At 38.3% G+C, this 143202-nt stretch overlaps 9 protein-coding genes and 1 long non-coding RNA gene across 33 annotated transcripts; 5 read left to right on the forward strand and 5 right to left on the reverse strand.

The window, feature by feature from the left end:
• Positions 1-1231: 1231 nt before the first annotated feature.
• On the forward strand, positions 1232-8350 carry LOC105039656 (uncharacterized protein At2g39910). 3 transcript variants are annotated; one of them, XM_073248921.1, is made up of 10 exons: positions 1232-1452; positions 1542-2022; positions 2124-2210; positions 3198-3388; positions 4950-5145; positions 7086-7150; positions 7602-7703; positions 7816-7907; positions 7993-8091; positions 8175-8311. In XM_073248921.1, exons 1-9 carry the CDS (start codon positions 1391-1393, stop codon positions 8076-8078), a joined length of 1362 nt encoding a protein of 453 aa, XP_073105022.1. In that variant the 5' UTR covers positions 1232-1390; the 3' UTR covers positions 8079-8091; positions 8175-8311. The 3 variants fall into 3 exon arrangements, with proteins under 3 accessions (XP_073105022.1, XP_073105019.1, XP_073105023.1); XM_073248918.1 differs by lacking the exon at positions 8175-8311 and having other exon boundaries at positions 7993-8143; XM_073248922.1 differs by lacking the exon at positions 7993-8091 and having other exon boundaries at positions 1234-1452; positions 8175-8350.
• Positions 8351-8570: 220 nt separating this feature from the next.
• LOC105039657 (uncharacterized) lies at positions 8571-29349 on the forward strand. Of its 5 annotated transcripts, none has more exons than XM_010915873.4 (11): positions 8571-8993; positions 11363-11415; positions 11814-11929; positions 12443-12803; positions 15330-15512; positions 17744-18265; positions 18501-18594; positions 18716-18776; positions 24508-24650; positions 28721-28799; positions 28887-29349. In XM_010915873.4, exons 1-11 carry the CDS (start codon positions 8711-8713, stop codon positions 29185-29187), a joined length of 2196 nt encoding a protein of 731 aa, XP_010914175.1. In that variant the 5' UTR covers positions 8571-8710; the 3' UTR covers positions 29188-29349. The 5 variants fall into 5 exon arrangements, with proteins under 5 accessions (XP_010914175.1, XP_010914176.1, XP_073105011.1 ...); XM_010915874.4 differs by having other exon boundaries at positions 28724-28799; XM_073248910.1 differs by having other exon boundaries at positions 28892-29129.
• A 907-nt stretch (positions 29350-30256) lies between these two features.
• On the reverse strand, positions 30257-40873 carry LOC105039659 (COP9 signalosome complex subunit 5). The gene is made up of 6 exons (XM_010915878.4): positions 40418-40873; positions 39107-39388; positions 38848-38995; positions 38622-38704; positions 30724-30804; positions 30257-30643 (listed from the first exon to the last, which is right to left on the reverse strand). Exons 1-6 carry the CDS (start codon positions 40805-40807, stop codon positions 30545-30547), a joined length of 1083 nt encoding a protein of 360 aa, XP_010914180.1. The 5' UTR covers positions 40808-40873; the 3' UTR covers positions 30257-30544.
• A 1030-nt stretch (positions 40874-41903) lies between these two features.
• Positions 41904-56693, reverse strand: LOC105039660 (uncharacterized). Of its 16 annotated transcripts, none has more exons than XM_019848599.3 (13): positions 56550-56689; positions 56372-56402; positions 54212-54432; positions 52651-52761; positions 52291-52486; positions 46463-46933; positions 46235-46375; positions 46037-46140; positions 45719-45937; positions 45135-45629; positions 43752-44179; positions 42369-42462; positions 41904-42289 (listed from the first exon to the last, which is right to left on the reverse strand). In XM_019848599.3, exons 5-13 carry the CDS (start codon positions 52465-52467, stop codon positions 42178-42180), a joined length of 2241 nt encoding a protein of 746 aa, XP_019704158.1. In that variant the 5' UTR covers positions 52468-52486; positions 52651-52761; positions 54212-54432; positions 56372-56402; positions 56550-56689; the 3' UTR covers positions 41904-42177. The 16 variants fall into 16 exon arrangements, with proteins under 16 accessions (XP_019704158.1, XP_073105031.1, XP_073105062.1 ...); XM_073248930.1 differs by lacking the exon at positions 52651-52761 and adding an exon at positions 53107-53389 and having other exon boundaries at positions 56550-56688; XM_073248961.1 differs by having other exon boundaries at positions 46463-46927; positions 52426-52486; positions 53107-54432; positions 56550-56688.
• A 9038-nt stretch (positions 56694-65731) lies between these two features.
• Positions 65732-67375, reverse strand: LOC105039661 (ethylene-responsive transcription factor ERF003). Its single transcript, XM_010915887.4, has 3 exons — positions 67286-67375; positions 66324-66508; positions 65732-66228 (listed from the first exon to the last, which is right to left on the reverse strand). Exons 1-3 carry the CDS (start codon positions 67373-67375, stop codon positions 65874-65876), a joined length of 630 nt encoding a protein of 209 aa, XP_010914189.2. The 3' UTR covers positions 65732-65873.
• A 27325-nt stretch (positions 67376-94700) lies between these two features.
• LOC105039662 (plasma membrane ATPase) lies at positions 94701-102589 on the forward strand. The gene is made up of 16 exons (XM_010915888.4): positions 94701-94947; positions 96826-96945; positions 97033-97269; positions 97366-98127; positions 98264-98386; positions 98502-98606; positions 98691-98835; positions 98926-99090; positions 99184-99422; positions 99514-99546; positions 99706-99787; positions 99886-100046; positions 100206-100388; positions 100989-101171; positions 101293-101474; positions 102151-102589. The coding sequence occupies exons 1-16, from the start codon at positions 94891-94893 to the stop codon at positions 102245-102247; spliced, it is 2874 nt and encodes a 957-aa protein (XP_010914190.1). The 5' UTR covers positions 94701-94890; the 3' UTR covers positions 102248-102589.
• Positions 102590-104689: 2100 nt separating this feature from the next.
• Positions 104690-113139, forward strand: LOC105039663 (plasma membrane ATPase). 3 transcript variants are annotated; one of them, XM_073248965.1, is made up of 17 exons: positions 104709-105677; positions 105770-105869; positions 107889-108008; positions 108089-108325; positions 108427-109188; positions 109269-109391; positions 109535-109639; positions 109726-109870; positions 109975-110139; positions 110313-110491; positions 110588-110620; positions 110743-110824; positions 110957-111117; positions 111406-111579; positions 111901-112083; positions 112218-112399; positions 112737-113139. In XM_073248965.1, the coding sequence occupies exons 2-17, from the start codon at positions 105807-105809 to the stop codon at positions 112831-112833; spliced, it is 2811 nt and encodes a 936-aa protein (XP_073105066.1). In that variant the 5' UTR covers positions 104709-105677; positions 105770-105806; the 3' UTR covers positions 112834-113139. The 3 variants fall into 3 exon arrangements, with proteins under 3 accessions (XP_073105067.1, XP_073105066.1, XP_010914191.1); XM_010915889.4 differs by having other exon boundaries at positions 104720-105677; positions 110253-110491; XM_073248966.1 differs by lacking the exon at positions 111406-111579 and having other exon boundaries at positions 104690-105677; positions 110253-110491.
• A 3061-nt stretch (positions 113140-116200) lies between these two features.
• On the reverse strand, positions 116201-118374 carry LOC105039664 (uncharacterized). Its single transcript, XR_012137967.1, has 2 exons — positions 117503-118374; positions 116201-117088 (listed from the first exon to the last, which is right to left on the reverse strand). It is a non-coding gene; the product is annotated as an uncharacterized lncRNA (long non-coding RNA).
• Positions 118375-135296: 16922 nt separating this feature from the next.
• Positions 135297-137404, forward strand: LOC105039665 (pentatricopeptide repeat-containing protein At5g44230). The gene has a single exon (XM_010915892.4). It carries the CDS (start codon positions 135352-135354, stop codon positions 137314-137316), a length of 1965 nt encoding a protein of 654 aa, XP_010914194.1. The 5' UTR covers positions 135297-135351; the 3' UTR covers positions 137317-137404.
• Positions 137405-138315: 911 nt separating this feature from the next.
• Positions 138316-142478, reverse strand: LOC105039666 (uncharacterized). The gene is made up of 3 exons (XM_010915893.4): positions 141719-142478; positions 139726-139967; positions 138316-139486 (listed from the first exon to the last, which is right to left on the reverse strand). Exons 2-3 carry the CDS (start codon positions 139963-139965, stop codon positions 138794-138796), a joined length of 933 nt encoding a protein of 310 aa, XP_010914195.1. The 5' UTR covers positions 139966-139967; positions 141719-142478; the 3' UTR covers positions 138316-138793.
• Between the last annotated feature and the right edge of the window lie 724 nt (positions 142479-143202).

Genomic DNA, 143202 nt, shown 5'->3' on the forward strand with positions numbered 1-143202 from the left:
CATTGTAACTATCGCCATCGTTGGTACAGTAATAGTATAGCAATATATAATAATTTATCAAACCAACAATTAAATAATAAAATTTTTTTATTGGCTTGAACAATAATTCTCCGATCAAACCTTCTTATGCTTAAATTATTGAGATAATTTTAATATTACCATAGAAAAAAATAATAAATGAGAGTCTTAGTTATTAGTATCATATCGTCGCCATTATTGTATATTTCATAAAAAGATTCTGGATCTATTAATAGCCTTGGGATCTGAAATCTCATGAAAGCCATGCTATAATCATTTTTTTTTTTTTTTTTTTTTTTTTATCCCCAGCCAATAATTTTCATCACTAATTTATGCTATAATCATCCAGGATTGCAACAATTGTTTTAGGATTTGATGTAGCCGGTCAAGAATGTACTATAATTGAATGAGAACATGGCATAATCATTTAGGACCATTAGAGTAATCTTTTTATCTCTCAATATGATAGGAGTGTGTTCTTGTATAAGGTGAGGAGCTATTGTCGAATATAACAAGGCCTGGTTTAGTTTGAGATGAATGCTAAGCCAAGTGATTGTATGGCAGAGCCACAAAACTTCATCTGGTATGTTTAGTAATATATGATTTCGAAGGCCGGTTGGCTATGATCTATTTATCCTAGCTCTTAGATAGGTTGAGATGGATCTTATTTGATTATGCAAAGTACTGCATCAATTTTGAGTGGGATGGATATAGTTATGCCGCATCATCAAGCTCATTTATTTTACATAAAAAATAATATATTAGCTTGCAAACTTTGGATGATATTTTCAAAGATAAGCATTTACAGTAATTTCTTTCCCAACCCATTCATGAAAAAATCGATGGATATTTTGTTAGCAGACATATTGTCATTCAAAACGAGCATCAAGAATCAACTAAAGCTAGTCACGAAGAAGACCGGCAGCTGACACCGAGCAACTAAAACAAACAGGTCACGAGGAATGCAGCATTTGGAAACGTGGATGCTTATGATAAATCTGACTATTCTCGAATCGCTGCAAAAATTGGACACCTCGCACCTCCGCTCAAATCAGTGTGGTGGCACCTGAAGGCTGGATCCTTATCTGCTGGTTTGCTTAGTTTTCACGGCAAAGTATAAATAACATCAATAATAAAAATTTCGATTATCTTTAATAATAATCTCGCGCCCTCCCCTGGATGAGCCGTGCGGCTGCACTGAGCGAGGAAAGGTGACCCGACTGATGGAAGAAACGAAACCCGCATCAAACCGGTTGCTCCTACCGTCGAATGGTGGGACCATCCGTAAAATCGGTTTTGCCGAGATTTTATCGTTTAAACCCTCCGCCGAAGCCCGAATGCCGCGAGGGGAAGCGTGAAAGCTGGGAGCGCCATGGCCAGGCCAGGAAACGTGGAACCCAAGTGCTACTCCCTCTCCCGCTACCATCTCTCTCGGTAACTCCTCTTTCCTCCCTTCCTCTCTCCATCTCTCTCCTCTTCTCCCTTTCTCCCGGGCTCTCTCACTCCATCGCTCCATGAACCAGGCTCTCCCAACCAATCCGAGAAACCCTATCAAGAACTCCATACACCCTGCCTGAGGGTGCCACCGTCTCCATCAAATCCTTCCTCGAATCCCTTCTTCCCCAAGAAACCCCGCCTGAGGGTCGCATCGCTGGAGAGGAGGACTCGAAGGAGAGTTTTCGCAAGGAAATCAGGGATTTCTGCCTATGCTGTGCCGCCCTAGCTTCCGCTGAGGGGGAGGATTCCCCCACTGTGTATTGGATCACGAAAGACCTGATATTTGCGGCGAAATCGGCGTTTCACGAGCTGTCGAAAGCTGTTTCCTTGGAATCTGAGCTTGAGTTGTTCGTGGAGCTGATGCCGGAGGTGTTGCCCGGGGTGAAGGGCGTTATAAAGGAGAGCTCTATCGATACGGAACAGGAGGAGATCGTGCCGGCCTCGGCGCAGGTGCCGGTGGCTCATGCCATTGTTGCGGCGCATCAGTTTAGGTGGCTCGTGTCCCAGGTTTGTTGGGTTGATGGAGGTTTTTATGTGGATCATTGGTTGATTCTTGGGTATTAAGAATTGCTTTTTTTGAGGGGAATTTTATTGTCGAAAAATTATAGGTTAATTACCCTAATCTGGGGAAGTTATGCTCGTTGGTTATTCCATGTGCTTTGACGACTCTGGATCACTGGTCGCCTGAAGTTAAGGTACTGAATTTGCCATCTCTATTTTGTTTTTCTACTCTTTACGATGATTTGTTTCTAATAAAAATGCCAGTAAAACATCTTTTTAAGAATGTAGGTTCCCCCGACAACATTAGCTTGCGCTATTTTTTATTTTATTATTGTTATTTATTTTTTGAGATTTCGAACCCCACACCCCCCCCCCCCCCCAACAATCCAAAAAAAAAAGGGAAAAGAGAAAAAAAAATGCATTGAACTGTGTATCAGCGTGCCTTGCCTTGCTGATTGGTGCCTGTGATCCCTTATAACACTTAGATGGACATGACTAGGTTGGCAACAAGAATAATCTATGCAACAAATGTGTATGTAGTGGTATTTTGTGGCTAGTTGTGGTGTATTATTGTTTCTAGGAATCATGACACTTTCTGGAATCAAGGAAGACTTTCACTAGTTGCTTCTTAATTTGCCATACACAATCTTTAGAAACAAGATATTGGGGCAATGTGGTAACCAGAGGAATGAACTGATGTTTTGTTAATGGACATTTGCTCGAGGAGCCCTTTCTTGAGCAGTGTCTTGATTTATTCATGGAATTCCCAAGCCATATACTTTGCTGCATTTTGGTATTAGTCTTTTAATACTTTTGTTTGGCATATGGGTGATTTGCCTTCTTTTCTTTGCTTATTTGCTGCTGTTCATCCCCTTCTATCTGTGTATAACTTTAGTCACATGCACGTCAGAAATGTTATCCTTGTGTGGGAATGGCCGCTGAGTACCAAGTGCAAAAAACCCTTTTAAAGTATTCTCTTACTGAAAATTGGTGAACTTAGAAATACATTTGGTGCTAATAGCATAATTTCTTGACATCATATGGTCAATATTTCAGGTACGTAAAACAATATACTTGTGCAATATTTCTTGGATAAAAAAAAAAGCCACTTGCTGTGATGCTTTGTGTGGATAATTCATAGTAAAATTAAGGGGAATGACCCTAATTTTCTTTTTATTCAGGAGCAGGGAATGGTTAGCTTTATACATGTAGGAAACAATATGAATGCAGCTGAATTAAGTTGGTATGAAGAGGCAATTCTTGATGCATGTTGCCGAAATATCCCGGCAAATGATGAGTTATGGCATCGAGTAGTTGAGGTGTCTGTGCTTTTGTTGACTTGCACTCAGCGGATGAATCCTCGTAGCTCTTGGTATGATCTATCTTTGATCCAGTGTTTCATGCACCTTTTTCCTCTTCATATTTTCTTTATATTTTTTCTTTTCTCAGAACAGTGATTGAAGGGCAGGTGCTTAATAGGATATTAGGGGCCATAATTTTTGAAATGATGCACGAACAGTATGTTTAATACATGGATATAGCAATGATGCAAGCTTCAGTAAAATAAACGTCGTCATAAACTGTACCATTATATATCATGGAAAAATTTCAAACCAAAAGTTGCACAGCCTTCCAGCTTCTTTCCAGTGCTTTTGATATGTGCATGTTGCTATTTGTGCATACCTCTGGTGCGAACAAAAATTATAATGATAGCAAAGCAAATAACCAACAGATGGTTAGAATCAGTAATTTTTTGTTACAAAACCACTAATCTATGATTTAATTATACAACTATCAGCTTAAATCTTAGTTATGTTCCACGGTGTTTTTTTTCCTGAAAAACTCAGTCTTGAAACCATATGAATATGCTGGCTTTATGCTTAACTAACAAAAGCCAGTCCCATCTATAAGCAGCTGGCTTTAAGTATGAATAAATCCAGCAATCTCAACCCTTTTACTTGATGTCAATTTCCCAACAAGGTTTTTTAGACAAACAGTATGCTGCTGTCACACGTGGAAGGTAAGTCAACAAAAGGTGAGACCTACCTTCCTGGTTATTCTGTTTGGGCTAATGAAACATGGCAGCAGCCTTTGGAGATGTCCTTAAGTCTAGATTTGCGGTGAAGGCTGGAATGAAGCACATAGAAGTCTATAGTAATTTTTGGGGATTCAAGGATCCAGGGAAATGTTTGGTGTGATGAATGCTGTCAATCTTTCATCTTTTACTTTGCCTGTAATGGCTTATGGTTAGTTGGAGTCAAATCATTGCATTCTATTTCTTGCATATTCATGATAACCTAGTTAGTCGAGGAGACCTTCATACAATTTTCTGCATATTGTCTAGTGGCATTGTGCCAATGCAAAATTGTTGCAGATAATCACTGTTTCCCCAGGTACTCAACAAGAGTGGAAGCACACAGTTATAAGGAAGCACTCCAAATGGAAATTGAAAAGAGGAGCTTTTCTTTCTTTTGTGGTCAAAGTCATGATAATGGAAGCAATACAAAGAACTAGATATAACCCATTATGAATGTTGAAGCCTTGTTTTTTTTTCACTTACATATGCATAATGAGTAATATCTTGTTCTTTGGATTTTATCATATGAATGGAGTATCCATTATCGTGTGTTCCAGTGCTTTATCTGAACTTTGTTTGATTGCTGTATGTTAATGTGAATTGAAGGATCCATTATCTTGTTTCACTACTTTCACTTCATACCCATTTGTTACTGAAATATCCATTATCCTGTTTCCAGCTCTAGTACTGCGGTTTGTTTCAGATGTTTATACATGTAATTTATGGACTTTGAGTCTTTTTGTCTACGGGCATTGTGATTGGTGTTGTTTATGGAACTGTGGATGATTCTTTTCTGGTCATTGCCGTTATTGAAGTGCATTCTTTATTATGTATGTCAGTCATTGGCTTTTTTCAGGTTTGAGCGAATGCTAAGTGAGATGCTAGCTCACTTGGAGCGCCAGCCATTTAATAAAGAACGTCGTACTGCATGGCTCGCTTTTATTGAACCGGTTTTTGATGCCATGGGCCTTTTTATATTGGCACACTTCCGGCGTATTTTTGCGCTCTTCTTCCAATGGATGCATGCTGATGATGACAAAACTGTTATTCTGGTAAGGAAAAGTGAATCTTTTCTTAGTGCCATTTCTTTATTATTGTTAGTCCTATAATTCAAGGTAAGGGCTTAATAGTTATCATACTCAACACTGTTGTGAGCACTTAATTTGTTGCTGTTATCTCAAGAATGATCCATCTAGAGAGATTCATTGTATAGAAATTTATATTACTTAAGAAGCATGATAATTCATACAGCAAGCAAGAAAACTACCACAGAAATAAGATGGTATGCTATCTTATGAGATTGGTTAATGCAGTGTATCTAGGTATGTGCGTGCTTGTCTATACGGTAATTTTTCTGACTTGATCCTTTATTTCCAAAATGCATTCCAATGAAGGAGTACAACCGACAAGGTTTTCATATATTTCGTTGGTTTGTCTGTCTTATAGATTACCCCATTTTTCCCCCCTTTTTCCTTTTTGAATTCATACTGCTGTGAACATATACACATATTTTCATATGTAATAGGTTGCTAGACAGAACTTAATATAAACTTAACTGGACGAAGTGCATCCAATTGATTTTTCTCACTTGGATCTTTCATTTCTGAAATGCATTCGTAATAAGCAGGACAATTGCAAGGGCTTTACATGTGTCATTGTTATGTCCATTATTTTTTTTCCTCTTTTTCTTCCTTTATGAATTCATGCTTATATGATAGTGCTGGGAATGTATACATATATTTTGACATGCAATAGGTTGCTAGACAGAACTTAATATAAAGTTCGCTGAAAAAGTGAGTCAAACCTTGATTCAGTTTTTATCTATGCATATGGTACCAGCTTTCTTTATTTCTAATTCATACTTTTCTGCGGCTCTGCTTGCATCCGCCGATGAGTTAAATGTTTATGGCTCTTCCTTTTTAGTGGAAAACGTAACTAGATATTCCATTCTCTGTGCAAGAAGACTTGCCACATCCTTGTTTGTAGCTGGTACCATGTATTTCATTCATGACATTTTGCTCTCACACATCTGTTTTCTTTATTAGAAACCAGCCAGACTTCAGCATAACAATTACTGGTTCATGTTTTGAAGCACATGCTTAATTTTTCAAGTTATGCTTCTTGGAAATTTGTAATGCTCAGATCAATTTAGTATATGAATCATTTAATTGTAGTAACACTGGTGCATGGTCCCTGCCACATCATGCCTGTTCTGATGTCATCACATGCTTCAAAATACTAATCATTGGCTTCTTCAAATATATGTATGAATGTAGTATGTGTGTATGCATTTATGTAGGACCGGACGGTGTCCAATCTTTCTCTCAAAGTGTATGTATATTTCTATTTGTTTGTGGGTGCATGTATATGATGGTTTTTGTGAGTGGTGGATGCATAAATACATAATTGACATATGCTTAATTTATTTACCGATAAAACATATTAGAAACTTAATATTTGTGGAGTATATATGACAACAAAGTAGTAATCTGCTGTCTGGCATATATTGTATCAATAAATTGGTCTGTCTAATAAAAATGACACAGTATATACTTTGTTACACCACAATGTATTCATGCATTTATGTTCATAAACTCACATGAATGCTCTCAGATAAGTATATAAGTGGACCGTGCACAACTTTCTTATATCTATACAAGTGGCATAGGGTTTGCATGTGAGCATTTTGGGGCAAACAGAAAACCATCGACCAATAGGCAGCTGGATCTGGAGTATGATCATACCATAACTGACATGTCTTGTCCGGTTGTTTGGGGTTATAAGTTCTTGTTATCATTTGCCTTTTGTTATGTACTGTTAGTTACTAAGAAATGGTGCAGTGCTAGACAGGTTCTTGCTCCTCTATTTTCCAATTTATGCAGCACACAAGGATATAAATTGATCAGAACTTGTTTGTGTTTGTAAACAATATGTAGTATAGTGGTTGATTTGGGATGGTTGAATATTTTGAACCAATCCAATCATTTTGCAGGTTCTTGAACGGCTGCATACAATTATTCAATTAACATGGATCAGGAAGTCACCATATATTGAAAGGTATGCTTAACTGTTCATGTTGATATGGTCTTGTCTTGTACAACTTTATTCATCTGAAAATTGAGATTGCTTGAAAACTTAGCCGGCGTCCATCTATATAATTGTTCTCTTTGTCCTCCCAAAATTTATTCTTCTCATTAGGTTTATTATAAGTTTAGAAGCACATACAAATGTGTCTAATATTATCTATTATAGAAGAAGTGTATCCTATGTAATTATATTTGAATGAATTTACTTTGGTGGTAGTTGTCTCTGTCTGTATTGGTTTCTTTGTGACAGCCAAGCTGTCCTATTAGGAAACAAGATGTAAATCTTGAACCCTTTATTGAACCTTGGGTGAAATATTTTGTATTTTAACCTCATTTATACATTAGAGAGTCTGCTAATTAATTATTCAGCCATGGATTCTGTTGAATAGAAGCTACTGCTGACGTGTTGCTCTTCTGCTTAGATTGGTAGATGAGCTTGTTCTTTTGTACAAAGAATCTGCAGTAAGAAAGAGCCGTGAAGTTATCCGCCTTCACATTTTACAGTTATTGATGTTGATTCAGAAGTAAGAAAAAATGCTGTATTTATTAATTGTTTTATTTTTCTTCTTTCATCCCCCCAACCCCCGGTCTTCCAACCATCTTCTTTCACCTAATTCATCTTTGTTTGTCATGCAGATGCCAAGAGTTGCAGTTTGAAACGGCTTGGAGCAAGCACAAGAATGATCCTGACATAGATGCATTGACATCTTCCTTTATTAATCAATCTAGTAAGATAGTGCAGTCATAAGGAATAATTTAGCTGAAGTTGCATAGCTAATGCTAACGCTATACTTAAAAGTTTATATCCATTAGGAAGGGCCTTGGTATTGTTGAAGCTGGTGTCTCAAGCATTTGTACATGACTCTGATGACGACCTTTGGGTGGTAGCTGCTTGGTGATTTAACCACCAGTGTAATAAATCATGCTACGGTCAAGGCAGTCTTAAATTGTGAACTTTGTATCATATATCGTCTATAATGAATGTATCACCGCAGGGAAACTTGAACCATGTTCATGGCGGAGCCTTCGCTAGGAGCTGTACCTAATAATCATCTACTGTTCGACGTGTTGTTAAAGCTTGGTATATTTGGTCGCGGTGCTGTCGGTGGGAAGGAATCTCTGGCCGATTCTCAGCATTTCGGAAATCGTGGTCTGCGTGGTTGCTATTGTCTCGTTGGCCCGTGGCTCCCGCATGGGAGCCAGCGGGAGAAATTCTTCCTACAAGCCAACGGGAAAATGCAATCTTTTGTTTTCCCTCGCTCCAGATGAGGGGCGACCCACTAGGATCCTTGGTGTAAGGGGCAAGTACTCCCCCCCACGCCACTCTCGGGGCGTCGGAGGATGTCAAATTGGCGGACACGTGGGGCCCACACGATGGTGTATAGGTGTTCCGTGGGTCCCACTTCCTAATGAGGGGGCTCATGAGCTTCTGATTTTCTTTCCATCGCGTGGAACTCACGTGCCGGCGAACGGTGCTGATAAACCGCATCTCCTTGTGAGCAAAGCCCCCGGTGCATTGTGAAACTCTGCCATGGCCTCCATCTTTAGGGCCCGCTGCCAGAGAGAGGGCGGAGCGGGAGGGAAGATACTTCGCGGGCGGCCGGCAGCGCCGCCCGCCTCCCCTTATGCTCGCCCGAAGAAGCAACTGCCGTCTCCCGCTTCTGCTTCCCTTGCCTCATCCCAAAGCCCTAGGTGGATCCAGGGTCTCATCTCGGGCGCCGGGAAGCTAATCTCTACTGTGTTTCGCTCTGAAGATAGCTCGTGTTCTTCGTCTTCTGGTTATTCTTCTGATGGAGAGATTAGTTTGAGCTCTGGTGAGTTACTTCTTTTCTTTATCATGTTTGATTGCTTAGTTCCCAATTTGTTTAGATATATATTTCTATTTTTAGCTGTTTCTGTTTTCCTGGAATTTTTTCTTCATTAAGATCTGAGAGGATGAGAAGGTTACTGGAATCAGATGTCTGTTGCAGAGATGACGATTTTCTTGAATATTCTGTTAACTAGTTTCGTTATAATGGAAACTTTGCTGCAGAAAGGCATGGCTTTGATTTTTTGAATAATTTGAAGGATTTTGGTCTATTGAAAGTTACATATACAGGAAGTTATTCTGTTTGGTATCAGATTATCGTGCTCAAGTCCACTTGCCTTATGCAGCACTTTGATCTGGATAAGAGCCTCTTAAAACAATTAGGGTTTTGGAAATGGATAATGGTGAAAAGATGAAAATATTTTAGGTTACTTGGTTTCTTGTTATGTAGTTATATATTCGGAACTATGGATGAAAAAAATATGCATGTAGCTTGATTGGGGGTAGCTTTAAAGTTCGGATTAGGATTAGTAGGTGGTTCAGTTAGGTGGACTGGTTTTTATCTCTTTCATGTCGCCACCCCCCCACAAAACCCTTCCCCCTCTTTTTCCCCCCAAAAAAAAGGGTCTTATAAAACTGAACCATGTGGGTGGGCAGGCATGGGGTTATTTCTAAAGCATACTTAGTTCATCTGCATGCTTCCAATTCATATTCTCTGCAAAAAATGTTACTTAGATTCACATGCTGCACCACACCCCCACCCCCACCCCCTTTCTTTTCCCCCACGCCCCCCCCCCCCCCCCCCCCCCCCCCCCTCAATACTTAGGACTAATTGAATTCAACTGTAAAACCCCAAACTACCTTTGATACATGAGGTCTACTTTTTATTGCTAACCTCAGCAACAACACATGTGAAAGAGAGAGTGCCTTTCAGAACTCAAAACCCCGTCAAGTGCAGCTTCATGCTTCTATTTCATACATTTTACTAAACTACAGATCAAGTTTGCATTCCTTACTGTATGCAATCCTTAAGAATTGAAATTCTATTGGAAAAAGATGATAACATTGGCCATAATGACTAAAACATAACCTATTTTTAGTCCTCCTCCTCATTCCTAGCCAGTTAAAACCAACATAAAAAAATCCAAAAACAACTACATGAATAAAATAATAACCCGGAGTTCCTTCTAGTCCTATAACAGCATGCTTTTATGCTATAATCTTTAAATTTGCTTCATTTATTCTGAATTTTGATCAAAATCCCCATCATATAGACTAGAGGAACCCTCCTATTATCTAAATCAACAGAAAAATAATACCAAAGATAAAACCAAAAAAATGTGTTATATAATTTCCTGATGACCTTCTCAATTGCAGCTACCTTTTGTGATCTTTGTTCAAAACCTACCATGAAAGCACTCTTTATTGAATTTACATCTAGAGAATAGTCTTGCTAATTGAAATTGAATCTCCACCATTCAGTCTTGAATTTTTCTTCCTTATGTTTGGTTTATTTCATTGACCACCATACACTAGCAGTAATCTAGCCATTCAACCAGTCAAATGAGGCTACAAAATCTGTGTTTATGATCCGACAGAATTGGATATTCAGGATGTCGTCCATTAATCTCTGTAATAAATTTTGAGTTGTCTTAAATGAAAAATCGATTTCAATATCGAACTCCCGTGATGTAGCGATCATGATTTTACACCAGAACTGTCAGATGTTCATGTATCATATCTGGATGTGGTGTTCAGTTCTTCAATTATGTCATTGGGAATCAGAATTTTCATGTCATACAGTTGTAATGTCCTTCATTGCATCATTTTTATCTCCTTGAGGAAGAGATCTTGATTAGAAACCAGACAGACAGATTGACTGTTGTACTGCCGGCCATTGATCGTCACGTTGGGCTTCAAGAGGGCGACATTTTTCTGCGCCATGTAGCGTTCCATGAGAGACTGCAGCTAAAAAATGCAATTCAGAGCCTCAGGTCTTACTTGCATATGAGAGAGACTGCCGATCCAATTTTATGTAGCTGAACTGCAGAGGGGGTGTGACACAGGCTTTCTTGTCTTTTTCTCAGATTTTATAGTTTTACTGACTCAAAGGTGATGAGGCTGTGCTTTCTAGTGTTTGTTAGTTTTGCCATTTTGGGAATACTTAAGTGGATATAATGGAATAACATCCATTTCTCCATATTTCCTTCACATTTTGCAACAGACCTGAACTTTGATGCCCTGAACAATTTGACAGACCTAACAATTTTTTCATCTCATATGGCAAACATGGAGCTTCTTTATGCAAGATGAAGTTATTTTGCTAAATTCAGTTGTTATTTAGCATGTAATGACTGATCTTATTTGTTTGTGCAGATGACAAGGAAGATGTTGATGCCTCTTCCAAACATCTTCATCGATTAAATCAGGTAACTTCACGATTTTGTTTTTCATTGGTGTCACTTTTGTTTTATTGTGTCCATTTATTTATTTATTGATCCATATGATTTTGTTATGTGTGTTCAAATTGCCTATAACAGGACCTTATGGTGTGAAGACCATTGTATGTTACTTTTAGTTAGTGATTAATAAATATCATTGCTTTGACCTTTTGACAAGTGAAGTTAGCAAGTAATGCTGGCCTGCTGGGTATACTGGTAGTTTTTGTCTTGATTAATCAGAAGAATATGCGAGATTCTTTGCGCACTAATTAAGCTCTTTTTAGTAGTGCTGGCCTCCTGGGTATACTCGTAGTTTTTGTCTTCATTAATCAGAAGAATATGCGAGATTCTTTACGCACTAATTAGGCTATTTTTTTTATGATTAGGGAGGAAATAGACCAAATTCAGCCAGGGATTGCATGGAGGGGTCACAAGCAGTTGTCTCAAGAAGTGAATCTAAACTTGTTATCGAGCAGTTGCTTATGCAGGAAACCTTCACAAGGTAGTTTAGAATGTGATCTTCCCCCTCTAATTTATCTGTTCTAGATTCGTGCTAGTTCCTTCACTATGCTGGCTGCTCCATAAAAGTGTTATGTCTTGACCAAGTGGGAACACAAAATACTGGGCATGCCCCTCAAGTTCCTCTTTTCGCCCCTTATGTAACATATTAGCAAGCATTATTCTTTTGTGCATCAATCTCTTTTTTTTTTTCCTTTTTAGTATTGGGTAATTCTTGCTTATATACAATGATTTGGACCTATTAGGTGCAGAAGATGGTGAAAAGATAAATTTGTCATTGCATATCTTCTTGATATGATTCATCTGGAGCCAATACTCGGTGACTTGGAGGAAGAAAAGAATACAGCAAATTGAAAATTAATTAGATTAATCATTTTCTGTCTGATTGTAATATGCAGAAGATGCATGAAATTACTGGAAGCATAAATATGCTCAATGTTATTTATTGTATTTGAAGTTACAAATTTCTGACTGGAATCTCATATGCACTTCCCAGGGATGAATGCAATAGACTGACCAAAATAATACAATCACGAGTTATAGAGGCTCCATTTACAGGAGTTGTTGAGGGTGGAACACATAAGGGAACTTCAGACAGGGCTACTAGCAGTGCTACTGCATTTTTGGGAGCTTGGCAATCCTTGAATCAGAATCTACTGGAATCAATACAATATTCTGCTAGTAAGCTGAATGCGTTTTCTCCTGGGTATTCTGCCATCCAAGCATGTACACCTGATCTTCGTGACACAGCTGTTATGGAGGCCAAGAAATGGTTAGAAGAGAAAAGGCTGGCATCAAGCTCAAAACATACTTTTGATTGTGGACCTTGCACTTTAAATACCGATAGGCTTCAATATGTCAGTATTGCTTTCTATTTTTTTTTCCTCAGTTTATTTGCTTTTTTGTGTTTGAAGATCCTCGGTGGAAGAATTAATTTTTCTCTTTATTTTAATATGTTGTGAAAGTGATTGACTTGATGCTTCACTGATATGAACTTGAATGGTTAGTTCTTCATTTGTAATGGCTGACTCTCCCATAGATTGGAGAGGTGGGATGGCCATTTCTGGACACCACCACTCCCCCCCCCCCCCGCCCCTTCTCTCCCTCCGGGCAGGGGGTGGGGGAGGGGGGGGGCATGTGCATGCCTGTCTATGTAGTGAATCTCTGGCTATGGATCCGTGTATTTCCTATTTACATGATCTCTCTTTAAGGATGAGGAGAGACCCCATGTTGAATTTTTTTGTCCTTTCTTGGAAAAGGGAGGGGGATTCCTGTTCTTCCTGTGACTTTACCTGGTATTTGGATATCTTTTTATGAAGTTATTTGTCTTCCCTATGATGCGTGCTTTATCATATATTGTTATTATCTACAATATTATCTTCATACCAAGCCATAGTCAAGATGCGTGGGTGCAACTTTGTGTAATACCTTAAATAAATCCTGCATGCTTTTCCTCCTATCTTGTAAACATTATTTAATTTGAGAAACTCACAATTCCATCCAGGTTCTTTTAGATCTTCCCATTAAATGTTAGCTTCAGAAGTTCTTCAACATGTCTTGCATGTGATTGTACTATTTCAGTTTGTTCTTGATCACTTATTCTTTATCATTGATAACTTCTAAGTTCTAAGCTTCTTTAAGCATTTGCTGTGCTTGTCCTGATAGATATCCTGCTTAAAAGCCTCATCTTTGCAATGCATATTGTATGTGCCTATGCTCCCATGCTCCCATCACGCGATCTTACTTTCTTAGTGAATCAGTGACCAACTTGATTACTCTCATTGACGCCTTTCTCTTTTTTGAATGTTTTCTTAGTCCATGTGATGCAGTGTTAGCATGTCTTGCTGGAAAAATATAATGCTAATGTCATTAGTATATGTTAGCTTTCAATCTCCCCAATAATTAAGAGAATATCTCCTTATGGAGTTGGCCAAAGCTTTCTGAGGGAAGCACATTGCTTTGTAGGCTAGGGCGAAAAAGTTTGGGTCCAGCTATGATTTGGATAGATAACAGGTCAAAATCCTATTCTGAAAACTGAAGATAGTATAATTTGGATAAATCTCACCACACTCATCAAAGGGACAAATTATTTATTAATTTTGGGTTGTTACTTGTTATAATGATGTGGATTCCTGATCTGTGCTAAAAAGAAAACAAAATGAAGAAGAAAATGCAAGCTCGATGGATGCCAATTGAGGATGGTGGGCAAAGCTGCAGCTAGATCTTCTGCCATCTAATAACATTCAGTTGCATGATATCCTAGTGGTCTAGAACTCTAGATAAAGGTCGACCCATGTTAAGGCATGGGACATTATTCTATTTTTAATGTTTTCCTTCTATCCTTGGAGTGCCAAAATGATCCTGTTAGTATAATTGTCCATGATATTAGGAGCAAAGTATTTTCTTTGCTGGGATGAATAATTGGTCATCTCAAATTTGTCTCAAGATTATGCTTCTTGCCCCCATAATTTTTTTCTCCGAGACCAATGCATTTTCTCCTCAAATGTTTACATATTGATTTATTTTTTCAATCTCCATTCCTTATGGAACTCAAAATGGAAAGAAGTTGGGCACATTTTGCCCCTAGAATATGTAGTTCCCATCTTGGCAGAAAACTGGTTTAATTTATATGCTAGTGGGGCTATTTGGCAGCTAGGAGACATCTTTTTCTTATTTCCAATACAACATAATCATTCTCTTTCTTTGCTAATAGGGATGAATGTTTCCTCACAATATGTTTTTTTTTTTTTTTTTCCTTTTTGACCTATCTACATAATATTGCCCTTAGTTTGAACCAGGGTTTCAAATACTGCTGGAGCTGTACGAATGGCACTGTACCCATTCCGGCAAGTTTCCAACATTGATTCACAGTGTATCAATATGGGACACAGTCCTGTACAGTGTGTCGATACTGATAAATGTAAGATTCCTGCAAACTACTATGAGGTCCCGTATCAGTATTTCAAACCTTGGTCTGAACTATTCATGGGGTCTCTTAACATCAATGGAAAATAAATTTCTGAATAACTTCGGATTTTTTTTTTTGTCTTGCTTGTAATTTTTTATATCTGAGTGTTTTTACTGCTATTTAATATATAAGTTCTTTTCCCATTTTCTGGTCTGCTTGATTTTGGACTTTTGTTAAGGTTTTCTTCCGTCAGCTGCAACTACAGTCCTTATAGATAGGTAAAAGGCATGTGATATGCATAAAGGTTCACGTATTTCAGCACAGAAATGCCCATTTCAGGGTTTTATATTATTTCAGTTGTGATTATTTGGTATTTATGCTTGGATGAAGGTTTTTTTTTAAAAAGAAAATTGTATATTATCCATGTTGATTTTCTTGGGCTTTGAATTTATCTCACTTATAATATTTTCTGCAGGGGATTGAAAATGAATCAGGTTCACCTCTAGATTTAGCTAAAACATACATGCGCTCCTTGCCTCCATGGAAATCACCATCCTTAAGCAGTATTGGATTTAAGACCCCACCACCCAGTTGGATGCATCTTTACAAGGATGAAAGCACAGATGCGACTTTAAATCATTTCTTGTCCTCATCCAAGGTACTTTTAGGTGATTTATGAAAAAATATTAAAGGTGACAGCATTTTTTTCTTACTGAACAATTGATAATAGACGTAACACCATTCAGTGCATTGTATATAGCAATTAAGTTTGTTGGTACAAATGGGGTGAAATGACTAATTTATTTATATTAAGGAGAATAAGGTTTATTGGAATGAGTTTGGATAAAACCTGAAATTCTAGTGCAAATAGTGAGTTTTAGATCATATTCTAGACTTGATTAAGGTCTGGAAAGTGATGAAGTGTGTTCACATTGGAGAACCTAAAATTCTTGTTTGAACTAAGTTGATGATATACTTAAGCCTCAGGTGATCAATGACAATTATGGTTGTAAACAGCTGATCTTGAGTGTCCTGGCCCAGCTCAAGCTCAGCTCAGTGATTTGCAACAGCAGCACGAACTTGGCCAGTCTCATTACAATCTGGAGATGCCCAGCTTGAGCTTGACTTGTAAGAAAGCAAGCTATCCCAAGCTGAAGATCTTGTTAGGATCATTTTAGCCACCACTTTAATTCCTTTTTGGAAAGAAGCAATCACGAGTGTGGAGAGACGTACCAAGATGCCACCACCAAAGGGGGAGGGGGAGTGGATGGTGAAGAAGTTGGTAATGGCATTGCTGCTGGTGTAGATGAAGAGTAGGAGGTGCAGTCAGTAATGTTGCTGTAAATTGCAGAAGACTGCCAGTGGTGGTGGGTGCAGCTATTGAGGGAGATGAACAAAAGCAAGAGAGAGGTGAGGAGAGGGGATACACTTTCACTGAGAGAGAGAGAGAGAGAGAGGTGGGGAGGGGTAAGGCTGGGGGAAGGGAGGAAGGCAGGGAGTTGAAGAAAGTGGGGGATATGGATTAGGTGGGGATAGGATTTGGGCACAGGAGAGTGGAGAGGATAAATTAAGTGAGAGAAGATGTGAGAGGATAGGGTGGGTGCTGGAGAAAGTGAAGGGAGATCAGGAGAAAAGAGGCATAGAGTTTTTGCAGTGATCTAGATTTTGGTAGAAGAAAAAAGACCTGCTACCTTCCCCTATAAGTTGGAAGCTAGGTCCATTTTCAGCCATTGGATCTCACTGTGACAGCTGAGCTGAATTACAAATATCTAAATCAGCCAATATACTGAGATTGAAAGGCTGTTGTAATTACTAGATTTTTGATAGAATATATAAGTATTATATTTGCATAATATCTACATATTTATATTCGTGTTTTGATGTGTCCTTAAGCTAGTTTCTAGGAAGCATGGATACGGCAAAATAGCTACCGTACCTGTGTCGGATACGTTTCTGATACGGAAATGCCGGGGATACGATGCGATATGTACCCACCGTGTGTGCAGCTGTTTTTCCTCTCTTTTCTGGTTTTTCCGGCGTCGAATACAGCTGGGTACTGAAACATTGGTGTTTTTATGTTAATCTTTTAGGATTTTTGCTTGTAACGACTATGCATTAATAATGCTTACTTTTCAAACATAGGTGCTCTTGAGTTATGATTTGTGTTTGTATGTTAAATTTATCTTGAGTATTCATGTTTCTATATTAATATTATATTTTTTAATATAGCGTATCCTAGCGGTATCGTATCCTATATTTTTAAGAATTTGTCGTATCTCCGTATCCGTGTCGTACCATACCCGTGTCCCGTATCGTATCTATGCTTCTTGGGCTAGTTTGAGCCAAATACATGTGAATTGAGTCTAGCTTGTTTTCAGCTTGTCTATTGTTCAAGCTCAGAATCATGTTCAGCTTGTGTATTGTTAACATAAGTCCAACTTGAGCTATATGCAATCTATCTAATAGGTAAAATAATCTCATCTTTTCTATGACCGTTAATACTAAAATCTGTGTTGGTTAGATCAACAACGAGAAACACTTCTCCTGGTATGTGAATTAATATATGATGTCTTTTCTAGCCCATATATCAGACTAGAACATGGTACGCCATACTGATCAGTACCAACACGCCCCGAGCATACCATACGTTACCATTACCAAACCGGTATGTGGTACAGGAGACATACAGAGTGTCGGTACATCGAACTAACTCTTGTACCTGGTGCACCAACACTATACAAAGATATTACTAGTACATGGTTTGGTACCGGGATGGTGAACCTTCTAAAATGCCTCTTCCAATAAATAGTGTTTTTAAGTTTTGATTGTTGCATATGCCCGTGTGATGCTGATTTGTTGTGCTTTGATCTGCCTCAAACATGTTTGCAGGTTTTGAAAAGGAACTCTCTTTCTATTGGATTGTGGGACACCCTTGAGGAAACTCGCAGAGTTCGTCTGAAGTCAAGAGATGAAACATTGGAGATTCCTAAGTTTAAACAAATAGATTCATCTGCAAGATTGTTTGAAAATGACACCTCTAAGATCTCATTAGGTGCTGATATGAGAGATCAAAAAGTTTTGGGAGTTGATCATCATTCAAATTCTTTAGGACCTACAGATGTTCCCAGTGCATCACCAAAACTGCCCGAAGAGTTGAATACTGAAAATCTTTGTTCAAATGGAGCCCTTGGATTCTCTGATCAAAAGGATGGTGAAGAAAATACTCTGACAGAAACAGGCAATGTGACTTCGATCGACATAGTTTCAGAGCCTGAAGAAGCTCTTAATGCCGTGCAACCAACCAATAAAAGTTCATTGCCACATACTAATTCATCACATCCTGTTCGTTCTATAATAGAGAGTGAGCTTAAGTCTTCCAGTCATAATGTCCTGGTATTAGAAAATAATAAGGTAAGTTTAGTTTACAGCATTGATTCTACTAGACTGTGTGTGTTTTCCCCTTTTTTTTTTGTGTGCACGCGCGCACATGCATGCGTGCATGTAAAGAGAAAACTTTTCTTCTGTTTCCTTTTTTTTGTAAAAAAAATCTTTTTCAATAAGGCCAATCTCTCCCTCTCTCTCCCTCTCTCTCTCTCTCTCTCACATATCCAATAATAATATTGGAATGGTTCATCTTTTATATCAGGAGGATGGGACAGAGCGTTTGCAACTTCAAGATGGCAGCATTGATGTTCCCCATGAGTCTCTTATTTTAGCTTCCAAGTCAGTGGAGCTTGGTGGTAATTTTTTGTTCTGTCAGTGAACTTCTATTGACTTTTTAGCTTTTCCAAATATTAGGTTCGATGTCACCAAGCATCAGCCACTTTTTATTTATTAGTGTAGATTGATCTTTCAATTCAGGTAATCTCTTATCTGAAGCAAATGACTTGACATCACAATGCATCAAGATTGCAGTGCCAAGGTTAGTTATTTCATCTTAATCAAATTTTCCAATGGTGTCTTGATTGATTTAGGTGCTACTTATAGCCTCTACATGATAGAGAGGGTTCTCTGTTTTTTCCCCCTTATGATGTTAAGACTTAACATACCTTTTCGGCCCTAAACTTCTTAAACAATTCAAAATAGTATAGGTCCAAAGTTAGCCCCCCAAAAAAAAAATGCATGGATACTCTTCTGGGATCTACTTATTGAAGTGCCTAGCTTTAGTTTTGGAATCGCTTTATTGAGGAATATGACCTCTAATAGGTTGAATATTCATTGCTGTCTGTATTTATGCTGTGATGGCTTTTATCATTTTTTATCATGTTTTTCGACATTTCTAGCACATATGCAATGATAACATTTCGGGAATGATCCTTGAATGTGCTTTAGAGCTTCACGAGGATTGTCAAATGGATGAGGAATTGCTTGCTTTTCTTTTTTTGATAAAAATTTTGATATAGGTACAAGCTGTTATGAATTTAATCTGTTTTCTTTTAATATTTTTTATATGGATGCTAACACATCTCCTGACTTCGGATATGAAAAATGGTTCTATGGCTTAGCCTCATAAATGGTTATGTGACATAAAAAAAATATTGTAAATCTTCTTGAAGGAATTGTCAGTTGTTTTGTGTCGATGAATTAATCTACACGTGTTGGTTGATATTGGTGCTGGTCATTTCATGAGCCATGATATTTGAGTGATGGTGGTGGTGTTGATCTTGAACCTACTAATTATGATGGATGTGATTAGAAGATTTTGTATGAATGGCAGTACTTGATCACTAACCCTTTGCTACTCTTATTTTAGTATCACTATTACCTTGTACCATCAGCTTCCAAGCTTGTTTTCTCTCAAAAGCTCTTTAGAGCCAATTCACAAGAGATGTAAATTACTTGAATCGGTCATTATCATTTCACTTGAATAGGTGAACATGATTTGCAGTTCTTTGTACCACTATACACTAAGGCATGGTTTGCCATACCGCCTCATACCAAGCTTATCATTTGCTATACACTAGAGATGTAAATTACTTGAACTGGTCATTCTCATAAACTCAAGATTATCATTTCCCTTGAACAGGTGAACATGATTTGCAGTTCTTTGTACCACTACACACTAAAGTATGGTTTACCATACTGCCCCATACCAAGCTTATCATACTATATCGGTATTGAACTGAGACAGTATCTTGCACCGTATTGACACTCGGTATACTGTCTCATATCGTATCGAACCGCGTACCAAATACTGTAATAGGATGGTACTAGTATGTAGACATGGACAATGGGTCGGGCCGTCCATTACACAGCTCGGCCCGGCACGAAACAAGCCATGCCAGGCATGGCCCGTTAGCTTTAGTAATGGGCCATGCCAGGCACGGCCCATTAGAAGGGTTCGGGCTGGGTTGGGTTGGGGGTTTGCGGCCTGCGGCTCAAGTCCGGCACGGCCCGCATGGGTTTTTTTTTTTGGAATTTTTTTTGTAAAAATAGATGTGAGATTTTTTTGTAAAAATAAAAAATCACCTTGTAATGGTGGGGGGTTTGGTGTGGATCCCTATCGGTTTATTAATATCAATCAAAATGGTACAAGAAAGAGAGGGGACTAAGCCTAACCTTCAAATACAATGAGGAAGAAAGAAAAAATTGAGGTGACTTGCCTCAATAATTAAAAGATAAAATTAAAAAACTACAAATATGAGAAATTAATAATTAAAAATCTTATTGGTCGTCATGCATCGTCGGTAGTGTTTGTGTTGTCGTCGTCATTGGAATTTGTATTCCCATCTTTATCTTGAAGTTTCACCTCGGCATCCAACTAATCTTTGAAACAGAGCAGCATCTCAATTATTTCGTTGGTCATCCTGCTCTTTTCGTCCAGAACTCGTCAACCTGTACTAAAAGTAGATTTCGATGCTACCGTGGATATCGGCATAACCAAGATATCACGTGCAATGACGAACATTACAGGATATTGATTTTTGATACTTTTCACCATGCTAACACATCAAGATTTTTTATTTGATTTTCTTCATATATAGATTGAAGATCATTTTGTAAATAAAATTTAAGTTCACTACTTAAAGATGAAGATGAAGATGAACTTGAAGAAGCATGTGTATGTCTCCTATGTGCAATGAATGAGAAAACATATGATGAATGAGAAGTACTAGAAGAAGAGGCAGAGGTTTGTAAATGAAAAGCACTAGATCCACGAGTCTTATCATCATATAAAGCATAAATATCATGAAGAAATTGATTTACTTCAGCTTTAGCAGGTTCAGGATCTAGATTCATATTTTCACAATATGCATAAGTAAAATCAAAACACCACTTAATTTAACACGTGGATCAAATACGACAGTTAAGTTATGCGTAGGACATATCCTATCTCAATACTCATTTCATTTAAATTCTATTTCATAAATAATAGGCTTTAAAATATCATCATATCTATGTTGCGCAAATTTGTGGCTAATAAGATATGCTTGTTGTAAAAATGAACAAAAGATTGGATAATAAATATCAGAAAGAATTTCAGTGGCATTATAAAAACTAACTAAAATTTTTTTCAAAATTTTACCTTTGTTCCAATCAGTTTCAGTCAATGTAAAATCTAATCCATGATCATTAATATATGCACTTAATAAATATTTATATGGATATGCATCATGTATCATTGTATATGTCGAGTTTCAACGAGTAACTACATCAAGTTTAAATTTTTTTAAATATTTATTATGATCTATACACATTTGCTTAAATTCTTGAAGTTTTGCTCTTGAAGCTTGAATAAAAGAAACTGTATTTTTAATTTTTATAATAACATCTTGAACCATACCCATGTCAGATTGAACAAGAGATTTAAAATATGACATGCACATCTAATATACAATATATTCTCATTTTGAATGGGATGCAAAGAGTCTTTCAATAATCTAACAGCAGAATTATTATTAGATATATTATCAAAAGTAATATACATAATTTTATCATTAATACCATATGTATATGCAGTTTGATAAATAGCATTAGAAATTTATTATCCAGAATGTGAAAAATTAAAAGCACGAAAAGCAAGAATATGTTTATTTAATAACCCATCATTATCAATATAATGAGCAGTAATAGCAATAAAGTAATAACTACCAACATATGCTGTCTAAATATCAGAAGTTAATGATACTTTTGAATTTAGGACAGAGAGATATTGGATCAAATTTTATTTCATTACTAAAAAATTAGTTATAGCTACTCTTCTAAATGTACGTCTACTAGTTCTTCTGTAAGCGGATTGTAGGGTTAACTGAACATACTCTTCAAAATTAAAAGAATCACATAAACTAAAAGATAATTTATCTTTAACTATCCATTTGACCAATACTTTCCTTTGAATTTTATGATTATATGCAAAACTACCTACAAGACTACTCTCTTGTATATTAAGGGTGCTTTGAAGATGAACATCACTCATAATATGGCTCTCTTGATGTCTCTTCAAATGGTCAGTTTCCCCACTACTAGCACAACTATACAACTTAGCACATTTTTTACATTTTGCTTTTAAAACTTCATTTACCATCACTCTTTCAAAGTCATTCCATACGGTCCTAGTCCTGGCCCTTCAGTATTGGTTTCAGAGGGAGGAGGAATAGTAGTTTCTTCTCTCTCTGAAATCGAGGTTCCTCCCTCTGAAATCGGGAGAATGCCAAAATGACTCTCATCATAAGAAGTCATATCTAAATATAAGTTATGCAAATGAAAAAAATTTATCAAATAAAGAAACTGAGTAGAGGTAGGCCGTAAGCGGAGACTTGTGAACTTCCTCTTGTGCTCCTCACTTCTCTGGATCTCAATAAAGACCTCCAAAGCTCCAATAGATGGACTAATCATCCTTTCATATAGTACTTGAATACTTGCTAATTGCTAATTGAACACTTGCTAAATATTGCTAGAAGAGTAGTAGTAGAGAAGAAGAGGAGAGTTGATTTGTGTGGTGAAAATAAAAGAGGAGGGGGTATTTATAGAAATTCAATATTTTTATTTTTTCAAAATACCCCTCAAATTAACCTTTTTATGGCTATTGGGAGGGTTAAAATGATCATTTTTTCAAAAATAGCTGTTATAACCCAAAAAAATAAAAAAGGGGGATTTAGCTGTTACGGGCCGGGCTTGGCTCGTAACGACGATAAATGGGCCGTGCCTGCACGGCTCGTAACGACGCTAAACGGGCCGTGCCAGGCACGGTCGATAACAGGCTTAAATGGACCGTACCTGGCACAGCCCGTTTCAGTCGATTTTTTTTTAAAAAAGAAAAAAATATAAAAGGGCCACCCATCGGGCCTGCGTGCCGCTTGTCAGGCCCGCGCACGACCCGTTTAAGCCGATTTTTTTTTAAAAAAAGAAAAAAATATAAAATGGCCACCCATTAGGCCTGCGTGCCGTCCATCAGGCCTGACGGGCCACAGGTGCAAGCCTAAGGCTGTGCTAGGTCACGGTCCAAGGTAAACGAGCCGTGCCAAGCACAGCCCGTTTGGACTGTGGCCCAATGGGTCTGGGCCGGGCCGGCTAGGCACAATCTAGTGCCCATGTCTACTAGTATGAGGTCTGGTACCGAGATGGCAAACCTTGCACTAAAGTATCATCTCTTTCCACATTGATTATATTGTTATTTAGATTACTATTTTCTATAAAATTAAATAATAGTCAATGAAGTTATGAGCTTTTGGAATGCTTCGAGGTGAGAGTTTAAGTCAATTTTTTGATTATTAATTATAGGTGTAAGGCCAACAATCTTGTTAGTGCTATAATGTTTGGGATTATAGACTACATGAACATGAAATTAGTATTGTAGTTATAAGAATGCTAAGATTGGATGTATAAATGGGAAGTCCAGAACATCTAGTAAAGTTCTTTTAGGGTTTTCTCTTGTAACCTATGTATGCATGAGTACATTTCCCAATGTCTCATGATGAAAGGAAAATGTCTATAAAAGCAAACATGATTTTGAAGTGATTATTTATTGTTCAACCCTTTTTCCAGGAATAATTTTTTTAGAGATCTCTCTTGTTTTATGCTGCTTTTGGAATGTTGTAGAAACCAACTCAGGAAGATCAGTTTCATCTTGCAGCCTACTATTTGAAGATCAAAAGGACAATGGTTTTAAATTTTGTTGCAAATGATAATCACCTATGGTTTCTATGTCTTGTTTTTATCTATATTACTATGAATTTCTCTCTCTTCTTTCCCCTAGTTTACATTAAGATATCAGTGTATTCCAGTTGACCACTGGAGTTCTTAAAGATTTGTGCTGTGAAAAACTTTTAGAAAGACATTGGACTTGAGCAGCCTGATTGCTAATTTTAATTTTATGCTAAGTAGACAAAATATTGGCTCATGCAATGGCACGTAATGTGCTAAAAAAGGAACATTTGAGGATGGCTGTGATCTTAGCAATCAAGATTTTTGGATGTAGGTCTGATTTATCAGATTGACTCAAGAGATGGGACTTGTGGAGGCTGCATTATATTAGTAGAGACTTTGTAGGCAACATGATAGTCTATTAATATCATAACTTCAGATTCTGTGAACCTTCTTGAGTTGGGGATAGCAGTTCATCATTCTTTTTGTTCATCTGTAAGCTCAACATAATGTTGTCCATGTTTATGCTTTAACACTTCCAAATTTTCTTTATCTTTTTTTTACTGTAGTGGTGCTGATGGTGCCATCAATGGTGAAAATAATCACACTAGCAGCATACAGACAGTTCCTGAGGTTTTAGGGATATTAGAAGCCAATGATTCCTCACAATTGAATCTGGATCCAGGTCTCAAAAAAACACATTCTATTGCTGGTATGTATAACTTTACAATTTGCTTGTACTGATCTTGCATATCTTAGTTTACTGTTATTTCTCCACTCGTCACATATCACAACATTCGCAGAGCTAATGCTAGGTTAGAAAACAATGCTGCTGAGATGAATCTTTAGAAATTGAAATATGAGATCTTTTATATTTAACCTGTCTGGATGACCAGTTAATATAGTTGAAGACTTAATGATTACTCTCACAGTAGAGGGAGTCAGCTGACATGAGGAGGTGGTGGGAAAGGAGTGTTGGCCAATCAGGTTGTCATGGATTCCCTGATTCCAAATGGTACAAAAAGTCACCCACTGAGGTTGTTTTTGGTACCCTAAGCATCTTGCATTTGTGGGATCTGTAGGACTTGCCGGTCCTCCAACTTCTGCTACAATTTTGTAGACATTTAACAACCACGTTGTGGGAGTTCCCCACAGACTTGGCAACTGGTTGTCCAAACAGGCACTCACCATGCTATGCCAGTGGTATAGCCTTATCTGATTTGTCGAAACATGTTTTTTCCCGCAAGATGCTAACAGTTACCTAAGATGTACAAATTCTTATTTAAGTTTTGAGTAGCTTTGTCAGTAGTTTATGACCTGTTAATTTTGTTAGTGATTGCTCAGCATGCATCATATGGAGATTCCCCTAGAAAATCTATAGTGATTCCCTTGTTTTTTTTTTCCTTTATACTTTGCACTTTGTTGCCATCTTTGCATGTTTTAGTTTGTTTATTTCATTAGGCACTTTTAAATGGACCATTAGAACTTGAGCATGTTGCCTTACTCTGCTTCTGATAAGTCATTCCTCCATTAAGACTTCTGAAGTCATTCTTCTATTGAGTAATTCGAGGATTTGACATAAATATATCTACACAATGGTTAAAAGCCAAGATTCTGAAGACATGCTTTAATTTGATGGGCACCTTAAATAAACTGTTCTATCCTTCCAAGGAGTTCTCTTGACTTAGTTTTGTTGTTCCATAGCCGAAACTGTTTTGATTAGAAACAACTTGGATGATCATGATCACTATTACTTAAACCACAATTATTGAATAAAAGATGTTCAATACATGATACTTCCTATGAATAGATTGTTTGGGTAGTGGTTCTTGATGATGGACTCAAAATGTGACCAATCAGATAAGCACCATCTTTATGCAACGGGATTTCACCAAAACATAATTTTGTTGGGTGAAGCTAATTCTCTCATAGTTTGGCCTTGATTATAATCAGTAAATCTTGCACCATTTCATGTCTTTAGCTTCCTCAAAATTCCTATTGCCACCTCTGTCCAAGTCATTCTTGCTCCCAACCTCTATTTGTGGTCTACAATGATTAGTTATTGAAGTGGTCCCATCTACCATGTGAAAGGCCTGGATGCTGAATGCTGTTGGAATGGGCCCACATGCTAGGTGAGCTTTATAATGAAAAAAGATTGCAACTCTACTTCTTTTCCTTCTGAGAGTCCAAATGACACATGTATCATCACAACCATTTGATACTTTTTTTTTTTTTTTGGTTTGATAGCATTCCATGTTTATCTTGTATGATCACCTCTTAATACTTATCTCCTCTTGCACAAGGTTGGTGCATCCTGTGTGCCAAATACTGGTCCGATAAAATTAATGTGTTTGAGGTGGTTGCATGTTACAATTAGATGGACCTAGAAACAGGGTTTGTGGAGGTAGGGAGTAGCTCTAGTTGAAGATAGGTGGAAGCCTAACATTTGAGACAACTCCCCTTCAAATCTTTTTTGCATTGAATTGAGACCAATGTCAAAGTGGCTTTTCGTTGAAAGTTATTTGGTATTGAACAGAAACCATTGGTGAACTGATGAAACCAATGGCATTCTCTTGTTCATTATGTTTAAGTTACAGACTTGCCACGAAACTTCATCTTTATAATGCATCCATGTGAATTGATTTCCTTTAATGTACTTTTAACTTTTTAATTATTATCCTTTGATGATTTTGGCTTAACATGCACTCTGATCTAGCCTAAACCATAGGCAGGACTTCATTTACTTCTTTCTTTTCTTTCTTTTCCCCTTTTTTTAAGCACTTTGGAATGTTGGCAATAGGCACTTGAGCATGAAAAGATACACTAGTTATGGCACCCTGAAAATAGAGTTTTTTTCTTATGACAATCCCATATATCGACACTCGCACATGGTTTTAGGTTTTTGTTTTAGGGACACTAATGCTAGTAATGAGGCACATGCTCATTTGACAATTTAATTAGCAAACTTGGTTTGTACTCAATTTACACACACATGTAAGTCATTCTTTTGTATTTTGAGGGAAGTGACCTTGAATTATGGTTGCTGAAATTACTGAAACAAAAGCAGTGGTTCAACTTCTTCCAGATTTTGTATTTGCATTACATAGGAACTTTATACCCATCATGAAACATCAGAGGAAATAGGCCCCATCGACCATATGCCTTTGTACTCTTATCTACGATAGAGTGAATCATGTGAACTTTGGTTGCTCATCTGCTTGGCAAGTTCACAGCAGTAATCACTAAAAAAGGGTAAGCAAGCTAAAATTCTTTTAGTTTGTGCTTGGTCATGATGATTCTTTCCATGCAGCCTGATGCTTATAGTGCAAATTAGCTGGAGGAGGATAGCATATTGTGCTTCTAATTTTACAGTGATCTTCTTGTCACTTTCTAAGGTTGAATTGTTTGGTTTTGTCCTAATGTTCGCAACCATCTAATCTTGCTTTCTCTCGTCTAATCAAAATTTGTTGTGATGTCTTTAAGCGATCCTCAAAACAAGTCTAGCTGTGAAGCTGACAGGACTAGACAAACAAATGGTAGTTGAGTAAGAGGAAATAAAATAGAGGATTGAAAACAATTCATAAAGTTGAAGTAAACATGGCTCTGCCCAGAAGCACTTTGTCAATTTTGTGTTAAGGCTTCATACCTAGCTATTTGCACTAGGAAAGAATGGATCAGGGTATGCTAAACTGTCTTGAACCGGGTGGTTCGGGCATATTGAATTGAAGTGGCCAAGAACCAGGATAATTTGGCTAATCGAAACAGAACCCCTATGGAATCGGTAGACCTAGAACAAACTGGGTTAAATCAATTAGTTCCACCTAGTTTGGAATGGTTTCGACTTGGTTCACCCAAGTCCCAAGTCCAACCGACTCGTTGTGATAAATCCCCCAACCCTTGCGACCACGTTTGACTTCGATCTCTTCCCCTCTTTTTTCTTCATCCCTCGATTGATGCTGACACCATTGCGCTTGATCAACATTGAGCTGAGATGCTCTCTCTCTCTCTCTCTCCACCCCCTTCCTCTCCCTCTCCCACTCCCTCTCTCTCCCTTTCTCTTTCTTCCTTTTGTCCTCGCTCTCTCCCCCCTAGTTCTCCTATTTCTAGGTTTTGGGTTAGGATTCCCACCACACCTCCCCTCGATCATATCTGGTACACCTCGACTCGGTGTAGTACATGCCGGTACTGTATTGAACTAATAGCTGGCTGATGTGACCCCCAATACCAATTCAACAAACCTTGCAATGGACTAATATAAACTTTTGATACAGAGAATATATTCCTATAATCTAACCCTTGACTAAAAGGACCTAAAAAAAAAATTGAGACAGACTAATAATTTTAATAAAAGAGTTGATATGTCCTTCTAGGATAGAAAAATGTTGCATGCTGAATAGCTAAATATTACTAGCACGTTATGGTGCAGCCGATATGGGTTGTACACCAGTACAACAAACCTTGCATCCAAGTTTGTTGGATGAATCATAGCATGCTGGCATGTCAGCAATGGTTGTGCAGATGTTTATGAGATAATGAGAGCATGAGTTCAGAGCAGCAGGCAATACGTCAGTAGTTGTTTGTTGGCAAAGGATTGGGTCTGGTCTGGTTGTTCCAGGGATGCTTTTGCGCATGCTGTATGTTTTATTGCCACACTCTCTCTCTCTCTCTCTCTCTCTCTCTCTCTTCTGTGTGTGCATGCGTACATGTGTGCGGCGATCAATTAAAATAAATAGAACAATATGGATCTTTGATTATATTTGCCTTTGGTTATTTGACGTTCAGCAGATTCAAGGCTGCCAGATGGGAATCCTCGTATGCAGAAGGAAGCAAATGGATCGGCACAAAAAATTACTGCCACTGGGTAATCATTAATGAAGAGACCTTGTTTGACTGCCATCTTTGTTCCTTCGCTACTCTGCTGACCCAACAAATTGGTTTTGTTGCTCAGTTCAGCTGCAGAATCAAATGCCAATTCAGATCTTGAATCCTCCAGCAAGGGAGACCCCTGTGGTACCAACTCCAATGGTGAGCCAGCTACTGCAAGCATCTCTGAGGGAATTCATGAGCCACAAAATGAATGTGCCATCAACATTCCTTCTGGTCATGATACCAACAGTACTGCAGGCAAATCACGAAATGGTACAAGGATGAAGTCAATTGAACGGATGTTGACCAAACCTCAGCCAAGCATGAGACTCCGTAGGCGGAAAGCAGTGGCCAAAACAAAAAGAGGAAGAGGGGCAAAGTGACAACTGGCTGCTTGAAGCCACATTGTACGCTAGTTTGCTTCAACGTAAAAGCATCCACTGTTTAGGCTGGGTGAAACACCACAAGTGTATATCCATGTGGGATGCACATGTTGTATCATCTCTAATTTCCATTAATTAACAGAACAAGATGGAGGTTTATCACCTTATTTCTTTGATTATTGCCATTGATTTTGTATTTTCTGAATGCAATTAATCTGTGTACTGCAACAGTTGTGTTGGGGTTTCTTCAAGACTCAATTTTTATTGACTTTTGACGGCATAAATTCCTAATAACTATCTCAACGAATGCTTTGCTTGAACCATTTCTTTTTGTGGCGAATCACCTCTTTTGATTTGATTTTAATATTTTGCACTGTCAGAGAATAGGATATCGGAGTGGATGCCTTTCCGCCGAACAGGCTCGTTGCATCAGCGGCGCGCCCTTCAGGTTGTGTTAAGAATGGCATTATAAATCCACGGTCGGTTCGTGCGTTAAGGACAAACTCGAATTGTTCGTTACTTCCATACGTGGCAGCGTTCACGACGAATTTCTTGTTAGACCAACCAACTAGGAGCACGCATTTTTTAACAGAAAATCTATGTTGGAAACTCAGCAAGCACTACATCGAATCAACTGCAAGATGTGCTGGTAGAAAAAAGGTTCAAGCATCATCCGCAAGGCATAAGAACCTAGAGGCCCATACATTCAGTATTCTGCATTTCTCCTGATCCGAAGAACACATGGATAAGGTCTAACCGGTAACATATAATCTTACAAACAGATCTATACACTGAAGTTTCAATACATCATCAAACAGATCATGTCTCTGTAAAGCTCCTTAATTTTATTTTTTTCGTTTTTTCCCCGGAGAGGTCTCTGCAAAGCATCACAAGACGAAGGAATTTACATCCAACCATCCTGGCCTGTGACAGGTGATATTCCCCCATCCCCCCCCCCCCCCCCCCCATTATGTCCACGTTCCGTTGTACGGTGAACCACGACATAGAACTGAAAGCCTTCCTCAAGAATCAGATTGAAATATGAGATCAAGTGACCAAAGCAAAAGCATTTCTCAAGACCCGGAAGAAACGTCATCCCAGGCATAAGCACCTCCTTGAATTACTAATGATAAATCTCAACAATCCAAATTTAAATTTGAGCTGATAATTACAGATCCAAATTCTTCAACACTAGGAAATTGGTGGGGTATGTCAGACTGACAGATCAAACCAAGCAGAAGCAGCTTACTTGGAGGGCAAGTCTTAACAAATCATGGGCTTGGCCTGAATGCCACATTTCTCAAAGGCGACATGAATGTGTCAAAAATTGGAAACTCCTGTGCAGTTGCGGGCACCTTCATGCTTCCACCATAGGTTCGGGGCCAGAAGAGTCTGAAAGGCTTGGGCATGTACTGCTAGAGTGACGGACAGTGTTAAAGAGGATGTCCTTAATAACCTACAGCAGATGAAATAAAACACAGATTAGAGAGGGAAAATCTGACACTAAATTGATTCCAGCAAGAATAGTCCACGCACCTGTGACATAAGACCATGCACCTGCTCAACAGTAATTTTTGAGCTATCACGAGTTGTCTTTGCCAGCTGGGATTCCTCATTCTGCCGGTGGAAAAAAAAAAAAAGCAAACATATATTCAGATTAGGAAATACCTATCACTAAGAGAAAGGATAAATGAGGCCACAGTAAGTCTAGACATTTTAAAGAAAAAGGCCCACATAAAAAAGTATAAGTGCTCATACATCGTAACAGCCTAGAAGTTCTTTGCAACCTTATTCCCTGGTAGGGTAATCCTTGGTACTTCTAACTCAACGCTACACCAAAAATGTTGGCTACAGGATTATGCAGTATCAATTTAAATCTAAGTAGGGTGGCCAATTTAGTGGCGAGCACAGTACAAGGTCCTTGCCCTTGTGGGTCATTGAGTGATCTGTGCTCTGATTTGCTCTGATCTAAGTTCAATCTAAAAATTAGAATCCAAATCTGATCAAAATGAAAGATGCAAACTAAATTGTATTCTTAGAAATTTGATCAGGCCAAAACCTTGTACCTTTAACCATAATGTTTGTTGCCAGCTTTGGAGGGCACAAAAACACAAGCAGGACTGGGCCATGAAGCTGGCAGGTTCAAATATTAGGATTATGATTCAGTAATTGAATCTTCTAACATAATAGGATTTAGATACTATATGTCCTTATCGGACGCAGACGGCATGAAGTTTTGAAAAGTTGTTTCTTCTTCCAGTTTTGGATGGACCAAACAAGTTATGGTTTCAACAATGTCAAAAATTTCAGCCTAGTTTTGGCCTATACAGCCAAAAAAACAACAAATAGTTAAAAATAAGGGGATAAATAAGCAAGTCAAGAAAAAGAACAGATCATTTTAATGCATATTTTATTATATGAGACCCAAGTAAATTGTTTTGGTGGTTGCCTACTGAAATAACATATGCATGTACATATCAAGGCTCCCCATCTCTGCTAACATCTCATCCAAGAACTTGTTTGTGTCAACATTTAGCACTCATAAATGAGATATAATAAAATCTAAGCTCATCATTACTAAGCCAACATAAATCTATACCAACATGTTGGCTGAGATTTTTTGATCTTTCTTTTCCAATCTAAACTAGGTTTTGTATTTAATTGTTAAATCAGGGTTTTCTGAACCGTCTCGAATCGGATGGTTCTAGCCGTGCCAAACCGTACCAGTGGGAAACCGGTCTAGTTCTGGCGTACAAGATGGCACGACAGAACCTTAGAGGGAGGGAGAAGACATAAAGGAAGAGAGAGAAGGGGGGGAGGAGAGGGAGAGCAAGCGAGGGCCTCTGTCGAGCTCGGTAATGGTAGAGGGAGGGAAAGAGAGAGCGGGAGATCGAGAGATTGGGGTTATCAGATCATCAAAAGGACGTCGATGCCGATGTGACTTCTTCGATGGCCGGCAAGTGAGCGTCGAGGGCGGCCGAGGACAGCCTCCACCCTCCTCCCGTGCGGAATAGGGGTTCATCCCTGTTCCGTATTTTTTTTGGTTCTTAATGGGCAAAGTCGGCAACTCTTGTTTTTTTTTTTTGGTTCTTAATGGACGAAGTCAGCAACTTTTTGGTTGCCGACTTCGCCTTATTTTTTCTTTTAAAAAAATTCGGTTGAAGTCGGCAAATGATTTATCAATTTCAGCCGAATTTTTTTTTTAAAAAAAAAGATGAAGTCAGCAACGCAATTGCCGACTTTGCCTGTTATAACCAAAAAAAAAAAATCAAATCAGGTGCGAACCCCTGCTTCGAATCCGGCTTCCTCCGGCCTTTGGCCGCCCTTCGCTCCCTCGGAGCTGGCTCGCCAACCATCGGAGAGCTGACAGCGACGTCACCATCCGTCCGGAGACCTCCAAAGATCCAGTGAATTCGCCTCTCTTCTTCTCTCCCTCCGGCCTTATCAAGCTCGAAAAGAGCTCCGACGGCCTCTGACTCTCCTTCTTCCCCCCCTCTCTCCCTGTCCCTCTCCCTCTCTTCCTCTCCTCCCTCCCTCTCTCTTCCTCTCTTTCTTCTCCCTCTCCCCTTCTCTACCACGTCGGTTCAGGCTGGTCCAATCCGATACAGACCTGTACCGACTCGTACCGCCAGCTGGCCAGTATGGATTCCGATTCCGACTTCGAAAATCTTGCATTAAATACTAAAATTAATGTGTTAAACAATTGTTAATCTATGTTTTTCATTATAACAACAAATTTTCAATATCTTGGATTATATATGTCAGCCAAGACCTCACAATATCTAGAATCTTACCAAGTCTTTCCAGCTTTCCATATTGGCTGAGATAAAATGAGATCTAGGTTCATCTTATATTGGCCATGCACAAAGATTGCAAGATTTCCGACTTCGAAAACCATGGCATGTATGTAAACTATAGAAAAGCATCTATGCATGTAAATAGTCATGTTTAGAATTAATAAAGTCAATATTCATGATTCACAAAAATTTTAGAGTTTCATATATCAAACACAACAAATTATCAGTGTCCCAAGCAGACATGACAGTCATGACACAAGTGGCTCACACTGAAGACACGGCGCCATGCTCTGCTCCCAGCCTACGAATGATTAGTAAAAGGAAAGGGGGGTGCGTGTGTGAGAGAGAGAGAGAGATGTCAGTGAGACCCATTTCCATCTGATCTTTGAAGTCTGGATCCCTTTCTTGGATTGGAGGGGAAAAACTCATCCACCAGGTGAGACTGATTTCTCCCCTATGGTGGAGTGAGGATTTTGTGAGGCTTTAGGAATTGGTAATCAAACATTGTCAAAACAAAGACAGAAAGAAAGAGAGATCAGGGAGAGAAGAGAGCAAGAAAAGAGAGGGATGGAAGAGAGAAGTCATTGGGACCCAAACCCTAGATGCCCTTTTGGTGCTCCTACTAAGAAACAAAGATTCTTTTTCAGCACGCACGCGTGTGTGGGTGAGAGTGTGTGGGTGGGGGGGGGGGTGGTCACAGAGAGAGAGAGAGAGAGGGAGGGAAGGAGGGAGGGACAATTTACTCGTCTCAAGGCATCCCACATCTTGTAGTGGGTTAAAGACACCCCTTATCTTCTCTCATGTTTGGGGCCTGCTATATTGGGTAATTGAAAATATGTAAGGGGCCTAAATGAAGTCATAGTGCAAAAGTTAACAGTCCAAAACTATAAAATTATTATAACCCAAATATTTTAAGTCTAAATAAATTCAAACACATAACAAAATATTATCCATGCCCTTGCATCTAATTTCTCGAATTTGCCATGTCAGCAACTTCACATACACCTGCAAACTTGACACTCATGTCCCTTGCATCCAACAGATTTAAGCTCTAGAATAGCCAAAAATCTATGCAACACCCCCCCCTCCCTCCCTCTCTCTCTCTCTAAATTCTGAGTGCCAAAATCACAAATATGCTTCCTTACAAATTCCAAACACTTATTAGGATATTAAGTAAATTTCAGCCTTACAATTTTGAGTGCCAAAATCACTTCTCCCAAGAGTGCGTAGAAGTTTTTGCTTTTCAAGGATTGGGAAAGCAAGAGAAAGTCGATTTGCAATGTCATAAGTTGGCTAAAAGGAGAAGATAGATTTCCTTCATTACCTTTGGAGAGCAAAGGAAAAAATATTGGATAACATGAAAACAAAATTTCATTTGCCAAAGTGAGTGAAATTGGTTTAGACTTAGCAGGAATGAAGATGGATGAGTTATCCATTAGAGAAGCAACGGAGATAATTAACAATATTTAACACTATGACAAATGACCAATATACTATGTTCAAAATTTCCATGAAATACATACCCTGCATCTGGAGGATTGACGAATTCATCATTATTGGTTGGCTGAATATTTTGTTTGTCAATGGCATGACTATTTACTGCTGACCACTAGTTTCTGTGCAGATATCTAATTTAATGTTCTGCATGCCTCTAGGTGGTTCCAGGTGAATCTAACACATGCATGTGTAGATCTGCTAATTTTGGTTAATAGCTCTATAGCTCTTTGCCAGTATTCGCATTATGATGGGATGCTGTTTTACTTTCTTTCAATCTCATTTGCAGCATGATTTCACCTGGCCATGGATAGGCAGCAGAGCATAACTTGCTGGTGCAGACAACAGAGGACCAAAGATGTCTGCTGTTCAAGACAAAGTGTGGTATTGTGGAGCTACAGTGCACCCTAATATGTAGCACCTCTTAAGAAAAAAAAAAAAACTCAGGCAAAAATTAACAGTCACTAGCAACTGCTTGTACTATTTAAATATATTTGCTTCACAGGATTCTATCACAGTTAAGTATTAGATTACATCACAGTTCTGATGTGAATGCATGAAAGAATAACAGAATCTAATCCAGACTTAGAAGTCCACATGAACCTCGACAAATGAAGGCCTATACATCTGGAGATGATGCTTTTATAGTTTTATATTCATATAACAAATCACTGGACAAAAATGAACAACTATAAAGAGCTACATGTACAAGAAAAAAACAATACGCTACACATGTTGGATATCACAGTAACCAGCACACACCATCAGTATTAGACCACAAACATACCAATAATAATTATCATATGGCTCACAATAATACTACATCAAACACGACACTTCTCATTTTAATCAACTACTTAGAATGACAACCAGCCCATCCATGCAGTTATGAACACTTTTCTCTATTACATCAAAGGTCCAGTGCCTAACAATATCTATTTTCCTTGAAAGCATAAGTTCTTTGCCAAAATTCTGAAGCCTTCACAACCTTTCTTGTTACTTCCTAATTAGAAGGCTTGTGGACTCTTTCCAACCTCCCAGGGAAAACTTATAGCAATGATCACAATAACAAAAGGCACAGGAAAATGTAGTGCATGTATAAAAGTTCCTTTCAGCGTCATGTCATTGTTTTGGTACACTATAGAGCCGATCAACAGTGGGATCAGGTTAAGAAAAGCTTCGATTTTCGGTTAGAAGAGAAAATGCTACTGATTATGCCTCCACTTTGCATTGTATATCATGTCAATCTACTTTCCACCTTAAAAAAGAGTGGACTAGTGAACCAGGCTCCCACCAATGTGGGGTCTGAGGGTTGGATGTAGGCAGCCTTAAACCCACGTCTCGAGAAGCTGTTTCCATGTTTCAAACCTGAAACACTCAGGTCACATTGGAACAATCTTGCCATTGCACCAAGGCTCATCCTCTAGTTTCCACCTTACATATCAATTTCGAGGAGGGGAGCAGCGGTTGAGAATCCAACTTTTCAAAAATAACAGAATTGTTCGTAATGTGAAATAACATAATATGTCACTTGAGCTAATAAATGTGCCAAGTTTGCAAGTGTGACAACGTTGGTGGTGATGTGTCTTTTTGGCATACACAAATGGACAACCGACAAAAAATCCTTAGCAAAGATGGATCAAACTATAAAAGCAAGGACTGATAATTGTTTCAATTGAATATGTATCTGATCCTGCATCTTTTACCAAAAAAAACCCTTTTCCACTTGATATATATAATTGTAATGCATCTGCAACCCTCTCACACTGTACCTATTACCATTTCAGCTTTTTTTTTTTGGGTACAAATCATTTCAGCTTCTAAGGATCCTAACAGACTGAAGTCTTGCACAAAGAATCAACCCTTGTTATTCTCTCTGTTCCTTCTCCACCATGTCAATCCACCCACCCATCAAAACAAAAAGAGAAAAAACTATAAGATGCTTAGCATGAGGCAGGGGTTCTTGTGGATAAAGCAACTAAATTTTTTTAAAAAATATAAAATATGACAAATGAGATAATGATAAAAATTGACTGGCTGATAGCATTTTTTTTCCTTAAAAGAAAAACTCATGAAAAGAAGTGGTATGATACATTATTGGGTCATCTAGGTTCTAGACTAATGTTTCTAATAGTAAAAATGGTTGATATCTAAGCATCTTTGAGTGAAATATTTTCTTGGGTTTTTTTGCATATGTACCCTCCTAAACATTAGAATTTGCATGAATACCCTTCAAAAATTGATATTTGTATATATACTCTCATAAAATCTTGTTTTGCATGTATACTCTTCTATTTCCTTTTCTTTTGTACATGCACCCATGCCATCTAATGCCGTTAAGAAATTAGTGATTTAAAATTGAAATGACAGAAATACCCTTAATGGGTACACATGCAAATAGAAACATTTATGAGGGTATACATGCAAAAACAATCCTTAGATTTTTTATGTGAATATCCTCTTAAATATAGGATTTGTGTGAACACCCTTCCAAAATTGATATTTGCATGCATATCCTCACAAAATATTGTTTTTGCATAAATACCCTTGACATAGCAGTTCAGCTAATGTCATTAACCAAAATCATATTTATTTAAATTAATAATTAATTAAAATTATAAAATTATCTTTTTACTTCAAAAGCGGGTAGTAGGTTAACAGGTCTCGTGGGAAAATTATCCAACCAATTAAACTTTCCCTCTTCCTAATAACAAAACTTTTTTCATTATCTAATCATCGAATCGATCTTTTTCTTGAGTAATATTTTTGTAAAAAAAAATTGATTAGCAACACTAGACTAGTCTAAGTGTTCAAATAAGTTGAAATAAATAAAAATAGAATTATGTTTTTTGCATGTATATCCTCCTAAATATGTTAACTTGCATGAATACCTTCGCAAAGTTGCTATTTACATGTATACTCTTATAAATATTTTTTTTGCATGTCTACTCATTAAAGATATTGTAGTTATTTTAAATTTAAACTGCTAATTTCTTAACCATGTTAGATGACATGGGTACATATGTAAAACAAAAAAAAAAAAAGGAGCATAGTACATGCAAATATCAATTTTAAGAGAGTATTCATATAAATTCTAACATTTGTGAGGATATGTATGCAAAAAAAAGTTATGTTCTTTCATAGAACTATCCAAATAGCCATGCCAAGACTGACACTTCTAGCTAATGTAAGCCGAAGATCCATATTTAGATATTCATGGAGTATTTTGGTATGTTGTGTTGACCCAAGTGTTGGTACCCTGCAATTACAGAAAAATGAATTTCCAAGTAACAAGCCACCCAAGACATATACATTTTTACCTTGGAAGCTTATCTTAGGGCATTTATGTACAAAAAGTAGCACATAACCCCCCAAAAAAAAAAATTAGAAATACAAAAGCAAAAAACGACATGCATGTAACCTATTTGGGAAGGTAAATTATTTCAGTGACAATTAAGTTTAATGTGTAGCTAGCCCTACAATGAATAAAGAACCATCATTAAGTACTCAGAGCGTCTAGGTGTGCCAGTCAGCAATAACAAAGTTAAGATGCCTAACTTGCGTACGGCAAGAATGGAGCACCCAATAAATACATTCAGCGAAGTTATATTCCTCCCAACTATATGGTGAACCCTCAAAGAAAATCCCCTGGACTCTAAATCCTAAAAGAAATTTTACCGTCCCTACTAGTAAAACTTCTCCCCTATGTCTCATCAATCACATTTTGTTAGTTGCAAAATTAACATTGTCACATAACTTTATTCTATTTTATATCAGTGGAACAAAAACCAAAAGACAATACATCTGTAACATACTTAGATGCGTCCGTAGTAAAATAGAAAGGTAAAGTGACTATGTGGAAGGATTCACCAAACTTTGCTTTACAGGCAGGTGGAAAGGCATTAGTCATCAGATTCAGAGAAATTGAAATATTAGGTAAATAATGGGTTAGATTAGAAAATACCACATGCTTATAATGAGTGATAAATATTGCTTAACAGTTTTGTCAAATATCCATTCATGTCATCAAAACTTCAGAGGAAAAAAAAAAATGAAAAAACTGGGCCAAGATAAACAAATATGAACCAAAGCCAGTCATCAAGAACTGAACCAGGATCCATTGTAAGCACAATGTAAACTGACCTCCTTTTTTCTTTGCGAGGGCAAAAGAAAAGAACCCCATCGTGTATGAGCCAACTGATTCTCAGCATGCTCCAGTTTTTCCGCTGCATCAAAAGATTGCAGATATATGTCAACTGAATCGTAATCCAACACATGTGAGCCTCTGACCATACAGCTTTTCCAATCTGACTATTGCAACTTGCATCCCATGCACTACATAAGTCTAAGAGCAAAAAGTAAAACTCACCCAAATCAGAAATTTGTCCTGCAATGTAGTCTCGGTTGCCTAGGAGTGGGGATGAAGATAGCGTGTTCACCCAGTATTTATTCCATAGCAGATCCAACAGGTGGCAGTCCAAAGAAGACTTGAAATAGGTTATATCCAATGCATAATACTACAAGCAACAATAGACAATCAAAAAGATGAAGATGTCTATATGCCAAAATAGCAGAAGGGGGTTTGGGGGGGTGTTTGAGGTTGGCCGTCTGATATTATCCATGCACACCTGTTTGCAGTGGACCCCAAAATCTTCAATCTTGTTAAGTGGGATGGTCTGGTATTCTGATACAGGTTCATCAAGTGGTTTGTACCCCTGCGGGTATGTCCTGAATGCACCAATCTCCACCTTCCCAGCTGAAACAGTCCTAGTGGGATCAATCACAACAGCCAGGAATGGTTCTTGAAACTGTTGATTAAGCATCTGAGTAGACACATCGATACCCGACAGCCAACACCCATATCCCGGGTGTGAATGGTACCACCCAACTACATTCTCCAATCGTCCAGCCTATTTATACGTAAAAAATTTTGAATTACCAACTTGAAACTAAATCATCTTTGGCAAGGGAGCAGCCGACCATACACTCAAAAGAAACAAAACAATTAGACATATGCTTATTGTTTTGATACATAAAAATCAAAAACACAAATATCAAGTTCCTTAGAATTAGTTTGCGTACCCAAAAATAACAACACATTGAAACGAGAGTACAGCTAGATCATATCTGGTATATAAGATCTCAGAATTTTCACTATATATGTGTGCAGTCAAAAGCAGCAACACTGGAACTGTGTTAATGTTAGCACTAGGGTAGATTAACTGTCTCTCAGTGATTTACTTACTGGCATCCAAGATACAAAACTGACAGGGAGAGAGAGAGAGAGCAACTAGGGTTAGATTTTGCATGTTGTGCAAGCACAGGCATGTCCCTTTGTAAAGACAACATTGCAAAGACAACAGTTAGCATTAAGTTGCTTGTTATCTGGGAGCAATCAATCGAGACTGAGAGCAACAGCATCAAATTTGTTCAAGGGCTAGCATTGGAGATAACTCCAATGCTGGTCCAACAACTGAAAAACTTTATTGCAGATATCGGAACTACATTTGGATAATAAAAAGAAGCATGCCTAGGGTTAGTTTAGGATTAGGGTTTACGAAACTAAACATGGATGAAAAGGTGCATGACTTTCTTGGGGTAACTGCGATAGATTGCAGGACATAAGAAGAACAAGAGCTAGGGATATAATTAGGTTTATGGAACTAATCTTGAATAACCAGAAAACAAGAAGGAATACGCCCAAGGTAGGGGCTAGGGTTTGCGAAAATGAAAAGTATCTTCCTTTTCCTGTAACGGAGATCGATAGAACGACATAAGAAGAACAAGGGCAAGGGTTGGGGTTTATGGAAGAATTAGTCGGAGGAGAAACCGGCAAATAACCTCGTTGTTTTGACGGTATATTAAAGGAAACAAGTGATTAGGGTTAGGGGATGGAGAGAGGGTGGGGACAGGGGCAGGGGAAGGGGAAGGAGTTTTACCTGCTTGTTGGTCTGGGAGTAGTCAACCATGTACTCGTAGGCGTCGGCCTGGGCGTTAACGCGGGTCTCAGTGCCCTCCACGGGGAGGGCGAAGGCGTCCATGACAACGATAGTGTCGCCGTCGGTCTTCCCCTGCATGAGGCCCATGACCTCGATGGTGCCGCCGGAGCGGGCGTGGACCACCATCTTAAGAAGGGCCAGCGCCGAGATCTTCACCCGCCGGAAGAAGTTGGGGTCGTGCGCCCACGGCTTCTCCTGCTGGAACTTGGCCTGCACCGCCTCGTCGTAGTAGTAGATCGCGTCCGCGTCCGCCGCCCCCGCCTCCATCGCCACGATGTTATTCTCCAGCTCCCACGTCTGCCGCGCTATCGCCGCCGACATCGAATCCATGGCGGTCCGTCCAGCGAAGGGTTTACCTTGCCTTTGTCCTTCGAGTCCGAGCTAGAGGGAGATGGAACGTTATGACTTATAAATCCTCGGGGCGGAAGAGGTAAATTTGATGGCACGTCAGGGGCTCGAGGGGAACTTAAAAAAGGATTTTGCGGCTTGTTCGGTTTGTTCTTCAATAGGAGTCGGACAATGTCTCAGTCCAACTGTCCCATTGATCGAGAACGTGTCTACACAAGTATCCTTTGGGAGATTTAATTTCCGGTCAGTTGCTTCACCGTCCGTTAAGGATCAGTACAGACACAGCTTCACTCATCCCTTCTTCTTCTTCTTCTTCTTCTTCTTTCTTTCTTTTTTTTTTTTTTTTTTTTTTTTTTTGGGTTTTTTCTCTGTTTCTTCGGACCTGGTTGAAGCTACAGGCTGTGAGGCTTGGAATAATATAGTCCGGTCAAAGATAAATTATACCCCACATTATACGTACCATATAGTTATGTATGCCATCAATTACAGTCATCTATTTTTATGAACCCCATCAAATATGTATCCCGATGCACTGCTACAAAAATAAGTGGCTGTAATTATTGCTATACTCGGCCACATGGTGCGCGTAGGATACAATTTCTCCCAGTCAAGACTCGAGGGATTAAACAGAAACCAGTTACGCAAACCCGCATGGATGACTTGCCTTTGTGATGCAACAGACATATGATTGGACGAGGGCTAAAACGGCTGGGATACTAAGTTCGAGGCCCGGTGTTGGAATTTGTTTCACCCTCTTTGGAACGAAGAACTCAGCACTTAGCTTTATGATGGAAGATCTTACTTGCATTTGTTTCAAATAAGTTAGCTAAGAAGACAGAGAGTAGCACGAGAAATTTGTGGGCTCATTTTTGCCGTAATTTATTCGACCAACTTCCGATAGCAAGAGTAGAGAGTAAATAGGAGGCCTTGAGCCATGACATACACAATGATCAGAAACGTCAGTAGTGCGCTAACGTATCCAGCAAGGAATCCGCTGAGCAGATGATTTTGTACTGGCAAACACAAGAAAATGAATTCTATTGCAGAACAAAATTTTTGATCCAACCACAAACAAATAAAAACAAATACTTGAGCAAACTAAAAAATTTGCTAGTTTCTTAAATTTCCAGTTGTGATGTCAGAAATTTCTGGAACGAGTGCACCCCCGCACAACCAGCAAAACAAAAATAAAAAGACAAAAACAACGCTTTAAAAAAAAAAAATCAAAGTTAATCAGCAGCTTCCATGTGAAAAACCAATAGAAAAGATTGGAGTAGGCGGGAGTCACGGTGCAAAATCTTTGTCACGTCAAGATTCTGTCGGATGTTGCAGATTTTAGCCTGCAATAATCATTATAATCTGAATGAAAGCACAGCATCACGGCACAACCTCCAATATTCGCGAAAGCTAATGTTCATCCAGGGCATTATGGGAGGCAGACTGGTTTGCAAAGTTGATGGGATTCTGTGGGCAGATATGTGAATTTTTCAGTCTAGATAAATGACAGGATCTCATGCATGGAGTAACGGAAGGGTGTAATTACCTCTGACCACTGAGGATTCCATATGCCAATGATGGGCCGAATGATGGCCGGACCCCACGGAATATATTCCTGTAATGTGGTGCGATAATTTTACCTGCAATGATTAGTCTCCAGTGTTACGACTTGCATACCGATGCTCGAAACCAAGGATATAGTATCGTTACAATGCCTTTTTCCTAAGACTCAGTAATCTGCTCCCTTTTTTCCCTGTAACGTCGCTGTTTCATCTAGGCCAGCACAGGAAATGATGGTACCTTTTTTTTTTTTTTTTTTTTTGATAAGTTATAGTACATTGTATTTGACAAGGAAAATAGCAACAGAAAAAATATCAAACAAAGCTCCACTTCAAACTTTTTATTTTTTTGGGTCACGTTTAATCCCCATTGATGGCCACATATCATGTAAGTTATACGTCATAACTTTGGTCCTTTGACCAACATAGCATGCCTCATAATATAATTCGAAATGTCAATCTTACATGATTTAAGTGGTTCTTGGCAATTAAAATTCACACCCTCCCTCAGCAGCCATGTCCAGAAACTTGCAGTTGACCAGAGATTTTTAGTTTTCAACTAGCAGTTTATCTTACCAAATTTACAATTTTTGGCAAATCAGAGGAGTAATTATGAACGATGTATATTCATAATAGAATTTACACAGAACATGATGATACCTTAATTTGTTTTATATGCCAGAAGTACAAAACCTTAGTCCAAAAGAACACAAATGCAAGCTTTAATAAAATGAAAAATGAAAACTATCAAAATTGGTTTACAGTTCTAATAGGCACCAAGTATAAGAAATCTGAAATTGGAAATTACAGACTTCGCATGAATATCTGTTTTCAAATTCTTCACTTGATGTAAGGGATAAACCTACATGCATGTAGCAGAAGAATTACCCCTCACTGATTTTTTATCGCATTAATGATACATCAAACTGTATCACCATGTTGTTAGCGGTTATACATGCAAGAAACATAATACCAGTACAAAGAATACAGATGAACCACACAGATTGAAGCTGCCACACAAGTACTGTGACTACTGTCTCACAGACTTTCATGAGAGAAACAACAAACAGAGGTAGTCTATCCCCAGACAAATTCAAAAAAAAATACAGCAATAAATGGACCCGTATAAAGGTGTCTAAGTTTTACCCGCAAAAATGCTAAGAATTGCAAAGAGACCTTTTAACAAGAAACGAAAAGATACAAGGCAGGTAAAAAGGTGTTTGACATATATATATATATATATATATATATATATATATATATATATATATATATATATATATATATATATATATATGCATTGGCACTGAGGGGTATTAGATGAAACAGATTATGCCAAAAAAGATATAGACAGCCAAAAATGGATTTACCTATTGTAGCATAATTACTACGGAGAAGTGAAACCAAAGGTTTTGGTCCTCCCTTGAAGAAGCAAGCTGTTTTCCTTGCACCCAAATCAGATGACTGAGGATCACCTGACAGTCCATTACCTGCATAGGTACAGGCAGTTGGACTGGATATGATTTCAAACCATATTCCAGAGGGAAATCTCCTTCTTCGTGCCATGCATAGTAAGATTTCAGCAAAAGGAGTAGCATGGAGGACAGAAATAGCGATCTCGATCATGATGCATATGAAAGTGATGGTGGTACTCAGCATGGTGAAAAAAATGTAGAATACAGAAGTTGTTGGTAGAAGAAGTAAGAGAGGTGTAAAAAGAAGTGAACCAACAACATGCTGCTCAACTGTGTAATCATAACTATCCAACCTCTGCCGAAGTGGATTCCATTTTCGCCCTCTGCCATTAAATACATAGCATAGTTAGCTCATGAGAGAAGCTATAGAAGAACCAGCACAACCATAATGAAGGCTAAACAAATCCTTCCATGCATGCATGGGTCCGTCTGTGTATGCATGTTTTGATGGATAGAAAAGCTTTGGAATGAAAAGATGGTACGCTAGCAAGCTAACAGTCTAACACTTCATTTCATGCATGCACGTGTTTGTGTTGATGAGAGAGATTTAACTTATTACAAGCTCAGCTGTAAGGGTGGAATTGATGTAAATTTCATGTAAACATGTCGGCGTCCTAATCCAGAGATGGGTATTGCTACAATGACATGGAGCAAATACTCCACTCAGCTAATGTATATGCAACAGTGAACTGACGCTCATATATATTGGCATGCATTGTTGCAAACTCAAAGTTAGTCATCACATCCACGAGTTTGTAAGTGGCTGTAACAGCATGGTGCCCATTTCCAAGTTTTAAACACTTTTCATATGGGCCTTCATGACATAAGCAATACTTACAAGAGTTAAGATGCACTTCGTCTGAGGCTTGGTGCACCATAATTAAATCAAGGTTCTGTGTATGAAGGATTCTGTGCTTGTATGATTTTGTGAAAACAATTGGCATGCCATGATACAAAGAGATACATGAATACACCAATTATTATTTAAAAGATGGTTAGAAACACAATAAGACTATTCTCCTAATCAAAAGTTTATACTCAAAATGAGAGGTTTGACTCCTCTAACAATGCTTTCAATTAGTTTCTTTCTTATAGCAACACTAGCAATATCCTTTTTGTCTAGAAACTGGAAGCATCATGAACCTTTGCAATGATATCACTGAAGTTTGAAAAAGTGAGATACTATTCATTGCAGCATTAGTTTATGAATATATGACAATAGTTGGAACATATCTCCCATCAACACCTGAGGATCAGATGTTGCGCTAAAACTGTTACCTGAAAAGGCGCCACAAAGATGCTAAAGCCTGGATCTGTTGTGAATAAAGAAATGATATCAACCAATGAAGGGTTAAAACATGCAACGTTGCAAGCTTTAGCATGTCTATGCACAAAGCAGCTGGTATGGTCAGGCCGAAGACAATTCCGGACAATGCAAGCCCCTCGACGAAATAACTGAGATAAGTACTTAGAAAGAAACAGAGGGTAGAGAAAATTTGAATTGCATTGAGTGAAATCATGCCAAGAAGCTCTGCAAGTTCAGTATTCAGTTTGAAGCCTGCAGGAACACCCATCAACCATACACAACCCAAGCGTAACAGATTATCTGTTATGCCACGTACCACGATCAAGATCCAAAAGCAAACAGCTTCAACATTAACCAACAATGCCAGACCAATAATAATACCAAAAATAACATCCATGGCAACATTAGACCACATGAAGTGCTTTCGTAATGCAGCTCTGTGTGCATATTCAACATTTGATTGGGAACTGCATATCAGATAAGTCTGCAACCATTAGGAACAGACAAAGGATTCCAAATACAAAAGCTAGTAGATGTTACGCCTATTTTCATTTACCTGAAACCAGTACCTTGAAGAATAACCGGCCAATACAAGAACTGACAACTGCGTATGTGCACGTTCTTGCACGTGTGAGCGAACATCTTGGATAAGATAAAGAAGAATGTTTCAGATCCATAACTCAGAAACCTATAAAGCGATTGAAGTAAGATGTATCTAACAGTGGCAACTGAGGCCACCAAAACAGCCATTGTCTGCCATATTGTGGATACCAACCTAAGAGAAACAAATTGGCATTTAAAAAAATAATAAAAAAAAGGTAAAGAAACAGATGATACCATTGAAGTTAAATATTTGTGAAGAATAAGAGACTACGTGGATATCCAAAACAAGTGGATCACAGGATCAAAGGTGCCCATGCGTTGCCCCAGCAGTACCTTAGCTGCCATTGTGCAGTTAAGTGCCAACACAACTGAGTCCTGTAATTCCGATTTTGATGATGCAAAAATTAAGTGTAGGTATTCAAGCAGTGGAAACAATATAAATCTATACAAATAAAACTCCTGAGCTTACCAAATCAAGAAGCATTGGTTTCTTGTCTAGCTCATTTACCCAGTTTGGTTTCCTGAATGAGGATCCCACATGCTCAGAAGAACCCCAAGAGCTCAACGAAAAATGATTTCTACCATAGGTTGGGAGCTCATATATTATAAGCTGAAACATAAAAGTAAAATTTATAAAGAGTGAAGCAATGAGATACCATTTGGAAACAAGCAATGATGATTTTCCTAACTTACATACGTGGACATCATGTGCTGACAATGTCTCGCCATTAAGATGCATGTGATGCAACTCCGGGATCCATCTAGGCTCTTTGCACAACATTCTTTCAGATTTACAAAGTACTTGAATCCAGTTACCATTTCTAATAAAAGACTGCCGCTGATGCTCTGTAAATTGATCTAGCTTCTTGCAACCACAATTCCATCTTGCACAATTTTCATCAGCTGTTGTGTCTGCAAATAGTTTCTGATGGCACTGTTGATTCACCCTGTCATCACTGTGAGTTTTTAATGAAGAATTTTCTTCCACTCCAGGACACTGTAGTCGCTCACTATTGCTTTTCCTCGGAGAATCATTGTTCTGATTGCCCATCACTTTCAAAACTTCACCAGTGCAATCTGCAGTGCAGTGTCCAAGAACAGAGATTGTTGACAATTCTTGGAGTCGCAGAGGCATAGCTCCATTTACAGCATGAAGGATTTCCTGAATCTATGAATAAAATTGTTGACATTACAAAGAGATTGGTAACAGAATACATGCATTAACCAAGAGCTGACAGAGCATGTAGCCTTTGACAAGGAGACTAATTATGAGCAAAGGCTTGCAAACTTTCATCATGGGTGCAATAACTGAGAACAAGCTTTTAAATTTGTTGTTGATCATTGGAAGTTGTTTAAATAGAATTCACCAAGAAGATAACTTTCTTGATTCCATAGGGTAACACAGAAAAAAAGATCTTCATTGATCATAGATCACACCCCATCAAATATAAGGGTGTATCTGAAAAGACACATAAATCTACATAATAAATCAATATTCTTTGTATTCAGTGTTAATTGGAAGATATACTGTTACAGAAAACTGCAATGCAGACATTCTGATATAGTTTAAGTCAACTTGTGTTAAGTAAATCTTCACTCTCATCATACTACATTATAGCTAGTAAATCCTTCTAGTCAAATTCTATTGTCAGTTGAGAAATTAAGGACATATTTGGTTTGGCAGGAGTTAGGCTCTGGAATGGGAATGGGAATAAATGACTCCCACTCCAGCCTCCAGCCGTTTGGTTGGGAGACCTATTCCCTTTCCCAATCCAAGGGAGAATGGGAAGGTTCTAATCGCCCAAAATCCAATCCCAAATCTCCTCCCAATATTCAAATCCCATTCCACCAAGTATATTTTAAAAAATTAATTTTCCAAAATACCCCTCTATTTAATTGACTTTCCAAAAATATCCCTCTATTTAATTGATTTTCCAATTCCAAGCATAAACCAAACATCTCAGTGAATATGGCCATTCCAATCCATTCTGATTCTGGTTGCAAACCAAACACGCCCTAAATATAGATAAATCTTTGTCCATAATTTAGTTTCCCAATTGAGGAGGGGATGTGGCAGTACTCATTGCAGAAGTAGGGAGTCCTCAAAGGAATTAGGACGAGCAGCATGCTAGGAGCATTAAAACAAAAGCAATAATACATTTAAAAATAATAAAAGTAAAGTCATTTAGCTGTTGCTATTTAAGGTGATATAGTGAACCATGAAAAATACTGACAACTATTGGCAGCAAAGGGAGCGTAGGAGTTAAAAAGCTAGATTCTTTGCAAGCTTTGGCATTGTAAGTAGAAAACTGTCGCTAGTCGGGCCGTAAAGTCATACATAAAGCTTCTACAATAACAGTTAAAGACATAGATATCATCCTCATTCCTACATGAGATATTCCATGTAAGAAAAAAAGAAGGGAATTCCAAAATGACTTCCACAGATTCAACTTTGTAAATTGCATGAGTTCACAATCGATAGCTTAGCAATGTTATGAAAGGACTAAAAATACATAATGATGCATATACAATTTGAAGCCAGGTTTTAAATTTCAGTACCAAATCCTATAGCATTTTTCGATCAGAACAGCATGTTTTGGTGCTCATGGCTACATTCTAAAACTGACAACTTCAAAAAAAGTAAAAAAACTATCGGTAAGCACCAGTACAATTGGTCCAATACCATCCATATGCATTGGAATGGCTGCTATGTATCGGTACACAGGGTTTTCATGTCCTAGTACTCATACCAGTGCCAATTTCGTGTTGGAATAGTATGGTACCAGCTGTAGAATCCTGTTCTGGCAGTTTCTGAACCCATGATTTGAAGAAATAATTCCTTACAATATGTGACAAATTAGAGGTTCCACAAACTATAATTTTCAACCCTTTTATACTCAAACAATTCTTTGACTTAAGTACTTCTTTGCCCATTTTATTGTTACCAAGTATACTGGAAAAGGTCAGAACTTCAAAGAACAGGCAATGCTTAAGAGAAACTAGAGACACAGAGAGTTGTGCATGATCATTTATACACTGGCATATGCTTAAATATGGGGAACAAGACTACTCATAAGTTAAGGGTGGAGAACAAAAGAGAAATGGACAGAATCTTTTTAGTTGTTACAGATAACAATCATGTTATCCGGAAAACTTGGATAAAAATCATTTACATAACTTAAAATGAAGAGAAGACTGTCCTGTTCAAGGGTGGAAAACAAAAGAAGGATGGGCAATAATCTTTTTAGCTGTTCCAGTCTTCCAGATAAAGCATTGACTTAGAAGGAAAGCAATGTCAAGAGCACTGTAACATAAATAATAGTAATAAACTTAAGCAAAGCTAAAAATGATATGTCTAAGGGAAAGCATTTGATCTCAAACCCACTCAAGTCAATTGATCTAGTGAGTAGAAAAGAATGAAAAATATCCTCTGCCATGATTTCCTTATGCCCCCTTAGTAATCTCCTCCCAACCACTCTTAAGTGAGATGGAGAAATTTCATCACCATTGTTGATGTTATCACTGCATGAGCCATGTCACCATCGGTTGTGCCAATGCTTTGTTGTTGTGGAAGAGAAACCATGACCACCATGGGTGGAGGAATTAAACCATTGCCGCCATTATCATGGGAGAGGGCTGGGCTATCACCTCACTTTCATGGGAAAGAATCTGATGTGGAGGAGAAGTATAAGGAAGATAGGAAGAAGTATGGAATCTATGGATAATTGCTAGGTGTTAGGAGCCAAAGCAAAAGTGGGAAGGAGAGAAGGAGAGTAGATCATAATCATATTATAGCTTGGTCCTCCCCTTCTTCCCCCCTCCTTTTGTTTCTCTCTTGGCTTGAAATGAGAAGGCTTTTGGGATCTAGGTATTCAAACAGGGTGATGGGAAAAGAAAGGTATATTTAACAGGAAAAGAAGGCTACTTTTATTCAACCATGGTTGACGTGTGGTCGAACTTGGAACCTGTGACCTACCCATTGCAGCAGTTCAGCACAAGTTAATGAGCTCCAAACACTGACTACAATTTGTGCAGGCTTCATCTCTTTAAACTTCTGATTGATGAAGTAACTATTGATAGTCTGAGGCAGCCCTCAGTGAATGTAATTTAACAACGATAATTTTAGTTCATGAGATCAAAACTTCAATGAGTTGTGCAATGAAATTATCAAAAAACATTTTAAGGCATGTGCTCAGATTTTGCCAAACCAAAACAATTATAACAAACAAATTTAGAATGTTAATATATACATCCATGCATAAAAACAAACATATATAAGTGTACAAGACCATCCAAATTGAACAAAAATCAAAGGCCGAGAGGTATCCTAAAGCAAGAAATCATCTTACTTGTATTATATAGAACATTAGGGGATAAATAAAGATGATTCAAAAATAATGAAAAAGCAAGTAGATGAGATTCTCCTAAAATGCTAGTGACAGCTGCTAGTCAATAAGAACTCAGGATATATGAAAGTGCTAAATATCTAATGCCAAGTTCAATATGAGGCAAACTAGGGGCAACGGGTCAAACTACTAGTGGATGAAGAACTAAAGATCTACTTGGAATGATACTCATACAACAAAGCCTGTCGAAGCCTCATTAACATAATGGTGCCAGATTATTTTTAGATGATCTTAAGGACCATAGGTAAAAAATGTGCTTGAGGACTCTCAAAAGCCTTACAAATGAATAGTCTTGACAAAAGTCAGATAGGATTGTCAAAAACACCTATGAATTTAAAAAGGCTTGTTGGCTATGATCATTCTAGCATACCTTTATTCGTGATGAACCAATAGAATGTAGTACATAATAAATTTGATTCCTATGTTCTTTCCTAACTTCAGCAAACAAGCAGCTCAGGAGCATATTATAACTATGTTCTCATAAGAATGCTACTAAAGCACATTTTCTGCTTCATGCAGATACATGTTATTTATTAAACTGCTAGATTAAATACAGATATATCCTAAAGATGCAAACGAAGAATAAATAAAATGTTTATTCAACCTTTTCCTTGCTATCAAAGCATATTTCTTGGAGTAAACTGTTAGATTAAATACAACCATATCCTAAAGTGCCGTAAAAAATTTTAAAAAAAAAAAAATACAGAGACACCCCTTAAAGTTTGACCATTTTACACTTAGACCTCAAAAGAAAAAGGTTTCAACCACCCACCAAAACTTTGAAAATGTTGCAAAGAGGTCCCGCTATTTGTCTCCGTTGGACAAAATTATAACGTGAGAGTAACTAAGAGGTTAAATTTCATAAAATACCATAAATGCCCTTCCCTTCTAGTTACTCCAAAGGATGGAAAAAATAGAGGAAAAATCTGGGAAAAAATAGAGGAAAAATCTGGGAAAAACATAAAAGGAAAGGTGGAAAAAGAAAATTTTTTTCCTTTTTCCTGCATAGATTGATCAAATTTTTTCTTTTTTCTATTTTTTTTCTCATTTCTTTCTCTTTGTCGGAGATCTGTGGGAAGGAAAGCATAGAGGGAGACTGGAGGGGGAAGGCCGATGCCCATGAGGGCATGTATGAGGGGGAAGGCGACAGTGAAGACCGACGGGAGGTGGGCATCCGCAAGGGGGAAGGCCGATATCGGTGAGGGCGTCCGTGAGGGGGAAGGCAACGGCGAAGACCGACAGGAGATGGGCGTCCGCGAGGGCGAAGGCCGACGTCGTTGAGGGCGTCTGTGAGGGGGAAGGTGACAGCGGAGACTGGAGGGAGACTGGCAGGATGTGGGCGTCCGCAAGGGAGGAGACCAATGTCGATGAGGGCATCCGTGAGGGGGAAGGTGATGGCGGAGACCGGCAGGAGGTGGATGTCTGCGAGGTGAAAGGCGATGGTGGAGATCGGTGAGAGGTGGGCATCCGCAAGGGGGAAAGCTAACGCTAATGAGGCATCCATCAGGGGAAAGGCGACGGTGAAGACCAGTGAGAGATGAGCATCCGCGAGGGGGAAGGCCAATGCTAGTGAGGGCATCTGTGAGGGGAAAGGCGAAGACCGACATGAGGTGGCAACGAGGAGAGCGGGGAGGAGGTGCGCATCCATGAGGGAGAAGGCGACGGTGAACCAGGGCAAATCTCAGAGTATATGCACGGTAGATAGCGCGCAATCAGGAATCGATGAAATATAAGGGGTAACGTGGCGTGTTATCCACCGTGGGATTTCACACAGTCCAATTGCACCCAGTGATTAGCGCACAATTAAGAATCGGTAAAATACAAGGGGTAACGTGGCGTGTTATCCATCGCGGGATTTTGCGCAATCCAATTGCACCTGATGATTCAGGGAAAAAAATGAAAAAAAAAAATCATGCGTGAATTGAGGGTATTTTAGTCATTTTATCTTTTCTATTAACACTGCTAGGCCGAAGACAAATGGCTGGGGCTTTTTGCAATATTTTCAAAGTTTTAGTGGATAGCTGAAACTTTTTTCTTTGGGGGTCTAAGTGTAAAATGGTCAAACTTTAAGGGGTGTCTCTATAATTTTTCTTAAAAAAATGCTTACAACTTTCTTTACCTGAAAATTGGATTGAAGAAGGCAAGGTGAAATCTCATGTGGAGAAATTGTTGTAGCCACAATGATGTCAAGAGAATTTATGGAACATATATACCAGCCAACAAATAAGAAACTTGAGTTGGGTTGGGAAGATACCAGCTGCTCCGGCCACCATAGCCTACATTTCTTTCTCAGCATCTTTAGATCACATACATAGCTGCAAGGTAGCCAAGAAAAAAGGTATGAGTGAAAATATTTTTTTTTACTGGAGAAAAATAAGACCACAAACATAAAACACATTTTTGAGCATGCATGAGAAGAACAAAAGTAGAAAATGCAGATACTCATTCACATGAAGGAAATGGATATAATTACATTTACCTCAAAATGAATGATATTTTCTTTATAAAATTCTAGCATGAAAAATTCATCCCCATGCATGAAAAAAACTCTCCTCTAAGCTAGTGCATAATAGCCATCCATAATTTCATACTGCAACAGAAGAGCACAACAATTGAGAGGAAAGAAAAGTGGATAGAAAGACCACAGAAGGCTCGACTAAAGTATGTGATAAAATATTTGAAATTATTCCAATTTAACTCATCTAGGAACAGGATAACTAAGATCAAGTTATTTTCCTTCATATCTGTTTATGAAGTTCAAGTTGAGTGCAATGAAGAAAGAAGGAAGAACTAACAATAAGAACAAACATAATGAATAAAATGATTTTGAATTATTTTCTTCATGAAAGCTAAGGTTAGACAAATTGACATATTTCGATATGCCCCATATCATTCATGTACCATCACGGTACAAGATGTGGAATGCCTCCCATACCTATTCGCAGTCTGCCAACTTGGATAGCAGTCCCCGTGCCGATATGGCATGCAGCTGCATGCACCATATGGTGCTGAGAGAGGATAATATGGTTAGGCACAAAGAAAAACATTAACTTTTTATCAAGGCTTGCAATCTCAACCATATGGAGGCCTTCATGTATCATCACGAAGGAAACATTAACTTTTTTATCGAGGTCTGCACTCTCGACTGAAGACCTCCATCTTGATCCCTCGCATGGCTTTGCAACCATCGCCTCTCTCTTGACCGCAAAGAAGAAGAGCTGCTAAGCATAATGCCAGATCCTTTTTTATGATGATGAGATCCTATAAACCCACGCGAATTCTTGGCTCTTGATAGATATGTCTATCATCAGATAAAAACACCGCATGCCTCATATCTTGCATGAATCCAATAATGATAATTTCGTGCTGGTTCAATTTTCTTTTCTTTTCATTTTTTCACTTTTCTTTATTTCTTGCTATCGCTTTTATTTCTTGGTTGAAACCCTAAAAACTCATAAGCCAAAACTTCCATAACTGCTAAACCACATCTGGCCTATGCTGACGCTAAGTGTTTCAATCGTCTGGAAGTTTATGAGCATATCGATGATTAGTAGCTAATGCCGGACATCAATAGATTTCAAAATTGACTCACATAAACTGTCATCTAACCACCTAACAATATCTGTCCAGAGATTTGCCTGCCCAAGTCTGCTTGTGCCTCCTGCAGTTAGATGAGTTTAACTGTGCTTCTTGAGTCCCGTATAGCTGCTATCATATATGTAGCACTCTAGGGCTTGTGAGTGACTTCTCCAGCAAGCAGTCGTAACTAGACTATGTTCTGGAAGAAGTTCTTGAGAAAGGAGCGTTATACACCTTCAGAAGAAGAAGCCTCAATTTTCCTATTTTTGTAGGGAATAGGCACACTATGATATGCTAGTGGAGTTGTGAGGTGTAAGTATATATATGTGTTCTTGCATCGAGGGATGCTGAGACAATTTTTGCTTGAATGAACTATTAAGTATTGTGCAAAGGGTGAGGTGTCAAGGTTACGTTTGCATGTTACAATGTGATGTACAAAACTGAGCTAAAATTTGGCATACCTTATCCAACAAGTCTGGTGAGGCAAGGTTGTGTGTCATGATCCATGAGAGCAGGTTAAACACAAAGAAAAACATTAAATGTTTATCAAGGTTTGCAATCTCAACCATATTATGTACTCTTATGCCCATATGGAGCTGTTTTTCTCAACCCAGAACCCATTGTACTCTGCTGCAATAAGTGCCTTGAAACCATTTTCGTTTGTGTTACCAGCATGCAAAATCTGTAAGGCACAGTTATCAATGCATCATTTTAAATATACAAAACAAATCAATGGAAAGTTTACCATATCAAACAAGCCAACTTGTGTTACCAATAAAATTTAGACAATTTCTAAGTAAAACCAAAATATATTCCTTGGAGGATACCTATCTTTCATCACAAGTGTTTTTGTGTGTGTTGGAATTCCAGGCATTTTCGAAGGGAAAGAAAAGATAAATTTTTAAGGACTTATTTAACTGTTTTATGATGCATGCAATGGTATAATGCTCGAAGATATGATAACTACAATCGAATTTGAAATGAAATTAGAAGGGGATGGGGAATAATGAAATTGATAAATTTCCAAATAAATCACCTTTCACCACATATATTTGCCAAAGTTGAGATATTATGATGATCCTTATCAATAACCTTGAAGTTAGAAATTCACCATCATTCTATCTCCAGATATCCCAACTCCAACAGCCAAGGCACCACTCTCCACACACAATCCTCCCCCAACTACCATCCAATCACCAGTTTTCATTCTGCTAACATCCTTCACTTTTACATTTCCTTTTGACATTTCATCTCACCCACCTACCCCTTTGTGTTTCAGAACCTATCTCTCACCTTAAATATGGGAGGTTGAAAGAATCAAAGGCTTCAGCAGAATTAGCCATACAACATCTGTCAAGTTTTGTTGCAAGCAGCAACCAAAATATTTGATCTTCAAGCTTTTTAGGCATCTTGGATATTATTGAATATGGCCAATGACATAGCATCTTAATTCACATGATCCACAATATATCATAGTATACAGTGAGCAGAAGTACTAAAGTCAGGTGTTTTGGCTTAAAACTAGGACAATATCTAACAAAGCTAAAACTATTGTATGTCCTAAGGGTTGTCAAAACTACAAAAGAAAATTCATGTTGATCACCATAGTCCACGAGACAAAAGTTACAGTCTATGAGCATCATAGACAATTGTCCTGGCTTAATGCCTGTCCAAGCTGCATGACCACTTACTAGGTATCATCCCACATAAAGAAGTTAGGAAGCCAATTACAACCCAAGGGGATGATTGAGGGCCTCGTTGAATCTAGACACTACATGCATGGCAAAGAGACCATCTTATTGAAAAGTGAACAATTTCTTTACAGCTTCAAGATATCAACCAGAAGTCTTACCATGGTTAGCACCAGCTGAAAGAGGTAAATTATCATATAGCAATTTGCAAAAAAAATTTCTAAAAAATAAAATAATACAAATAATACCAAATATCATGGGTTAAAATATAAAAGAAAAAGAAAGAAGAGCTTGAAAGAAATTGGCATACAAGACAAGAAGGTTTATATTCATCATAGCAAGAAAGTGAGCATCAGATGTTAATCTGTTCCCCACACAAAATTTATTAGGATTCCCATCCAGCTAGCAATTGTTGCGAAGTGAAAATCCTGAGCTTCTATGCAAAGCTCTACATTTAACATGAATCTAATGATGACATAAAAACCAAGATCTAGCACCACATACACAATCCATTAAACCAACAACTCAATTTTCTAACGGAACCCTAAATAAAACCCTAAATCACTAATTCTACAAGGCAAAAGAGAATGCCAAATTCCTAGCGGATAACATAAATGTATTTGGGAAGAAGGCAAAATCAACAGTAGATTACTATCAGGCAAAAGGAACTTGTATTATTTGAATCATACATGAACGTTCCAGGAGAAAACAAGGAGAGCACAATTATGAAAATATGATTGCAATAAAATTTACAATTTCGAATCAAGTAACCATCTTACTCTTTGTTTCTACCTTCCTGGAGACGAACATAAATTAAACGAAAGAAAAATCTTTGAAACCCCAAAATCCTACCACCTCCAAAGAAAAAAAATCGAGAACATTAAGAAAAAAATACTATAGCAACAACCCTATTTATCTGAAAACACTCACCAGCGCCATGGAGCCGACGCTATGCCTCCGCCTTGATATCGGATCCATACAAACCCAAAAAAGACAAGGAAAAGAAATCAGAAAAAAGAATCCAAAAGATCTACTTGTGAATTGAGGAAAGAAGAACAAGGAATCCAGATTGGGGTAATGGAGAACAACAGGACGGGAGAAGCAATACCCAAAAAGAGGCAGGGCGGCGCTGGAGAGAACAGGGGAGCCGCGAGGAATAAAATGAGGATGCTTTGATCACTCCGGCGTCGCACCCAACCGGACAGGGGAGAAGAGGAGCGCTGCGAGGCGAACCCGTCCCAAACCCGATTACGAAATTAATCAGAAATCCCAAACCCATCCCATTTAAAATTGGTATAGCCGCCGGGTACCCGAACCCACCAACCCATCCTTATTCTTGTTCACATTATCATGGGTATAGGGTCGATAAATCAAAAATTTTATAGCCAAAAAAAATCATTTTGATAAAAAATTATTATATTTTTTTTAAAAAAATTAATCCTTCTACATATTTCAATTTATATTAATATTTATATGTATACCTTATAAAATATTATTTTTACATATATACCCACATCATTTAACATCATTAAAAATTGAATAAATCAGAAAAAACTATCCATTTAAATTTAAATTTAAAAGTAACTATCCACTTAAGTTTCAAACAAAAACAGCTATCCATTTGAAATATAACTTAAAAGTAATTATCTAAATGAGAATGAAATGACCTAATTATCTTTTTCAGTTATAAAGTAACACTACGCTATTAGAAAGTAATACTATACTATTATAAGATTATACTACAATATTATAAAGTAATACTGAATTATTGTAAAGTAATACTACAATAAAAGAATACTGTACTATGATAATGTAATACTACCTTATTATAAAGGAATACTATATTAGTATAATATAATAAAGCAATACTACGTTATTATAAAAAAATACTACACTAATATAATATAATACTATCTTATTGTAAAAAAATACTATATTAATATATTACAATAAAATAATACTGTATTATTATAAAATAATACTACACTAATATAATATAATACCAATGTAAAGGAATACTATACTATGATAATATAATACTATAGTATTTTAAAGAATGTAAGGGTATAAGGGTATAAAGGTTATTTTAGTCAAAATAGATAGTTGTTTTTAATTTATATTTCAAATAGGTAGCTATTTTTACTTAAAACTCAAGTGGATAGTTAGTTCTAAATTGAAAGTATAGCCGGAGATTTACTTTTAGTTCTCTATTAAAAATTAACAGTTTAAAATTAAAATGACCAAAACACCCTCGTGGGTAGATGTGCAAAAAAAAATTATAAGGATGTATATGTAACTAATAATTTTAGAGGGTATTCACATAAATTTGAATGTTTTGGAAGGTATATATGCAGAAAATCTAAATTAGAATTTTTTGCATGTAATACACCTCTCCTGATTTATTTATTTTTTCTTATTCTAATGAAAAAAAATAACTTGCACAACTACAATAACGCATATACTTAATTTATTGACTTAGATAAAATGATCATTTTATCAAATGATAGATCAAAATTATTTTTTAAAAAATAAATAGATTGTAACCATCTATGTTTTTTCTAATGTATAATAATATATTTCTGAGAAAAATATCTAAATCTGGTATTAGATGGATAGCTTGTACATTTATACGGAATGGATATAATTGTATATTTATGTATAACGTAACAATGAGATTTTATAATTTTATTATATTTTATTTTTAAAATTTTTATCAAAATTATCTTTGTGAAATGTATAAAGTATATCATGTTGTTATAAAATGGACATAGTCGTCCTATCTCACCTAAAAATAAATTATAATATGATATTTTAATATATAAAATATTATATAGTATCATCATCATGTTGTTATATTATGTAACATGTTACTATATTGTAGAGTAAGAGAGTCCAAATCTATCTAGATGAAATAGATAAAAATTAAATTAAAATTTTTTACGTATATATCATTATAAATACTAAAATTTGTATAAATATCCTTATAAAATTGCTATTTACATATATATCTTTATAATTTTTTTTACATATATACCCACGAGGGTATTTTAATCATTTAAATTTTAAACTGTTAATTTTTTAATGACATTAGATGATATGCGTATATATGTAAAAAAAATAAGAAAAAAAAGGATATAAATGCAAACCAAGTATTTTCTGAAGATTAATATTTTTTTTATTATGAAAGATATTTAAGATATTAAATTATTTTTTTTATATTTTATTAATTTTTTTTAAAATAATATTTTATTATTTTTTCCCTCCACCTTCTTCTTCGTTTCTTCTTACTGCCGCTCGTCGCCTCGCTGCCCGCCTCCCCAACGGTCTTCCCCCCTCCCTCCGATGCTCATGCCACCCCACCCCGCAATCTTCCCTCCCCTCTCTCTGACACCACCCCTCCCCCACTGGCACTTGTGTCCCCACAGTCCCCCGGGTCCTCGTGCCACCCCCATCCTCTCTTCTTCTTCGCAATAGATTCCCCTTCTTCTTCTCGTCGCAGACCGCCACCCCCCCTTTTACGATCGTGCCGCCTCCCCCTTCCTCCTTTTCTTCTCCACCGCAAGCCACCTTCCCTTCTTCTTCTCCACAGTAGGCCGCCTCCCTTCTTGCAACTGTGGAGCCCCCTCTTTCGCGACCACATCACCTCCCCTTCTTCTTCACTATAGGCCCCCCTTTCTTCTTTTCCACCGTAGGCCACCCCCCCACCCTGCTGCAGGCCGCGCCCCCACCCTACTGTCCTTTCTTCTTCTCTACCGCAAACCCTCCATCCTTCTCCACCATAGACCGCCACCCCCCTTCTTCTTCTTAGCCATCGACTGCCCCCACTCCCACGACCGCACCACCTTCCTTCTCTTTCTTCTTCTCCACCACAGGCCACCGCTTTTATGCTCGTGCTACCTAGCGAGAAGGTTTTTGGAGAAAAGAAGGCATTCAATTGAACCCTAATGGGATATTTATCGCACCAACCATGCACATTTGATGCTCCAACTGATTGATGATGAAGAAATTCAAACTATCTATCTTTAATCTGACAATTAGAAATAAATAAATTATAAAAAGATTAAACTACCATCTAGAGCATCATAGCAAAACCTATATATGTAAATATCAATTTTGAAAGGATATTTATGTAAATTTGAATATTTAGGAGGATATACAAACAAAAAATTCTCTACAAAATATCATGCTTCTATTAAAGCTCTTAAAAATCTAAGGGACCAACTCGCACCGCCACAACCTGAACTTAAAACCCCTCTGACCTCTCTCAGGATCTCTCTTTCCCATCTCCGAAACATAGTATAAAATGAAAAGAAAAAGAAGCAAAAAGTGCAAAAAAAAAAAAAACAATCTATGTGGGAAAAGGTCTTACATTTTTTTTTTTTCCCTTTTTTGTTGATTTTCCTATGTTTTCACTTGGATTTTCCTCTGTTTTTTCCATCCCTGGGAGTCTCAATCGGGTGGGAGGCTTGGAGCCTTCTGATCAAAAATCCCTAAAATTACACAAACTATCATGCTTCTGCCAAGATTAAGCTCTCAAAACCTAAAGGGACCAACTCACAATGCAACAACTCCCACAAAAGTCTATATGCTTGAGAAAAAAATCTCAACAAAAACCTAAGAAACCCCTCCCATCTCCCTTAAGTGCTCTCCTTTCCCACTGATCTCCCAAGAAAGAGAATGAAATGAAAAAAGGGAAAAGAAAAAAAATTGATCAATCTATATGGGAAAAGTTTTACCTCTTTTTTCCTACCTTTCTTTTATTTTATTTTATTTTCCCCCGATTTCCCCTTTGTTTTTTCCATCTTAAGAATCTCAATCCGATGGGAGGCTTAGAGCGGCTGATAGAGAAGCTTAGATGTTGGCTACCACTTTATGTCGATGTTTATATATAAGCAGATTTGGATAGCCGATATCTAGAGGATAAATCTTAAATTTATTCCAAATCCAAATGGATTTTAGTTTTAAATCTCAAATTCATTCCAAATCCTATTATAATAGGCTAAATGAATCCTATTAAAATTTGAAATGGATCAGATATCCAAAAAAATCCATCCGATTACCATCCCTATAACATAGGGATGGCAACGAATAGGGTACCCACAAAATTTGCCCTACCCGTATCCAAATCCTTTTAAAATCTTATTATCTAAATTTGTTTCAAATCTGATTAAAAAATTAACCAAAAATTTCAAATCCATTTTATTTAAAATTGGTATACCCATTGGGTATCCGAACTTGTCCGATTAACCCTCATTCATGTTCAAATTATCATAGAATAGAACTCCATAAATTGAGAATTTCTGTAATCAAAGAAAAATTCTTTCAATCAAAAATCTCCAAACTCGATAACATATCATGCTTCTACCAAGATTAAGTTCTCAAAACCTCTAGGGACCAACTCACACCACTGCAACTTGCACAAAATCCTATATGCTTGGGAAAAAAACCCCAACGAGAACCTAAAAAATCTCCTTTGATCTCCCTTAGGTTCTCTCCTTCCCCAACAAATCTCCAAAAAAGAGAATAAAATCAAAAGAAAAAGAAGCAAAAAGAAAAAAAAAAAGATCAATCTACATGAGAAAAGGTCCTACCTTTAAAATTTTCCGCCTTTCCTTTGTTTGTATTGCTTTTTACTATATTTTTCCTGATTTTTTCTTTGTGATAAAATAAGAGTTTAAATGATATAAATAGAATATGATCCACCATTAAATCATTCTATGTATAATCTAAATAAAACTAGTCTAAATATAAAAAATAATGGGGACGTTAATGACAAAAGAAATATACATTGGCTATTACTTATATATTAGAGTTAAAGTGATATGGATAATATTTGTTCGAATCTATTTTCATATTTAAATCAATTCAAATGTGGATAGAAATTTGAGAATCTGACTAATATCCATATCTATATCCATATCCGTTAAAGAAAAATGGATATGAATATAGATAGACAACTATTCGATCCGTATCCAAATATTTTAATTTATCTGTAATCCTATATAATTTTATATAGCATTTATTAAAATTTAAGAAAAACGTATAACAATATAAATATGCTATTAACTTGATTTATCATCTATTTAGTAATATATTTGATTTTATAGTCATAAAGTTTAATTATCTCACTTATATTCATAATTATATTCATACTTTTAATATCCAAATTATATCCGTATCCATTTAAAATAAATATAGATATAATATTTATATCTGAATAATATCCATATCCGTATTTGTATTGATTCGACAAAACAAATATGGATATGGATATATTGGTGTCCAATCCGTACCAATCTATTTTCAGCCCTATTTGTATATTAACCTGCATGATGCATGGGGTATGATTTTTTTTTCTATTTATAAATATCATATAGTAGTACGATGAATTATCAAAAAAAAAATTTAATAATCAAATTTCTATAGCATATTAAACAAGAATATTAATGATTGCTTATTAGAAATTTTGTCCTTGACACTGGCATCTACATAGCGAATGAAAAACTCTACATAAGCTGAGCTTTCATCAAAATCTTTTATCATTAATATTAGTACAGCCTTGTGCAATGCATGAAATATTTTTTTTCTCATTTTTCTAACTATTTTTGAAATGTCGTATAACAATATAATAAATTATAATAAATAAAAAGATTTTAATAATTAAATTTCTACCATACACCAATCAATAAACTTGATTATTATTTCTTGCATATTAATACTAGCATTATTATTATTTCTTGCATATTAAGTACTAAATTTGATTGTTGGTTCGGAATATTATTATCATCAACATTAATACTAGCTAATATATAGCAAATGAAGAATTCTACACAAGTTGAGCCTTCATTTTAAAGATATACCAGCATATAACCTCTACAAAGCTTGGGCATGGTTATCTATTTTTGAATTTTTCTTGACATATAAAATAGAATTGTAACAAATTATATTTAAAATAGAATGTATCTTTTTCAAAATCATAATGATGCTATTATTTTATTGTAAAAGTTGTTACTTAAAGCCATGGAGCAAATTATATACCTACAAGCTAGAATATAGATTATACTAAATTTTAAAGCCATAGATATATCAAATGGTTTGAATTTGACTTAAAACTAAAATTTGAACATGTAATTATTATATATAATATTAAATATTTTTTAATAAATTAAAAACATATATATTTATATTTTTTTTTGTTGCATATAATTGTTATGTTATATTGAATAAATTATGAATGTTAGATATATTTATTTTAATTGTTATGTTCATTTTAATTGTCATATTATTCTATAGCCTACAATTATTTGTTTTCATCATCAGTACCAGCTCTCTTGTTTTACTAGTTTAATCAATACATAGCTTTCACCTTATTAATGATGATGTGGGATGCCAGAAAGATTTAGATCCCATCATTAATATTAGTGCTTACGTGGTGAGTGGAGAGCTCAGTGCAGTAGGGCCTCTATATAGATGATGGTTAATAGATTAGAATTACATAGGAAATGTGTTACTATCAAAGTATTTATTTCATGTTAAGTATGCGGAAGATTGACAAATCAAGTCGCAAATTTGCATGTTGGTCATGCTAGTTAGAACGATGGAAGGCCCATATATGGTGAACATGCGATGGTGGTTAAAGATCAATATCAAATCAATTGCAATCTTTTTTATATCCATAAAGATCATATCAAAGGACTTTCTTACGTAGGAGTTAATATGGTGGGTCAAGTATAAGTCGTTATCTCTAAAATTATTGCATTGCAATATATCTTTTCTTCTCCTTTGCCAGGTTGCATTAGTTTGCTGTTTTTGAAAGTTGCTAGCAAGCTAGTTTCGGAATTGGGCCCCCATTCATTACATTACAGGGAGCTTAGCTGAACATTTCTAAATGATTGCCGTGCCAAGTTTTGAAAAGAACCGACAATCTATCATTTACATATATTTTTGCTTTCCCAATAGTATAGTGAGACCTCTAGATTTTGCTTATAAATACCAAAAATTAAGACATTAAGGAGATCTACTTGGTAGATTTTGCTTATTTTAATATAGCACTTATAAATGAAGCTCTCTATGTCAATGCTCATTTACCAGTTGAGCAGGAGCAAGGAACAACACACACACAGACCTTTTGCAATCAATCCGAAGGCTTGACGCCACATAGGAAGGGAGGGAAAGTTTACTCGCAAGAATCAAGCCATTATCTCAATGAGTCTGGGATATTCGATCAGCAATCCCTTTGAAAATTTCTCACATAGCGAAATACCAGTACAAGATTTCTATGGGGAGCGGTGATGCGGTCCCTGTCTTTGCACACCTTTGTGTCACTTTCCTCTCAAAAAGAAAGAGACTAGCCTATGAATAGAGATCAATGAGTAGTGCAAGTAATAGTTAATTCAAGAACACCCCCCAAGAGCAATAAGATGCAGGGAGAGTGTTTGCATAAAACCATGCAGAAAATGATGACATCTGTTGATTTGCAAACTTATCCTTTATGACAGAATAATGAACAGTAGTTATTAGTGTGGGAAGTTACGAAACATTATGTACCATGTTATATGAAATAAAGAAACCATTGAAAAGTTGTAATATAAAGTCATAGACTTAAAAGGCGGCAATTTATGGTTCGATCCATCAACTTGACATTTGAGGCCCATTTTAAGTTCTTTAAATAACCCATTGATTTGACATTAATGAATTTGAATTATAAATAAATTAATCTATCTGGACATATTTATTAAATAGATATTTAGATTTAAATATTTAATCTATTAATTAATATATTTTGAGCCGTTTAATAATTAGATTGGATCATAATCTAATCTATTTAATCTAATTAATACGATTTGACCTATTTAATAAAAATATTATACAGATTGAATTAGACTATCTATTTAATAAATAAATCGAATTCATATATGAATCTTTGATACGTTTTAATGAACAAATTAGGTTTTGGTCAATAAATTGTTGATTTCATCCACATTCGATCCGATCTATATCTGATCCGATCTAATTGTCACCCCTACAATATATCTCATCCTAAAACGAAATCAAAGAATATAAAATGAAACGCTAATATTGGCAAGCAAAACAATTTTTGGACTGTGTGCCACATATATCGTAAGATATGGAACTCTTTTATTGGCCAAGGCATAATGGAATCTAACGGTCCTTATTAGGGTAGGACCCCATCCTAAAGATACGACAGGAGTACACAGAATAATGCACATCAAGTTGAGCTATAACTCATGGGGGCTAAGTTAACAAGGGCTGGACAAAAATTCCTAACCCACCATGCATATTACTCCATTTTTACGAGCCAATCGATGGAATATTTGGCCTCCATATACATGCATGCATGTGTAGAACAAGGAATTGGACAAAGAAAAGAGAACTCCTTTCAATCGAACCTATATATATATATATATATATATATATATATATATATATATATATATATATATATATATATATATATATATATATATATATATATATATATATATATATATAGTTATTATTAGGGTCCCTCACTCTAGCTTATCCGACTAAGTTTCTTCAGTGGAAGATCATCCTTCCCAACTATTTCCCTAATATATCTATCAATCATTAGGAAAACATCTCTATCCATGGGTACTCATGTTTATCCATTGGAAGGCGTAACATTCTCCATGTGAGCTTGGGGTCGGAAAGAAAAAGGACACCTTATCATTCTCATATATAATCCCAGTAATAATACATATACATATAAGGGTATTTGATGTTTGGATCTTTAAATCGGAGCTTAATTGGAGAACGACCCTCGATCGTAGTATCTATCAATAATCGTACGATGACCCATGATTCATTTGTTACATAATGCGTTGACAGTCACCTCAGGTAATTTTGAGCCATTTCATAATATTTACATATATATAGTGCTGGGTTTGGGTTATATCTTTCACACCAAAGAAGAATTTATCTTTCTTCGCATGAATCTATTGTTGGATCACCCAATAACCACTTCAAAAATGATGCAGATGGATGAATAGAGTTTATAGTGCTTTGAGATCTGTATGAGATGCCATCCAGTGGTTGATACTGTAAAAAAAGATCAACCATGCTTTTGCGTAAAAGATACAATCTGAATCTGATGGTGCTTGTTTTTGAACTGGACCTCTCTGGTTCAACTCTAGACTGGTGAGGATGTTGACTTATGAATTTGAGAACCTAGTGGCTGCTGTATGTAAAGAAAATATTATGGGAGAATTTCATCATTAAAAAAAAAAGAAAAAAAAAGAAAAGGAAAAATAATTGGAAAAACAAACCCTGCTACTCATAAATATCCAAAACATTGACAAAACCCAACTTGATCACTTCACAGCTCATGTACAGTCACAGCATACTATTTGCTCATTTCCATATCAAAACACAGAATTACAGAAGCTCACAGCTAAGAAGAAGAGGAGGAGGAAGAAGAACAAGAAGAGCAAGATATCTCCACAGATCCATAATGTAAAAGCTCCTCGATCATCTCCTCGATATACTCCTCATCCAACTTGACCACCTCTTCATCGCCGTCTACCTTCGCCACCTTTGCTCTCTTAGTCTCTTCCTGAGAAATTAAGCAGCACTTCTCCAGCTTTGCCATGAGGCTTGGTGAGAGGGCCGATGGCGTGCTGGTACCATTAGGATCAATCGGGAAGTTGGTCTTTGCTCTCGGCCCACACATGAGCCTTGCAGCCTCATCGTACGCCCTGGCCGCATCCTCGGCAGTCTCAAAAGTCCCCAACCAAATCCTAGTTTTCCTGCAATAGGAGAGGCATGCATGCAAGAGTGTCACCATTAAAAACTATGCAATAAGGCATCAACGATTCTTCTCTGAACTGTATAGGGAGATTACAAGAGAGGGTGTCGGATTTCGGAGACCCATGAGCCCCAGTGCCTCTGCCTGACTCCTCTGTATCTTTGTAACTTTGGCATGTCTAAGAGCCGAGAAGAGCCTGAGGGAAAGACTGGATCAGAGAGGAGCTGTGGGGGAGAGGATCCTTCTTTTAGTTGGTGGCCTGGAGAAGGGGCCTCACATCTCTATATATCCCATCCCTGCCTAGTCCAGCCCATTGAAAGCCCATTTAGTTGATGGATCCTGTTGTGGTGTAGAGTAGGGGCTTCATTACTCCCACACTGATTGTGAATAAAAAAAATTTTGATTTATATAGGAGGAGACTATCCTTCCCATATGAGGTATTTTTTAAAGGACAAAACCGTGAGGCTCATGGGTCAGAGCAGACAATACCTTATGTGTCGAGCTATGAGCCCTTGACACCAATATTGATGCCCACCATGGGGGTTATGCGCCTCCTTCGGATTATCGAGCTCTTTTTCTCCCGTCCACACACCAGTCTGTAGTAAAAATAAGGAGGAAGACATCTTCCATTCGTATACAGATTTTCTCCAGATATTCATTTTTAAAAGGCAAAACCGTGAGGTCCATGGATCAGAACGGACAATATCTCATGTGCCGAGCTATGAACCCTTGACCTAATTTTGTGCAGATCTTGATACATCGATCGAATTCAAAGCAAACGGATGTGAGAGAGTGGGCGAACATTTGATAGGTTAATGGTAGATCTAGATCATGGTCCGATAAACACATCATTATAATTGACATGCCGACCAACCAACCTTATTCCCTCATGTGTTGAGCCATGAGTCCTTAACCTAATTTTGTGCAGATCTCAATGCACCGATCGAATTCAAATCAAATGGGTGTGAGAGAGTAGATGAATATTTGATAGGTTAATGGTAGATCCAGATCATGATCCTATAACCACATCATTACAATTGACATGCCGACCGACCAACCTGATTTCGATGAAGAAAACAGGGGGCAATGAATAGATAGGATGTGATCTTTGTCTTGCAAGCTGCATGTTGGTCGGCGGGCGTCGCCATTTGATCATGGCCGGACCATAATGAGCAGATGGCTCAGTGGGGACATCATGCACCAAAGGGCCTTAAAGGAACCTAGCAATGCAAAACTTCACAAAGATCTTGGTTTATTTGGTAGGGGCACCAGAGATCCTCTTTTTGTACTGGCCCATGCGTTGGCTGTTCCTTCTCCTCTATTTTCAATTAGATACAATGTTCTGGTGTCATGCAGACCTTATGGGCTGTGGGCCTTGCGGCAGGTGACATCACCAGCCTTTGTATTACCCAGAGGGGAACATCAACAGGTGAGCTATTTCTAGTTACCTATGGATCCTCATACGGCGAGTGTCAGAAGGGTGCCTCCAGTTTCTATCCCTTTTTCCTCAGGGCCATAACATCATCATCTTATGCTTCGAGTCATCCTAACACAATAGTTTGTTATCTAGCTAACTAAATCCTGGGAAAGATCCAATCATAGGTAACAAAAAGTAGTATTATTTTTGGTGTCGCTTCTGGGGTGAATTGTCTGGAAAATGGCCATGGAGAAAGGGTTTAATAGGGAGCAGAGAGAGAGAGAGAGAGGAGGGCATATCACATGGAATCATTACCTACGCACATGAAAGGGTTTGCCCCTGAAAGTTTCAGGTAGAAAGATCCAATGGTTGGGTGAGGGTGGAAGGGAGGCTTGGGTCCCATCAGTGTGTCATCTAGTGCGAGATTTCGGCAAGGAAGGGACATTTCACGTGCAAAGGCTGATGTAATTTGTGTTCATTTTGGATAGAAATGACCAAACTTCGATGTGCAAGAGTTGATTGGCCCTTCCGAGTGACAACGAGCCATAGTTAATTAGCTTGGTTCCTTTGTGGGATCGACCCAAAGTTTGGTCTCAAGTGATTGCGGAGAGAGCAAATTAAACCTGATCAGGGTTGTGGCACTATGGTGGGATGGATCCACGGCCAGCCGGGGACCATGTCACCCATCCCCTCCTCCATGATATTTAAAGGATCCAGTGGGGTGCACTTCCCTTCTGCTTAGATATATGTATTGCAAGATAAATGATACCGTGGAATGGGTTGCCTCATGGAACCCATCACTCAGACGATGTCTTATGACCACAGGTGCCGGCTGCACTTATTATTTTTCATGACATTTGTGTTTTTTGATTTTGTAGGATGTATATACAATAGAGTTGTAAAGCAAAAAAAAAAAAAAAAAAAAAAAGAGGCACAACTAATCAAACTTGAAATGGAAAGGTGAAAAGAAATGTTGAATGAGTTCAATATTTGTATTTAGGGAAGCACTCGATCCATATGAGTGAATACTCTTGAATGGAATGGAACAGCACCAATTGCCAGAGGTCATATAGCCAAAAATCATATGCTAATAGCTAAATCATATCTTGCATTAAAGAAGGATGACATAAAAGAGTTGCCAAACAAATGAGCTCTTTGTTGGCCACCTTGTGCTCTGTTTGAAATCCAGCTTAAAATCGATAAAATAGGAGCTCAAAATAATAGGAGCTGAGCTTGAGCTTGTCCTTCCAAACTTGGCTCGACCTTGATCTAGTCCCATGTAATTTTGAGCTAAGCTCGAGCTGGCCTCAAGTCCCTGTTACATCCCGTAGAAATTTTTCTGGTGTGATGCATAACAGGACATGTACCGGGCCCACCCTATAAAGCATGGCCTTTTGCGAGACAAGCTTGGATTTGGCTTGGGTAGCAGGTCTTTTGGGAGATGGACCAGGGGCCCCAGGAGTCTTCTACAAGGTATGTATTGAAAATATTTACATAGCGTACCTTGTCAGTCTTTTGGGACATGGACCAGGGGCCCTTGTCAGTCTGTATTCACTATTAAAGATGACAATTTTCTTGTTTACTAGATGGTTCATTATTCTTCTTCCATATGGAATGGAAACACAAAAGACAAATGGTTACCCATTTAACAAAATAAATTTAATTGGATGAATGGAATTGTTCACTAATAAGCCTTATCTTGTTGGCACCAATAAATAAGACTTTGAGAGATACGTGGGGCCCCAATGATCGTTCAAAAAGGAAAATTGCTGACACTTGTACAAATCTCAAAATATACTATATAATGCAGCCCTAGTCATTGAAGAAATTTTATTTTTGCTGTAGCCCTGTGACACGGTATAGAAATAGCTCTGGGCCCAACGTTATGTGTGTTTAGGAAGGAAAAAAAAAAGAAGAAGAAGAAGAAGATAGATGTCGTGGTTGATAATTCCTAAAACTGCCCCGTTTGCGAGAGTTATTGGTTTTATCCGAAAAAACTTTTGAGCCACTCAAAATTTGTCATGTGCTCATCTTGGCAAGCATAATATGCATCTCAATTCAGTAAGGGAAGATTACAAGAGTTGTGTCTAGAGATGCCAATGGATGTTGATAACCTTGAGATCCCAAAACCGATATGAAATGTAGAGTTTGGGTATAAAAAATTGAACCAAATGGGCTATTGGCTTAGATTTGGGTTCTTAAATTAGACTCCAATCTTACTAAATTGAATTTCGATTTAGAATGGTTTGTATGCAAAACCTGAAAACCGACTTGATTACACGACATATACATATATGAATGTTTGTGCATACATGTATACACATATATTTGTTGAATAGATACATATTTATAGGTATAAATTTATATTTTTATCATTATTTTTTTTTCATATTTCACGTTTCATGGGATAGCATTTGGGTGCATTAAATAGTCCAAAAATGTAATAAAATGATTTATTGAATATCTGATTTCTATCGGAAGATTTTTTCTTGTCTAATGTTGAATATGAATATAGAGTTTTATCTAGTTCAATGTTGACTTTAAACTTAACTAGTATATTTTGTGTTTGGATATAGATGCTGCAAACCTAGCCCATTGAAATATCATGTAGTTTGGGACTCAGGCTATATCTTTGGTGCAAAAAAATGATTGATCTTTTATCGCAATGTTATACATTGAATCATATTTTGCACAAATTTCAAAGCACTCTAACTTGTACATTCGTCCATATAGATTTTGAAGCAACTATTATATGGTTCAATGGTGAATTTGCATCAAGGAAGATGAATTCTTTTTTTATGGGAAAGACACAAATCTATACGGACCAACAAACAACATGGCCACTATTCCATATTTCTATACATATGCAAATCATGTCAACCATATTTTAGGCTAATATTAGACAAAAATAGCATCAAACTATGAAAACAAGGATGGTGACAAATTGGTGCCATGATTTTTGGGTTTGGATTATATCTTTCATGTGAAAGAATGATTCCGCTACTTTCTTAATGACCATTGTTGAATCACATAGTTTTCTATTCAATATCTGTACAAGCAAATAGAAAATATAGGTCGAAGTGTTTTGAAATATATACAAATCATGATCTAATGATTGAGGGCACGAACAAAGATCCACCATTCTCCCGCACTAAAGATACAACCCCAACATGATGCTGCCATGCAACCATCATGGCATTTATACAACAAGCATAATTCACAAGCCATCCTCAAGACCGTCACAATAGCCATTTACTTGCCCATTAAAATTCCAATAGCCATCAACCAAAACCATCCTTTCACATAATTTTTCATTTTTTTTTACTAAAAAATATTAAAACAATACATGGTCAATTAATTTACACATCTCACACACAAAAAAAAACCAAAACCACCAACACAAATTTGTACCAGCACAAAATGATTACATTATTTCACATAAGAACACGGAATCATGCTCTCAATACTGCATCATCAGGATTTCTCTAAACATGGTAAAGAAGACAGTGCCCAGAAAAAGGTGAGAAAAAAGGCAATCACGCTACTTTCTGGCTTCTGTCTCCGGGATCAGAACCCCGGGTTGGTCCCTCTGCCTGAAGAGGGGAATGCCGGTCCCGTACTGAGCCGACGGGGGTGGATGCTGGTGCCGCGCACGGCCGGCATGCTTCGGCGACGCCTTGACCGCCGCCGCCGCCGGATGAGCACCGAGGGCGAGGCCGGACACCAGGAGGAGGGCCAGGACGCAGGCAATTCCGGTGGGGGCGGTGGCCATCTTTCGGTGGGAATGCATGGATTTGGAGGAAGGTGGCGGGAAGGAGGTTATAAAGCGATGGCCATATCCGGACTGGTGGCTCCGTGGCGGGCTTTGTTGGTATTGTTTGTTTGGCACGAGTCGTGGGGCCCAGGATTCGGTCAAAAGGAGCGTAAAATGTTGACTTGGTCAAATCTTTAATTGGCATTTTGGCTGTTGGGAATGGACGGGTGCAGTGCCCCGTAGGCTCGCCGGGGATCGTATCTCGGCCCATGGCCCATCAGTCAAACATTTGGACTTTCTGCTCGGCTCCGTTCAAAGACTTGCTTTGTACGTAGATGGCCCACCTCTGAAACTTACAGCAGCTCAGGGAGCAGGGCGTTGATGGGCCAACATGGCAGCAGGTCAAAATGTATGTGAATGGGACCGGAATCCCCTAACCCAAGAGGAGAGAGAAATTTAAAAAACCACACCTATTAGAACAGATCAAGAGGATACGTTCCAAATCTATGTCTGGCTATTGGTTTGATCAGATTTGCATAGCATCATCTCTGTTGAAATTATATGCTCGTGTATTGAAAGACCTGGTAGAAAATAGAAAATCTGGCCTACAATGATCCAGTTATATATATATGTATCATTAATGGCCCCAACGTTAACTTTTCCTTTCTTTTGCTATCGTTGTGATGGTGGCGGTGGGTGTGTGTGTGTGTGTTAGTATCTCAAATTCCTACCATGTGTTCAATCCTACAGCATCAGAAACTTCAACCTTTTTGCCTTTCCCCACTTGTTCTTGTATTTCTTTTCTTTTCTTCCAACAAGGTCAAAAAAATAAAAAGGCTAGTAAATGCATTGGGACAATAGTGGGGTCCTCCTATATGATGCCATTCAGTCTACAATTTCATTCGTCTCTCTGTACACGTGGGTAGCATATGGAAGGAGCTGCAGTTGCCGGCTAACTTTCAAATATCCAAGAGTGGAGGATAAACACCAACTAACGAGACTGCCTCGAGATCCAATCAATTATCACCGCCAAGTCTCCTTCCAAGATAATGCTTGCTTGTAGGATAAGCTGCACATACCTAGCTAATACCTTCATAAGTCACTCTCATCAGCTTTGCCCTTGGAACAGAGACATATATCAAAGATCCTATCCATGTCCTTCCCCATCCTTCTTGGTTCTATAACATTATCTGACCAGATGCTGGCTTTTGAAGCAAGAACTTAAAAGCCGAGCCCTGGCCATCCAAAATTTGGTGGCAGTAGAGACAGAGAGGATCTTCTTTGTAGGTGACAGCCACCGGAATTTGTTATGCTTTGAGCAACCATGTTGCTAGGATATATGCCCACTGTAACATAGAGAATTGCTTAGACGACACATATTAGAAGCAAACCTTCATCCTACTGAATGCTCCTAGTCTTCTATTCTCCTATTTAGGACTTTCTTATCCTAAAATTAAGCTTTAGAGTAAAAAAAAAAAAAAAAAAAACAAAGGCCATGTGATAGTCGTATAAGTTTGCCGGTTATATTACACGCCATATGCATTGAATGCCACATGCTAGGTTCAACTCCATCTTCCCAAATAATTGAAAATATAATAAGAGTTCACATTATTCAATCACTTCTTTTATAAAAAAAGAGGTTACCTAATCCCTCATTTATCAAGCAACGTCTGAACATTGCCTTCCCCAATAAAAAAATAATTGCCAACATGTCTTCCCCAATAAAAAAATAATTACCGATCAACGTTGGCATGTTGCAATGCAGCATAAATTAAAGAGAATTATTAGCAATCAATGTTGCAATGCAGCATAAATTAAAGAGATGTGAGATATAAATATTAGTATCCGAAGGTGTGATGATGTAGCATGCTATAAGGGGAAAAAGAAACATAAGAAAAGCCATTATTGATCCCTAAGCATGGCCGTTTGGTCTTTGTATGAGGCACTTGTTTATTAACAATAAGATAATCAAATGGTTGTCGCTTGCCCAAGATGCCATGCCTCCATGCCATGTCATATTGACTTCAGTTTAAGGGATATGTGGTCTGAGCCGGGCTTGGCAATCGTGAACGCCGTCGTCATGATCACATCTCTAAAATTCGAAGGCCTGAGACCAATATGATAGCAGGATGTGGGACTAAAATTTCTACGAGTGGTGTCTTTATTTCCAAAGGGAGACTAATCTCCACCAAAAATCTTCTACTTCTTGTGCCAGTTGACACCGCAACTGCTCTTATTGTCTCTTCAAGTGGTTGAATGGTCCCTCTTAGATAAGTTTGAAAGGGATTGATGCGACAGAAAACAGAAGTAATGTTTGTTTACAAGTGTCTCGCCGCCCGGCATTGACGTGATTCCTTCCATTACAATTGGAAAGTTATGATTCTATTAGCAAATTAAAGAAGCCAAATATTCGTCATCTTCATATTTCTTCTCTCTAGATGAGCACGGTCTTTTTTTCTGAAAAATATTATTCTAGATGAGTAATACTGACGTCTGTGGCATTAAGACTTATCCTTCTTATGGCGAGCTGTTGTTCTGAAATGGATACATGGCAGCCTATAATTAGTTGCCTCAGGACATTGCACAAATTATTTGACTATTGGTTGGGGATGAGCGAAATAGACACTTCATACGGGGAAATGTTAACAACATGTTTGAGATAAGTTAGTTTCTCTGGACGAGTATAACATAGCAATATGGACAAGCAACAAATGTTGTAATGTATGTCTCCAGATTAGCTTCTATAACAATAGATAGGTTTCTACGCTCTTTGAAGAGGGAGCACAATTTTAGATGTGGATAATTTTTCATTGGGAAAAAAAAAAAAGAAAAAGAAAATTCAGATGGGACTATGAATCTATGATATACAGCAGCAGTATAACAAAAATAGTAGCATATAGATATATGATCATGCAAAAGTGAGAGTCATTTTAGGATGGAAATGCAACAATTGGGGCCAACTTGCAAAATTATACATGCACAAATTTGATTCACATCATATGCATGTATCAAGGATACAACAAACTGGAAGCATATTTTTTAGCTATATATGCAGGTATGCGATAACGTGATATTCTGCAGGATTTAAACATGAAAATGATATGAGGCTGGGTTCATAATGGAAAGCTCCAAGGTCGTAGAATGCAAAAGATGTTGGCGAGATCTTTGTGAATTGCTCATATTGCTCTCCCTTAATTGGTTGCTTTAAGCAACATCATTAGTCTCAATGTTCTAAAAAAAGATGTCCAAATTTGATATCTTATGACCTCGTATGAACCTTTTGCTGCCCAACATGGCTTCCATGGACTCCAAGTAGGATTGTCGAGATTAAACTCTTTGATTGGTAAGCTTTGAATTTTTGTCACCTCTTTATGGATGTTGCATGGATATATTAATGATAGAAAACATTATAGTTATTTTCGTCTGAACTGTTGAAGTAAGAGGTGATTTGCCACCATGGAGAAGAAAAGGGGGAAAACACAAGTTTAAATCTTTTTCCTTCATTTGTTTGCTTAATTCTTGGAGCTATAGGCATCAGAAAACATGTTCCTTACTATTAAAATGTTGAATAAAAACTTGCAAAAATGTAGATTGTTGGGTATAAAATAATCCCAGCCGAAGTTCGTAAAAGGCCGATCCTTCCGGGGCTCTTTCGGCTTCCAACCTTGTGTGGCATCTTTCCGAACTCCCCCGATCGTCTGAGTTTCCATAATACCATCTGGACTTCTCCAATCATGAGCTTCTCCATTCATCTACTGGACTGCTCCAAATACTCTCTGAACTCCACTTTCAGCCGATTCTCTACAGTGGTCGATTATTCTCCGAATCTCTTCCAGACTTCTCCCGGCCACGGTCTATTCCAAACTTCTACTGCAAGCGGTTTATTCCGAACTTCTACTGCAAGCGGTCTACTCCGAACTTCTACTGCAAGCGGTCTACTCCGGATCTCTACTGTAAGCGAATTCCATCCGAGCTTCTACTGTAAATGAATTTCTTTCGAACTTCTATTACAGGCGACTTCAGCCGAGCTTCTTCAATAAGCGGTCCCCATCCAGACTTCTACAAGAACCGGACTTCGTCTGAACTTTCATAGCGGATGGATTCTAGACGAATTTCTACAACAGACAGGCTCCAGCAGCTGGATTTCTATAACGGCCGACCGCCTCTGGTGTCTGCCGTACCTCCTCAGCCATCAACCTTCAATAACGTCAGTCGGACTTCAACAACGCCAACCGGACTTCCACAGGATCCTCCAGACTCCTCCAGCGGACGAACCTCCACAATGCCATCCGAAGTCTACTGCTAGTCGACCCTCTGCCATATTCCTCATAAAATCGGACTTTTTCAATAGAAAGTCTCCATCCGAGCTTCTACAGCAGATGACTCCCACCTGCAGCATTAGCGCTCTAGGCATCCGACAACAGTGGACTCGTCAGTAACCTCAAAAACATCCGAGCCTCTCTTAGATTGCAAAGACAGAGAGCCATCCGCTCCTTCAGACGTCCCAGTCGAGCTTCAGCCGTCAAGTCCGAACTCTCTGGCAATTCACGACAATGGCCACTATCCTACTCCACTCTCTGTAATGGATTCCACGTGGCTCCACCGCTCTCTGGCAAGTCGTGACAACGGACACCACTCCACTCTCCATAACAAACTCCACGTGGCTCTGAACGGCCTCCTGACGCCATTACTCTCCATAATAAACTCTGCGTGACTCTGAACAGCCCACTACCAGGTGGTTACAGACGTCGCTGTCAATCAGTTATGCTCTCCGTCTATAAAAAGTGATCCCCAGATACGTTCTTCTCTAAGCTCTAAACTCTATCTCGAAACTCTGCTAAAATCCCATTTGAGTGCTCCATTTCTGTTGAGGCAGAGTACTGACTTGAGCGTCGGAGGGACTTGCCGGAGCACCCCCAACTCCGGTTTAGACTTTCCTAGCAGGTCCCGACGGCGGACGCGATCCTCTCGACTCCAGCTTCTCCGACGTCGGCAGAATTCTGCACCAACAGAATTGACGTTAGAGGAAGGGACTGTGTCTTCGCAGTACTCTTGTTCTTAAAGGAGTGCTCAACGGGACCGTCTCTGATCATCTTCTCCGACATCTTCTTCTTCTTCTCCTGTCAGATCTCCACCTGATGCCTCTCCGAAAAGTATCCACCAGGCGATCCACGACCTCCGTGGTCAGATCTCAGCGAGCCCCGCAAGCTCCAGCCTCATTTTCAGTTTTTCAGGCTCCTCCTCCTCCGACAACGGCAGTCGGCATGAAGCAGTTCGACTTGCTGGTTCAGTAGGTCAGGGGCCTCACCGAAGCAGTGCAGGCCATGCAATAGCAGCCACAGCAGCTGCAGGCATCAGTGTGGCTGGAAAGAGCATCGTCGGAGTTCCAGAATCCGACGATTGGGCAGGCCACTTGGGCCAGTCGCCCTGTCTTCTCCGGAAAGGGGAAGCAGAAGGCGGAGAGCCCTCCGTCCGATCATGATTCCACCCCAGAGAGTCCCTACCTCCGTTCCACCAGAAGATACTCAAGACTCGCAGTCGAGAGGACCTCCTGGATCAAAGATTTCAGGAGATGAACCGATGGATCGAAGAGCTCCGCCGTGCTCTCACTGCTTACGGTGAGGACATCTGCACTGATCCTCCTTTCTCTCAAATGATCATGCAGGAACCAATCCCGCTGAACTTCAAGCTCTCCCAATTCGAGAGCTACGATGGGACCTCGGATCCGGTTGACCACCTGGAGGCCTTCCGGACAATGATGCTGCTCCATGGCGCGTCAGACGCCATCCTGTGCCGAGCTTTCCCATCTATCTTGAAGGGAGCAGCAAAAAATTGGTACTCGACACTAAAGTCGGGTACTATCTTCTCCTTTGATCAGATAAGCCACCAGTTTGTTGCTCATTTCATCAGCAGCCGGCGTCCCCGGAGAGGTTCGGAGTCCCTCATCAACATCAAGCAAAAGGAGGGAGAATCCATCCGAGCTTATGTCAACCGTTTTAACGTCACCACATTGGAGGTCCGGAACTTGGACCAATCGATCGCAATGGCCGCCCTAAAGGGCGATCTTCAAAAGAACGATCTTCTATTTTCCATGAAAAAGAAGTATCCCAAGAACTTTGCTGATTTGTTGACTCGGACCGAAGGATATGCCCGAGCAGAAGAAGCCTTCAAGATGAAGGACGAGGAGGCCGCGAAGGAGCGGTAGGCGGGAGACTCCAGCAAGCCCACAGTTGAAAAAGGGTCGAGTGAAGCTCGGCCACGTTCTCGAACTCCCTCCGGACACAAGCATGTCCAGACTCCTCTCCGGGCTCGTAGGCAGAGAAGTCCGGACCGCAGAGTTCGACGGGGCTCTCCCCCAGGAAGATTTCACAGCTACGCCCCTTTCAACGCATCAAAAACCTAAGTGCTGATGGAGGTCAGGGAGCAGCTGCCGAGGCCGAAAAGGATGCGCACACACTCCGAAAAGTGCAACCCTAACAAGTTCTGCCTTTATCATCTTGACCATGGTCATGACACGGAGGATTGCATTCAGCTCCGAGATGAGATCGAAGAACTCATCAGACGAGGTCGGCTCGACAGATTCATTCGATGCCGATCTGAAGGTAGGGAAGATCGATCGAGGGCCCTGCCGCAACCGAAGCAGTCAGGGGGAGGAGCGCTAGCCCGACCAGTTGGCCCGGGAAGCTCCAGCTCGTACTCCGGAGGAACTCCGTACTGAATCTTAATCAGTGAGAGTTCCTTCGGAGTCAGAGAGCTGGGGATTGTGTCTGGTACAAAGACCAGATGAGGTTCTTCTACAGAGCTAGGATTTTGTGGGACTGGAACGGACGAACTCCTAGAACTGCTAGAGGAGAAAGTGTTGGAGGACATTTTAAATCAAGTGAAAATCTTAAAAATCTCAGAAAAATTAGAAAAATAAGAGATGGGGCGCTCGCGGAAAACTGAACAGGCAGAATGTAAAGGAGAAAAAACGGAAGAAGAACAGCAGGGAAGAAGAAAAAAAAAAGAGAAGAGGGGAGTTCTGTAACTAACCTAGGCTGGTCCGAGAGGTGCAAAGATGCAGAGATGGGAATCGACTCGAAAAATGCCTAAGGCCAAAAGGGATGGAACTCTCGGGGAAGAAGAAGGGCACCAACAGGACTCTCAGGCAAAGTGAAATCCCTAGAGAAGGGGAGCGGGTTTAAATAGGCAACAGGATCCAGCGTAGTAATGATTGTGGATCTCCTCTGGTCGATCTACACTAGCCGCATATCCCACTCATCATAGCAGGTGGCTAAAAATGGCTGGCAACTGACAGAATCATTATTGCACCGTACCTAGAGCAATGCTTCGACGAAAATTTCGAAAAAATCTTTTCGGATCGCCTTGATTTGAAAAGGCTCCAGCACCAGTGCGCCAAACGCCAAAATATCTGAAAACAATCGAGTACGAAAATCGAAGAAGATAACTTTGGCTGTAAAAATTTTTTTGTACTTCCTTCATTCGGAATCTGAACTCGAAAGTAGGGGGACTGGTGTTGGGTATAAAATAACCCCAGCCGAAGTTCGTAAAAGGCCGACCCTTCCAGGGCTCTTCCGGCTTCCAACCTTGTGTGGCGTCTTTCCGAACTCCCCCGATCGTTCGAACTTCCATAATACCATCCGGACTTCTCCAATCATGAGCTTCTCCATTCATCTACCGGACTGCTCCAAACGCTCTCTGAACTCCATTTTCAGCCGATTCTCTACAGTGATCGACTATTCTCTGAATTTCTTCCAGACTTCTCCCGGCCACGGTTTACTCCGAACTTCTACTGCAAGCGGTCTACTCCGAACTTCTACTGCAAGCGGTCTACTCCGAACTTCTACTGCAAGCGGTCTACTCCGGATCTCTACTGTAAGCGAATTTCATTCGAGCTTCTACTGTAAACGAATTCTTTCCGAACTTCTATTACAGGCGGACTTCAGCCGAGCTTCTTCAATAACCGGTCTCCATCCGGACTTCTACAAGAACCGGACTCCGTCTGAACTTTCATAGCGGATGAATTTCGGACGAACTTTTACAACAGACAGGCTCCAGCAACTGGATTTCTACAACAGCCGACCGCCTCCGGTGTCTGCCGTACCTCCCCAGCCATCAACCTTCAATAGCGTCAGCCGAACTTCAACAATGCCAATCGGACTTCCACAGGATCCTCCAGACTCCTCCAGCGGATGAACCTCCACAACGCCATCCGAAGTCCACTGCCGGTCGACCCTCTGCCGAATTCCTCATGAAACCAGACTTCTCCAACAGAAAGTCTCCGTCCGAGCTTCTACAGCAGATGACTCCCGCCTGCAGCATCAGCACTCTAGGCACCCGACAACAGTGGACTCGTCAGCAACCTCAAAAACATCCGAGCCTCTCTTAGATTGCAGAGACAGAGAGCCATTCTGCTCCTTCAGACGTCTCAACCGAGCTTCAGTCATCAGGTCCGAACTCTCTGGCAAGTCACGATAATGGCCACTACCCTACTCCACTCTCTGTAACGGATTCCACGTGGCTCCACCGCTCTTTGGCAAGTCGCGACAACGGGCACCACTTCACTCTCCATAACAAACTCCACATGGCCCTGAACGGCCCCCTGACGCCACTACTCTCCGTAACAAACTCCGCGTGGCCCTGAACAGCCCACTACCAGGCGGTTACAAACGTCGCTGTCAATCAGTTACGCTCTTCATTTATAAAAAGGGATCCCTAGATACATTCTTCTCTAAGCTCTAAACTCTATCTCGAAACTCTGCTAAAATCTCATTTGAAGTACTGACTTGAGCATCGGAGGGTCTTGTCGGAGCACCCCCAACTCCGGTTTAGACTTCCCTTGTAGGTCCCGACGGCGGATGCGATTCTCTCGACTCCAGTTTCTCCGACGTCGATGGAATTCTGCACCAACATAGATGATTTTAATAACTTTCCAATCCAAGCTGACATTAGAGATGACAATGGGTTGGATATAGGTCAGATAGAATAAGAAATGCATCATGCAAATATTTTAAAATAATATAACTTTGAAAGGAGGACTTTAAATTAAGATTACATTGAGTTGGATTTAGGACGAGGCATATCATTATCCATATTTAATCTAAATTTATTTCATATATTTTATTTAGAATCTATACTCACTTTGGGTTTTAATTGGATCAGGACCAGAGTGGATACCCGATGATTTGGCTACAATTGCCATCATTAGTTGACATCCCTTTATACTAATAAATTTTTCTATCAGAATATTATGAAAAAATAAATTCTGCCAATGTTGAAAGAAAAATATTAGGAGCATGCGACATGAATTTACATCATTATTAATTACAGTAAAGTCATGAATATATTACCACAACAGGATATTATGATCAGGTTATGACAATTTTATGCATGAAAATAAATGACAGGTCTCATAATCTTATTCAACTTTTAGTTATTTAAAATCTCACATAAATTAGGAGAATTTTAGGATTTTAGATAACTGTCATTGTATTGTTCACTTATTTATTTTATTTTTGTGAACAACAAGGAAGCTATAAAATTCCCTTTAGCGACAATCTGATTGCAGGCAGGATGCAAAATAATTCACAGAGCCGGCAACTGTGTATAATAAAGCAACCTTTGCAACTATGATAAATCAAGAATCTTGTTATTGAAAGGGCATGACTTAAGCAAAAATTTATCATGAGAATTACATGATCTCTGTTCTTTTATTTTTTTCTTTTGGATAGACCAAGGGAGAAATCCTGACCTATAAAAAACTTTTAGTTACACATACAAACCTATTACATCAAGTTTGATTCGTAGGTCCGATCAACAATTTAAAATACCTCTATGAACATATTCACCATCACACTTTAGGTGAAAAATGGTCAAAAAAAAAAAAAAAAAGTAGTTTGGAAACGTGATTACCATTGGAACTCATCCATAAAATAATCAAGGTCAAAAATTCTATCGATCGTTAAAAATAAAAATTGAACAACAGAGTGCGCCTCTTGTTTCCTGCAGGTTTCTGCAGATGGTTCAAGAGCATGTGACATATGTGAAAAAAAATCTACCCCATGTGTGTGTCCTGCCAAAAATATCCGTATTTAATGCAAAGCCGCCACGTCATGTTTTTTTCCTTTTTGTTTTTGAAGGAAAAGCCACCACGTCACGTTGAAAATGCACAAAACCCAAACTTGTGCTGCCATCAACTGCGCCCCTTTCTCCAAATTCCAGATCCTTCAGCAATTACTTCACACCGGCCTGATTGTTTGTGACCCCTCCGAGAGCGAAACATTATCTTGCCATGCAATACTCGATGACGATCGTATAAAGATGGTTGGTCATCCAATAAGGTATATTATATAGGCTCATTTGATTTATAAAATAATTATTTTTTTAAAAATAATTTTTTAAAAATAAAATTTTGATATATTTAATTAATTATAAAAAAATTAATTTATTGTAGAATAGTTTATGTTTGGTTGAACATTTATTTTTCTAAAAAAATTATATAAAATATTTATTATATACTTAATAAATATGAGACCATACTTTATTGCTCTTAAACTTTTTATAAATATAAATATTATATTTAATATAAATATAATAATAATATATTATAATAATATTATAAAATAATAAATATTATAATATTTATATTATATTATATTCATATAAATATTTAGATAATATTAATATAATATTATATCACTATTCTGTATTTCATCCTGATCATTCATTGATATTTTATAAAATTTTAGTTAAAGATATTTTTCGAAAGAAAAAAACATCATCAATTTTTATTCCAAGAGAAGTACCAAAATCCGTCACCCTCATGGGTTTCTACTTTCCATGAAATGTGGGAAGTATCTTTCTATGAAAAATAATTTTTTCATTCTTTTTTCTTTTAAAACTTCAACCAAACAAGAGGCCCCATTTCAATTTTTCAGAAATATTTCTTCGCCCCTCTATTTTTCGTGAACTAAATGAGTCCTAAGATAGTTTTATTTGACCATCGAGTATTGAACAATATTTTATGGTACAAATCATTATCGTATAGAATTCGTGTTCGAATGTCACATTACATGGGTGTTGCAGCCAATACCTTATTGTTCCTAGCTCCGACGAAGAGCAACATATAAAAGAAGTCTATAGATCAAAGTTATATCCGGCGAAAATCTTCCGATGCTTAAGTCAGTGGGAAGTGGTGAACAACAGATAGAATATTCAAAGTGACAGAGTGTTAGCCTAGAAGTATCTTCCCAATACTGTTCATTTACCTCTCTTTTATAGATGAGTTGTTGGTAACCATTTGTAACGGTTAGGTATATGGATCGTGCTTATTTCGGCACTATGTGATCGTGGGATGGACAGTTAATGTCCACTAATGATCATAGTATGTGGCCGTTATGTGCTTTCTGCACTGACAGTTTCTAATATACCGATTTTGTATCGGTAATCTGAGTGTACTGACTGTATGTTGGCAATTATAAAAATTCGAATGATCATCGGTCGGTGACTCTGATATACCGTTGACCATCGGATATGAAGTCGGTTGAATCACTATAGTTGAATCACATCTATCAGGAAAGTTGGTTGAGAGTTGCCGACTGTCAGTCGGCTTACTAATTGATAGTCGGTGGTCTGTGCCTATTAGGCCGATTGAAATCGAATGATGTGTTGTAATTGAGCTGGAACTCATCATGCAGTATAGCTTTGATGGTCAATCTGTGCCAAGGGTTCAGCTTCTACCCATTTGTTGAAGTAATCTATGACGACCATCAAAAATTTTCTCTGACTAAACACCGGAGGGAAGGGACCGAGTATGTCAATTCTCGATTGCACGAACGGTCATGGCACAATAATCGATGTCAGCTGGCTGGCCGGTTGGTGCTAAATATTGGCATACTTTTGACATGGTTCGCACTTCCAAACAAGCTCGATCGTATTTTTCTTTATGGTGGGCTAGTAATATTCCTGTCGTAGAACTTTATAAGCCAACGATTTGTCCCCCAAGTGATTTTCGCAAATCCCTTCATGAATTTTTTGGAGAGCATAGTCGGCATCTATAGGTCTCAAGCATTTCAGCAGTGAAAGGGAGAACAACTTCTTGTAAAGTTGTATGTTCATCAGGACATATTGTGAGGCCGCCCATCTTAGTCATTTGGCTTTCAAGGGGTCCATGGGCAAAATTTCATCGATCAAGTATTGGATGATTAGATCCATCCAACTTGGTTCATTGTTTATTTATAGCATTTCGTCGACTTTGTCAATATTCGGTTGTTCGAGATATTCGATGAACGTTCGACCGAGTAAGTTGGATGAAATAGTTGTGAGTCGAGAAAGTACATCAGCTCGAGTATTTTCTATTCTCAGAATGTGAGAGATCTTGAAATATTTGAAGGCTGGTGTGAGATTTTTCACCTTCTGAAGGTACATCATAGTCGGATCTTGGACTTCAAACTTGCCCTTGACTTGTTCGGTGATCACTTGTGAATCGGTGAAGACCTTCAAGTTGTCTATGTCGAGCTTTTTGATGATTTTCCAAGCCAGCTAAGAGGGCTTCATATGCGGCTTGATTATTTGATACTTTGAAATTAAATCAAAGGGCATATTCGGTCATAGTCCTTTTGGAATTGGTGAGGATGAGGCCGGCTCCGCTCTCTTGAGCGTTGGATGTTCCATCAACATGTAACATCCATATCGATGTTGATTCGGCTTCCAGATTCTTAACTTTTTCTGACTTATCGTTGGATTTATTAACAGATCTATCATCGGGTACAGTATACTCGATGATAAAGTCGACTAAAACTTATGTCTTCATTGATGGTCATGAACGATATTGAATATCGAACTCGCTGAGTTTAATTGCCCACTTCGCCATCCGATCAGAGGTGTCGGATCGGTATAGAATCGTCTTCAAAGACTGATCTATTAAGATGACTATTGAATGTGTTTGGAGTACGGTCGAAGTCGTTGCATTGATATGATCAGAACATAGATCATCTTCTTCGTTATTGAATATCGCATTTTGGCATTGTGAAGCACCTTGTTGGTGTAGTAAATTAGCCATTGAATCTGATTTTCATCCTCTCGGACAAGCACCGAACTGACCACCTCTACTGAAGTCACCAAGTAGAGATATAGTTTTCTCCCATCTTCGATTTTGTAAGTAGTGGGAGAGATGTCAGGTATTTTTTCAGATCTTACAAGGACTATAGCATTCCTTTGATCATGGGAAGTCTTTTGTCTACCGTAAGGTCTTGAAGATGAACAGACATCCTTCTGTCGACTTTGAGATGAATCAGCTAAATGCGGCGATCCTTCTGTTGAGTTGTTGTATCTCTTTCTTGGAGTTATGATGCTTCATATTGATAATGGCCTTATCTTCTCTGGGTTAACCTTGATCCCTCATTGCGACACAAGAAATTCAAAGAATTTTTCGATGGTCACTTCGAATGCACACTTGATCAGATTTAGCTTCATCCAATGTCATCGAAGTGTGTCAAAGATTTCTTCTAAGTCCCGAACATGATCAGAAGTTTCGACACTTTTCACCAGTATATCATCGACGTAGACTTTCATGTTTCGGTCAATTTGTGGTTTGAATATCTTGTTGACCAGTCGTTGGTAGGTTGCTCCAGCTTTCTTTAAACTGAACGGTATCCTTTTATAACAGTAGATGCCTTTGTTGGTCGTGAAGATGGTATGCTTCTTGTCCTTGGATGCCATCCCAATTTGATTGTAGCCCGCGAAAGTATCCATGAAGCTCAGAAATTAATGTCTCGATATTGTATCGACTAGTTGGTCGATTTTTGGTAAGAAAAAGCTATCTTTCAGAGAAGCTTCATTTAGATTGGTGTAGTCAAATGCAGATTCATCATTTTTTATTAGCCTTTCTCACCAATACTACATTGGCAAACCAATCGGGATAGTTGGCCTCTCTTATGAAGCCAGCTACGAGAAGCTTATCAACTTTTTCATCGATGACCTTCTGTCTTTCAGGGATAAAAGATCTTTTCTTCTGTCTCACCGATTTAACTTTGAGATCGATGTTTAACTGATGAGTTATTACTTTCGGAGGAATCTCTGGCATGTCGGTCATCGATCAAGCAAAAACTTCGATATTTGCTCTGAGTAAGTCCATCAGTTATTTTCGCTCCGGATTAGATAATTACGATCCAATTTGAATTATCTTTGTAGGGTCATTTTCTTTTAGTGGGATTGAAATTAGTTGCTCAACTGGCTCACTCCTTTCTTCATTTTCTCTTTGATCTAGTTTGTCAACCGACAGAGGATCTTTGGGCTAACTGCTTTCGATAAAAATCATAAAGCAGCATCAAACTAGTTGTTGTATTCCCACGTATTTCTCTAGCTCCACTCTTTGTTGGAAATTAGACCAATAGATGGTAAGTTGACACTATTGCTCTTAGTGCATTGAGTCCTGATCGTCCGAGTATAGTATTGTAAGCTGAAGGAACTCGAACAACTGTGAACATCAAGAAGATGGTGCTTTATCGTAGATCTGTTCTCGCAGTTAGTGGGAGTGTAATTTCTCCTTCCATATTCACTGCGCCTCTAGTAAAATCGACTAAGGGTGTAGAGACTCTTCTGAGTCTGTCAGTCGGTAGTCGCATTCCGAAAAAAATCGAGTAAAATAAAATATCGATTGAACTTTCATTATTAACTAAAATTTTCTGTACATCATAATTTGCTATCACTGCTGAGATGACGACATCATCATCATGGGGAGTGTATTTTTCAAACATCATCCTTCGAAAAAGAGATTACATTATGATCAAGTCGTTGCTTCTTTGCAGATTCTTCTTCAGAAGTTGCCCCCAGTCTTTTGGTCGTCCGAAAATCATATTGATTACCTCCACCATTGGTCGATTGTCGATCGCTTCCTCAGGTTATGGCTGAGGTTGTCGGTCGGTAGGAGGTTAAGTCGGGCAGTCTCGTCGAAATTTTTTGAGGTAGTCTCGTTGAATCAGGGCTTCAATTTCTTCCTTGAGTTGAATACACTGTTCAGTATCGTAACTATGATAACGATGGAACCGATAATACTTCTTCTTATCGTGGGTCCTCAATGGTGCCTTCATCGATGGGGGGTGATGGAGGTACTCTTTTTCCTCAATCTCCATCAGAATCTGCACATGGAGAGCAGAAAGAGGAGTGCAGGTATCATACCTGCTGCTGTAATTATTCGACTTTGAACTCCATCGGTAGGGTGAAGCTCCCTTGTTCGTTGTTGGCTGACTAGATTTGGCTGGAGCTCTACTTTTTTTTTTTAATTTTTAGTTCTGACCTTTTTCTTCTGTTTGACGCCAGTCAGTAGTGCCTTCATCCGCACGAATATACCGGTACGCACGCTCTAGAAGTTCAGCATAAGTCAGAGAGAGAGTATTATCTAGAGAGTAAGTGAACCTAGATTCTCTTAGATCTCTTTATGGCCAAGTTGATCATATCTTCATTGAAATTCCGAATCTCAAGTGTGGCGGCGTTGAAACGTGCCACGAAGTCTTTCCATGTCTCTCCTTCATCCTGCTTGATGGAGAAGAGACTGTCGGATATTCGCGGTATTTTTTGGCTAGTGCTGAAGTAGGCCACTTACGATTATTCGAGCTATTCAAAGGAGTTTATGCTTTCCGACTGGAATCCAGAATATCAGGTTCGAGTAGCCTTCTGAATGGTAGCTAGAAAGCTAATACATAAGAGGACGTCGGTTGCTCTCTGGATTATCATGAGAGTCTTGTAGTTCTCCAGATGGTCAATTGAATAAGTAGAGCCATCATATGGCTCCATCTGTGACATCTTGAACCGACATGAGGTCGGCTCATCCAAGATGTGCTGAGAGAGAGGCTGAGCGATGTAGAAGCCAAGATCGTTAGAGGACTCTCGACCATTCACTTGAAATTGGACGAGTTGGCGATCGATCTTCTTAAATTTGCGCTCATAATCGTCGAGCCACCATTGCTATGTAAACCCAAGGATAGAGTTCCCTGAAGAACTCGAGGATCGGAAAGTTGAGGGCGTGCGCGACCTCTTCCCCTTCTTAATGCTATGTCGGTGCGAAGGAGAAGGAGACCATCGTGAATGATGGGCGGCATAGTGAGAGTGCCGAGTGCTGGCTCGACACAGTGAGAGTGTCGAGACGGTCGTCATTCCAATGATGGAGAAAGGGATCGTCGTAGAGCACGGCGACTATGCCTGGATGGCACTGTATGCGCCGTCGATTCCTCCGCCACCGATAGTTGCTGCTACTATTGTGTCTGCTGCTGTTGGAGGCTGTGTACTGCTTTCGTTAGCACTTTCATTTGCTGCATTAACGCAGCAAGTTGTTAAGTTAATTTGGGCATCCGTAGTGATGACCGGATGTGAGAAATTGGGCTCTGCCATTGGTGGTGGAGGAAGGAGATCTTCCTGACAGAAAGACTGTCTGACGGAGCCAGTGGAGTTCTAAACTCTTATTTTCGCTATTGTTGGATTCATTCTTCCCCCACCTGGTGCGTCAATCTGTTGCGGTCAATCTCCTGTTGTATCTAGTTCCAACGAAGAGCAACCTACAAAAGAAGTCCACGGATCGAAATTGTATCCGGTAGGAGATCCTCCGATACTTAAGTCAGTGAGAAGTGGTGAATAGTAGAAAGAATATTCAAAGTGGCAGAGTGTTAGTCCAGAAATATCTTTCCAATGCTGTTCATTTACCTTCCTTTTACAGACAAGTTGTTGATAACCGTTTGTGACGGTTAGACATGTGGGTTCTGCTTATTCTGGCACTATGTGATCGTGGAATGGGCAGTTAATGTCCACTGATGATCATAGTATGTGGTCGTTATGTATTTTCTACGCTGGTGATTTCTTAAAGTCGGTAGTCTGAGTGCGCTGGCAAAATATGACCCGACCCGTCAACCCGACCCATGTTCGACTCGCCATAAACAGGTTTGGATTTAGGCTAAATGGGTTCGGATCATAAATGGATCGACCTGTTTAACCCATTTAATAATTAGATCAGATATGGGTTTTAGATATCTGACCCGTTTAACCCATTTAATATTTAGGTTGAGTTGAGTCAGATTATCCATTTAACCTATTTAACCTATTTTTTATCCATTTAATCCGATCTGTTTAACCTGTTTAATCCATTTAAGACCCGTTTAACCTGTTTAAAACTTGTTTCTGACCCATTTAACCCGTTTAACCTGTTTAACCCGTTTAACCTAATTTGACCTATTTAATAAACGGATTAAATAGATCGGGTCGGGTTACCTGTTTAATAAACAGATCAGATTCAGGTTTGAATTTTTGACCCGTTTAATAAATAGGTCGGGTTTGGGTTAACTATTTTCTGACCTGACCTGTTTATGATCTGATCCGTTTATGACCAACCCGACCTGTTTGCCACCCATAGCAGCAAGTTGTTAAGTTAATTTGGGCATCCGTAGTGATGACCGGACGTAAGAAATTGGGCTCTGCCATTGGTGGTGGAGGAGGGAGATCTTTCCAACGGAAAGACTGTCTGATGAAGCTGGTGGAGTTCTGAGCTCTTATTTTTGCTATTGTTGGATTCATTCTTCCCCCTACTTGGTGCGTCAATTTATTACGGTCAATCTCTTGTTGCGTCTAGCTCCAACGAAGAGCAACCTACAAAAGAAGACCATGGATCGAAATTGTATCCAGCGGGGGATCCTCCGATGCTTAAGTCAGTAGGGAGTGGTGAACAGTAGAAAGAATATTCAAAGTAGTAGAGTGTTAGTCCAGAAATATCTTTCTAATGCTGTTCATTTACCTTTCTTTTATAGACAAGTTGTTGGTAACCATTTGTGACGGTTAGACATGTGGATCCCGCTTATTCCGACACTATGTAATCTTGGAATGGACAGTTAATACCCACTGATGATCATGGTACGTTGTCGTTATGCATTTTCTACGCTGGTGGTTTCTAATATACCGACTTTATATCGGTAGTCTGAGTGTGTTGACTGCATGTCGGTAATTATAAAAATTCAAATGATCATCGGTCGGTAATTCTGATATACCAACTGATCATTGGATATGAAGTTGGTCGAGTTGCTATAGTTGAATTATATCTACCAGGAAAGTTGGTTAAGAGTTGCTGACTGTCAGTCGATTTATTGATTGATAGTCAGTGGTCTGCATCTATTAGGCCGATTGAAAGTTAGGTGATATGTTATAATTGAGCAGAACTCATCCTACAGTATTATTTTGATAGTCCATCATTCGTAATCGATAGATAATCGGTTGGTCGACTGTGAATTGAGGAAGTAGATTTAATCGTGTCGACAATGGCATTCAAAAGGAAAAGAGAGAGAGAGAGAGAGAGAGAGAGAGAGAGAGAGAGAGAAATATTCACATTCTCGTAGGCATCGGGCGACTGATTAAAGGGATATCCAACCAAATTGGGACTTGCTAGACAGGTCGGTTGGGCCGAGCTATTGGCAGATCACTTGGAGGATTGAAGCACCACCAGGAGATCAATCGTGTTACTCCAGTTTAAAAAAAAAACATTTACCGTACTGTATGCTGGCGACCTGGCACAAGGCACAAAATAGTGTTCAAAAGGCAACTGCTCGGACACTTCGAGACACGTCAGCTAGCGGTATTTGGAAAACTTTCCACGGGTTTGGTGATTAGGTTTGGCAAGTCGGCCGCATAAACAAAAAGTTGTTCATATAGGATAAACCAGAATCAATACCATTCCAATTCTCCATGGAGGCTTGGATGTCGAGAGAACGGGGAACTGGGAACCAAGGAAAGAGGGAGGATTGCGGCCTGGCTTCTGTGGTCCCTTTTTTGGAATTGACCAGATGATGAATTAGTGATTCGTATATAACAACTTCCGTCGCTGACAGGGCCAAAAAAAAAAAAAAAGAAAGAGAGGTTTTCCTTCGGATTCTCCAAAGTTCATCAGTTATTTACCATACTCTGCGCCGTATTTATTAATTTAACTGAGTATATTAAATCACATGTTTTTCTGTCCATTGGGTGCAGTTAATTCAATGCGTTTGAGGCATCACGGCATCACAAAAAATTAAGGAATAAGACGAAAATGTGACAAACATTTTGGTTTCCATGCACCAACGCACCTCGATCGATGGTATAATGACAAAAGCCACTGACGAATCATCTCTCAAGGACAACTGGATTGATGTCACTGATGGTCATTTATCGTATAATAAACAATATTGATACGTGCCAGCTGATATCATACAATATAATACTGATATGGGATTTCTACATTGGGATACTGCTGCCAATGTAAACTGCTATGAAATGGACAGCCTTCTCTCGAGCTAAGAAAGGGTCCATCATTTTAGTGGTGCACGGCGGTTGCGATAGATTGATGAATCCAACGGTAAAACTGCATAATATCTACCGCCCATTTGGATCAGGGAATGATTCCAAGGAAATCAAAATCTTGTTACATTTTGTCTCACAGTTTTGTGGAGGCTGAAGAGCCCAAAGAGTAGTCTAAACGAGTACTGCCATGGTGAATCAAGGATTCTGCCGATGTAAGCAAGGAGACTTTCGGGCAAGCGGCTGAGGTGAGCAAGAGACGGCTGGCCGAAGAGAGTAGGTTGGCATTTGGGAAAAGTTTCCTGGAAATGCGAAGGAAATTGTCTAATTTTGACCACCATTGGTCACAAAGCTAATCTCATCTCCCTTGCACAAAAACTCTCGGCTTGATTCGAACTAAATCAGATTCAGTTTATATAAGATATTGACCCTTATATAAGATATTGACGCATAACATAGACTTGAGTAAGATTAAAATGGATGTGATAAAATTGGACTTGACCCGAGCATAACAATTAAGCTAAGACCAGCTTGGCTTCTTCTCAAAAAATCAAATTGGTGAAAGGGAAAAAATGAAGAGGAAATATCAATTTGGGTTTGATAAGGGATAAGTTGGTCTTCAACGCAACCATTTTAGCTCATCTCATGCCAGGTTAAGGTATTGGGAAATAGAAGCAAGGGAGTGCCTGTGGACACAAGGTAATCGGATCAGACACAAAGGCTGCGAAGAAGACCCATTAATTTAACCGCATTCCATTATCAAAGAAGCACGAGAGAAGAATGATAAATCTTGGAAGAGTGGAACCAGTCATAAAAGTTTCCAAAAATGTGAGTTATACTTCACGTTTCCTCGAAAAGACATTGCATTCCACTTGATACAGAAGCGGTCTTATTGAACCATTGCTTGATTTGGATGGATTAAGATGCTTAAACTTATTCGATTAATCTATGTAACTTCTTCTTTTTGAAAATATACCAAGAAGTTGGAAATAAATTTACTAATTCAATGATTTGAGAAGACTAATAAGGGGAGGCATTCCTTTCATATGCAGACTTAATTACCTAAACCTACTTAATAACTCGAAATTTAATCAAAACCTTCTTCTCTCAAAGGAAAAGTTAGGTGAATGATCTACAAATTTTGAAAAGATGACTGCGTTCAAGAAAATGTGAAAGAGAACTGGCACAAATATAGATGGAATTAGTCTAGCTGCTGTGCAAGGATGACAAACGCATATACCGGATGAGCCATTTTTTTTATTCCCAAGAAATTGTTAAAAACTAGTTTTTGCATGTTTGTGCCATTGATTTTTCATGTAATGTACATGCTTTTATTATTGGTTAGCTATTATATACAGATGACGATATGGGCACGATGTAAATAGAAATGCATGTCCGTATTGTTTTACCATCTTATATGTATAAAAAGTTATAACTTTAGAAACTTTTGATCTGGCTTTTGATGACCTAAAATGCAGAGAGTAGTCATTTTATATCTTTTAGTTTATATAAATGTTAGAATATGGGGTGTCAATGATGGGCTGATCCATATCTTGAACCGATCCAAATTAAATATTTGATTTAACTAATTAAATTTTGAATTCGGATGTGGTTGCTCCTTTGGTTATTATGATAAGATGAAGGGAGAGTTAGAGGGGTATGCACCCCTTCTACATAAGATCCAGGGTTAGGAGCTATTCGGCGATTTCATACGAGATTTTATCTGCGGAGTGTCCACAAAAAAATACATCTATTTTAAGAAGGCTTCTGAGATGAGATCATAATAACAGAATAAAGGTTTTTCTTATTTCCTCCATAATAGAGAGCTTTTTCTTTAGCAAGAAAAAAAGCACAGAGTTAAGAGTGGATCTGCGTGCGCCCATTGTGGAAAACACATAAGATTCGACTGTAATCTTGTGTAATACTGTTTGAACTTTGTTCGTAATGAAATAGGAGAATCTAGAATGATCTTGCTTCTACTACGATCTTCAAGTTCGAATTCAGATAAAACTTTAATTCGACTGTTTACAATGAAAAATTTGAAGGCGAAGGAGATTCTATATATTAAAATGATCCTTCCTTACATATAACTATTTTTTTTTTATTATATTGTAGAAACCAATGGAGGTCATTTCCGTTGAAGATGGCTTACTCAAACCCAAGCGGGTAACATGATACACGCAGATTTTTTGTTAATCACAGTTAATCTTGATATGCCACTATTGTATTATTCCTTAAATTGTTAGAATGGATCCAAAAAAAAATTCAAGGAAGAAAACTTTGCATGATATATTACATTAGAGCACACGTTTTAACTATCACAGCATTCTTTTATAAAGATTATTATCATAAGAATCCTGACAAAAATGATGTCGCTCGGGTGTCTACCTTTGTTTTGTTATGACGCATATGCGATTGTCATTTAAAGACATAAAGCCATTGCAAAGAGCAAGAGGTTCAACTAACTTTGTATTAATTCTTTCATATTACATGACATGACGTTCAGAGTTTGGAGTGGCTTAACCTTCTTTTATTTATACCGGAGAAAATTTTCTCTACTTAGCTAGCCCTGACTCACACAAATGCCTATGCTATATTTAAGGATATAAATAATAGTTGAAAACTCGACTATTTGATTTGATGATCAGGTACAAATTCAAATTAAGTTTTGAATCTTATCAGATTGAAATTAGATTCTATATATGCGGTATGATTTCTTATCTAAACATAACTCATATGTTGTTATTCTCAAATATAAAAATTTGATAATCTAAATACACATATGCACATACAAATAAAGGAACAAGAGCATGGACTATGTCACTTGGATAAATTCATTTTTATAAATTCAAAGTGATTAAATTTTTTTATATAAATTCAATTATTTACTTTCTATACCTTACTCCTTTTTCATGGTAATCTATTATAAAGTCATTAAATATGGAGGATTACTACCATTAGGTTTTTTTTGATTTTGGAAATTGTTAATCCTTATCTAGTTGATCTATTAAAATCATGTGCTAGATTTAATCTAAAAAAACTTGAATCCATGCTCAAATTGGATTTTTAATCAAGTTCGGATGTGAGTTTGGATTTTACTGATTTTAATCGATTTGAATTTGAATTCGACTTTTCTTATTGAATTTGGATGTTGATATGATATGGATCGGATTCAATCCTAAACTGTTTCAATTGTAGCTATAATGCTATCATCTTTTCCATTCCATCATTATAATTTTATTTTTGGATAAAAAGAAGCTGAAAGTCATGTTGCAAATAAAATAAAAATATATTATTTTTTTGATAGAAATAAAAATATATTATTTGATAATTATATCGTACACAAAGGAGAGACAACCATCCATTATAGAAGCATGACTCTACTATTATAATTAATTGATACTAATTCCCCTAATTCCAACGTATCATAATATAAGGATCGCACAGACAACATTGTCACTTATCATCTTCTTCAGTTATTTTGGAACCGGCGGGCTTGCTCCGAGTCTCTGACCATTGATGCATCGTTCCAACGGCCAGGATCTTATTGTTCTAAGAATTAAAAAAACAATAAAGTAATGATGAGTTAAAAAATAGAAAAACCGGCGTTCGCTATCTCGGTGCCGCGCCCTTGACGGAGGAAGGACAATAAATAAACCGCAGGGCGGTCCGGACCCCAAGCCTGCCGGTCCGTGGCAGACCTGACCGCTCCATTTTTTCCCAAGTCCGAGCCGCCGAGGCAGCAAGTAAAAGTGGGACCCGGGGCTGTCAGATCAAAATCGCCCAAGAATTTTACTGGCCCTCGGGGTCGTCCAACAGGACTGTGCCACGTAGAGGGTCCCGGGCGCCCCCAAGTCTCGTCAATCGGTAAACGAAGGACAGCCGATGGGCCTCCGCTCGTGGGCGGGCGCGGGCGTTCGGGGTGGGCCCCCCAAGTTGGACGAAGGGGGTGGGGTTCTCGGGGTATAAAGCAAGGGGCCAAGCATTGCCTGAGGCCACCGTGAGCCGTTGTCTCTCTCCCCTTCCTTCTCTTCCTTTCTTTCTTTCAGAAGAGAGGAGGAAAGGAGGGTAACGGTCGCTTAGCACGGGAATATAGGGTTCTTTTTTCGCTTTTGGCTTTCTAAGATTTCGATTCTTTGAGCTTCTTGTGTCGGAATTTGTGGGGGCGAGAGGAGAAGGGGGAGGAGATGGGAGGGGAGCAGGGGATCAGTCTCGAGGAGATCAAGAACGAGACCGTTGATCTGGTAAGCTGCTGCTTCTACTACTAATGTTCTTTTTTTTTTTTTGTTCCCTTCTCTAACTCTTCCGTTTTTTCTTAGTTAGATTTTTGATGCCGATTTCTATTTTTTAAAATCACTTTGTATGTGGATGATGGGATGGGCTGGAGTTCCGAAAGAAGAGGGAATTGGTTTCTCTAACGTTGCGAGATAAGAGTATAATTTCAAGTAGATCCACGGCTGTAATACATGATTACACCTGTGCTATTCCAGCTTAATATAACTTTCTCTTTTGAGAAATATATATTGCTTTTGAATAAAAGCGGAACAATCAGATAGTCTTTCGCTAGCCACTCTTATCTTCTTGGTATAACAAAATAGAAGTAGTTATAGAAAAAAAAAAAAAATTTTTTTTTTTCAACAACCTCAATTATCAAATAAATAAATAAATTTAATATTTAAAATATCTGTACTGGATCCGTTAAAGGCTCCCCTTTTGGGGGGCGCATGTTTTTAATGCCCGTGGCTCCGACTCGAATCTGGAAAACAGCTAAGCTTCCACCGCCGTCAAATGCCATACAACTCCCGCTTCGAGCACGGTTATTTTCTCCGCCATCTTGATCAGGGCCGTTAGAATGTTTTATTTTCTCAAAATCTGCCGAGTTTTTTCCCCCTTCCGTATCCTTTTACTTCCGTCCCTTCTTTTCCCTTTTTTTTTTTTCCCATAGATTAGCCAAACAAAACAGTAAAGAAATAGAAAAGAAAAAAAAATCTCGACGCTATCTCGGTCCCCACACACGCCAGCTTTTCGCTGCTCATCGAACGGCTGTCATGGCCCGAGGGTGCTGGCGGGTTGTCGTTCTTCAAATGTTTTGGTGGGCCCGGAGGGTAATAACTAAAACAAGAACTGATCTAATCGGACGATAGTGATTTGAGGTTTGATGTGATGTTTTACGTTGTGCGTTAGTTAGAGGGTTTTTTTTTTTTTTTTTAATTTTTTTATTTTTTTCCGCCCTACACTTGGAAACGGGGTCCCTACGTTCGTTGACTTGCATGCCACGCAACCAGGATTTGGTGCATAGCTAGATGTCTAATATTCCAACTTGGAATTTATAAAGGCCGTCCTTTTTCTTTTATAAAATTTGATCATTCTCACGCAATTATTGCCATTATTGGTCAGTGAACCAAGTCTTTCTGCCCCATGAGCTGCTTCCATTATGCAAAGAACATTTTGATAGTTGGATTCTGAAACAAATTTAATAAAAAATTATAATATAATAATTTATGCACAACATAATTTTTATATTTGTTCCCTCTTGCCTCACGTCCCATGAAACAAATTTCAGTTTTGCTTCTATCCACCATTCTCCCAAGTTTTGAAGTGCTGCACAGGGCTGTAAATGGATTGAGACTTTAACAACCGTCTTGGAGTCGATTAGATTATCCGTCGATCTTATACATCTAGGAAGCCAAACAAATTTGATGACACATAACGTGGTTCCAATTGAGTTTAAATTTTGATATTGAATGATAGGTTGGTAGAGCAAGACAAGCCAAACTTGAGTTTTGCTTGGTTTGACTTCTTTGCCGGTCAAGTGGCGGTTTTGACAACCTTCTGCAAAGGGTGTGATTCTAAATTCATTGAACTTTAAACGATTGCGACGTCCGGGACTTTTGTTCATATTTTTTTTAAAAAAAAAATTAATTGATCAGATGGCTCATATTTATCCAATAAAATCTGATTACTACTGTTTTACTTGTACAAATTTTGTGCACTTTTATTGGAACTTACATAGATTTTTCGGATAACTTTACCGAGGCTTTTGATACCATTGAAGTGTAAAACCTCCCTTTAGTGGAGCCTCACGGCTACTGACCTGTGAGCGTTCTGGGCATGCTACACAGGAACGGATTCCCGTAGAGGAAGTGTTCGAACAGCTGAAATGTACCAGGGAGGGTCTCTCGGCGGAGGAGGGAGCGAACCGGCTCCAAATCTTCGGTCCCAACAAGCTCGAAGAGAAGAAGGTCCCATTTTTGAAGCCAAATCCTCACCTTCTTCTTTTGTGCGGTGTGTGTGGTTTTCTAAAAGCTCGGAATGATGTTTTCTAACAGGAAAGCAAAATCCTCAAGTTCCTGGGATTTATGTGGAACCCCCTCTCCTGGGTCATGGAGATGGCCGCTATCATGGCTATTGCCTTGGCCAACGGTGGCGGGAAGCCCCCAGATTGGCAAGACTTCGTGGGAATCATTGCGCTGCTTGTGATCAACTCCACCATCTCTTTCATCGAAGAGAACAACGCCGGCAATGCGGCGGCCGCCCTCATGGCTGGCCTCGCTCCAAAAACCAAGGTGGGAAGAAGCTCGAATCCTGTAAAAATTCAAACCTTTCCAACGGTCGAACGAACTGCTTCTCTTATCGTTCTTTATATGGTTTGATGCCTGTAGGTCCTCAGAGGTGGCGTCTGGAGTGAGCAGGAGGCTGCCATTCTGGTTCCCGGAGACATCATCAGCATCAAACTGGGAGACATCATCCCGGCCGACGCACGGCTCCTCGAAGGAGATCCTCTGAAGGTCGATCAATCCGCGCTGACCGGCGAATCCCTCCCCGTCACCAAGAATCCGGGAGACGAGGTGTTCTCTGGTTCCACATGCAAACAAGGTGAGATCGAGGCCGTCGTCATCGCCACCGGAGTTCACACCTTCTTCGGGAAAGCGGCCCACTTGGTGGACAGCACCAACCAAGTCGGGCATTTCCAGAAGGTCCTGACGGCCATCGGTAACTTCTGTATCTGCTCGATCGCTGTCGGGATCGTTGTCGAGATCATAGTCATGTTCCCGATCCAGCACCGCAGGTACAGGGACGGAATCGACAACCTCTTGGTCCTTTTGATCGGAGGAATACCGATCGCTATGCCGACCGTCCTGTCGGTGACCATGGCCATCGGGTCTCACAGGCTCTCACAGCAAGGTGCCATCACCAAGAGGATGACTGCGATCGAAGAGTTGGCAGGCATGGACGTCCTCTGCAGTGACAAAACCGGGACACTTACCCTCAACAAGCTCAGTGTCGACAAAAACCTGATCGAGGTGTTTACGAAAGGAGTAGATAGAGATTATGTACTCCTATTGGCAGCCAGGGCATCGAGGACCGAGAACCAGGATGCTATCGACGCCGCCATGGTTGGGATGCTTGCTGACCCCAAAGAGGTATAGCTTGATTGATATCCAAGTAAACCACATCCAATTCTACCATGACAACAAATTATTTCTTGAATTTATAGCAATGTATGAAGTTTCTTTTCTCTGGCGCTTTATTAAGTTGATTCCAATGTATGGTAATCAGGCAAGAGCTGGCATCAGGGAAGTGCATTTCCTCCCCTTCAACCCTGTGGACAAGAGGACTGCTCTTACTTATGTCGATGGTGATGGCAACTGGCACCGAGCGAGTAAGGGGGCTCCTGAACAGGTAATTGCTTGCTGGTTTTGATTCATCCTTTTGCTTCTTGCTTCTCATTGGATAGATCATATAGTTTCCATGTCTAGATAACGGCTCACTAATTCTAACTGGTCAATGGAAACAGATCATGGACCTTTGCGGCTGCAGAGAGGATGTCAGGAAAAGGGCTCACTCTGTGATCGACAAATTTGCCGAACGCGGGCTTCGGTCGCTGGCTGTTGCAAGACAGGTTTATGATTGTAATCATTATCGGTACTCTTTTGGCATAATGAATACCATGTTCCTTATATTACTGGTCTTAACTCCTTGGCAGGAAGTTCCTGAGAAAAGCAAGGAGAGTGCAGGGGGGCCATGGCAATTTGTTGGCTTGTTGCCTCTCTTCGATCCTCCAAGGCATGATAGTGCAGAAACCATTCGCAGGGCTCTCCACCTTGGTGTGAATGTGAAGATGATTACAGGTAATTAGGCCAAATCCTTCCATCATCAGGTCATCAATTCATCATAACCTTAGATTGCAATCTGTTCTGAATGCAATTTTCTACCTTCAGGTGATCAGCTTGCGATTGCTAAGGAGACCGGCCGAAGGCTCGGGATGGGAACAAACATGTACCCATCCTCTTCACTGCTTGGTCAACACAAAGATGATTCTATTGCTGGACTTCCAGTAGATGAATTGATCGAAAAGGCTGATGGGTTTGCTGGAGTTTTTCCTGGTGTGCTTCATTTGCATATTCCCTGCTGATGAATCTGAACTTCAAACTTTGATTGTGATAACAATGGAGCATTTTATTTTCTCTCTGAAACAGAGCATAAATACGAAATCGTGAAGAAGTTGCAGGAAAGGAAGCACATATGTGGAATGACCGGAGATGGTGTGAATGATGCCCCAGCGTTGAAGAAAGCAGATATAGGAATTGCTGTCGCCGATGCCACTGATGCTGCTAGAGGTGCTTCTGACATAGTCCTCACGGAACCTGGACTCAGTGTCATCATCAGTGCTGTTCTTACCAGCAGAGCCATCTTCCAGAGAATGAAGAACTACACTGTAAGCTCTTTATGCCAATATTCATTTTCCATATCTTCATTCTCTGCACTTATCTATGGCTAATATGTCTTTTTTTCTCTATCGCTTACAGATCTATGCAGTTTCAATCACCATTCGTATTGTGGTAAGTGCCAAATAGAGATGAAATTCCCAAAATGCTTTTGCTAATTTGTGTCTGGTATCATGGTCAAATTGTTATTTTCTTTCCTTGTAGAACGTTAGTGACTAACTTTAATTGTGGATACTGATATGAACTGCTCTCTCTTCTTCCAAAATTTTGCAGCTTGGGTTCATGCTTATTGCACTAATATGGAAATTTGACTTTTCGCCTTTCATGGTTTTGATCATTGCCATCCTTAATGATGGTGAATCCCTTGCTGAATAATTTGATTATTCTTTCTGTATGTTCCATCAACTTCTAAGCTAATAGAAGCTGCCTTCTTATGTGTTAATTTGAGTGCAGGTACAATCATGACCATATCAAAAGACCGAGTGAAGCCATCTCCGTTACCAGACAGCTGGAGATTGAAAGAGATTTTCGCTACTGGTATAGTGTTTGGTAGTTATTTGGCACTGATGACTGTCATCTTCTTCTGGGCTATGAGAGAGACTGACTTCTTTCCGGTGAGTATTCTCAATCCTCTTCTCCTCCATCTGGAACTGCTTTTCGATGAGCATGACAACTAATGCAGTGCCATTATCTTTTTCTCAGAAAAGATAACTGATGCTTCGCCATTGTCTACTAGATAATATTGATTTATTCAATTGCATGCCTCGATGCAGGATAAATTCAAGGTCAAACCATTGAGGAACAGTCCAGACCGTGACCATGAAATGATGGCTGCATTATATTTGCAAGTCAGTATTGTGAGTCAGGCTCTCATATTCGTCACCCGGTCTCGCAGTTGGTGCTTTCTTGAACGCCCTGGGCTTCTTCTAGTCAGTGCTTTTATGATTGCTCAACTTGTAAGTGCCCCCTTGAGTATTGTATTTTTCATCAGCCTTCTTTTATAATGTCTCATTATCAGCAAGTGGTTTATGAGCTATCAATAATCTCATCAACCAACATATCTTCACTTTCCAACATTCAGAAAGCTTTAACATACAAGATATGGTTAAATGTAACAGCCCATCAAGCTCCTTTACTCCTTAAGTCCTCTTTCCTGCGTTGCACGAAGCTGCAAGCTGGCTTGTTTATCTGACTTTGTGTACCATGGACATGCCTTATTGACTATTGATAGTAGGAAGTGGCCCCAGAACCCAGTTCTGCTGATGTTCCTAATCTTTCTACATCTTGACTCTGCCATTTTCTACAAATGGAGTTGTGCATTCCACTATTCACCAACCTCAATTATCCATGTTCCACATAACATGTGGGTCCTTTTCTAGCTTGATGATATTGATTCTAGTTTCTCTGGTCCTTGTGTCCATGAGTAACCAGAGCCAATGCTCCATTAAACCATAACAACACAATTGTCTGCAAACAGACTTACTCCTACTCAATTAAAATAAGTGCTCATGCATCTGGTGCTGCTGCGATGACTGAACCAACAATCCTATTGGCAGGTTGCAACTCTCATTGCGGTCTATGCCGACTGGAGTTTTGCAAAAATTAAAGGCATCGGTTGGGGCTGGGCTGGAGTGATCTGGCTTTACAGTATTGTTTTCTTTGTCCCGCTTGACTGGTTCAAATTTACCATTCGCTACATTCTAAGCGGAAAGGCTTGGGATAATCTCATAGAGAGGAAGGTATGGCACCTATTTAATATCCTTTTACCTAATCACCTTGTTGATTCCTTCAGACAGCCATCCATTTTCCTGGTTGCTTGCTGCTCATCATTTTTGCATCCATTGTCTTTTATGACTGCAGATCGCCTTCACCAGTAAGAAGGATTATGGTAGAGAGGAGAGGGAAGCTCAATGGGCTACAGCACAGAGAACACTTCATGGCCTCCAACCTCCAGAAACTAGGACTCTTTTCCATGAAAAGAGCAGCTATCATGAGCTCTCAGAAATTGCTGAGCAGGCCAGACGGCGAGCAGAGGTTGCAAGGTACGTGGTTTTCAAATTCCAGAAAGTAGTGGTTGCTCTCTAAGGTCACCATGCTCTTAGTAATTTCTTCTGGGGTTTTTACGCACTCGCTGGTCAAATATTTGAAGGTTCTGCCAATATTTTCTTTTACATCTCACTGTAGTAACTATCAAGCCTTATCTCAACCATGTGGGTTCGCTTTGAGAATCCTTAGTTGCCAGTTATTCCTATTAAGGACCACCTTTGGAGATACGGCAAACTTCTGATATCCTTTTGCAAAATTTCACCATGTTAAATCTAGGTCTTCTCCCATTCGTGTCTCTCCTCTTCAAATTTTCTTAAAACTTTGTTAGTCATGTCTTTGCACAATTTCTATTACTTTTCTTCCACTTTGCCTTCAACCGATATTACACTCCTTGAGTTCCTCTACCGCGTGTTCCTCACTCTGCTTTTTCCTAATCTTATCACACATCCATTGCAACATTCTCCTACACCGCATTGCTTGTCAAATCAATTTGATTCATTTGGTTTTACACCCCGGTGCCTGCTAAGAAATTTCTATCTACTTTGGGCACGATGATCGATCAACAAACACTGCAATTGTCATAAAGTGACACATGAGAGCCTGTCATTTCTCTCAAATAAGATAAGTAATTGATGGACACTAAATTCTGCCAAATTTTGTGATCATTTGCAGGCTAAGAGAGATGAACACTCTAAAGGGTCATGTAGAATCCGTGGTTAAGCTGAAGGGGATCGACATCGACACTATCCAGCAGAGTTACACAGTGTAGTGGAAATTTGTGTGAAGGAAAAAGGCTTGGATGAACTAGTGGGCGTTTAAGGGAAGCAGAGACCGTTTACGATTTGAAGAAACAAGTAGAAATTATGTCTGTACGTGATGTAGCGAGTGCAATATAATTCTAGGTCTATTTATCTTAGCAAGTTACGTTCAGTTTCCTTGTCTTCTCACAACGAACAGCGCGGATAGAGGATGCAAATTATGCTAATCTGCTGCTCCTTTAAGATTCCTTTTCTTTTTTTTTTTTTTTTCTTTTTTTTGGATGGGAGATGGGGGGTGTGAAAAGCTAAAACTTTTGCTTACAAGAAAGAATATACTTCAGTTTCTAAACTTACATCAGTCTTTGCTAATGATAATTATCCGGTGATCTGCGTCAGCTGTTTGTTGTAGTAAATCTCTGTCAAATTGTAATTACTATCTTCCTTAGCAGCAATTTGTTGTTGCACCAAAAATTGCATTAATCGAGTGGTCGTTATATGTTCCCCGAGCTAGACTTTGGCTTCACCCGGGGTCTCCATCCCTAGAGTGTTGTCAACAGCCCATTAGGGTGCTCTTGTTGCTGCCTAGGAAGCTTCTACAGACTAGAACTGTCAGCAAATCGGATAGGCCTCCTAACACGCCCACAAATCGGGTAGGCCTCCTAACACGCCCACATTCACTTCCTCATGCCATATCAACTTGTCTAGGACAAGATTAGCATTCATCAAAATATGTTAATTGGGTGACAAATAGACATTATATTCATAGCATATGCTCATCTTGAACTTAAACCCTAATGATCAAAATATTAAATTTCGATATCATTTATATCACAGTTTTTAATGATCTTAAACCTAAACTCTGATACCACTCTATTCATATTGGATTGAATTCATATTGGATTGAGCTTGAGCAAAATTACTTGATGATATTGCTATCATGTAGAAGATGGTAGCATGTCCTTTGCCTCTTGATCCTTATCCGCCTAGGGTTCAAATGAATAAGTCCATATATTGTTAATTTATGATTTGATTTTAAAATAATGGATCAATAATTTGTTCCTCCGTTGTATTGACTTAAATATAAGGAGCAAGTAGTTTACCATCATATGAATTCGTAACATAAATGAATAAACTAATAAACTTGTACTCAGAGGTAAGTGATAAGCAACACCCAGTCTATCCAAATGACTATATTTGTTTAGATAAATTGATAAACTTCCTTCTCTCTTTCATCAAGTTGGGAACATCTACTTGATGTGATTACAATTCTCAACTCTTCCAAGCCTTGTTATTTATATCCAAATTTTTGTTGGAGAATGCCAAGCATTACCATTTCATTAAGATCCAAGTGGATGAAATGAGATAGGCTGTCAAGAACCTCTACCTTTTGTTTTCACATAAAAAACCGGTGCCCAAGTAGTAAGCAAATTGAAGGAATATAATTGAAATATAGGGAAAGAGGAGGGAGAGGAAGATTTTTTTGGGAAAAAAATGGATAAAAAGTGCAAGAGTAAAAATATAAGAATCAGGTCCCCAATTTGGGCCCGACTCAGTAGTTCAACGGATGAACCCCACACAAGAAGGCTCCCTCAAGAAGCTCCAGTAATTGCACCTCCCATCGATACTCCTTCCTAGAAGAAACCTGAAGCCTTAGGTCATACCATCTCCCATCCTCGATCAATCACCGCTAGCGATATATAGAGCTTTATCTGCATCCTCGGATTGGCTGCTCGTGCCTTTTCTCTTGCAAAGAAAAAGAGGGAACGTCTCAAATCGTCCACCCTGAAGCATCCCACGAACTCGGATGAGTTGCTTAATGGTGCACCACAAGTGTTTGATCAAACGACATCTGAGAAAAAGGTGTCCAACAGATTCCGATCGAGTCCTGCAGCAACTCATAAGTGAACCAACCAGAGCAGACCAGCTAGAGGAAGAGTATGAAGAAGCGGGAAGCTATCCACGACGGGATTAAATCAATAGAAAAGCCGATGTGGATGCTAATGCAGGCGACGTAGAATTTAATTTTTTTAAATATTTGATTCGTAGCTAAAATTAAAATTAAAATAAAAATTAAAATAGATTGGAATTGAAATTGAAATTGAAAATGAAATTGAAATGATCAAATTTTTTAAAATATTTGATTTGTGACTGAAAACTGAATCGAATTCTTATTATTATTGTTTGATTCATATAAAAAATAAAAATAAAAATTAACTTAAATTTTTTTATTTTTAATTATAAATTTTTAAAAATTAATTATTTTAAAAATTAATATTAAATAAAAATTAATATAATAATAATAATTATGAGATTACGTTGTTATATCAAATTTATTTGAGTAAAATTAAAATATATCATTGATACGTTAGTATTTAATCAAATTAAGAATATCAATAATATAAGCTTAGTTGACCCAGTGGTTTTGGTTTTGCTGGACAAACTATCCTTTTAATTGGACAATCAGCCTTTCTTAATTGGACAATTAGCTTTTATATATATATATATATATATATATTTTCATTGAAGCTACATTAAGAAAATCTAAACATGTACACATGTTAAACGGCTAAAATCTAGACAAAGAAACCCACTATCAACCCTCCCCTAAACCCCCTGAGGCAGTCGTCCCCAAATGTGGCCAGAGGAATCCGATGGACGGCAATCGCGGCCCGACGTCGACCGCTGTGGGGCTCTGTCTCCTTCCATTGGAGCTCCTCCACAAGATCTTCTGCCGCCTCGCCCTTCCGGAGGTCCTCCGCCTCAAATCCGTCTCCAGGCCCTCGGTTCCCTCATCGCAGTCGGCGAGTTCCGTCGCCTGTACGACCAATGCTCGGGCCTCGGCAGCGGCTGGGTTTTCGTCTCCAAGAGGCGCCCTCTGCGGTTTCAACCCTCCCGTGTCTCTGCGTCTCCGCCATGTTCGCGGCCTCCGAGGACTCATCACCGCCTCTGAGGACTCATCGCCGCCTCCAGAGGCCTCATCACTGTTCTTTGCTCCCCTTGCCTCCCACGTCTCTCTCCTCTCTCCTTGAGCTCTCCTCCACCGCCGCCATGTCTGCCGCCTACAGAGGCCTCATCGCCACTTCCGCCTCCTCTCTTCCGACCGTCGGCTATCGTTTCCGCTCTACCGGAGCTTCAGCTCGGAGCCCCTCGGTGGCCCTGGCGATTATGAGCATGGGGGCGGCGGCCGAGTCATCGAGGCGAAGGTCGGGCTACGACAGTTGGATGGGCGATCGGTGTTTTTTTTTTTTTTAATCTGTCTCCGCTGGGATGGTCAAGATTCAATTACAGGGGAATTGGGCCAAAAAATTTCGTAATTTTCTATTGGTTAGTCATAAGCTCTATCTGTTGTTTGAATCGTCTGGTGGACCCCGCATCGAGGTTGTTATATTGGAAGAGGGATTCGCGGGAAGGAATCGGGTGAACCGTTCCTGAGAAGACGTAGTGGGTCTTGTTTCACTTCTTCTGCTTTTAAACCTCTTTTTTCTTATCGCTCTCTTTCTCTCTTATATATCTTCGGCATTATAATTTTTTAGGATTTCGTCTGTCGGAGTTCGCCTTTGCAATGCAAAGATGAGCGGGGATAGCAACAATATGACTGGTTTGGAGGATATCCTAATGGAGTCGGTCGATTTGGTGAGCCATTTTCACTTTGTATCTTGATCAATTCTGCTTTTTCTTTTTCTTTTTTTTAGTAGATGTTTTCATGGAAAAAGATAAAGACTACAGAAGTTGAAAATAATGTTTATGATGGTTTCTTCGTTATCAAGATCTGCTTGATGTTTTTTCTTGATTTAAAGGGATTTTTCAATAAGTGAATAGGAGAAAAGAGAAGGAAAATCAAAGATTTTGTCTTGTGAATGAGTCCTTTTGACAAAAAGGACGGCCTGGTGCACAAGGCTCGTGCCATTGAGTGGTCTGGGAGAGTCGGATATACACAGAGTTATTGTTTTCATGTTTTGGACCTATGACACCTTGCACAAATCACAATGTTGCAATCTTAACGTTCGATGAAGCTTACCCTCTGAGAACAAGTGCATTTGATGCTTGTATCATGGAAAAAACTTATACCCAGCATTTTATTTTAAGTGTGGGGCAAAATCTATTTTTTTCAGTATTTTCAGAAATACGGCTAAATTAAGGTCACGCAAAGAATTTATATCTGACATTTTATCATAATTGCCCGGCAAAATCTATTTTTTAAATATTTTTCAAAAATATGACTAAAATAATGTTGTAAAAAATAGAATTTCTTATGGTGTTTTAATAGGGTTGGAGTATTTTGTACTCTAGGGTTTGAAAAAAAAAGTACAAAAAAAGGGCATTCAAACTCTAATACCAAAGATTCCTATGATGAAACCCCCAAACATGAGAACTTTAAGAGGATCGAAATCCCATTTAGAGGAAAAAAAGCAAGGAGAAATTTTTGGAAAAATATCTTACCTTTTAATTTTGTCTTTTCCTTATTTTTCTCTGATTTTTCTGAACTTTTCCTCTGCTTTTTCTAGAATTTTCTGTTATTTTTCTTTGTTTCTTCTGTCCTTAGTAACCTCAATCGGGTGAAGTTGGAGTGGCCGAACAAGAAATGTGGTGGCCAAACAGGGAAGTTTACTTGATGATGTAATGGTTTTGAGTTGGATTTATATATAAAGGTTTAAATGATACAAATAGTTTATCAATCCTTATATAAATAAGGCATGGTTAGGCTTGGTGGCTAAAGTAGTGGATATAGGTTATCTAAAGATTTTTTTTGATTTGATGGAACTCTTTTTATATATTGAGAAACGTTTTTGTTTAGATCAAATTTTCTTTTTCTTTTTTAAGTATCTACTTGTTTACATATTGCTTGTTTTATTTTTGTATTTGTGAATGGGAACTAAAGGGCTAAACTTCTTTGAACTCGGTTGAACTTAGGTGTGGCATTCAGGTTGGATATAGGTTGCATCAAAAATTTGTCAATCCAAACTTGGCCTGTTTATTAAGCATGTCAAAAATTCAGATATGAATCTGACCTATTTATTAAATTTTTGGTAAACTGACCCGACCCATATAATCCATTTATTAAATAGATCGAATCAGGTTAAACAGATTAAGTGGATTTTTAACTGACTAAATGGATTTAAATGAGTTAAACAAGATAAGTGGCTTAGGTTGAACATGACATAAATATGTTAAGCTAGTTTTAAATAAATTAAACATATCTTAAGTAGGTGAAACGGGTAAAGTTATGACCCGATCTAATTATTAAATGGGTCAAAATGGTTTAAAGGTCTAATCCTTAAGCCTTTACCCATTTAATAAATGGTTTTAGATGTGCCGACCTGTTTATAACCTAAATCCATTTATGTCGAACCCGAACATGCTTAAAGTTGGTCATTTATGGGTTGGGTTAACAAGTCGGGTCATAAATTGCCATCTGTAGTTGAACTAAAACAGTAGCCATTTTTTTTCTTTTCCTTTTTTGGGGGAAAATAAGAGTCTAGTTTTATGTGAATAAATCGGGTTGTTTTGTAATTGAAAATCTACAAACTGTTCATGATTTTACATATTCTGCACTTCTAAGGAAGATGTAGGTTGTATTCTTTGGTATAGAACTGTTATTGTTTAATTTTTTAATCTATGTTCAATCTGTTGGTTTTCTTGATATGAGTTCAGGTACAAATTCCTATTGAGGAGGTGTTTCAGCATCTTAAATGTACCAAAGAAGGCCTATCCTCCCAGGAAGGAGCCAACCGGATCCAATTCTTTGGGAAAAACAAGCTCGAGGAGAAAAAGGTCAGTACTTCTCATCAGATCGTTCACCCTATTTTCTTTCTCTTTACTGAAGCCATGATTATGTGGTTCTTTAATTTCAGGAATCTAAATTGTTCAAATTTTTGGGGTTTATGTGGAATCCCCTCTCATGGGTCATGGAATCAGCTGCACTAGCAGCCATTGTATTGGCAAATGGCTCTGGGAGACCTCCTGATTGGCAGGACTTCATTGGAATCATTATTCTGCTCCTGATCAACTCCACCATTAGTTTCATTGAAGAAAACAATGCTGGCAATGCAGCTGCTGCTCTCATGGCTAATCTCGCTCCAAAAACTAAGGTTACAAGACATGACAAGAATACCTTCACAGTGTTTTGAATCTTTTCATCTAACTTTTTTTTTTATTTTTTATTTTTAAACTACTCATGCCATGTCTGCAGGTGCTTAGGGATGGCCAGTGGAGTGAGGATGATGCAGCGATTCTCGTTCCTGGAGATATCATCAGTATCAAACTTGGAGATATCATTCCTGCTGATGCGCGCCTCCTTGAGGGTGACCCACTAAAGATTGATCAATCTGCACTCACTGGAGAATGCCTTCCTGTGACGAAGAATCCTGGGGATTTAATCTATTCTGGCTCCACCTGCAAGCAGGGTGAAATTGAGGCAGTCGTCATTGCCACTGGTCTCCACACCTTCTTTGGCAGGTCTGCGCATCTAGTGGATAGCACCAACCAAGAAGGCCATTTTCAGAAGGTCCTCAGGTCCATTGGAAATTTCTGCATCATCTCCATTGCAATTGGAATTGTTAGTGAGGCGATTGTCATGTATGCTGTGCAACACCGGAAGTACAGGGATGGAATAGACAATATCTTGGTCCTGCTGATTGGTGGCATACCCATAGCCATGCCCACCGTTTTGTCTGTGACCATGGCAATTGGATCTCACAGGCTCTCCCAGCAAGGGGCCATCACCAAAAGGATGACTGCAATTGAGGAAATGGCGGGTATGGACGTGCTCTGCAGTGATAAAACTGGGACACTGACCCTCAACAAGCTAAGCATTGACAAAAACCTGATCGAGGTGTTTGCTAAAGGTGCTGATAAGGAGCATGTGATTTTATTAGCAGCAAGAGCATCAAGGACAGAAAACCAGGATGCGATTGATGCTGCAATAATTGGGATGCTTGCTGACCCAAAGGAGGTGTATCTTGAAATTGCATGCTTAAACTCAACACCTCATAGATGTGATAATTAATATTGTTCTTAACATGTATTAAATAGGCAAGAGCTGGTATTACGGAAGTACATTTTCTTCCCTTCAATCCTGTTGACAAGCGAACTGCACTCACCTACATTGATGCTGATGGAAGCTGGCATCGAGCAAGTAAAGGAGCTCCAGAGCAAGTATGTTGCTCTTTCTTTCTTTCATCCATGTTTTTTCTTTTTAATTATAAATAAGAATTGAAAGTCCGATGTCAATTGTTTTGCATTAGCCATTTTGATGGTCCATTTTTTGAAAGGATATTTTGGTTACAAATTGGAAACAGATATTAGACCTTTGCAACTGCAAGGAAGATGTTAGGAAGAAGGTTCACACGGTGATTGCTAAATATGCACAGCGTGGACTTCGTTCATTGGCTGTTGCACGACAGGTCTGAATCTTTTTATCCTGGTTTTCTCCAACATGTCATGGAATTTATGCTCTCTAGTCACTGAATTCTGTATATTTGTTGGGCAGGGAGTTCCTGAGAGGACCAAAGAGAGTGCAGGGTCACCGTGGCAATTGGTTGGTCTTTTGGCCCTCTTTGATCCACCAAGGCTTGACAGTGCAGAGACCATTCGAAGGGCCCTAAATTTGGGTGTGAATGTGAAGATGATCACTGGTCTTTTCCCCACCTCTTTTGCCTCTGGAATTCTGTTGCATTGCTTTATGAATTGTCTGTTAATTAATGTCTTTTTATTTGATTTTATTCTTTTGGCTCATCAGGAGACCAACTTGCTATTGCGAAGGAAACAGGTAGAAGGCTGGGAATGGGAACAAACATGTATCCTTCATCTTCATTGCTTGGTCAAGTGAAAGATGAGGATATTGCTGGACTTCCAGTAGATGAACTCATTGAGAAGGCTGATGGGTTTGCAGGAGTTTTTCCAGGTTAGCTTGAAGTATCATTATTGCCATCTGGGGATCCTATTTCCTGTATAAATTTCTTGTTGTAATATCATCCTTTCTTCTACCACAAAACACTTTCTTCTACCACAAAACAGAGCACAAATTTGAAATCGTGAAGAAGTTGAAGGAGAGGAAGCATATATGTGGAATGACAGGTGATGGAGTGAATGATGCCCCAGCTTTGAAGGTTGCTGATATTGGAATTGCTGTTGCGGGTGCCACTGATGCTGCTAGAAGTGCTTCAGACATTGTCCTCACTGAACCTGGGCTAAGTGTCATCATCAGTGCTGTTCTTACAAGTCGAGCAATTTTCCAGAGGATGAAGAACTACACGGTGATCTTTGAATCTTCCCATGCCCTAATTTCACCCACTTAATACAACTTTACTCAGTAGCATATGGTTTTACTGATCTCCTCCTCTGACTCACAGATATATGCAGTATCCATTACCATACGCATGGTGGTAAGTTTTGATTAGAAACCAAACAGCCCTTTGTTTGTTTATAAATTATTTGCCTGATTACCGTCTGATACTGACTTTGGCTAATGAACTATCTCATTTCCTCTTCTTTCAATTTTCCATAGGTTGGATTTATGCTTATTTCTCTGATATGGAAGTTTGATTTTTCACCTTTCATGGTTTTGATCATTGCCATCCTAAATGATGGTACGCATTATTCTAAAATACTAAAGTTGGACTAGGAACTACGTGCTATGTCCATTTTTTCCCCTAGCTGATCTGATGCAGTTGTCATTGGTTGTGTATCTTTGTCTGGTATGAAACGAGTGGTTTTTCCAGGTACCATAATGACCATCTCAAAGGATCGAGTTAAACCATCTCCAATGCCAGATAGTTGGAATCTGGGAGAAATTTTCACTACTGGTTCGGTTTCAGGCTGGTATCTTTCAGGGACGTCTGTGTTTTTCTTCTGGCTCATGCACAGTACAGACTTCTTTTCTGTAAGTTTCATTGAGCTCCATTTGTCCTATGATCATAGAGAGGATATCTGAGAAATCTGATTCATTGTGGTATTTTTTGAATAGCCCTATAGTGTTGGGAGAATTTTCTGAAGTTTTTTTTTCATGAAAATTTATATAATTAATCATTTCTTAATGGTAATTGTTCGTTAGAGATACCAGTAAGTAATTAGTAGAAGTCAAGTCACTGATTATTTCATCACTCATCAACTTTGCTCTATCTCTAATATAACATGACCTCATTTAACGGTTAACTTCTGCTTCATGTAGAGTATATTCAAAGTAATATCTCTTCGTCACAATCACAATGGAAAGATGTCTGCATTGTACCTGCAGCTGAGCATTGTGAGCCAAGGCCTCATATTCGTCACCCGATCTCAAAGTTGGTCATTTACGGAACGACCAGGATTTCTCTTAGTTTGTGCTTTTGTGCTTGCTCAGCTGGTAAAATTTCTTAAAGCATTCCTCTGCTTCTGAATGGGTAATCAATTGATGGTTCATTCTGAAGTTAAGCCATCTTGGGAATCATTTATCTATTGAATTAACACCACAATTAACTAATGGTAGTTACATATAGGCATGAATTCTTTGGAAAGTAACTTACCTGCAGATTCTTCATATATACCACCACCAAGTAACCTCTCTGCAATGGTAGATGTCATTATTGTGCTATTCAAGTATAATTGATGTTCATGTAATATGTAACTAGTTGTATGCTAGTCATCTTCTCAACTATTTCTTGACCAAGATTTTTATTTTTTGAAGGTTGCAACACTCATTGCTGTCTACGCGAACTGGAGTTTTGCACAGATAAAGGGTATTGGTTGGGGCTGGGCTGGAGTTATCTGGCTGTACAGTGTTATCACCTATATTCCCCTTGATTTCTTAAAATTCATGGTCCGCTACATTCTCAAGGGAAGGGCTTGGGATTATGTCTTGGAAAAGAAGGTATGCCATTGTAGTGATGTTCACTTTGTTTCTTTATTTACTTTGATGATGCCAATCAATCATGTGTGAGGTAAAAAAAAACTCAAAGTTCAAATAAAGGTTTTCTTACTCGTTTCTCTTATTATGGATGACAGGCTGCCTTCACGACCAAGAATAGTTATGGAATACCAGAGAGAGAAGGCCAATGGGCCACATTGCAAAGGACTCAACATGGACTTCAAGCCCCAGAAACGAGCACCCTTTTCTCCGACAGGAATAGCTACCGGGAACTTTCAGAGATTGCTGATCAAGCTAGGAGACGTGCCGAGGTTGCAAGGTACATGGTTTTTGTTGGATTAGTTTGCTGTTTCTCCTGCACATGCTATAATTTTAGAAAAGTTTTGCTAGTAAAAATAAATTTCAGATATCGGTTTGAAGGATGCTTGAATACTTGAACCAGCAAGTATCCTAACTCATCATCTCCCAGAACTCTTTGCATCCAGAGGATATCTCTGTGGATGCCAATTTAGCAGAGCTCACCCATGATACTTGAGAGATGACTTTAATGATCCTCTTCTTTTGTGGACAGAATTTATTTCTTTCCATCAACTTATGATCACAAACTTTTTTATCCTATACTCAGAATCTTGCCATCTTCTGATCATAATTTGCAGGCTGAGGGAGCTCCACACACTTAAGGGCCATGTGGAATCAGTGGCCAAGATGAAAGGGCTTGATATTGACACCATCCAACAGAACTACACAGTATGATGACATACAAAGGAATGCTTGACAAAGGATGGGGCATTCTTATGCTCTGTTATTTGTTTTCCTTGGATCCAAGTAGTTACGTCGATGGCTCCTCTATGCTCCATGATCATAGATTAGCAGCACTAACCTATGGTACTTCATGACTGTTATTTGGGATTAATCAACTAATTTTGCATATTATGTTATTAGAGCTGAAATCCACTTGTTCTTATCAAGTCCATGTAGGCGTCTGTGATCGTTAATGAATCTTCATTGGCACATTTGACTTGTATGTCAAACTAAAATAGCATGAAAAATTTTGTTTCATTCTTGTTGTTTCCTTTCAAGTTCTGATTTGACCGACCATATAAGATAAGCTCAATATGCTGTTTTTAACTGTATTCTCTCTGCCTGGTCTGCTAGCAGCCATAAGTTGATAGTCTACAAGTCATTTTAGGTTCATCAATAAACTACCCTTGGTCTTAAAACATTTTATTAGTTTTGACAAATTAGCTCATAGGTAGCTGCGATGTTCATAAAACATAAAAAATAGTAAATATTAAAAAATTAAATAGGATTAAATGAAGATAAATATTGGTGGTCGTAGGTTGTTAGAGAGGGAGAGGGAGATAGAGCAGGAATGGGTTTGTTAGTTAGGGTAGAAAGAGAGGAATTTGGGGCTATTTGCAAATTTGACAGAGCTAAAGGACTTCAATTCTTTTTCTGATATGGTATAGATTTCTGAGTTTATCAGAGCATGAATCCTAAACGAAAGTAGGATGCCAGGTATATAAATTTTTGAGTAAAGTCACAAGTCTATTACTAATCTCAAAGGGCTTCAGCAGTCTCTTCTATTTAGTTATCTGGAGTACCATTTTTGATGTTATCTGACGTGAGTTGAGGAATGCTTGAGTTTTTGTTTTCTAATACTTGACAGTTAGAACTGTTTATTCCAAATAGAAACGCCAAAGATTCTCCTGCATTCTCTAAACGTCCATGGTTTTAGCACTTAAAATAAAATGAGAAAAAAAGAAAAAAAAAGAAAAAAAAGAAACATTGTTGGTTTTAGCAATTTAGCTCGTATATGTATGTTTGTCCTTCTCCGATGCTTTCCTGGCAAAGCTTGAGGCATATGAGGGCACTTTTGGTTCCTGATTAATGCTGTGTAATACTTCTCGCAGCATTTTCTTCAGACCAACCGTTCCTCAAAAAGAACGAAAAAGGACTGGCAGAATGATTGCCTTCCTTTTCAACTCTTCCATATGATAATTTCCTTAAATTTTTTTTAGATATTCCAATTACAGAGAAAGGTAACTAAGCATCTTGTACAAAATGGTCGAGATACATACCTCAATTATAGGTTGATTAATGAGAGTTGTTTGCATTGATGCTAGAAATCAAAGAAGGGCAGATGGTATGGAAAGGTTGTATGCATAGAACTAGCAAATAGGAGAGGAGCTAACATGGCCTTTTAAATCTAGAATCGATCGCAAATAAGCATGCTGTTTGAAGTCTGATGATGCTTTTACTCCTACCTCAATGCTTGAACTATATACAGTGGTCCTCTTAGTCTCGTTACCTCATACAGGCATCTGGTTTTGCATTAATGAAAGCCTGGAAATTTGCTTAATTGTAGGCTTATACAAAAGAAGGATCAGGTCGAGGTTATTTTATCATTTGAGTGATTTAACACTGCAGGAATGGACCATCCTAACAGAATCGAAGCTATGCCAAGCCAATGATTCCTGCAACAAGGAAGCACAAGTATGGCATGCACTGAAAGATGAAAGTGCATGAATAGCTTTGCACTGAAGATGACAAGAAGATATGAATAGGTATCTCAATGTAAGGTTGAAACAAGTATTGTTTATGCCAATCGCTCGGTAGTGTTGGAAGAATGAAAGATATGTGGCAACAAACAAGATAATTAGCTAGGGATTTGAGTCTGATCTCATAGTTGTCACTTTTCCCAGAATATTGGTGTCGTAATCTCACATCTGAGTAGCAGTTAGGCAAGTGGCTGGAAATTTTTCTATTGAGATGTTGATTGGTTTCCTTGGAACATTATTGCTGCAGTTGAGCAAGTATCCTGTTCATTAATATATGAGACTTGATCCGGAGAGAAAAAACAAATAATAATATAGGTAGCTTTTTTCCTCGAAAAAGGGCTAGATCTAAAGATTACCTATCATTACTTGGTATTTGATGAATCAACAGGGAAATAAGGCATGGATCAGCTTACAATACCTACGTCACCTTACCAGGATGAGGTACTGGTACCAAGACATCACAATACAGATACCTGCCTCGATGGATTTAGATTTTTTTTAATCTGGATTAAGAAGCATGAAAATTGTTGCGGAAATGAATCTTAAAGAGTGCCTGTTATCATTTTTTCCTTTCTTGATCTCTAGCCCACTAGATTATAAAAAATAATTAAGAAATAAAACATGCTAAAATTTTTCATTAGTAAAATCTCAAATATTATTTCATGCTGAAGAAACATTAAAAGCAAGTTATGGAACATAAATCTTGTATTGTCATAACATTATTTATGGTCATTGAGTTGATGCATCTTTCCTCAGTGACTTTTATGACCGTAATTGAATTTTTTGAAATCTTTACTGGCAGAAAATTTTACTTAAACCTTTAGAAAATTTTTAGGCTATATACTATTAGGCTGACCAGTCTATTTTCAAATAAGATTTATCTTTTCTTTTACCTGAAAGAAAGTTTTCCAAGTACTTAAAATCCCTCATATCTGCTTGAGGTCTCTCCAAGCATTGAGTTACCAACTCTCGTATTTTTTTCAGACTTAGCTTTCTCCTTTTTTCTCTTAATAATTTTTTGAGAAATGAGAACTAGGCCATTGGACAATTCTTTAGCTCCATCAACTCAATTTTGGCATAAACTTACTCCATGGTGGTTAAGCTGTCTCACTCAGACATCTTGATTCTTGAAGGACTCTTTCATTCACATCCTGATGACATGCCTCTAATATGTAAGATATTAGAGGCATCTTGATTCTTGAAGAATTTTAATGTGAAACCTTGCTGATAAGACAAATCAATGGAATTTGGATAATCAATCATAAGAATCAAATGGCCTTTCGTAGATAAGTTCATATTTCTTTTATAGTTTGTTTCATATGCCGTGTTGCAAGGCCTTTTCCACCACATGGATGATTAGTCCAAAGCAAAACAATTGCGAGGCATACTGTGTATCATTTACAGTGTAGAAAGAAGGAAAACTGCCAAAATCTTGTCCACCATTATTATAAGTTGGAAAGAATATCACACTTTCTTTTTTTGTTTTTGAGAGGAGAGAATGATATCACACATTACTTGATGCCTCACACTTATAGCTCATATTATCAAAAGCCCAAAAGTAGAAGTGCTATCATGCATTATTGCACCATCATTATTAAAACAAACTTGACGTACAAAGCTGAATGTAGCTTGCCAACGAAAGCCTACTAATTAGTTGCAATAATAGTCTCCACCTATTTCTCACATTCTATCTACTCGCTCACATGCTAACAATATAAACATGAATAAAGTATAGAACTTTGCTTTTAACATGGCATAGTCCTTGATGAGACCAAGGTCATGACTATTAAGATTTTAGTGTGGACCAACCAGAGACCTAAGGATTTTCACCTGCAACTGTAAACATACCACATAACTCTCCACCTCAGACAGCAATTCACTTAACCCCATCTCATTCCCACCAGGTAAAAGCATTCTCAGTATCTTTATGTGGTCGTCAATCTCCTCTTCCCTTCTGATTTCCTTTCTCTGGTCACCTTGCCGCCGGCCGATTGCTCTTAACCTGCCAGCTTCATTTAGTTTGGAATTTGGTTTCAAGTTCATCTGTGTCTTAACATGATCCACAGGCCTAGGAATTCCTGGGCATGCCAAGAATTGGCCAAGCATTTCAACATTGAAAGTACTAATGGTGATTGGTTCAAATGCGGCAGTGTTATGAATCTTTCTTGGGTCCATGCCTTGCTCGAGTTTGCGTCTTAAGGCATGGCTCCATCTGAACTCACCAGTCGACAGTACGAGTGCCATGTCCACTTGAAATCTGATGGTCTTCTTGATCTTATTATCTTTGTTTCTGCCTGAGGAGCCAATGCTAGTGACATTTAGAAGAGCTGGCAAGAGATAGCTGATGTACTTCTGCGAGAAGTTTGCACATGCTAAGGCATTTGGTTCGACTGAATACACCCTCCTTCGCTTGCTTCTTTGCTGCTCTTCCATCCAAGCAAGAAGAACTGCATTGAAGAAAATTGTAATAATTATACAAATCACAAGAATTGGCACCACTACTTGCTACTTATAGAACTACAATAGAAGGCACAACATCGACCATCATGAAAATTAACCAGCAGGATTGTAGCAAGAGACCAGTGATAGTGATATTAAATTAATGAATCAGACGTTGAAACTTCTTCTTCTTCTTCTTCTTTTTGATTAAAGAATCAGTCGAAACTATGATAACAGCAACACTAATGCGAGGAATAGAGGGAGAATTAATTCTTATAGCAATGGAGGAAAGAAGAAACAATGCTGATAAGCAGGAAAGTGGAAGAAGAATATGTTACAAAGAATAGACATGGAGGATATATAGACACCAATAATTAGCAAAGGTGGTGGCCAGGAAGTAGTAGGAGAAAGCTATTTGTTACCTTGCGAAGTGCTAATTAGAGCTTCAGTGTGGTCGAGGATTGAGTTGTGCGACCTCCATTTAAGCACTTGGGGATGGTAGGAAGGGCAGAAGAGCCAAAACTTACTCCCACTCTTGTCTCATTAAAGCTCAGAGGCTCATCCATCTCGAGTAGTCCTTTAGCATGCATGTGGAGGCCAGCCCACAAACAAAAATGATTGAAAGTTGGAGAGGGAAATATTTGGAATGACTGATGTTTTAATCCGGAATGTAAGAAAAAAGAGCAATGTAATGAAGGAAATAAAGGAATTATACCCAATAACTAGGTCGTAAGGTTAGTTTCTAAAGGACTTGGTAATAAAGACCCTCAAAGAACTTTGAAGCAAAAACTGTGAGGGGGAAGTAAGGTGGTGCTGGTGGAGCACATGGTGGCACGTTCACCCTTTGCTCTTGCCAACCTACCTAAAAGGACAGCCCCCTCCCATGTGCTCTTAGAGGAACAAGACACCAAACCTTCTATAAATGCCATCACATGAATCCAGCTCAAGTACTCTCTCTTCTTATGGTTATATATGGCAATGATCTTTCTATTCTCGTCTCTTAGATTCTTCTGCAGACACCTCTCCTCCCAATGCATTTTAAACCTGTCCAAACATTGCCCCTTTTATTCTGCTCCTATTTGTTGGAGAAAAAAGATCCATATTTGGTGTTACATAAACAAAAATGATGATATAATATAAGAAATACAGTAATAAGAAAGTATGAATGAAAACGAGTTAGAAACTATAATTCGTTTTGAGACATACTACCAATTTACTTTGGGTTAAGATGGAGCATTTGAATGTTGTTTGATGAGACCTTGGAAAATTCAACCTAACCATGCGTTTTTTTTTTTTTTTTTTTTAGCTTCTCCTCTCCGAAATGGTCTCTCCAAGGTCATGGAAGGCTCTTAACCCAAATTAATGCCGTGGAGAACGTCCACGTACGTAATCCTTAGTTTAATCTGAGGTGGGGTTTCAAATGACAAGATTGATGGAAAAGGGGTGCCAACCCCATGCAGTACAAGACAAGGGAGAGATGAGGTGCCGTCGGTGTCGACGTGGTCACCTCAGAGGACACCTAGGCCCAATGATTGATGGAAAGTTTGTAGCCTTACTTGAAGGGGGACCTGCCATCCACGTGAGAACTTTAGTCATAGGGTTATCAAGAGGGCCATGAGAGCAGTGGCTGTCTTCAACAACCAAACCTGTGTGCAAACCTTCCATTAAAAACCACATGCTAATCCCTGTCATGCTGTGTCCTAAGTTTGGGAGCTTTCGGTTCTAGCTTTTCTCCCCCCTCGAGGAGGGACCAAATGATTCTGTTCTTCCCCTCTGGATATCGGGCACAGAGTTATGTGGTTGTTAAACCACGACAAATCCACACTAATCACTAAAGTATATGGCTGATAAGAAATTTTCTCATTATTTTTCTCAAAAAAAAAAAAATCAATTTTCACAGAATATCATTCTTTTTATATATACTACAAAAAATTTAATTTTTTACGACGAAATTTTTTCATCACTAAAAATAATATTTTCATCGTTAAAAATATTTGCGACGAAAGATATCGTCGCTAAAAATTTGTAGAGAAAGGCTCGTAGCAAAAGGTCTTAGCGATGAAAAGATTTTATTTCGTCGCAAAAAATAGTCAACTTAGACGATAAAGTATTCGCTATATCAGCGATGAAAAAATTTTATCGCAAAAGTTTAAATTTTCGTTGCTAAAATTATAACGAAAAATATTTTTATCGTAAAAAATATTTTTTTATTTTTTTATTTTAATGATGAAAATTGAATTTCATCACAAAGATTAGCGATGAAAATAATTTCGTCGCTAAATATAGGGATTAAAAAAATTTTCTCTTATTTTTTGCGACGAAAAAAAAAATCGTCGTAAAAAATTGCAACGAAATTTTTATTTGGTCGCAAAAATTGTGATGAAAAAAATTATTTTATCACAATAATTGCAACGAAATAAAAATTTCATCGTAATAATTGCAACGAAATAAAAATTTCATCGCAAATAATTGTGATGAAAAAATTTTCGTCGCAAAAAATTGCAACGAAAAAAATTTTTATCACAAAAAATTGTGAATACTTTTTAGCGACGAAATTCATATTTCATCTCAAATTAGCAACGAAATAAAAAATTTCGTCACAATTATAATAAAAATTTTATTTTTGGGTTCACAAATTTTTTTTTGCGATGAAATTAATATATCGTTGCTAAATTAAATTTTAGATAAAAAATTTAATTTTTATTTTTATATCAAAAAAATCTGCTCAAATACAAATTCTCAGATCAAACATATTTTATATAACAACATATTAACATAATAAAACACAATAAAAATATTCTAATTCAAAATATTAATTTCAAGTAACAAAAAGTTTCATAACCATTGTTGTCATATACAAAAATATAAGTCCATACACCATTTTAAATTTAAAAAAACTACAAACTAGGTATGATCTAAATTGTTGGCCTCGTTTCCTTCTTCAGGCGTCGATCCCTGACCCGATATATATCGCGATGGTGGTGCAGAGGCGGCGTTATGTGACTGGAGAGGTGCTAACTCAGAAGCATCAATACCGAGCCATCCCGCCATCGTAGCCACTATCCTCTCGAGCGTCTGACTACGATTCATCCAGTAACTAATCTGATCTTGCATCATGCTCATGGATGTCCTAACTGCCTCTGGCACCGATGCATCATCAGATCAGCCGGATGACGAACTGCATGATTTTTTGGACCGCATGCTATGATCAGATCCTAACTGCCGCCCGAGGATGGTATCCAGAATCGTATCATCTGTCATCAAACAAACCTGCTGCGATCCAGTATCACCATCAGATCTAACCTCCCTCGTCACCTGCTCTCTCAATTGTAACATTTTTTCCTTCACAATAAACCAAATAAAATTATAATTTTTTTAAACTCTTTAAAAGTATTCAAAATGTAGAGTAATGATACTTACATGATGTTGCCTCACCTCCTCGGTCACGAACTCGCCACTCTTGTTTTGATAGAATTTAGCATAGACGTCGACTCCGAATAGTCCCTATTCAAATAAAAGAAAAGAAGAAAAATGATATCAAAATAATATAAATATTTAATAAGAAGTTACAAAGTATGATTGCAAATATAGTTACATACCATCCTCTTCATTTTCTGTGCAAAAGAGTCACTTCCTTGCGTGTGAATAGAATCAATCTTCCTCCTATTCACCTTATTCACCTCCGACCATCGCTACAAAATATATACAATTATAATTAATAAAAGACATAACAAAATTAAAATAACTTGAAATACTAGACATACCTGAAATACCTTACTTTCAAAATGCTTACATAATCACTGCCAATCGTCATTAGACCCAGCCTAATTTCTGTATGGCTGGGTCACAGGATCAATCCCCTTCGCCTGCAGCTCATTGCAGTATCTATGAAGCCTACATCGCCGATCTCTGTATCTATTTGCAGTCATTTTGAGAATACATACCGTCACTTCTTCGTCAGTGCAGTCCTCGAAGTCAATATTATCCTACACAAGTATTAAAGTTGTGCTATGTATCCAGAGAATATGATCGAAAATACCGACAAAACTCTGCGATGTAGAAGCACATGTATTGCAATATTAAATTCATTTACGTGCCCAAACTGTCAATGAGGACAATTCGAGAATAATGTGTAAAGCATCAATATTTTTTTCATAAAAAATAAATTTATGCATGCTATCCTTGAACGAAAATTTTAAGGCTTATAAATTTGTTATGCTACAATTAATATATTATTATTATAATTATTTTTATTTTTAAAATATTTTTAAATCATGACTAAAATTAATTATATCTAACAAATAATTATATCTAACATTATATCTAATTACTAAAATAACAAATAATTATTTCTAATGACTAAAATTAATTGAGAAAAAAAGAATAAAAATTAAAAAATATAAAAATTAAAAAAATTGCTCTCACCTTCAACTCTCTCATGAATCCGACGGTTGTGCAGTGACGGTGATGGCAGTCGATGATGGTGGCGACGGTGGCGGTGGCTCCTACGAAACCAGACAAGCCAGGTGTAAAAGAGGGAGACAGGGAGAGTGACAGAGAAAGTGAGGGAGGGAGAGTGGAAAGAAAATGAGGGAGGGAGACAGGGGAGGGAGGGATCGACCGGCGGCTGGAGGGAGGGCTCGATCGGCGGCGGGGAGGGAGGAAGAGTGAGAAAGAGAGGGAGGGAGAGTGAGGGAGGGCTCGACTGGTGGCGGGGAGGGAGGATTCGACCGACGGTGACATAGTGGAGATCGAGAGGGAGAGAGAGAAAGAGGACGGTGCGCGGAGGAGAGGGTGGCAAGGCGGGAGGGAGACGACGCGCTGGGGGGTGGGCTCGATTGGCGACGGGGGGCGGGCTCGAGCGGCGATGGTGGCGGAGAGGGAGAGAGAGAGAAAGGATGGTGGCAGGGAGGGAGAGCACTTATCGGAAAGGATGACCGACGACCGGGGAGGGAGGACTGTCGCCGGTGATCGGGGAGGGAGAAAGCGCTTTGGCGATCGCGGCAGCATGGGCAAAGGAGAGAACATTGAGGTTTATTTTGAATTGGGGCAAAATTTTGCCCTAATTCAAAGAGCTCTTTTTTTTTTGAATTAAAAAATATTTAGCGACGAAATTAATTCGTTACGAAAAGTAAATATTTTATCGTCAAAAAATATATTTTTTACAAGAAAAAATTTTTCATCGCAAATGATTAATTTTTTGCAATGAAAATTTAATTTCATCGCAAATATAAAAAAATTATCATAAAAATCAAGTTTTTTGCAACGAAAAAAATATTTTGTCGCCAAAAATCAAATTTTTTGCAACGAAAATTTTTTCGTCTCAAAAAAATTTATCTTTAGCAATGAAAAATTTTTTTGTCACAAAAAAAATGATTTTTTGTGATGAAAAAAATTTTCGTCGCTAAAGATTAATTTCTAACAATGAAAATTAAAATTTTGTCGCAAAATATTCAAATTTTTTCAACAAAATAAAATTTAGTGACGAAATAGTTTCGTCGCTAAATATAAATAAAATTGATCGAAAAATCTCTTATTTTTTGCAATGAAATCTAAATTTCATCGCAAAAAATATAATTTTTTTGCGACAAAATTTTTTTTCATCGTAGAAAAATATTTTTTGCTATGAAAAAAATATTTCATCATAAAAAAAAATTATTTTTTACAACAACAAAAAAATATCGTCGCTAAAGATTAACTTCTAGCAACAAAAATAAAATTTTCGTTGCAAAAGATATAACTTTTTGCAATAATTTTTTTTCGTCACAAATACGTGATTTTTGAGAATGAAATTTAAATTTTATTGTAAAAACTTAATTATTTATGATGAAATTTATTTCGTCACTCAAATTTCAACGTTAAAAGTCAAATTCCTTGATAAGTTGCTATCATAACTAAATATGGAAACCATGTTCGAGCTGTTAAACTTTGGTCATCCTTAATTCTTCTGATTGTTTTTTTTTTTTTTAAATGACAATACCATATCCAATTTAGTGGGCATGGTCACCGACACAGGAACAAAATCAGTTGTAACTGCTAAAATAGCTTCACTCGAGCTTACTCTCTTTTCTTGTGATGAATGTATGGTGTTGGGAACTAGGAGAATAAGCCATGCTGATCTGAACTAACTTTCAGTTTAACAGGACTGTTATTGATATTGAGAAATACTATTTTCATCTTACCTAATAAACGTATTCTCTCATCAGACATGGAATAATAATGGTCTGTATGTCTTCTTTCTTTGTTCTTCTTCTTCTTGGTTTTTTCCTTAGCAGACCTGTGGTAAGCAATAGAAGTCCATAGTGTCATTAATAGTCCAACGGATAGTTATATTAATGGAAGGATATTACCGTGTCATTGAATTATTCTTATTGAAGGCTCTGTCATCTATTCAAATCTGCTCTCCAAATAGCGGGAATGCTAAAGTTTCTTGGAATATGTTAAATGTCCAAGTCTATGAACCCATTTTACCAGCCCTTGTGTATTTGGAATGTAGTTAATTTGTTGCAGTCTCTCTCTCTGGCGAACCGGAGGAGCATTTCTTGCTGGAACACAGTACTTTTTTTTTTTTTTTGGTAGAGAAACAGTATTACTTTAGAAGGTGCTTCTGTCTTGGTTGAATTGTTCATCGAGGAGGTCGAATTCTGAAGGCTTCACTGGGATCATTGACTCCATCAACTGAGGGTTTGAGTTTTTTTTTTTTTCTTCTTCTTCTTTACGCACACAGGGAGAAAGTTGTAACTCAAGAGGACAAAAGGCTACTCCAGCCCCAGGAAACACCAGAGAACCACTACAAACACATCAAAGTCCACATATTACTAATACAAAACAGCAAAAACTCAGGTTAGATCAAATCCCATCTTCTAATACCAAGTTGGTGACGATTTTTTTGGTGGATATATACAGAATAAAGACAACTCTTCACCCACTAGCTATAACAATGGCATAACCAGAAAGTCTTATCATCGATCGCATCTACTTGAGGCTTGTTTACCATCTTGGTTACTACTTGAAATTGCGCATGTTATTAGCTCCAAAGTTCGTTGTCTGTCTGAGTTTGCAACATGGTTGAGATTGGAGTCTAGTGAGAAGGTGTGCACATGGGTTTCGCTGATGGTGTGTCCCAGTGGGCTAAACTTGTTTTTGGACTTGTATGGTTCATCCCTTCACGTGCAACTCCATTGACAAGCTTCAGATACCTCTTTTATAATACTTATTTTCTTTCTTTTTCCTTTTTCTTTTCCCCTCCTCCTTTTTGAGCAACAGTGATAATGTGCTACCATCAGTAGCTGAACACTGGACTTTTTACGAAAAAAAAAAGGGAAAAAGCATTGGACTTTCCCCAAGAATAAAGTCCTTGGGAGATGTAAGTGCCAACCAGCAGAAACTAACAGTTGTTGGACCATACAGTACTTATCACAGAAGTAAGTATATCATATCGAGGAAAAATGATATGTATTTGGTCACAAGTTTAAATGGGTTTGAATGGAGGAAGAACTTGGGAAGAGATAAGATTAGTTAAATATAGATTTTGGAGAGGCAGTTAGACGAGTTGTTATTATTATATCTATACTTGTGATATAGTTAAGGTTTCCCATGAGACCCAAACTCATTTTTTCTAATTAGACTTCTCCAAAATTTTTGGAAGTCTTTAATTTTTTTCAAGTATTTCCGATATTATATTTATCTGGCCAAATTGTTTCTGCATACTGAACGACTGCGTATTAAACAAAGGTTGCATCCAACCAGGCTATAGAATAAAATTTTTAATAGTTTAATGGTAGGACAGTGAGAATCCTTGGAAGCATACAATGGAGTGGCTTTTCTTTAGAATGACTTTGTCACGTTGAAATTTAAAAGAATACGCTTTAGGATAAGCCTGAGCTTATCGATGTGAGGGCAAGAATAGGATAGGATAGGATAGGGGTGAGATTGAAGAATTCATGTGGTCTCTTTGAAACGATTGGGATAAGAATTTGATTCTAAGAGGAGTTTTAAAATGAACTCTCTTGCTACTTCTATTTTTTATCTAACATATTTTTTGGAAGGCTTTTTATATATTATTTCTAATGAGATGCTGATGTACGCATGGGCACGACACTACCTTCAGCCTATTAATTCTATTTTACCAATATAATTTTCATGGCATGTACCCTAATAAGATTTGAAGGAGCGTAAGCAGTTTTTACTATTTGTCCAACAAAAAGACTCACAGTTCTGATGACCTAAGAATCTTCTAAGTTGTAGAGAATCTATGTAAAGCCGAGTGCACTGCAACAAGTGAGCTGGATATTGGCTAGTGCATCAGTACATTCTCTATAACAAGGACAGTGAACAAGCCAAAGCCCTTGATCACGAATGCTATCTTTTTGTCACTCTAGTATTTTATCAATTCCTTCAAGGATCTTCTACCAAAAAATCTCTTACGGGCAAAATCCATTGTGAGAATTGTGTAGGTTGAAACTCATATACCTTAGGACCATGGAACTTATGAGACTGCCAGGCTAGCTACATTACTTCTGAGTGTGTGAATAAAAATTTATATAAAAATCGTTCCAGTTTGTCTTTGTAGTGCCCAAATTAAGGAAAAGCCGTAAATCTTATAGTCCGTACAGAAATTTATATGGATCGAAAACTCCTTTTCCATTGGTTGGATTTTGGTGTTTGACCATTTGTGGATCTCCTTATCCTAGTAGCATCTGGGCCTGTGTACTTTGTAGGAGCGGACCAGCTTGAATCGAAGCATTTCTTTGCGTGATGACAGCTGGTTTCATGGTGTGAACGAAGACGAGAGGAAGAGCAAGCCTTTGTCTCTAGTCATGCCAGTCCTTCTGCAATTTTATTGCATATTTACGTGACTCAGGACATGTAAATTTATTAATTTAATTAATCTACAAATATAATTTATTTTTCTTCCAAAATATCTTATATTACTTTGACACTGTTTGAAAAAACAAAGACTAATTAACAAAAATCCAATGGAGTGACCACTGCTTGCAATGGTGGATCGATGCTGAATGCATCTTTTATTGTGCTGGACAGCTGGAGTCTTCCTAAATCATTTGTAATAATTTAGAAAAAGCTCCAAACACCTGCAGGACCACTACTTAGATAACGAAGTTGATGGCTGGCTGGGTGATCAACTCAAATCTATATTTTTGATATATCTAATAAATTGATTAGATTTAGATTGATGATTTTTTTTATCCAATTTATGTTTTATTTGATCCAATCTGATTAGCAGTCCTAAGGATGCTTGATAGCAATGTTTTTAGACAACGTTTGGTGCATTAAATAAAAAATATTGCTATGGTAATGTGATTACAGAGGGAATGTGATTATCTGATAAAATTACAGAGAATCATATATTGCAGTATTTGGTATATGCAATAATGTTGTTGTAAAATTATAGAAAATCCTACATTACAGTGTTTGATATGCAATTTAGATTACATGGAATATAAACTAATTTTTTCAAAGTATCCTAATATTTTTTATTGATTATTGTCTATTTTTTAAAGAGACAACTTAATTTTAAGACCAATCATTTTTCGTGACATAATCCGTTATGTTTTTTTTTTTTTTTTACCAACTACGACGTTCCATAATTTATTTTGATTTATTTTGATGAAGATATTTTGATCCTGAAGTTATCTTATTGCAAGATTGAAAGATTATAAGATTATATTTAATCATATAGCCACCTCTCCATAGACAATTAGATTACATCTTTTTAAAGTAATGCTGCATTACATGTAATGCAGTATTATTTGTGAAAATAATGAAATAAAAAATATAATTTAATTATCTATTATAAAATTATATATAATTTTATTAAAATTATATGCTATCGGATATTTCTTTAATTATCATGCATAATATTTTGATTTTTTTTTTTAAATTTTGATACTCACGTAGCTCACAATCGAAGCACCCTTGAGAAGCAATAATCTCCACGCTTTTAAGCTAAAATGTGACCGGTTGCACGCCACGTCGATGGCTCCATCCCACATGTGCGTTGCACAAATCCAATGATGAAGTGCCACATTAATGCAATGTTTACATGCACGTGGAGGTCCAGCGTTCGTCCTAAAATGTCACTACTCCAAGACAAAAGAAATTGCATTTAGTCTGCATTAATTGCCATGAGATGTACAACACTGTGCGCGAGATTGATGTCGGCTGATGCATTCACACCAAAATCACTAACCAACGCAATGTTACAAATACGGTGGTACCATTGCAACATTAATGATGATGCTGATGGAACCGTGATAAGTTAAACGAGGACAGCGTGTCAGGGATTTGCACGCGCACGCGCACGCGCACGCGCACGCAGATGGCCATGAAAGGTACCGGAAGAAGCCGTGAGCTTAGCTTGGGCCCATTGATGAATAAGATATGATTTGCCAGGCCAGAACTTGTAAGCAGACGGTCAGACTGGGTTTAGATTGGACTCAATCCAAAGGGCAGCACCGATTTTTCAGATCCAAATCTGACCCAATGTGGTCTTTGGGCCTCCTTTCCGGATCCGAACCTGCTGAACATTGGACTTCAGATTTTCGGGCAGAACCTCGGGCTTCCCTGAACAAAAAGAAGGTGAGGATGTGGGGAGGCAGCGAGGAGATAGGGATGACGCGGGGAGGAAGCACCGGGATCAGGACGACTTGAGAAGCGAGGAGTCCGAGAAGGAGGCGAGACCCCATACCATAGTGGCTAAAGGCTAGAGCAAATAATAACTTACACATATGGGAGTGAAAACTGATCCATTCGAGCCATGAGTCCTTGACCCTAACATTATCTCCCTTTTGATTAAGGAGCTACGTTGTACAAAGACGGCATTATTAGTTCTATATTAATTATGAGTCAAAAGAGAGTCTGACTTATATAGAATGGGACCTTCTTTTTTCCATGAGGTATTTTTTAAAGGACAAAACCATGAAACTCTATACCATAATGGCCAGAGATTAGAGCAAACAATACCTTATGCATGTGGGAGTGGAGAATCGATTTATCTGAGCCACAAGCCCTTGACTCCATGCCATAGTGGCTACAGACTAGAGCTTTGGTGGGAGGCCAGACCATGTGTGGGCTATAGCATTAAATGCATGTTGTCAGTGGCTGCTCGACTCCTTTGCATTCTCTCTCTCTCCTTTGACCTTGGTTATTGGATGGCTAGAGTTTTCCTTATTCTCTCTCTCTCTCTCTCTCATGATCTTGCTAATCCAAGGGCTAAAATCTCCCCTTCTCTCTCTCTCTTTCATGACATTGCTGACCCAATGAGTGGAGCCTCCCTTGCCCTCTTTCTCTCTCATGACCTTGCTAACTCTATGGTCAGAGCAAGGTGGATAAAGGCTCCTGGACCCAGCCTTCCTTGCTCTCTCTCATTACTTGCTTATTGACATTGGATCCTTGCTTGATCTCTCTAGTTGTGCCATTATAGATCTAGTTGGTCAGGATATACCACTAGAGGTGCAATCGAGCCGAATTGAATGAAGTAACTGAAAGTTTGTCTCGACTCAAAATATTCAAATTTGAAATTCAGTTTGAGATCAACTCAATTTTAATATCCCAAGCTTGAACTCGGCTCGATGAAAAATAAGCAAAACTTGAGATTGACTCGATTTGACTTGAATATCAATCGAGCCATACTCAAGCTTGAGTTTGAGCTCAAAATCAAATATTAGTCTACTAATAATATAAATATTAATATATATTATAAATAAAAATAATATTATTAAAATATATATTATAAATAAAAATAATATTATAAAAATATATTTAAATTCTAGTAGATTTGCGAGCTTTCGAGCTGAGTATTTTGCTACTCGAACTCGATAATAATCAATTTGAGTCAAGCTTGGACTCGAGCCGAGCTCGAGTATCTCAAGAGTGGCTTGACTAGTTTGCACTTCTATGTGCCATTAATGAAAAATATCAAAGAAATCACACTTTCCAACCTTGATAGTTGGCTAACGGTAGCCTACCAGTAGCTGGCAAGGTGATAGTTAAAGTATTAAAATTTAAAGCTTCTTTAATTTTCTACTACAGCATGATTTAGCCTCCAAATTAATTTTTTTATAATTAATCATTTGTAGTAGATTAGGAAAATGTTGTTTAGTACAAGTAACACAGATTTATTTTGCTTATGTTAATTTTGCACGGATTCTTTGTTGATAGATTAATGTATACATTGTATTTATTTACTTTTATACTTTAATATCATTTATGTTATGATTTTTTGTACTTTATTATTGTTTTCATATGTGTGTCATGGTTTATCAAAATGTATTTTGAATTTATATATTTTATTTCTTCAATAATACTGTATTATATTATTTTATAAAGTATTGCTATTTAATAATATTTATTCATCATAGAATGGAAGAAGAACAAGTATTAGATGTCAAGTTTTGATTCTTCTACTAACCAGACTAGGCACCAATTAGGTACATGAGTTTGTATATACACTTTTCTTCTATATAGCTTTTATCAAAAATATTGATGTATTGTTGAAATTTAAATATTTTAAGTTTGTTTTTCAATTTATCGTATCACGATATTTTTTTTTTTAATCTTCTAATGTTTGTCTCGAAACTAATAATCATTGTTTAATGAACTCGAATATATATATATATATATATATATATATATATATATATATATATATATATATATACAGGGTCGGTCCTGATATTTTTTAGGCCTGGAGCCAAATAAAAAAAAAATTATTAAAAATTAATATATTTTAAATATTAATTATTATTGAAAAATTAATCTACGTATATTTTGTAATGCAAAATTTTTTATAATTTCTTTGTAATCAATATTTGACAATAATTCTTCTTCAATAGATAGCATAGCTAAACCATTTAATCTTTCTTGTAACATTGTTGATCGTAAATATGATTTTAATAATTTTAATTTTGAAAAACTTTTTTCAGCAGAGGTAACAGTGACAGGTATGGTCAATAATATTCTATATGCAATTGATGTATTTGGATAACAATTTATTTCATTAATATAATTAAGTATATCTATAGCAGTATTATTTTCTTTTGGCATAATTGCTTTTAGAACTTTTAATTCTGAAAATAAATCAATCCCATCAAGATCATAATGATTACCATTTGTTAAAATATTTTGAAGATTAAGACAAAATTTTTTCAAACTTTCTTCATCCAATGAAATTAATGTTTTGAAATCAAACAAAAATCCAAAATTATTTTCATATAATTGAAATTGTTCAAACCTATGTTTCAATGAAAAGATAGCTTGATCTACTAAATATAAAAAATAATTAACTCTAAATGATTCTTCTGGTGATTGTTCAATATCTACATTAATATTTTTATCAAATTATTTTTTTCTTTTTACTTGACATTTTATACGAAATATATGATCAATTCCCATCTCATTTGCAATTTCCTTAGCTGAAATCATGGCAGAAGTAAAGCCAGTCTCTCTATATCTTTCAAAAAATGAAACTAATCCTTTTAATTGATCAATGGCAACATCTATACGCATATCCTTAGATTGTAAATTTTTGCTAACTAAATTAAAAGTAAATAGTATATCATACCAAATAATCATTCCTAATAAAAATTCAAAATTTTCAAGCTCATGTGTTGCTAAAGATTCAGTTTCACTCTTTGTTTTTGAATCCTCACAAATTTCAGCTAATTGATATAAAGCTTCTCTTATTTGTGGAGTTTGAAATCTTATTGCTTTGACGCTCTCAATGCGACTTTCCCAACGTGTTTGTGACAATGGCTTTAATGTTAAATTAGGTACATTATCAAGTAAAATTTTTCATCTCTTTGTAGAACCACCAAATGCATTATATATATGTTGTATTACACCAAAAAAAATTTTAGCTTTACTACAAGATGAAGCCATATCACAAAGTGTTAAGTTAAGACTATGACAAGCACATGGTGTATAAAATACTCTAGAATTTATTTTTAATAATCTTTTTTGTACTCCCTGATTTTTTTCTTTCATATTAGATCCATTGTCGTATCCTTGTCCTCTTATATCATCAATGTTTAAATCAAGAGTTTCTATAATAGATTGTAATTCATTAAAAAGACCTAAACCTGATGTATTATCTACTTTTAAAAATTCTAAAAAGTATTCTTCTATTGTTATTGGTCTTTTTGAAATATTCACACATCGTATGATCAAAGACATTTATTCTTGATGACTTGCATCTGGAGTACAATCAAGTATAATGGAATAATATTTTGCTTCTTTAATTCTTTTAATTATTAAATTTTTTATATTAGATGCTAATGCAATTACTAACTCATCTTGAATTTTATGACTAAGATAATGATATTGAATTTCATTATTTTGAATACGTCTAAGATGTTCTTGCATAATTGGATCAAAAACAGCAATCATTTCAATTAATCATAAAAAATTATCATTACTATTTTGATAAATTTTTTCATTCGTTCTACGAAAAGCTAGAGAACTTTGAGCAAAAAATTTAACAGCAGCTACTATTCTTAATAGTACTTTTTTCCAATGTTCTTTCTCTTTATTAATTTGCTCTTGAATATGTTTATCGATTATTTGATTTTTTTTAAATCTATTCTGTAAATCAATCCAAGTGGTCATATTATGAATGTGATCATTACTAGTTTCATGAGCTTTAAGTCTTTCACTAAGGTGTTTCCAATCTCTAAAGCCATCACTTGCTAATTGACTTCTACTACTATTATCATTTGATTTAAATAGCTTACAACAAAAATAAAATAATTTGTCTAACTCTTTTGAATATACTAACCATTTTCGATCATGTTGCTCTCCATTTGGTAAAGTTCGATCATAATGTATTAAAGAAAAATATCTATTATATTGATCAAGAGGGAACTTTATATTAATATCTCTTTTAGGACTATTTTTAATTAATAAATCTTTAGAATTTGTATCAAGACTATTCCATATCCTAGGATCATAAATGTCAAAAGTATTTGATTCACTTGATTTTTCATTCATTAAATTTTTATCACCACTAATGAGATCATCTGTGCTATTAGTATTATCATTATTAATAATATTATTATCATTATTTAATTCATAAGTAACATTTATATTTTTATTGATAAATTCACTAGCAATATTATTTGAATTCTCAACTATATCACTTTTTTTACTTATAATAAATTTATCAAGACCTCCTTTTAATGATTGAGTTAATTGTTCTTGTTTTCTTTTTTTCTTAAGTTTTTCATGACCCGAAGGATATTTTTTAGGTATTATTTTGATAAATAAAATAATAAATATTAGCTAAAATTAGTAATCAATAAATTTAAAGTTTAGAACAATAGAACCTGATTTAAAGCTTTTTGATAGAACAATAGAACTTGCTTGAAGGCTTTGTTGATGGAACAAAATTTAAGCAAAAGCTACTGTAATTGTAATAAAAATTTAAACCTGAAAAATAAAATATGATAATTAATCAATTATTTTAAGAATAAGATATAGTAAAAATAATAAGAAAATGAAGTGAAACCACAAGCTATCTAAAAAAATAAGATGGATATAAAGACCATAATTATATTTATTTAAAAAAGCAAGTCCTAGATGTACAAAATTAAATATATTCCATCATATGCAAGAATACTGACCTATTGATTGAGACTCTCACATAGACGGACCAAATTTCATATACCTAAACCAATTGGATTATAATTAACAAATTCATGTAATTATATTGTGTGAACCATTTTTTTTTTTTATTGTGTGGACTGTGGACCATCTTTTTTTTTTCTTCTTCTTCTTCCATAGTAAAACAGAGGACTCATCCTCTCTTTTTTTTAATAGAACAGTGTGGATCATTTTTTTCTTTTTTTTTATTGTGTGAACTGTGGATCATTTTTTCTTTTCTCTCTTTTTTTCTTTTTCTTCCATGGTAAAATAAGGGATCCTTTCTTTTTTTTTTTTTTTAACGGAATAGAGGACTCATCCCTCGTTCCTGAGGTAAGGTCGTAAGGGAGATCCTCCTCTCCGACCAACACCGCCCACAACTAAAGGAGCGGTCTCCGACGATCGGATGATGACAACCACAGGCTCCAGTGATTTTTTTTTTTAAATTTAAATTTGTTACATATGTATAGAGAATGGTCAGAGAAAAAGTTCATCTGGAAGACTCAATGAGCTGAGAATAAGAGAAGCTGAGAGTACAACATATTCAAGGATCTAAAAAGAGAAATAAAAAAATTTATATATAAAGCATAAAAAAATCCAATTCAGCCAACAGTGGTCGAATAGTTTTTTTTCCCCTTCTTTTTCCATGGTAAAACAAGGACTCTTTCTCTCTGTTTTTTTTTTTTTTAACGAAACAGAGAACTCATCCCTGTTCCTGAGGCAAAGCCACAACCCACAAGGGAGATCCTTCTCCCCGGCCAACACCGCCCACAACTAAAGCCTTTGACGACCGGACGACGACAACCACAAGCTCTGGTGACCGGCGGCAGCCTAACGGTGCCGGAAAGATAAAAAAAATGAAAAAACAAGGGAACTTGTTGAACTAGGATTTCAAGAATTTTTCTGACAATAAATCGATAAAAAAATCAAGTTTAAAATTCATAGCAGATTGAAAGAGGAGGATTGAAGAGATTTACTTGACTTTTTGACGGATTTTGATCTGATTTTTGACGTCCAAAATAAGGAAGAATCACCGATGGATAGCAGAATAGGATGAAAAGATCGAAGACGGAGGAGGAGGTGGGGGAGAGGAGCTACAGGTTGTGAGAGGGAGAAGACGTTTGGTTTATCCAAAAAAGCCGTTGGGGTGCTGGAACTCGGGAGAGGAAGAGACGTTTAGTTTACCCAGACGAAAAAAAAAAAAAAGGGCCTGGGGCGGTCGCCCGCTTTGACCCGCCCCAGGGCCGGCCGTGTATATATATGTGTGTGTGTGTGTGTGTGTGTGTGTGTGTGTGAATAGAGGCTTCTCAAGCCTTCATTTGACACGTGAGATGTTCTGGAAAGGAGAGGAGCCACATGAAAAAAGCAGCACTTTCTTATTCCGAAGCACGATCACAACACCCCAGCCATCATCTAAGCTTTCCTATTTGACTACTCCAAGCCTATCTGTCGATTCCTCGGTCTGTAGATCATCTTGTCTTTCTCTGGCTACGGACGCGGAACCTAGAAGACCGACCAGTGTAGGTAGGCCGGTCGATCAGGATCTAGGTGTCGATGGAGCCATTCGATGGAACTCGAACGAAGTAGAGGAGGGGCCAGGGCTGGGGCTGGAGGAGGGGCAGACAACAGGAAGGCCGATGGATCTGCAGGAAGTCTGTGGGAAAAACGTCGGTGACGATGGGGAGGAAGGCGATGTTGGAGATTGGCGGGAGGTGGCGGCGAGAAGAGATATATGGGAAGGAAAGCATTTGAGGGAGATTGGAGGTCTTTTTTTGGGAGAATAGTACTTGAGGGAGATCGGAGGGCTTTTTATGTTCCAATTGGAGTTTTTTCTCGGGACCCGACCAGCACCTCCATCCGATTGAGACTTCTGAGGAAAAAAATAGAGAAAAAGATGAAAGATAAGATCTTTTCCATTGATTTTTTTTTTTTTAATTTCATTTCATTCACTTCTTCGAAGATCTATGGGGAAGGAGAGCACCTAAGGGAGATCAGAGGGGTTTTTCACATCCCGATTGGGTTTTTTCTCGAGCATATGGGATTTTGTGCTAGTTGTGGTGGTGTGAGTTGGTCCCTTGAGGTTTTGAGAGCTTAATCTTGGTAGAAGTGACAAATGGAGCGAGAAAGAAGTTTTCTTTTTCAATAGTCAGAGACAGTATTAATAAATAACACATGTTAGTAAAAATAATGTATGCTATTTTAACGAGATCTCAGTGGCCTTCTATGAGTCCAATTATGATGCGACATCGAGGGAGGAAATTTTGGAAGAGCTATTAGCCAAGGAAGAGATCAAAGGTTAGTCGAAGGTTGTACGAAGATAAGGGGACCAAAGAAAAGGCCTCACGGCAGTAAAGTAGAATAAAAATTTTTAATCTTGATCGAAGGTAGGCAGTGGAGATGGATCTGGACGTTATGATGAAGATGTTTTTAGAGCATTATCATCGGATGTTCCAGACATCTCATGTATTGTATAAGGTTATAAGTTAGTGAAATAAATGATGATGCCATTATATTATATATCCCGATTGGGTGCACCAGTTCCCCCCGCCACCCCGCCCTCTCTCCCCCTCCCTGGCCGCCCACCCCCCCCACACCCCCTACCGGTCTCCCTCGGATGGTTTTGGCGCAACCCTTTGGAGCCCTCACCGGACCCAACCCCACCACAAGTATCCTTGTGTCCTCCTCCTCCTCCTCCTACTTCCCTTCCCCTCTCCTACCCCGCCCCGCTGTCGAATCGCTCCTCACCGCTGCTCTCGATGCCGCCGCCAGCCCCCGCCACCTCCGAGAGGCCCACGGCCGCCTTGTCCGTCTCGGCCTTCACCACAGCAACTTCCTCGTCGCCCGCCTCCTCCGCCGCCTCGCCGACCACCGTGTCCCCACCCACCCCTACCCGCTCCTCGTCTTCGCCCAGGTACCCCGCCCCAACCCCTTCCTTTGGACCGCCCTTATCCGCGGGGCCGCCCTTCTCCTCCACTCCGCCTCCTCCTCCACCGCCCATCCCCTCCGCCTCTACGCCGCCATGCGGCGCAGCTGGCCCCCCGCCCCGCCCCTCCCATTTACCTTCTCCGCCCTCTTCAAGGCCTGCGCTGCCGCCCGCTCCCTCCCCATGGGCGCCCAGGTCCATGCCCAGGCCCTTGCCACCGGCGGGTTCGATGCTGAGCTTTTCGTCCAGAACACTCTTATCTCGTTTTACATGGAGTGCTCCGACCTGGCATCCGCCCGCAAGGTGTTCGACCGGATGTCTGTGAGAGACGCCATATCATGGACTTCGTTGATCGTCGCCTATACCAAGACCGGTGACATGGGCTCCGCCGAGGGGCTTTTTGAGAAGACCCCGGTGAAGGATATGGTGGGGTGGACCGCCATGGTCACGGGGTACGCCCAGAATGCGATGCCGAAAGAGGCATTGGAGACGTTCGATAAAATGAGAGAGGCTGCTGTTGAAATCGACGAGGTCTCGTTAATCGGCGCCATCTCCGCTTGCGCCCAGTTGGGTGCCGTGAAGCATGCGGAATTGGTACGGGAGATTGCTGAGAGGCATGGGTTCGAGAGGAACGTCGTCGTGGGTTCGGCGATGGTTGATATGTATGCTAAATGTGGGCTCGTTGACGAGGCCCGTAAGGTGTTTGGTGGAATGGTGGAGCGAAATGTGTACACGTACAGTGCTATGATTGTTGGTCTTGCTGCGCATGGGAGGGCTCACGAGGCGATCGCTTTATTTAAGGAGATGGTGGAGAGGACGGAGGTGAAGCCTAACCGGGTCACATTCATTGGGGTGCTCACAGCATGCAGCCATGCTGGAATGGTGAAGGAAGGCCGCTCTTACTTTGCACAAATGAAGGACGAGTACGGGATTCCTCCCTCTGCTGATCATTATGCTTGCATGGTGGATTTGTTGGGCCGATCAGGACTTGTGGAAGAAGCACTTGAACTTGTGAAGTCGATGCCTGTCGAACCCCATGGTGGTGTGTGGGGAGCACTGCTAGGTGCTTGCCGGATCCATGGGAAGACCCAAATTGCTAAACTTGCAGCAGATCATCTATTCAAGCTCGAACCTGATGGAATTGGGAACTATGTGTTGTTGTCGAACATATATGCATCGGCAGGGATGTGGGATGAGGTGTCGAAGGTGAGGAAGTTGATGAGGGGGAGGAGGTTGAGGAAGAACCCAGCTGCAAGCTGGGTGGAGGCCAAAGATGGTCTAGTTCATGAGTTCTTCGCGGGTGATGGTTTGCACCCTAGGTCGCGTGAGATAAAGGAGGCACTAGAGGAGCTTTTGGGGAGGTTGAAGCATGATGGATATGTGCCTGTCTTGAGCTCAGTTGTCTATGATGTTAGTGATGGCGAGAAGGAAAGGCTACTGAAGGGTCATAGTGAGAAGCTAGCACTGGCGTTTGGTCTATTAACAACCAACGTTGGCAGCACAATTAGGATTGTGAAGAACCTAAGGATTTGTGAGGACTGTCATTTGGTGATGCGCCTTGTGTCTAAGGTTGAGAGCAGGGAGATTGTGGTGAGGGATAACATGAGGTTCCACCACTTCAAAAATGGTGAGTGCTCCTGTGGTGAATTTTGGTGAAGGTGAGCTTTATAGGCAACATAAACATAAGAAGAGAGGAGAAAATGGTATGGCTTAATTTTGAGATGGATTCCTAAATTCTTTTGAAGCTCAGTTGCCTCATTTGATCCTTGTGAATTCATTTGACCTACACCGAATTCTGCTGAAGCAGCACAAAGAGCTGAAGACATGCATTATTCTAAATGCAGGAAACTAATTCTATGATCTTTTTTCTTATGAAAGATATCTATGGCATCATGAAACAAATGATAGCGATAAAAAAGAAGATGGAAAAAATGAAACTAAAGGGAGTTGAGCTTCTTAGTTGGCCAGAAGATTCAAACCAGCTTTCCCTTGAGGAGAGTTTTTTTTTTTTTTCCAAAAAAAATGTATGACTTTATGTTTTCAGAAATTTTTTATAAGTCAGATGTAGTCGAGACATGAAGTAGAGCTGGTTTCTTTTATTAGCTGTAGAACAAAATCTCATTTTTTTTAATACAGATTGCACAATTATCTTGGAAAATTGATTCAACATTGTCGTGATATACCGGAGTAACTTATGCGATCTCAGTGGTTCTTTATTCCTAGGAGGTTGGACTTTGAGAAATTCTCAAATCCTGTTCTTGCGTTTTCTGCTTTGTTCTCTACTGTTATTGCTCCTCCAAGTTCACCTGGTGTGCTGGCAACTCTCATGCCATCTGGGTTTTACCTACTTGTTTCTTTTGTTTTACAAAGACAGTGATTGCAGTGAAACATAGTTGTTTTCCATATTCCCAAAACTCATGTTCATATCAATAAAAAAAAATTGAAATAGTCTTTCAATGTCCATATAAGTCAACCTAATTGAAAACTGCTACGCCTATGAGATCGTTCCTTTGAAGACCCTGGTTGGAGGATCTTTCTTATCTCCAGGTACTTTCTGAACCAAAGATAATATAAGAATACAAGCAGACTCGATTGAATCAAGAAAAAAATATATCAGTAAATATGGAGGAGCAACATGAGAAAGTACTATAACCCTGCAGAGAAAAGATATTAGCTTGCATTTACAGATAAAGAAGTTTCAACTCAGTGTTTACAGACAACAGAGGTGACCTTTTTATTGATCGCGAGTCCCGGTTGTGAGATAAGCCTCTGATACTTATTCTCAAGGGGTTGTTGCTAGAAAGGAGAACATTTTGTAAAAGCATTGTAAGAGAAGCAAGTTTACTCCTAACTCCATTAAGACTTGGGATTTGTTCAATATTTTATCAAACCAATGAAGTTTTCCCACCAATAAAAATTAATCTTAATCCCAGAAAAACTGATCCAATGATAGAACAGAAGCTTAAATGCAGCAGCTTGAAGAACACAAGATGTAGTGGTGGGAAGACTAGATTTCAGGAAGCATGATTCCTGCATGCCAGCTGCCGCTTGAATGAGTGGTGATATACTGAAGTTGAAACTGCATAACTTAAGCAATTTCCTATACCCAAAAGACTTGTACATGTTTTGAAGTTTATGTCTTGTTCAAACTCAAAGCCTGGAGAAGCCATGGGGGTCTCTGCAAGCTTTCTCTGTCAAAGCTGCTGGTCGAGTGGTCGCTGCATTCCTCTGTTCTCTGTGGTCTGACGGGGGTGGACAAAAGCAGTGGCCTGATATCACTTGGAGCTGGCTTAGAGTAGCCCTTTTCATTGTTCAAGCTAAGCCAGTGTTTTGATCTCTTCTTACCTATGCCACATCCTATGCTAAGTGTCAGCTCCACATCATTCTCATCATCGGTCCACGAATTGGAGCTTTCTGTGTTCATCTTTTCTTTCAGATGCTTCCCCAAGTTGGTAATCTGATCTTGGTTGTGTCTAACTTCTGTAGAGGTGTACTCTTCTGCAGGCTGTTCAAGATCGAAGTCCTTCGGTGCTCTTAAAGGGTCTTCTGAGCATATGCTTAGTTCTCGTGAACTTGGGCCTGCCCTTGTGTTGTAGTGATGTAGGGAACTGTACTCAGAGTTTAGATGTTTAGTGGAGTGAAGTGTATTACTGACATGGGAAGAATGACTGTTCTCTGAGGTAGATGTACTACCCCAAAATCTGGTCCTTGTATCTGTGAACCCTCTGGAAGTCACAATTGTGGAGGACTGGGGCTTCTCCTCCTTACTTCTCATCTCAGCCATTAGCATCTTCTGAACTCTGTATAGCCGATGTAGATCATGCACCTGCAATATCCAATCCAAAATCTGTGCATCAGTACTTGATGATAAAGTAGAACAAAAATGATAACAATTGCCATTTATCCATCTTGGCATTCTCATTCTGCCACCTGTTAGAGAGAGGGGTACATCAAAAGAAACTGTTAGAGAGAGGGGAAGAGAAAAAGCAACAAAGAAGGAAGTCAGACGACATCCATAACACCATCTGCCAACTCATGGAGTAAGTAGAAATGAAAAATATTCACCTGCTGTCTGAATATTTCTTCATGCCTCAACATTGTATTTCTGACAGATTCTCTGTTGTTTTGCAATCTATCCATGGACTCTGGAAGGTAATTGAAAGCAGTCTGGCCGCCTGTCTTCAGCAATATATTACTGAACCTGGCCCAACTATCTGGAGTGCTCAGATCAAAGGTTACTACATGACGGTTGTTCTTTAGCAAGGTGGTGAAGACATTATGAGTGCCATGCAGTTTTGTTCCCATTCCTGAGACAATGAGGGGCCGTGTCAGTTTTGTTTTCTTCATGATGGCTTGTTAAATGTTGTATCAGTAAAGACTCAGAAAATAAAATCTAATAATATAAAAATTTAGACATTCAATAAGCATTTACAATTTAAGACAGATCAAACTTATATTTCACAAAGTGTTTGTATCAAAGGTAAACCAATTGGCCTATTGGAGATTCAGTTGCATTCGAAAGACTGATAATGGACCTTGGAACCATACAGAACAATCTTCAAAGGTAATTAATAATCAACTCTACAGCGATCAGAGGACCAAGTCGATGATCATGCTAAACCACACAGTAGAAAGAAAGGATTACTTGATTCCTTCAATTATAAAAACAGCAGCATTTTACTCGAGACTCGTGAAGCAGAAATGCTATATCATCACTGCATCTAACACGTTTAGCTCGATGCTTCTGCCATGTTCCTAAAATTGCTATCGCCGGTCCACTACAATTATGTCATCATAGTTTACAGCCTATGACATCTATAGTTGATCCAACAAAGAAATATTGATTATAAGATTTTGATTCAGGTACAAGGAAATCCTCGAGCACAACAACGACAACAAACAATAGCTCAGCACAATGCGCAATTTCTTACCTGCTTGGTTCATACAGGCCCTGATGCAGCACTGCAGTTAGGGGATCTGCCAACTTCTCAATTATAAAAAAATTAGCTTTTTAACAACCTATCATATGCTTTAAAGAGCTGTGGTTGCCATTCCTCGACTGGACATCTCCAAAAGGAGTAAAGAAAGAGAAAAAGGCGCTCATTAATAAAGAATTAAAAGAGTCAAATGATCAGTTTCTGAAAAAGAGACAACCTAATCTTTTTTTTGTTTTTTTTTTTGGGTGGACAGAGAGATCATGGCAGATAGATGAACTTCTATTTGATTGAGTACTAAAATAAGAGAGAGAGATATTTAACATAATTTTGGAGCTATTGAGAGATGGAGAGCCAGGAAAATCTTTTAAGCTCAAAGTAGACTGAAGATCGCAGGGTGGGATAGAAGGACACCAGCAAATGGAAGTCCGGAACATGGTTAATTCAAACAAAACAGAGAAATGGTATGTTGTATTCTTGTCAGGGAAGAGCAAGCAGATCTATCTTTGTTTGGAAATCGAGTTTATGAACTGATGGCTACCTTTTAGAGTTCATAAATTTATGTCAAATTATATAGAACCACACGGTTAGCCACTAATTGTTTTTTCCCCCCTCTTTGCAGAAGAGGCAAAACAGTTGTTAGCAGGAAAAAAGAAAAAGCTGCCATAAGAATCTCAGCAAGGCTCAAACCGCTGCAGGCAACAAAAGATTGTATAAATCATATATGTGACCCCCAAAGTGAATCTTTTTGCAGTATTAAGAACAAAAAGCATCTTCTACGCTGAAGAACAAAACACATCTCGAACAACTTAAAAGCGACAAGAAGATTGTAGCTTCCTTTTTTAATATTTTAGCTGGTAAATGACTATTATCGATAAACAATTGCAATTCAAGACCCACTCCAAGGTTCTGCTAATTGTCGATAAAAAAGCTTATAAAACAAGAGCATGAAGAGGATTAGCCCTTCTAAGTAAGCGCATGACCATGGCTTGACACCCAAAACAGCAAGGAATAGCTGATCTGATCCAAATGAAGCACAATTAAAAAGTAATGAACAATAAAGTTAACATGAGAAAGGACTCAAAGAGGTCAAAAAGGAAGATCAGGAAGGAAGTATAATTCACCTGCAAGCTCTGTTTCCACAGCTCATCGAGCATCTTCCCCCTACCAAACCTTCACTCCTCCATCTAACATCACTTTAAATGGCCAAAGAAGGCTAGAACCAACTCTCTCATCAGACTCCTTTCCAGAAGATGACGTCGCCGTGGAGGTCCAATCATCGGAGAAATCCAAGCAAAAGTGGTGATAGATTCGGAGACTAGGCGGATATGAGCAGGCTCCTTCCCACACATGAACAACCAGGCAATTGCTTAGAAAAACAACAAAGGCAGCTCAAGAATAATGTAAGCATGACAGGCTGTGAAGGGGGAGGAGGCAAGAAAAAGGTGGAGAAGCCTTTGGTGAAATCGGATGGGAATTGTATTATATCCACAAGGGAGGATCAAAAGAGCTAGCAAATCAAAACAAGGACATATAAAAACAAATCTCACTCATCCACGTAACCATGTAAGCATGTGAACAAAATATTCCAGACAGCTCTTATAGGACATGGAGATACCTAGATGCTAATTGTGGGCTGGAGCTTCCTCTCTCTCCCCCTCTCCTTCCCTCCCCTTCACTCTACCTCATCTAGACAAAATCAAATGCGTTTCATTTCTTACTTCTGTCCCTTTAGAGATCCAAAGATATCCATGCTTTGGACCTACTTGAGTGGTTTCTACTCTTTGCGTACTTTTTTTTAATCATCCATGGTGGTTTAGTATCCTAGAGTTGTTTTAAACCAGACCCAACTCCTCAGATGGGTGAAAGGGCTGAACTTTTGTTGAATGGTTTTTTTTTTTCACTAGAGAAAGTGGTGCTTCCTTAAAGGCATTGGATAAGACAAGGGTAAAACAACTAGAAAACATTCTCCAAATTAACTCTGGAACCTTTCCTCAATCAACAAAGGTGGTTTGCATCCTATATTTGTCATGTTAAACCAGATCAAATCCGTTTTATCCTCGATAGGACAAATAGTACACCATAAATATATAAGAGCAGACGTTAAAAAGAAAAAAAAAGAAATCCTTTTCTCCACAAGCTAAAAATATTCTCCAAATTTAATTATTGATATAGACTCCACACCTTCCTCTGATCAGCCATTGTGGTCAGTATCCTAAACTAGTCAATTTAGATTTGTGCAAAGACTAAATTTTAAAACTTAGCTTTTTTCATTGGCTAGATAATATTCTTCAAAATTTTATAGTTTATTCGCAACCCAATCATTGATTTTGGTATAAAGTCATGGACTTGCGTGTGTGGGTTTCTTTCTTATCCGAAAGAAAGGGTTCCGTACCATTTATAGTTCAGAAAATTCACCCAGGAAAGGATTCTATTTCTGTCTTTTGAGCTCCATGGGATGCCCGTTCCGGGTAAATTGATGCAATTTTTATCCCAGATCATTTAACTTTTCACCGCCCATCTTCTCCAAGGCAATGTTAGAATCCGTTAGAATTTCAGATGAAAAGGGATTCCAGATAAAAAAAAGGTTCAAATTTCTGTGAGAATC

Source organism: Elaeis guineensis, chromosome 1 (genome assembly GCF_000442705.2).
Source record: "Elaeis guineensis isolate ETL-2024a chromosome 1, EG11, whole genome shotgun sequence".
In the NCBI taxonomy this organism is placed as follows: Eukaryota; Viridiplantae; Streptophyta; class Magnoliopsida; order Arecales; family Arecaceae; genus Elaeis; species Elaeis guineensis.

What these genes read in the sequence shown, in the direction of transcription:
- LOC105039665 (XM_010915892.4), top strand. Translation starts at nt 135,352, where the DNA reads ATGGTTTTGGCGCAACCCTTTGGAGCCCTCACCGGACCCAACCCCACC.
- LOC105039666 (XM_010915893.4), bottom strand. Translation starts at nt 139,965, where the DNA reads ATGGGAACAAAACTGCATGGCACTCATAATGTCTTCACCACCTTGCTA. An exon ending in AAGAAATATTCAGACAGCAG is followed by an intron (nt 139,487 to 139,725) that starts GTGAATATTTTT and finishes TGGATATTGCAG; the next exon opens with GTGCATGATCTACATCGGCT.
- LOC105039659 (XM_010915878.4), bottom strand. Translation starts at nt 40,807, where the DNA reads ATGGATTCGATGTCGGCGGCGATAGCGCGGCAGACGTGGGAGCTGGAG. An exon ending in ACTCCCAGACCAACAAGCAG is followed by an intron (nt 39,389 to 40,417) that starts GTAAAACTCCTT and finishes ACGTATAAATAG; the next exon opens with GCTGGACGATTGGAGAATGT. An exon ending in CCTCGCAAAGAAAAAAGGAG is followed by an intron (nt 30,805 to 38,621) that starts GTCAGTTTACAT and finishes TTCCACCGGCAG; the next exon opens with AATGAGGAATCCCAGCTGGC.
- LOC105039662 (XM_010915888.4), top strand. Translation starts at nt 94,891, where the DNA reads ATGGGAGGGGAGCAGGGGATCAGTCTCGAGGAGATCAAGAACGAGACC. An exon ending in CAATCACCATTCGTATTGTG is followed by an intron (nt 99,547 to 99,705) that starts GTAAGTGCCAAA and finishes AAAATTTTGCAG; the next exon opens with CTTGGGTTCATGCTTATTGC. An exon ending in ATAATCTCATAGAGAGGAAG is followed by an intron (nt 101,172 to 101,292) that starts GTATGGCACCTA and finishes TTATGACTGCAG; the next exon opens with ATCGCCTTCACCAGTAAGAA.
- LOC105039656 (XM_073248921.1), top strand. Translation starts at nt 1,391, where the DNA reads ATGGCCAGGCCAGGAAACGTGGAACCCAAGTGCTACTCCCTCTCCCGC. An exon ending in ATGACAAAACTGTTATTCTG is followed by an intron (nt 5,146 to 7,085) that starts GTAAGGAAAAGT and finishes ATCATTTTGCAG; the next exon opens with GTTCTTGAACGGCTGCATAC. An exon ending in AAGTCACCATATATTGAAAG is followed by an intron (nt 7,151 to 7,601) that starts GTATGCTTAACT and finishes TCTTCTGCTTAG; the next exon opens with ATTGGTAGATGAGCTTGTTC.
- LOC105039660 (XM_073248930.1), bottom strand. Translation starts at nt 53,156, where the DNA reads ATGCCATATCGGCACGGGGACTGCTATCCAAGTTGGCAGACTGCGAAT. An exon ending in AGTTGGCAGACTGCGAATAG is followed by an intron (nt 52,487 to 53,106) that starts GTATGGGAGGCA and finishes GCTACCTTGCAG; the next exon opens with CTATGTATGTGATCTAAAGA. An exon ending in TGTCAGCACATGATGTCCAC is followed by an intron (nt 46,376 to 46,462) that starts GTATGTAAGTTA and finishes TTTATGTTTCAG; the next exon opens with CTTATAATATATGAGCTCCC.
- LOC105039663 (XM_010915889.4), top strand. Translation starts at nt 105,807, where the DNA reads ATGAGCGGGGATAGCAACAATATGACTGGTTTGGAGGATATCCTAATG. An exon ending in TGCTTGCTGACCCAAAGGAG is followed by an intron (nt 109,189 to 109,268) that starts GTGTATCTTGAA and finishes TGTATTAAATAG; the next exon opens with GCAAGAGCTGGTATTACGGA. An exon ending in AGAGGATGAAGAACTACACG is followed by an intron (nt 110,492 to 110,587) that starts GTGATCTTTGAA and finishes TCTGACTCACAG; the next exon opens with ATATATGCAGTATCCATTAC.
- LOC105039661 (XM_010915887.4), bottom strand. Translation starts at nt 67,375, where the DNA reads ATGGCGACGCCCGCCGACCAACATGCAGCTTGCAAGACAAAGATCACA. An exon ending in GTTTTCTTCATCGAAATCAG is followed by an intron (nt 66,509 to 67,285) that starts GTTGGTCGGTCG and finishes TGGGATATATAG; the next exon opens with AGATGTGAGGCCCCTTCTCC. An exon ending in GAAATCCGACACCCTCTCTT is followed by an intron (nt 66,229 to 66,323) that starts GTAATCTCCCTA and finishes CTCCTATTGCAG; the next exon opens with GAAAACTAGGATTTGGTTGG.
- LOC105039657 (XM_010915873.4), top strand. Translation starts at nt 8,711, where the DNA reads ATGGCCTCCATCTTTAGGGCCCGCTGCCAGAGAGAGGGCGGAGCGGGA. An exon ending in TGGTATTAGAAAATAATAAG is followed by an intron (nt 18,266 to 18,500) that starts GTAAGTTTAGTT and finishes CTTTTATATCAG; the next exon opens with GAGGATGGGACAGAGCGTTT. An exon ending in CAAAAAATTACTGCCACTGG is followed by an intron (nt 28,800 to 28,886) that starts GTAATCATTAAT and finishes TTTGTTGCTCAG; the next exon opens with TTCAGCTGCAGAATCAAATG.